This window comes from Monodon monoceros, unplaced genomic scaffold (genome assembly GCF_005190385.1).
Source record: "Monodon monoceros isolate NGI ecotype Baffin Bay Population unplaced genomic scaffold, NGI_Narwhal_1 Super_Scaffold_19, whole genome shotgun sequence".
Classification (NCBI taxonomy): Eukaryota; Metazoa; Chordata; class Mammalia; order Artiodactyla; family Monodontidae; genus Monodon; species Monodon monoceros.
Genome location: NW_021703775.1, coordinates 24672894 through 24815925, shown reverse-complemented (window position 1 = coordinate 24815925; position 143032 = coordinate 24672894). Strand labels below are relative to the sequence as shown.

Below are 143032 nucleotides of genomic sequence, written 5' to 3'. Positions count from 1 at the left end.
TTCTTTCTTTCTTTCTTTCTTTCTTTCTTTCTTTCTTTCTTTCTTTCATTCTTTCTTTCTTTCTTTTGCTATTTTCTCCTGAGCTGTGTGGCTGACAGGGTCTTCTTGCTCCAGCCAGGTGTGAGGCCTGTTCCTCTGAGGTGGGAGAGCCGAGTTCAGGACATTGGTCCACCAGAGACATCCTGTCTCCATGTAATATCAAAAGGAAAAAGCTCTCCGAGAGATCTCCATCTCAATGCTAAGACCCAGCTCCACTCAACGACCAGCAACCTACAGTGCTGGAAACCCTATGCCAAACAACTAGAAAGACAGGAACACAACACAACCCATTAGCAGAGAGCCTGCCTAAAATCATAATAAGGTCACAGGCACACCAAAATGCACCATTGGACAAGGTCCTGCCCACCAGAAAGACAAGATCCAGCCTCATCCACCAGAACACAGGCACCAGCCCACTCCACCAGGAAGCCTACAACCCACTAAACCAAACTTAGCCACTGGGGGCAGACACCAAAAACAATGGGAACTATGAAGCTGCAGCCTGTGAGAAGCAGACACCAAACACAATAAGTTAAGAAAAATGAGAAGACAGAGAAACACACAGCAGATGAAGGAGCAAGATAAAAACTCACCAGACCAAACAAACAAAGAGGGAGTAGGCAGGCTACCTGAAAAAGAATTCAGAGTAATGATAGTAAAGAGGATCCAAAATCTTGGAAATAGAATGGAGAAAATACAACAAATGTTTAACAAGGACCTAGAAGAACAAAAGAGCAAACAACCAATGATGAAAAACACAATAAATGAAATTAAAAATTCTCTAGAAGGGGGCTTCCCTGGTGGCGCAGTGGTTGAGAGTCTGCCTGCCAATGCAGGGGACAAGGGTTCGTGCCCCGGTCCAGGAAGATCCCATGTGCCGTGGAGCGGCTGGGCCTGTGAGCCATGGCTGCTGAGCCTGCTCATCCGGAGCCTGTGCTCCACAATGGGAGAGGCCACGTACAGAAAAAAAAAAATTCTCTAGAAGGAATCAATAGCAGAAATACTGAGGCAGAAGAACGGATAAGTGACCTGGAGGATAAAATAGTGGAAATAACGACCACAGAGCAGAATAAAGAATGAAAAGAATTGAGGACAGTCTCAGAGACCTCTGGGACAACATTAAATACACCAACATTCGAATGATAGAGGTCCCAGAAGAAGAAGAGAAAAAGAAAGGGATGAGAAAATATTTGAAGAGTTTATAGTTGAAAACTTCCCTAATATGGGAAAGGAAAGAGTCAATCAAGTTCAGGAATCACAGAGAGTCCCATACAGGATACATACAAGGAGAAACACGACAAGACACATATTAAGCTCACAAAAATTAAATACGAGGAAAAAATATTAAAAGCAACAAGGGAAATACAAGAAATAACATACAAAGGAAACCCTATAAGGTTAACAGCTGATCTTTCAGCAGAAACTCTGAAAGCCAGAAGGGAGTGGCAGGACATATTTAAAGTGATGAAAGAGAAAAACCTACAACCAACATTACTCTAACCAGCAAAATTCTCATTCAAATTTGACAGAGAAATTAAAACCTTTATGAACAAGCAAAAGCTAAGAGAATTCAGCACCACCAAACCAGCTTTACACAAATGCTAAAGGAAATTCTCTAGGCAGGAAACAAAAGAGAAGGAAAAGACCTACAATAACAAACACAAAACAATTAAGAAAATGGGAATAGGAATATACATATCGATAATTACCTAAAATGTAAATATATTAAATGCTCCAACCAAAAGACATAGACTGGCTGAATGGATACAAAAGCATGACCCGTGTATATGCTATCTACAAGAGACCCACTTCAGACCTAGGGGCACATAGAGACGGAAACTAAGGGAATGGAAAAAGATATTCCATGCAAATGGAAATCAAAAGAAACCTGGAGTAGCAATTCTCATATCAGACAAAATAGACTTTAAAATACAGACTATTACAAGAGACAAAAAAGGACACTACATAATGATCAAGGGATCATTCCAAGATAATCCAAGATAATCCAAGATATAACAATAGTAAATATTTATGCACCCAATATAGGAGCACCTCAATACATAAGGCAAATGCTAACAGCCATAAAAGGGGAAAATGACAGTAACACAATCATACTAGGGAAATTTTAAAACCACACTTTCACCAATGGACAGATAATTGAAAATGAAAATAAATAAAGAACCACATGCTTGAAATGATACATTAAACAAGATGGACTTAATTGATATTTATAGGACATTCCATCCAAAAACAACAGAATACATTTTCTTCTCAAGTGCTCATGGAACATTCACCAGAATACATCATATCTAGGGTCACAAATCAAGCCTTGATAAACTTAAGAAATTTAAAATCTTATCAAGTATCTTTTCTGACCACAACCCTATGAGACTAGATATCAACTAAAGGAAAAATCTGTAAAAAATAAAAATAGTTGGACGCTAAACAATACAGTACTAAATAACCAAGAGATCACTGATGAAATCAAAGAGGAAATCAAAAAATACCTAGAAACAAATGACAATGAAAACACGATGACCCAAACCTATGGGATGCAGCAAAAGCAGTTCCAAGAGGGAAGTTTACAGCGATACAATCCTACCTCAAGAAACAACTCAAATAAACAACCTAAACTTACACTTCAAGCAATTAGAGAAAGAAGAAAAAAAACAACAACACAGTGTTAGCAGAATGACTGAAATGATAAAGATCAGATCACAAATAAATGAAAGAGAAATGAAGGAAATGATAGCAAAGATCAATAAAACTAAAAGCTGTTTCTTTGAGAAGATAAACAAAATTGATAAAGCATTAGCCAGACTTATCAAGAAAAAAAGGAAGAAAACTCAAATCAGTAGAATTAGAAATGAAAAAGCAGAAGTAAAAACTGACACTGAAGAAATACAAAGGATCATGAGAGGTTAATTCAAGCAACTATATGCCAATAAAATGGACAACCTGGAAGAAATGGACAAATTCTTAGAAGTGCACAACCTTCCGAGACTGAACCAGGAAGAAATAGTATCAACAGACCAATCACAAGCACTGAAATTGAGACTGTGATTTAAAATCTTCCAACAAAAGCCTAAGAACAGATGGCTTCACAGGCGAATTTTATCAAACATTTAGAGAAGAGCTGCCCCTATCCCTCTCAACTCTTCCAAAATATAGCAGTGAGAGGAAAACTCCCAAACTCATTCTATGAGGCCACCATCACTCTGATGCCAAAACAAGAGAAAGATGTCACAAAGAAAGCAAACTACAGGCCAATATCACTGATGAACATAGATGCAAAAATCCTCAACAAAATACTACCAAACAGAATCCAACAGCACATTAAAAGGGTCATACACTATGATCAAGTGTGGTTTATCCCAGGAATGCAAGGATTCTTCAATATATGCAAATCAATCAATGTGATACACCATATTAACCAACTGAAGGAGAAAAACCATATGATCATCTCAATAGATGCAGAGAGACCTTTCAACAACATTCAACATCCATTTATGATAAAAACCCTCCAGAAAGTAGGCATACAAGGAAATTTCCTCAACATAATATAGGCCATATATGACAAACCCACAGCCAACATCATCCTCAATGGTGAAAAACTGAAACCTTTTCTACTAAGATCAGGAACAAGACAAGGTAGCCTACTCTCACCACTATAATTCAACATAGTATTGGAAGTTTTAGCCACAGCAATTGGAGAAGAAAAATAAATAAAAGGAATCCAAACTGGAAAAGAAGTAGTGAAGATGTCACTGTTTGCAGATGACATGATACTATACAAAGAGAATCCTAAAGATGCTACCAGAAAACTACAGACTTAATCAATGAATTTGGTAAAGTAGCAGGATAAAAAATTAATGCACAGAAATCTTGCATTCCTATATACTAAAGATGATAAATCTGAAAGTGAAATTAAGAAAACACTCCCATTTACCATTGCAACAAAAAGAATAATATATCTAGGAATAAACCTACCTAAAGAGATAAAAGACATGTATGCAGAAAATTATAAGACACTGATGAAAGAATTTAAAGATGATACAAATAGATGGAGAGATATACAATGTTCTTGGGTTGGAAGAATCAACATTGTGAAAATGACTCTACTACCCAAAGCAATCCCTAACAAACTACCACTGGCATTTTTCACAGAGCTAGAACAAAATATTTCACAATTTGTATGGAAACAGAAAAGACCCCGAATATCCAGAGCAATATTGAGAAAGAAAAATGGAGCTGGAGGAATCAGGCTCCCTGGCTTCAGACTACACTACAAAGCTACAGTAATCAAGACAGTATGGTACTGGCACAGAAACAGAAATATAGATCAATGGAACAGTATAGAAAGCCCAGAGATAAACCCACACACATATGGTCCCCTTATCTTTGATAAAGGAGGCAAGAATATACAGTGGAGAAAAGACAGCCTCTTCAGTAAGTGGTGCAGGGAAAACTGGACAGCTACATGTAAAAGAAGGAAAATAGAACACTCCCTAACGCCATACACAAAAATAAACTCAAAATGGATTAAAGGCCTAAATGTAAGGCCAGACACCATCAAACTCTTAGAGGAAAACATAGGCAGAACACACTTTGACATAAATCACAGCAAGATCTTTTTTGATCCACCACCTAGGGTAATGTAAATGAAAACAAAAATAATGAAATGAATAATAATAATAATTATAATTAATATAATATATTATATATATAATATATATAATATATATAATATATAATATATATATTATATATAATATATAATAATAATATAATAATAATGAAATGTAAACGAAAACAAAAATAAACAAATGGGACCTAATGATACTTAAAAGCTTTTGCACAGCAGAAGGAAACCATAAACAAGACAAAAAAAGATAACCCTCAGAATGGAAGAAAATATTTGCAAATGAAGCAACTGACAAAGGATTAATATCCAAAATTACAGGCAGCTCATGCAGCTCAATATCAAAAAAAACAACGCAATCCAAAAATGGGCAGAATACCTAAATAAATATTTCTCCAAAGAAGATATACCGATTGCCAACAGATACATGAAAGAATGGTCAATATCATTAATCATTACAGAAATGCAAACCAAATTACAATGAGATATCATATCACACCAGTCAGAATGACCATTATCAAAAAATCTACAAACAATAAATGCTGGAGAGGGTGTGGAGAAAAGGGAACCCTCTTGCACTGTGGGTGGGAATGTAAATTGATACAGCCATGATGGAGAACAGTATGGAGGTTCCTTAAAAAACTAAAAACAGAACTACCATATGACCCAGCAATCTCACTACTGGGCATATACCCTGAGAAAACCATAATTCAAAAAGAGTCATGTACCAAAATATTCATTGCAGCTCTATTTGCAATAGCCAGGACATGGAAGCAACCAAAGTGTCCATCAACAGATGAATGGATAAAGATGTGACACATATATACAATGGAATATTACCCAGCCATAAAAAGGAACAAAACTGAGTTATTTGTAGAGAGGTGGATGGACTTAGCGACTGTCATACAGAGTGAAGTAAGTCAGAAAGAGAAAAGCAAATACCATATGCTAACACATATATATGGTACCAAAAAAAAAAAAAAAAGGTCCTGAAGAACCTAGACAAGACAGGAAAAATGATGCAGACCTACTGGAGAGTGGACTTGAGGATACAGGGAGGGGAAAGGGTATGCTGTGACAAAGTGAGAGAGTGGCATGGTCATATATACAGTACCAAGCGTAAAATAGATAGCTAGTGGGAAGCAGCCACATAGCAGAGGGAGATCACCTCATTGCTTTGTGATCACTTAAAGTGGTGGGATATGGAGGGTGGGGGGGGGGCCGGCAAGAGGGAAGAGATATGGGAACATATGTATATGTATACCTGATTCACTTTGTTATAAAGCAGAAACTAACACACCATTGTAAAGCAATTATACTCCAATAAAGATGTTAAAAAAAAGAAATAAATGAAAAAGAAATGAAGGAAATAATAGCAAAGATCAATAAAACTAAAAGCTGGTTCTTTGAGAAGATAAACAAAATTGATAAACCATTAGCCAGACTCATCAAGAAAAAAAGGGAGAAGACTCAAATCAATAGAATTTGAAATGCAAAAGGAGAAGTAACAACTGACACTGCAGAAATAAAACGATCATGAGAGATTACTACAGGCAATTCTATGCCAATAAAATGGCCAACCTGGAAGACATGGGCAAATTCTTAGAAAAGCACAACCTCCTGAGACTGAACCAGGAAGAAATAGAAAATATAAACAGACCAATCACAAGCACTGAAATTGAGATTGTGATTAAAAATCATCCAACAAACAAAAGCCCACGACCAGATGGATTCACAGGTGAATTCTATCAAATATTTAGAGAAGAGTTAACACCTATCCTTTTCAAACTCTTCCAAAATATAGCAGGCGGAGGAACACCCTCAATTCATTCTATGAGACCACCATCACCCTGATACCAAAACCAGACAAAGATGTCACATAGAAAGAAATCTACAGAACAATATCACTATGAACATAGATGCAAAAATCTTCAAAAAAAAATACTAGCAAACAGAATCCAACAGCACATTAAAAGAATCATACACCATGATCAAGTGGGGTTTATCCCAGGAATGCAAGGATTCTTCAATATATGTAAATCAATCAATGTGATAAACCATGTTAACAAATTGAAGGATAAAAACCATGTGATCATCTGAATAGATGCAGAAAAAGCTTTGACAAAATTCAACATCCATGTATGATAAAAAAAAACTCCAGAAAGTGGGCATAGAGTGAACCTAGCTCACCATAATAAAGGCCATAAATGACAAACCCACAGCAAATATCATTCTCAATGGTGAAAAACTGAAAGCATTTCCTCAAAAATCAGGAACAAGACAAGGATGCCCATTCTTGCCAATATTATTCAACATAGTTTTGGAAGTCCTAGCCATGGCAATTAGAGAAGAAAAGAAATAAAAGTAATACAAATTGGAAAAGAAGAATTAAAACTGTCACTGTTTACAGATGACATGATCCTATATAGAGAATCTAAAAGATGCTACCAGAAAACTACTATAGCTAATCAATGAATCTGGTAAAGTTCCAGGATACAAAATTAAAGCACAGAAATCTCTTACATTCCTATACACTAACAATGAAAGATCACAAAGAGAAATTAAGGAAACAATCCCATTCACTATTGCAACAAAAAGAGTAAAATACCTAGGAATAAACCTACCTAAGGAGGTAAAAGACCTGTACTCAGAAAACTGTAACAATGATAAAAGAAATCAAAGATGACACAAACAGATGGAGAGATATACCATGTCCCTGGATTGGAAGAATCAATATTGTGAAAATGCCTATACTACCCAAAGAATCTACAGATTCAGTCCAATCCCTATCATATTACCAATGCCATTTTTTACAGAACTAGAATGAAAAATCTTAAAATTTGCATGGAGACACAAACGATCCCAAATAGCCAAAGCAATCTTGAGGGAAAAAAACAGAGCTTGAGGAATCAGATGCCCTGACTTCAGACTATACTATAAAGCTGCAGTTATGAAGACATATGATACTGGCAAAAAAACCAAAATATAGATCAGTGGAACAGGATACAAAGCCCAGAGATCAACCCACACACCTATGGTCAACTAATCTATGACAAAGGAGACTAGTATATACAATGGAGAAAAGACAGTCTCTTCAATAAGTGGTGCTGGGAAAACTGGACAGCTACATGTAAAAGAATGAAATTAGAACCCTCCCTAACACCATACACAAAAATAAACTCAAAACGGATTAAAGACCTAAATGTAAGACTGGACACTACAAAACTGTTAGAGGAAAACATAGGCAGAACAGTCTTCGACATAAATCACAAGAAGATGTATTTTGATCCATCTCCTAGAGTAACAAAAATAAAAACAAATATAAACAAATTGGACCTAATGAAACTTAAAAGCTTTTGCACAGCAAAGGAAACCACAAACAAGACAAAAAGACAACCCTCAGAATGGGAGAAAATATTTGCATAGGAATCAATGGACAAAGGATTGCTCTCTAAAATATATAAACAGCTCATGCAGCTCAATATTAAAAAAACAAACAACCCAAAGATAAAGTGGGCAGAAGACCTAAATAGACATTTCTGCAAAGAAGACATACAGATGGCCAAGAGGCACATGAAAAGCTGTTCAACACCACTAATTATTAGAGAAATGCAATCAAAACTACAATGAGGTAGTTTTGAATGGGCATCATCAAAAATCTAGAAACAATAAATGCTGGAGAGGGTGTGGAGAAAAGGGAACCCTCTTGCACTGTTGGTGGGTATGTAAATTGATACAGCCACTATGGAGAACAGTATGGAGGTTCCTTAAAAAACTAAAAACAGAATTGCCATATGACCCAGCAATCCCTCTACTGGACTTATACCCAGTGAAAACCATAATTCAAAAAACACATACACCCCAATGTTCATTACAGCACTGTTTACAATAGCCTGGTCATGGAAGCAACCTAAATGCCCATTGACAGACGAATGGATAAAGAAGATATAAATGGAATATTACTGAACCATAAAAAGGAACGAAATTGCGTCATTTGTAGAGACATGGATGGACCTAGAGAGTGTCATACAGAGTGAAGTAAGTCAGAAAGAGGAAAACAAATATCGTATTTTAACGCATATATGTGGAACCTAGAAAAATGGTACAGATATACCAGTTTTCAGGGCAGAAATAGAGACACAGATGTAGAGGACAAATGTATGGACACCAAGGGGGGAAAGCGGGATGGGGCATGGTGGTGGTAATGGGATGAATTAGGAGATTGGGATTGACGTATATACACTAATATGTATAAAATAGAGAACTAATAAGAGCCTGCTGTATAAAAAAATTAAATTAAAGAAGGGTGAAAATAGCAAAATAAAAGAAAAAAAAAAGAAAAGGTAGAGTATCTTATTAGACAAGAAATTGTTTAAACCAGATACACATTGTTAGACCCTAATCAAGCATCCTGAGCAGAGTTTTAAGAGGCGGTAAATTGGAAAAATCAGGTTTAAAATAAAACTCACAAATTCATGACAAATTGGACTGATCAGTTGAAGCATAAACTTTCAAGGGAAGAATCAGAACTCCTTTGACCTGAAAATCTGAAATCAATTTTCAGAATGCAAGCACCATTATGGAGAATGGTTAGAGCCTTTAGAGTGATCACAGATTTGATGTCATACAGAATTCTAGAAGTCCTGCCCCTAAGCACAGTATGAACCGGCTAAGGAAAATCTAAAGGAGTCACAGGTTTCAAAGTCTTTCTCTCCATTTGTGTTAAATGTTTTTTTCTGGTGAAATTTGGATAGTAATTGACATTTCTGATTAAACATTAAACTATCTCTCCCAAGGAATTTTTAGAGTCTTAACGAGGGGAAGGACATATTTCTGTGGTCACCACAGCTGCTAAAATGAAACAACTGAGGTAAACTGACAATACCAAACCTCTTTTAGATGAAAGGAAAGGGTTGTAGTATGCCTATTTTGTTCTGAATGCATTATTCTTTTTGGATTTTTCTCATATGTTGAATCTCATGGATAGCTGTACTCATTTGCCAGAGGAATCAGAATACAGTTGTTACCATGACCCCTGGGCAACACATGCATATTTAAGTTCAAGTTATTTTATAAATTAAAAAGATTCTTTTAATTACATACTCCTATTAGAGTAAGAGGCACATAATAGATGCTTATGTATAGCTGCTTCAAGAGTGGTTTCTATAATAGAGGATTCTTCCATTCTCTTTAAAGACCTCTAATGTTCTCACCAAAGATTTTTTCATAGATTTCAGGGCTCTCCCTGGGTAGGAATCCAATAACTCCATTCTCCTTAAAACATATGAACATCCACCATATCCTGGAAGGTCCAGGAAAAGATATTTGGCTTCCAGAATTGTTTAAATGTTATCCCAAGTTGTGGGGTTTTTGCTCTCAATCTCCATTCACCGATTCCTCAGACAGTGCTCTCAGCATAAACTCAAAGTATGTATTTTTTTTGTTTGTTTAATTAAACTTATGTCTACTTTTCCTCTTTCCAAAAAGTTTTGAAGCAATTAGTAGCAACAAAGCAAATAAAACGGAAATGGAAAGTGTTGACTGGAAGAAAAAGGCACAATGTGAGTGTTGTGAATAAAGGTTTATTCAGGGTCTTATTGAGGACCATAAACTGGGAGATAGCCTCTCAGATGGCTCTGAGGAACTGCTCCAAAGATGTAGGGGGGAAGCTAGTTTCTATGTGATTTTTGTTAGGGAGTACATGCAGTTGAATATACATCTTGGTGAAAAATTACTGAGAGTCACAAAGAACAGATATCTCAAGTTAATGATTATAGTGCTTTTCTATGTATGGCAAGATGCAAGAAGTGAGGTTCATTAAAATTCTTCTTGAAAAGCATCTAACGATCTAAGGCCTGTTTGTCCAAAGCACAGAACATCCTGTTATCACCTTTAATTTCTTCTCTCTGAATCACAGAGTGCTTCATCCTGTTATTGCCTTAATCTCTTTTTCTGAAGCACTGAGTATATTGTCAGTCAGTGACTGCAGCAGGTTAATATTTGTAGACTTGGATAGTGAGTGAAAAGCTCTTTGCTTTTCTTTTGTTTGTAGTTCCCCCATTTTGGTCATAAATTCAGCCAAAGTTTGGGAGGCATTTCATGACAAATTTGTCCCATGGCCCTAGGAAGGCTAATTCCTAGGTCAAGAGAGTACTTCATTGATAGACCACTCGATGTGCTATGACTGAACTGGGCCCTGTTAATTGTAAATGTCTCTGGACCGCCTGTCTTACTAGTCTGTTGTGGTCCAGGAAATGATTCTCCCTTGTTGCTTCTTCCCCTATCTAGAGTTTACACTATTACAATCAATCTTTTACTGTTATATAGAATTATATAGCTGGACAATTGTTTCAATTCACTTAGTCATCATTATTTTTGTCACAGATTCAGTTGCACATTGTGTAATACAAGAAAAACAGTGTTGAGAGGAGGGGAAGATGGAGGAGGAGTAAGACGCGGAGATCACCTTCCTCCCCACAGATACACCAGAAAAACATCTACACGGGGAGCAACTCCTACAGAACACCTACTGAACACTGGCAGAAGACCTCAGACCTCCCAAAAGGCAAGAAACTGCCCACGTAACTGGGTAGGGCAAAAGAAAAAAGAATAAAGAGAGACAAGGGGATAGGGATGGGACCTGCACCAGTGAGAGGGAGCTGTGAAGGAGGAAAGGTTTCCACACACGAGGAAGCCCCTTCACGGGCGGAGACTGCGGGTGGCAGAGGGGGAAAGCTTCGGAGCCGCGGAGGAGAGCGCAACAACAGGGGTGGGGAGGGCAAAGTGGAGAGATTCCCGCACAGAGGATCGGTGCCGACCGGCACTCACCAGCCCGAGAGGCTTGTCTGCTCACCCGCTGGGGCCGGTGGGGCTGGGACCTGAGGCTCGGGTTTCAGTCGGAGCACAGGGAGAGGACTGGGGTTGGTGGCGGGAACACAGCCTGCAGGGTGTTAGTGCACCACTGCTAGCTGGGAGGGAGTCTGGGGAAAAGTCTGGAGCTGCCAAAGAGGCAAGAGACTTTTTCTTCCCTCTTTGTTTCCTGGTGCACGAGGAGAGGGGATTAAGAGCGCTGCTTAAAGGAGCTCCAGAGACGGACGCAAACTGCGGCTAAAAGCGCAGACCCTAGAGACGGGCAAGAGACGCTAAAGGCTGCTGTCGCCACCACCAAGAAGCCTGTGTGTGAGCACAGGTCACTATCCACACCCCCATTCCGGGGAGCCTGTGCAGCCTGCCACTGCCAGGGTCCTGGGATCCAGGGACAACTTCCCCAGGAGAACGCACGGCACGCCTCAGGTTGGTGCAACGTTACGCTGGCCTCTGCCGCCGCAGGCTCGCCCCACACTCTGTGCCCCTCCCTCTCCCCCGGCCTGAGTGAGCCAGAGCCCCCAAATCAGCGGCTCCTTTAACCCTGTCCTGTCTGAGCGAAGAACAGGTGCTCTCCGGTGGCCTACACACCGAGGCAGGGCCAAATCCAAGGCTGAGCCCCTGGAGGCTGTGAGAACAAAGAAGAGAAAGGGAGATCTCTCCCAGCAGCCTCAGAAGCAGCGAATTAAAGCTCCACAATCAACATGATGTACCCTGCATCTGTGGAATACATGAATAGACAACGAATCATCCCAAATTGAGGAGGTGGACTTTGAGAGCAAGATTTATGATTTTTTCCCCTTTTCCTCTTTTTGTGAGTGCGTATGTGTATGCTTCTGTGTGAGATTCTATCTGTATAGCTTTGCTTCCACCATTTGGCCTAGGGTTCTATCTGTCCGTTTTGGTTTATTTTTAAATATTTTTTCTTAATAATTAATTTTTATTTTAATAACTTTATTTTATTTTACTTTATCTTCTTTCTTTCTTTCCTTCCTTCCCTCCTTTAGAAAATGAATCATCCCAAATTGAGGAGGTGGACTTTGAGAGCAAGATTTATGATTTTTTTCCCCTTTTCCTCTTTTTGTGAGTGTGTATGTGTATCTTCTGTGTGAAATTTTGTCTGTATAGCTTTGCTTCCACCATTTGTCCTAGGGTTCTATCCGTCTTTTTAAAAAATTTTTTTCTTAATAATTACTTTTTATTTTAATAACTTTTTATGTTTTATCTTATTTTATTTTACTATATCTTCTTTCTTGCTTGCTTTTTTTCCTTGCTTCCATCCTTCCTTCCTTCCTTCCTCCCTCCCTCCTTTCTTTCTTCCTTCCTTTCTTTCTACTTTGACTAATTCTTTCTTTCTACTTTTTCTCCCTTTTATTCTGAGCCATTTGGATGAAAGGCTCTTGGTGCTGCAGCCAGGGGTCAGTGCTGTGCCTCTGAGGTGGGAGAGCCAACTTCAGGACACTAGTCCACAAGAGACCTCCCAGCTCCACAGAATATCAAATGGCAAAAATCTCCCAGAGATCTCCATCTCAAAGCCAGCACCCAGCTTCACTCAACGATGAGCAAGTTACAGTGCTGGACACCCTATGCCAAACAACTAGCAAAACAGGAACACAAACCCACCCATTAGCAGAGAGGCTGCCTAAAATCATAATAAGTCCACAGACACCCCAAAACACACCACCAGACGTGGACCTGCCCACCAGAAAGACAAAATCCAGCCTCATCCACCAGAACACAGGCACTAGTCCCCTCCACCAGGAGGCCTACATAACCCACTGAACCAACCTTAGCCACTGGGGACAGACACCACAAACAACGGGAAGTACGAACCTGCAGCCTGCAAAAAGGAGACCCCAAACACAGTAAGATAAACAAAATGAGAACACAGAAAAACACACAGCAGATGAAGGAACAAGGTAAAAACCCACCAGTCCTAACAAATGAAGAGGAAATAGGCAGTCTACCAGAAAAAGAATTCAGAATAATGATAGTAAAGATGATCCAAAATCTTGGAAATAGAATAGAGAAAATGCAAGAAACATTTAACAAGGACCTAGAAGAACTAAAGATGAAACAAGCAATGATGAACAAAAATAACTGAAATTAAAAATACTCTAGAAGGGATCAATAGCAGAATAACTGAGGCAGAAGAACAGATAAGTGACCTGGAAGATAAAATAGTGGAAATAAGTACTGCAGAGCAGAATAAAGAAAAAAGAATGAGAAGAACTGAGGAGAGTCTCAGAGACCTCTGGGACAACATTAAACACACCAACATTCGAATTATAGGGATTCCAGAAGAAGAAGAGAAAAAGAAAGAGACTGAGAAAATATTTGAAGAGATTATAGTTGAAAACTTCCCTAATATGGGAAAGGAAATAATCAAATCCAGGAAGCACAGAGAGTCCCATACAGGATAAATCCAAGGAGAAACATGCCAAGACACATATTAATCAAAGTGTCAAAAGTTAAATACAAAGAAAACAAGTTAAAAGCAGCAAGGGAAAAACAACAAATAATACACAAGAGAATCCCCATAAGATTAACAGCTGATCTATCAGCAGAAACTCTGCAAGCCAGAAGGGACTGGCAGGACATATTGAAAGTGAGGAAGGAGAAAAAGCTACAACCAAGATTACTCTACCCAGCAAGAATCTCATTCAGATTTGATGGAGAAATTAAAATCTTTACAGACAAGCAAAACCTGAGAGAGTTCAGCACCACCAAACCAGCTTTACAACAAATGCTAAAGTATCTTCTCTAGGCAAGAAACACAAGAGAAGGAAAAGACCTACAATAACAAACCCAAAACAATTAAGAAAATGGGAATAGGAACATACATATCAATAATTACCTTAAATGTAAATGGATTAAATCCTCCAACCAAAAGACACAGACTGGCTTAAAGGATACAAAAACAAGACCCATATATATGCTGTCTACAAGAAACCCACTTCAGACCTAGAGACACATACAGACTGAAAGTTAGGGGATGGAAAAAGATATTCCGTGCAAATGGAAACCAAAAGAAAGCTGGAGTAGCAATTCTCATATCAGACAAAATAGACACTAAAATAAAGACTATTAGAAGAGACAAAGAAGGACACTACATAATGATGAAGGGATCGATCCAAGAAGAAGATATAACATTGCAAATATATATGCACCCAACAAAGGAGCACCTCTATACATAAGGCAAATACTAACAGCCATAAAAGGGGAAATCGACAGTAACACGTTCATGCTAGGGCACTTTAACACCCCACTTTCACCAATGGACAGATCATCCAAAATGAAAATAAATAAGGAAACTCAAGCTTTAAATGATACATTAAACAAGATGGACTTAATTGATATTTATAGGACATTCCATCCAAAAATAACAGAATACACTTTCTTCTCAAGTGCACATGGGACATTCACCAGAATACATCATATCTAGGGTCACAAATCAAGCCTTGATAAACTTAAGAAATTTAAAATCTTATCAAGTATCTTTTCCGACCACAATGCTATGAGACTAGATATCAATTAAAGGAAAAGATCTGTAAAAAATACAAACACATGGAGGCTAAACAATACACTACTTAATAACGAAGTGATCACTGAAGAAATCAAAGAGGAAATAAAAAAACACCTAGAAACAAATGACAATGGATACACGATGACCCAAAACCTATGGGATGCAGCTAAAGCAGTTCTAAGAGGGAAGTTTATAGCAATACAAGCCCACCTTAGGAAACAGGAAACATCTCGAATAAACAACCTGAACTTGCACCTAAAGCAATTAGAGAAAGAAGAAAAAAAAACCCCCAAAGTTAGCTGAAGGAAAGAAATCATAAAAATCAGATCAGAAATAAATGAAAAAGAAATGAAGGAAACAATAGCAAAGATCAATAAAACTAAAAGCTGGTTCTTTGAGAAGATAAAAAAAATAGATAAACCATTAGCCAGATTCATTAAGAAAAAAAGGGAGAAGACTCAAATCAATAGAATTAGAAATGAAAAAGGAGAAGTAACAACTCACACTGCAGAAATACAAAAGATCATGAGAGATTATTACAAGCAACTCTATGCCAATAAAATGGACAACCTGGAAGAAATGGAGAAATTCTTAGAAATGCACAACCTGCCAAGACTGAATCAGGAAGAAATAGAAAATATGAACAGACCAAACACAAGCACTGAAATTGAAACTGTGATTAAAAATCTTCCAACAAACAAAAGCCCAGGACCAGACGGCTTCACAGGCGAATTCTATCAAACATTTAGAGAAGAGCTAACACCTCTCCTTCTCAAACTCTTCCAAAATATAGCAGAGAGAGGAGCACACCCAAATTCATTCTACGAGGCCACCATCACCTTGATACCAAAACCAGACAAGGATGTCACAAAGAAAGAAAATTACAGGCCAATATCACTGAAGAACATAGATGCAAAAATCCTCAACAAAATACTAGCAAACAGAATCCAACAGCACATTAAAAGGATCATACACCATGATCAAGTGTGGTTTATTCCAGGAATGCAAGGATTCTTCAATATATGCAAATCAATCAATGTGATAAAACATATTAACAAATTGAAGGAGAAAAACCATATGATCATCTCAATTGATGCAGAGAAAGCTTTCGACAAAATTCAACACCCATTTATGATAAAAACCCTCCAGAAAGTTGACATAGAGGGAACTTTCCTCAACATAATAAAGGCCATGTATGACAAACTCACAGCCAACGTCATCCTCAATGGTAAAAAACTGAAAGCATTTCCACTAAGATCAGGAACAAGACAAGGTTGCCCACTCTCACCACTCTTATTCAACATAGTTTTAGAAGTTTTACCAATAGCAATCAGAGGAGAAAAGGAAATAAAATGAATAATGCACAGTAATCTCTGGCATTCTTTACACTAATGATGAAAAATCTGAAAGTGAAATCAAGAAAACACTCCCATTTACCACTGCAACAAAAAGAATAAAATATCTAGGAATAAACCCACCTAAGGAGACAAAACACATGTATGCAGAAAATTATAAGACACTGATGAAAGAAATTAAAGATGAAACAAATAGATGGAGAGATATACCATGTTCTTGGATTGGAAGAATTAACATTGTGAAAATGACTCTACTACCCAAAACAATCTACAGATTCAATGCAATCCCTATCAAACTACCACTGGCATTTTTCACAGAACTAGAACAAAAAATTTCACAATTTGTGTGGAAACACAAAAGACCCCGAATAGCCAAAGCAATCTTGAGAACGAAAAACGGAGCTGGAGGAATCAGGCTCCCTGACTTCAGACTATACTACAAAGCTACAGTAATCAAGACAGTATGGTACTGGCACAAAAACAGAAAGATCAGTGGAACAGGATAGAAAGCCCGGAGATAAACCGAAGCACATATGGTCACCTTATCTTTGATAAAGGAGGCAGGAATGTACAGTGGAGGAATGACAGCCTCTTCAATAAGTGGTGCTGGGAAAACTGGACAGCTACATGTAAAAGTATGAGATTAGATCACTCCCTAACACCATACACAAAAGTAAGCTCAAAATGGATTAAAGACCTAAATGTAAGGCCAGAAACTCTCAATCTCTTAGCGGAAAACATAGGCAGAACACTCTATGATATAAATCACAGCAAGATCCTTTTTGACCCACCTCCTAGAGGAATGGAAATAAAAACAAAAATAAACAAATGGGACGTAATGAAACTTCAAAGCTTTTGCACAGCAAAGGAAACCATAAACAAGACCAAAAAACAACCCTCAGAATGGGAGAAAATATTTGCCAATGAAGCAACTGACAAAGGATTAATTTCCAAAATTTACAAGCAGCTCAGGCAGCTCAATAACAAAAAAACAAACAACCCAATCCAAAAATGGGCAGAAGACCTAAATAGACATTTCGCCACAGAATATATACAGATTGCCAAGAAACACCTGAAAGAATGCTCAACATCACTAATCATTAGAGAATTGCAAATCAAAACTACAATGAGATGTCATCTCACACCAGTCAGAATGTCCATCATCAAAAAATCTAGAAACAATAAATGCTGGAGAGGGTGTGGAGAAAAGGGAACACTCTTGTACTGCTGGTGGGAATGTGAATTGGTACAGCCACTATGGAGAACAGTATGTAGGTTCATTAAAAAACTACAAATAGAACTACCATATGACCCAGCAATCCCACCACTGGGCATATACCCTGAGAAAACCATAATTCAAAAAGCATCATGGACCACAAAGTTCATTGCAGCTCTATTTATAATAGCCAGGACATGGAAACAACCTAAGTGCCCATCATCGGATGAATGGATAAAGAAGATGTGGCACATATATACAATGGAATATTACTCAGCCATAAAAAGAAATGAAATTGTGCTATTTGTAATGAGGTGGATAGATTTAGAGTCTGTCGTACAGAGTGAAGTTAGTCAGAAAGAGAAAGACAAATACCTTATGCTAACACATATATATGGAATTTAAGAAAAAAAATGTCATGAAGAACCTAGGGGTAAGACAGGAATAAAGACACAGACCTACTAGAGAACGGACCTTAGGATATGGAGAGGGGGAAGGGTGAGCTGTGACAAAGCGAGAGAGAGGCATGGACATATATACACTACCAAACGTAAGGTAGATAGCTAGTGGGAAGCAGCGACATAGCACAGGGAGATCAGCTCGGTGCTTTGTGACCGCCTGGAGGGGTGGGATAGGGAGGGAGGGAGACACAAGAGGGAAGAGATATGGGAACATGTGTATATGTATAACTGATTCACTTTGTTATAAAGCAGAAACTAACACACCATTGTAAAGCAATTATACTCCAATAAAGATGTTAAAAAAAAAAAAAAGAGAGGAGGGTTATGAAAAGGCAAGAAGGGAGACTAGAAAAAAACAACAACAACAATAAACCCAATTGAAAAATCCACAATTGAAAGAGGGTTAAAGAATTTGGAACTTCACAACCTAAAAAAGTAAGGATGTCTATCTGATATGAGAAAACTTAGGAGTTTGTGGAAGTCAGTCAGTGAGACAGGAAAACATTTTCTGTGAGTGATTGTATGTGTGTTGCCACTCAGGAAAACCTTGGGCTTAAGATTTTGTTGTCTTTCGACAACATTTGGTGTGGGAGAACATCAAGGTTTCTTTCCAGCATCTCTACTTTGATATTCCTCCCACTGGACTGTGGTGAAACTGTCTACCCCTCTGGACTGTAAGTGTTTTGAGGGCAGGGACCATGTGCTATTGAAATTTATATTTCCAACCCCCCACAGACTGACTGCTACATCATGGCAAATCTTCAGTGGATGAAGTTGAATTACCAGCTGTCAAGACCTTATAGGTATAAAATAAGCAGAAAAGTGCTGCCTCTCTTTTTGAGATAGTGTTGGGGTTGTCCCCAAATTTCTGAGGTGAACCCAGAATCATGTTCATAATCATCCATAACAACATCTCTTTTTGACTATCTGGACCAGCCCAGGTGGCTGCCATGTTTCAGGAATAGTTATTGTCCCGTAGGACACTTTTGCCAAACCAGGTACTCCTCCAGGCGGTGGTTATGGAACAAGAGGGCAATGGGCATGGGTCAATGAGTCAGAAAAGGGCAGAGGAGCACGGCCAAATCCAGAAGGAGCTTTCTGGGCAGTGAGCATGCACTGCCTGGCCTCTTCATGCACTAACATTCTTCTTTAAATTCATGATTGGCATGGTTAGGAGATGACAGCACTGGAACCTGGCATCCCTCTGGAGTCTGCTGTTCTCCCAGCCCAGCCTAGTGGCTGGATCTCTTGCTTCAGCTACTTCTTTTGAGTGTTGGCACTAATTCAGGAGTCCTGCTCTGAAAATCTTCTTAATTTCAGAAAATGGGTGAGTGGGAGGTGAGGTTAGGGGGTGAAAGAAAAGAGTGGGTGAGTGGGTACATGAAGTGGGCAAGAGGGTACTAGAGATAGGAAACGAGAATTTGTTAGGGATGGTGGGTTTTCACTATTCCACCAAATACGCTCTTTATTAAAATGTGTCCTAAGAAGGCATCCAGAGTAGTGGGATTAAAACCTAGAGATTTCAGCAGGGAGTATGTTAGGAGGAGAGAGTTTCTAGGGATGAAAATAATTTTGGACTGAAGAGTGGAGTACAAAAGGATACTGGACATAAAAAGAGGAAAGAGACAAAGGACATGTGAACACAATGCAGAGGACTTGGGTTTGAATCTGTCTGTGTGAAAATCTCTGAAGCTCGTGAAATAGATGCTAACATGCCAGCAGGCAGTGGTGAGGCAAGTGCAGCACCCCCGGTGGGGCTTATGTCATTGTTGATACACTTTGTCACTTGTTTCTAATTAGCAGCCTTTTCTCCTTGCTAGCTGCACTGCTTGAGAAAGAAGCCAGAACCAAAGGTTGAATTTTATGTTGAATTTGGTGTTCATGAGATGTGCCCTTCCATGCCTCATTCCACTTCCTCCCTGTTTTCCTAACTGGTAAAGATAAATGAGGGTGTCTCAGAACATTGCCTGTGGAGTTCAGGAAAGCAGTTTCTGCAGTCAAGTGCTCCCTTCACTTCTGAAAATGGAGAGGAACGCTCTCGGTGTGTCCCTACCTTGCCTGCCTCTGTTTGAGGCCTTGACTGAAACCCCCTCTTGGGTTCCAGAGCTGAGGAAATCCATTTACTCATGAAAAGAATCTGAGGCAGCTATGCAGGGAGAATTACCAAAGCCAGACTGGCTCCTAAAGCTAAGCACCTTCAGCGCGTATGAGGTCACATGTGCCTACACAGGACTAAATGAAAACGTGCTTGCATTTCCACAAGAATGTCAATACTCCACAGCTGATATTATTTGTTGACCTGTAACTAAGGTTAGTCTTTCTTCAGCTAACAAATATTCATATTTCCATGGAAGAGTGAGCATACCCCTTAATCATGAATTTGGTGTTTTTACTGCCACAAACATCTATAAGGATGTTCTACAGCTTTAACACATCTGGGCGCCTGAGGTGAATTATGATTTTGTTCCAAAGTTGTTTCAAGTTTCATGGCAGCCACTCATTCTCCCAGGGCTCACCTACCTCCCAGTGTGCTCTGAAGGCCTCAGGGCTCCTCACCCCTCTCCCATAAACAAATTATTTTCTCTCCTTCTCTAGAGAGTGGAGGATGAATGATTTCTTCTGAGAAGATTCAGTTTTTGCACCCTTTATTACACACACACACACACACACACACACATACAGTGTTTTACATATGATTTGTGGAGACCTTGAAGGGAAGTTGTGGATTTCTTGAAGCTTATCCAGGCACCTCAATTTAAGATGCCTTAATTTAAACAGAAACATCTTTATTATTCGTTTCTGATACTCATCATGTTGCGAAGCTATCTAGATTCTCCTCAAACCTTCCTCTTTTAACGCAGACATAGAGAATGGACTTGACATGCGGAGGGGGAAGGGTAAGCTGGGACGAAGTGAGAGAGTGGCAAGGACATATATACACTACCAAATGTAAAATAGATAGCTAGTGGGAAGCAGCCGCATAGCACAGGGAGATCAGCTCGGTGCTTTGTGTCCACCTAGAGGGGTGGGTTAGGGAGTGTGGGAGGAAGGGAGACGCAAGAGGGAGGAGATATGGGGATGTATGTATATGTATAGCTGATTCACTTTCTTATAAAGCAGAAACTAACACACCATTGTAAAGCAATTATACTCCAATAAAGATGTTAAAAAAAAACCCCAAACTCCCTCTTGTAAAGGCTTTACAATCTTTGTCATCGCAAGTTTGCTGACAGCTGCTCATCACTCTTTTGAGGATGCATGCCTGAGGGGTGAGGTGGTACAGGGTGGCCCCTACTTTCTGGGCTTCCGTTCAGGTTTGCTGGGCTTACAGAGATTAACCATTGAAGTTTCTAATACTGCCCAGGGTTTCCTGATATGTGTTTTCAAACAGAGGGGGCTGGACCAAAGCTCTGGTGGAAGCTGTGGAAGTGATGGTACAGATCTCCCTTCAGGAGAGGCCCGGCAGTGGGTGTGCCATCAGCTGCCTGCCTCCAGCTGCTGTGATTTCAGGGATGACCACAGGGTTCAAGAGCAGACCACCCTCTCCCAGGAGAGCTCCCAGTCAGTGACCCAGCATGTTGAGGGTACCAGGCCTGGCCATTTCTGCCCGCTGGGGCTTTTCTCTGGGCACCCTTTGCACACTGGTGGGCCAGCTGAGACTTTCTCAGGGCTGCTCCTCATATGGAAGCTCCTCCTGCCCAATCTTACCCTCCCCCTTTTTTCACAGGTGTCAGATCTGCATAGTGATCTCAAGGCCTCCCCTGCTTACCTTCCTCACCCCTTATCTTTCCCAAGTGTTCCCTCAATACATCTCTTGCACTTCTGACTCTGTCTTGGTGTCTGCTTCTAGGAGGACCTGAACTGACACAGCTCTACTCATAGGTGACACTGTTGGTCACTTCATACATTCCCATATTACCTTCCCAGATTCCCACCTGGAAACAGTTCCCACATCTTGCCAACCCATTTTGTCACAGAGTTAGGAGTTTTCTGGGTGTTGGGTTCCATTCTTTGGTCTTTGCAATTTATTAAGATTCATAGTACCACCCCATTCAGTGTCTTGTAGGTTGCTTAGTTTCCCTGGAGATGAGACAGAGGCATGAGACAGTTAAAAACATACTTTATTTCTATATGGAGATTCTTTCTATGATCTCAGGTTGGAAAACATAGAAACTTCAAGAACCAACCCTCTCCACTTACATGATTCTTCCTGAAACCAGGTCAATAAGGTTAGCTCCCAAGTCCCCTTTTCCAAGGGTTCCTCTCAGTCCTTCCAAGAGAAAGGACATTCCAGTATGTCTTAGCACTCCAGTGGGAGGTGAGGAAGACAAGGACCCCTATCCTTTAGTTCTTGCCATGTAGTGTCCCTCCCCAACCCTCAGTTGCTATGGTACTACTGTGAGTCCATTATATACATCAGCTTCTCTCTGTGAAAGAATGAGGAGGAATCAGCACAATACAAATAGCTCATTGACAGCAACTGGATCCCACATTTTAGAAGTAACATAACAGTGATAGCCCCATGATGCCTTATATTCTATTACTACTGAACAGAATATCAAGGAAAAACACTTAGGAGATAACACAGGATGACAGATTTCTATAAGAATGAGACCAATGCACAGTGCAGATCATGGTGTTTCTCACACATGGGAGGAGACAACAATTTTATAAGTTAAATGGGTATTGGAGAGTGGGTCAGAGGAAGACTTGCTGGGCTCTCTCAGAGGAAACGTTCTGCCATATTTGAAACTGTACACTCCTATTATGTGCAGTGATGATGCTGTCCAAACACACCCCTTCAGTTCCCCTGGATTGGCTGGTGCTCTCTTTGGAATTATCTCAGAGAGCTCTCATCGCAAAAGGCTATCTTAAGGTCTTTGGCCCGATTACCCATGTTGAGTGTGGGTCTTTAGAATCCTGTGGAAAATATGCTTCTCAACTTCCTCCATGCCTGCTGGGCAGCCTAGACCCACTAAGACTGGTGAGTTAACAATGTCCTGTTGGTAGGCTCCTCAAGAACAGAAGGAGCTGTGTGTCCCCAGCTCAGGGCCAAGTCCAGAGCAAGTGCTCAATAAACCTTGTTGAATTCAACTCTAACCTCTTCCATAGAGGGGATGTCCCCTACTCATTAACACTTTCTTCTTAGGTACTTCTCATAATCATGCCAGTTCTTTACATCCCTCTGAAGTGAATAATCCATACATGGCATGATTCTTTATCAGAAGTAAGACTAATGCTTTGGGCACTGACTTTTGTTACCCCTAAATTATGTGTTCCATTCATATATTTGCACTGAGCTGGTTTTCTTAGTTTATTTAATCCTTCTCATGCTGCTTTGGAGGATATCTTTCTGGCTTATACTGTTGCTATATAGCTTCTTCCTGGCCTGTCAATGCCCTGGTAGGGTTAGGGCCAGCACAGCTGGTAACGGCTGTAAACCCTATGTGCAGCACAGTTCTCCCTGAACATGATGGATGCAGAATATGTGCATGCATTCTTCAAACCACGAAGAAGGCATTTATGGTAGTTACATGAGGTTTCTGCTTTCAGCCACATCTGGACAAAGCACAGATCTGGGAGACAGAAAGAAACTGTACACTCACCTGCTATAACCCCAAAACTGTCAGGACACGAAGCTTTAAGTTCATGACTCTCTGTCAACTGACTCTTCTGTAGGGTTGATCAATCATCCCACCTCTTTTAGACAGGAGGCCAGCAAAGCTGGTGGCAGGAAGGGGAGATTCAGAGAGTCTAAAGGGAAGATGCAAGGTGGCCTCTTCCCACAAGTGTTGTTGCAGGGTGCAGCCTCCTCAGTCACTGGGCATCTGAACTCATGCCTTATGCTAGTATAAAGCTAAAAATCTAGGTGAGTGCCCCTGCCCTAAGATACCCAAAAGTCCAGAGCAGGGAGCCTACATGTTTTTCTTCCCTGGTGGCATTCTCCAGCTGGGAGACTTAGCCTGTTAAATCCTTATAGAGAGATGTAGGATTTGACATGAAGTCCTCTGCTCTGTCAAAGGCCAAAATCTTCAGGAGAAGGAAAGTGCTCACAGTTTTAGGATAAATCAGAGAATGTCATATATGGATACTGATACATGGTCTTAGCAGTTGCTACATCTCTAGGTATTAATTTGCTGGACTTACTCCTTCTATTCTTCCTGAGACTACAAATTTTTTGTTGAACAAAAAAAAAAGACATACAATCATTGAACCAATGAATGTTAACATTCAAAAGGACACCTAGATGTAGTTCAGCTCATAGTTTTACAAATAAGGAAAGAGAGGGTCAGATAGATTAAGTATTGCACAGTCCTCCTGAGTCTTGGTTCATAACAGACATTAACTAGTATCAGTGGACATATTCTATCAGCATTGATTGCTCAGGACAGTCACTGGGGACATAATGCAGATAAACTTGAGGCTCTCAATCCCATACTGAAATATTGAGATGCCAAAAAGGGGCAGAAGTATGCCTTCTTTTCATGGGTCTTTAGAAGAGAGTGTTACATCTTTCATTCAGATTTTATGTGGTTCCTCCTTTTGTTCACCTTATCAAGCAGAGGCTGATGCAGTATGAGCCACCAGCTAAAGGAAAATAATCTAAGCAAGACTGAGAACACCTTTATTGAAATAAGATAGCAGCTCTAGGCAAACAGATCAGTTGGATCTTTTGCTGCATTGCAGGAATTAGCCTGAAATGAGTGCCAACATGCAATTAAAGTTAATTCTAGAATCTTGGAATGGACTGTAGAGAAAATCGAGTCTAACCTTCCCATTGTACAGGCTCAGAGAAGTTCGATGATTTGTTTTGGGTCACACAGCATGTGGGTGGCAAAGACATAGAAGAATGCAGGTTTTTGACTCCAGAATGGAATGTTTTTCCTAAACTATTCTGACCTTTTCACAAGCCGCAAAAGTGTTTCTTATGGTCTCTATATTGAGGATTTATCCATGCATGAAATGAAGCAAGACAAAGGCAAAGGTGACTGCGCCTACTGAACGCCCCATAGTCTAGGAGAGCATGTTGGAGTAGAAGCTGAAGTTCTCCATCGTGGTCTTAGAGTCGCTGCGAGAGGAGTCATTGGAGGTCTTGTCCAGGGATGAGGGCATGGCCTTGGGGCCTTCCTCCAGGTCTTCCTCATGGGCCCCCACCACTGTGGAGACAGTGGTCTCCAGGCGGCTGACTTTATACACACTGCCCTGCGTCTGGAGGTACCTAGTGGATTTCATTTCGAGCCCCTCATAGTCACCAGCACTGATGAAAGGGCAGCACTGAAAGGCTTGCTTGAAGCCCAGACGGAACCTGAAGAGAGAGTAGAAGGAGAGGTAATCCTTGCGTATGGCCTGCTTTCAGAGGGTGTTCCCATCATTGTGGTAGCTCTTTAATACGTGGACATACCCAAATGAGACACTGTGTTATTATTTTTTTTAATTAATTGACAGCTGAAGATGCTAAGGGCAAAAAGATTCAAAGGTCAGTGATCAAGGTTAAATCCAGGACTAGAACCCAAATTCATGTGAAATGCATGTCTGTACTTAGGGTGGCTGTTGAAATATACTGCCTCCACTGGTTCAGGGCCAGCTGATTTTGGGTCAATTCAACATCAGTAAAAACATTCACCAAGTGTTTACTATATGCACAATACTGTGTCAAGACTCAGTCCTTTCCTTCAAGTAACCCACTGACTTTCTGCCAATCATGTCCCTTCAGAATCAGCTTTTGGGAGATTAAACTTAGAAGTGTTTAGGTATGTTGTGAGGCTCCTAGAAGAAAGATAAATCCATGAGTTAGACAAGCAAGACCATTTGGACAAGTCCCAGGGAACATCTGTCCCCAAATTCATAGCACCTGAGTGTCTCATTCAGAGAAGACATGTTATAGACTGATAACTGTTGGCTATAAATGTGACAAGCCTTTTTTCCTTCCCCCTCCTTCTCCTGCCTCCTTTTTCACAGAGGCTGAGATGGTGCTCCGGATGAGTGAGCTGCCACCATGGCATACCAGCTGCCTCTTGGGGACTCTGCACACAGTGGTGAATTCCCTATTACTGAACATCATTCTAGATGGCTCTCCCTTCTCTTACTTGTCTGAGGTTGGCTTCCACTTCAGGGAAGGCTCTCCTGGCCCCTGTGGCCAAGTAAAGGCAGAATCAGGCCTTTGAGGCTCTGACTTCTTTTTGCTTACCCTGTCCTGCTGGAAGTGCTGGAAGAAACTGGACAAAGCTGCCCAGATTTTATGATGGGATGGGAAGAAGAAAATGAGAGACCAGAGAAGGGAAAAGATGCCATGTGGTGGATAATTATTCTCGGGGCATCAATCTCTCTCTTTCTCTCTTGTTCTCTCTCAGTCTCTCTCTCACTATCATTCTCTGACTCTCTCTCTCTCTCTGATTCTCTTTCTCTCTGTCTGCATGGACAACCCTCTGTGCATGGAATCCATAGAGCAGATTGAGAACTTCATGAACTTGATCCAGCTTGCAACCTGCTTTATATACATTAATCACAGAGGTTTTTTAAATCTGCCCCTGCACCCCACCCTCTACTACTGATTTAGTAACAAGTGTTTAAAAGTCAGAAGATTTCACATAAAAACATGGATTTCTGGTTCATCTTGGAAAAGAAAAAAAAGTCTCCTCAGGGCTCATATTCCTGCATGGTGACAAGAAGACCATTTGTCTTTGTAGTCCCCAAGTAGCCAACCTAAATGAGGAAAGCCAGCTGTGAGACAAGAGGGAGTGGTAAAGACTACAGAGCACTAATCATCGTGGTTCAGTCAGCAGGGATTGAACAGTGTGATGGTTAGTTTCTTGTCCTGGAGAGAGTATGGGGGATGGGGTTCTTACCTGTCATTGAGGCAGCAGTAGATGATGGGGTTGTACATTGTAGAGCTCATGGCCAGCCACATGATGGCCAGGTAAACCTGCTGAATAAACTTCTCCAGGTAGAGATCAGGGTTGATGTAAGGCAGGAGGAAGAAGATGTGGAAGGGCAGCCAGCAGATGGCAAAGGTGCATACGACAATAATCATCATCTTAACCACCTGGCGAGAGGGTGAGACAGGTGAGACCATCAGCACCTCCTCCCTTTCTCATGGTTATTTTCTCTCTTATCCTGCCCCCTGACTGTGCACAGTGTGATATGGAGTGTAAAGTAATTATAATAACACCTTTCAAGGTGGAGGAAGGACCATTTATATGTAGTACCAAAGGACTTTGGTTATGTCAGTGATTCTCAGAGGGTGGCCCCAGGACCAGCAACATGGCCATAACTTGAGTACTTGTCAGAAATGCAAATTCTTGGACCCCATTCCAGGCTAACTGAATCAAAAAGTTTGAGTGTGGGACCCAGAATTCAGACTTTGACAAGCCCTTCTGATTGTTCTGATGTGCACTCATGTTTGAGAACTTCTGTGTTGTACCATACTTCTGGACAATGACTGGAGAAGCCAAGGGAGACCAGATTAATGAGCAAAGGGGAATGGGTGTTCAGGAGGAAAAGACCCAGGAATGGGGAGGAAGCAGCAGGGGGAAAGGGGCCATGAGCCAGAGCAGGCTTCTAGGTGTGAAGACTCAGGGAGAGGGAAAGAGAAGGGGTGGGATTTGGACAGCTGCAGCCAGGGAGTGTCAGATGTTTAAAGGGGATATTAATAAAATGGTTTTATGAATACTGGGTGATATAACCCATTCCTTTTTATTCCCAAGAAACCTTCAGAGAAAAAATGACCTAAGAGAGGTGTGGCCAAGATAGTGGAGTAGGAAGACACTGAGCTCACCTCCTCCCATGGGCACACCAACTAGTTACAGAGAAACTATTAATGAGAACGACCTGAAGACTAGCAGAAAAGATTTTCTTGAACTAAAGATATAAATAAGGAATCACAATGAGATGGATAGGAGGGACAGAGATGCAATATAGTCAAGACCCATAACCCTGGGGAGGTCACCCCCAAATGGAAGGATGATCACAATTGTAGAGGTCCTCCTCAAGGAGCAAGAGGTCTGAGCCCCACATCAGCGGGGTATGCACTGGGAAGACAAACCCTCAGAATCTCTTGCTTTGAAGGCAAGCAGGGCTTGCACACAGGAGGGCTAGAGAGCTGTAGGAAACAGAGATTCTGCTCTTAAAGAGTGCACAAAAAGTCTCACATGCTCTGAGTCTCAGCACAGAGGCAGTGATTTGAGAGGAGCCTGAGCCAGACCCACTTGCTGACCTTGAAGAGCCTCCTGGAGAAGAAGGAGGCAATTGGGAACATCCCTGGGGACAAAAACACCAGTGGCAGCTGTTTTGGGGAGCTTATTCTACCATGAGGACACTGGTTTTGGCAAATGCCATTTTGGAGTTCTTCTTCTTTTAGTCTATTAGCTCTGGGAGGTTACCCACCCATCAGTGGGCTGGTACCAGCCCCAGGGCCCTCATAGACCCACAGCCAGCTGCCCCAGGACCTGGCCCTGTGCACAAGTGCGCCAACAGTCACAAGGCAGTGTCGGCAGTGAACTGGGCTGGGGGCCAGCCCCACCTACCAACATGCCCACAGTAGTCAGTCCCACCACAACAGAACGGCCCACACAGCACACATAGGGGGCACCCCTAGAGCATATAGCTCTGTTGATCAGAGGAGAGTGTGCTGCTGGGCCCCACAGGACAGCTCCAACACAAGGCCACTTCTCCAAGATCAGAACATGTAACCAACTTACCTAATGCATAGAAATAAGCACAGAGAAATAAATACACACAATTTGAGGAGACAGAGGAATATGTTTTCAACAAAGGCACAAGACAAAACCTCAGAAAAAGAACTAAATGAGGTGGAGATAAGCAATCTACTTGAAAAAGATTTCAAAGTAATGATAATAAATATGCTCAATGAACTTGAGAGAAGAATGGATAAACACAATGAGAATTTAAATAAAATTAGAAAATATAAAGAAGAACCAAATTGAGCTGAAGAATACAATAACTGAAATAAAAAATTCACTAGAAGGAATCAACAGTGGATTAGGTGATACAGAGGACTGGATCAGCAAACTGGAAGACACCCAAGCTGAACAAAAAATTAAAAAAGAAAATAATTAACAAAAAAATGAGTGTAGTTTAAGAGACCTCTGGGACAACCAAACTATACAAATATTTGCATCATAGGGGTCCAAGAAGGATAAGAGAGAGAGAAAGCATCAAAGAACTTATTTGAAGGAATAATAGCTGAAAAGTTCCCCAATCTGGGAAAGGGAACAGACATCCATGTCCAAGAAGCACAAAAAGTCCCAAACAAGATGAACCAAAAGCAGTCCACACCAATACACATTATATTAATATGGCATATATTAAAGATAAAGAGAGAATATTAAGAGCAGCAAGAGGAAACAAATAGTTATACACATGGGAACTCCCATAAGACTGTCAGCTGACTTTTCAGTAGAAATTTTGCAGGCCAGAAGGGAGTGGCACCATATATTCAAAGTGATGAAAGGATAAAACATGCAACCAAGAATACTCTATCTGGCAAGACTATCATTCAGATTTGAAGGAGAGATACAAATTTTAAGACAAGCAACAGCTAAAAGAATTCAGCACCACTAAACTGGCTTAACGAGAAATGTTAAAGGGACTTCTCTAAGGGGAAAAGAAAAGACCACAACCAGAAATATGAAAATTATGAGAGGAAAAATCTCATTGGTTAAAGCAAACATACAATAAAGATAGTAGATCAACCACTTATAAAGTTAGTAGGAAGATTAAAGACAAAAGTAGTAAAATCATCTATATCCACAATAAGTAGTTAAGGGATACACAAAACAAAAAGATGTAAAATATGATGTCAAAAACATTAAATGTGAGGGGGGCAAATAAAAATGAAGGGTGGTTAGAATGTGTTCAGACTTAAGTGGTCACCAACTTAAAAATAATCACATGTGGGACTTCCCTTTGGTGCAGTGGTTAAGAATCTGCCTGCCAATGTGGGGGACACAGGTTCGAGCCCTGGCCTGGGAAGATCCCACATGCCACAGAGCCCATGCACCACAATTACTGAGCCTGCACTCTAGAGCCCGTGAGCCACAACTACTGAGGTTGCATGCCACAACTACTGAAGCCTGCTCACCTAGAGCCCATGATCCACAACAAGAGAAGCCACTGCAGTGAGAAGCCCTCACATCACAACGAAGAGTAATCCCCACAACCCACAACTAGAGAAAGTCTGCATGTAGCAATGAAGATGCAACGCAGCCAAAAAAAAAAAAATCACATGTGTATGTATATATAGTTTGCTATATACAAACATCATGGTAACCACAAACCAAAAAAATCTCTAATAGATACACATGAAAAAAGAGAAAGGAATCCAAACATAACATTAAAGGCAGACATTAAACCACAAGGGAAGAGAGCAAAAAAGAGAAGAAAAAAGAACTATAAAAACAACCAGAAAACAACAAAATGGCAATAAGTACATTACAGACCAATATAACTGATGAACATGGATGCAAAATCCTCAACAAAATATTAGCAAACAGAATTCAACAATACCTTAAAAGGATCATACACCATGATTGAGTGGAATTTGTGCCTGGGATGCAAGGATGTTTCAACATCAGCAAATTAGTCAATGTGTTACATCACACTAACAAATTGAAGAATAAAAATCATATGATCATTTTCATAAATATAGAAAAAACTTTTGACAGAATTCATTATCTTTTTATGACAAAAACTCTCAACAAAGTGGGTATAGAGGGAACATACCTCAACATATAAAGGCCATATGTGACAAACCCATAGCTAACATCATATTCAGTGGTGAAAAGGTGAAAGCATTTCCTCTAAGATCAGGAACAAGAAAAGGTTGCCCACTCTCACCCTTTTTATTCAATGTAGTATTGAGAGCTCTATTCAAAGCAATCAGACAAGAAAAAGAAATAAAAGATATCCAAATTAGAAAGAAAGAATTCAAACTGTCACTGTTTGCAGATGACAGGATACTATACATTGAATATCCTAAAGAAGCCACCAAAAAACTATTAGAACTAATAAACAAATTCAATAAAGTTTCAGGATACAAAATTAATATACAGAAATCTGTTGCATTTCTATATACTAACACTGAAATATCAGAATGAGAAATTAAGAAAACAGTCCCATTTACAACTGCATCAAAAAGAATAAAATACCTAAGAATAAACCTAACCAAGGAGGTAGACAACTTGTACTTGGAAAACTATAAGGCACTGATAAAATAAATTGAAGGGGACACAAGCAAAAACCAAAATATAGCATGCTCACAGATTGGAAGAATTAATATTGTTAAAATGACCATACTACCCAAGGCAACCTACAGATTCAATGCAATCTATCAAAATACCAAAGGCAATTTCACAGAACTACAACAAAAAATTCTAAAACTTATACAGAAACACAAAAAACCCCAAGTAGCCATAACAATCTTGAGAAAGAAGAACAAAGCTGGAGGCATTATGCTCTTGGTTTCAAAAACATACTAAAACTACAGTAATCAAAACAATATGGTACTGGCACAAAACAGACACAGAGCTCAAAAGAACAGAATAGAGATCCCAGAAATAAACCCACACCCATATGGTCAATTAATCTATGACAAAGGAGGCAAGAATTATAGTGGGGAAAATACAGCCTCTTCAAAAAACCATGTTGGGAAAAGTTGACTGCTACATGCAAAAAAATAAAACAGGATTACATTCTCACATCATATATAAAAATAAATTCAAACTGGATTAAAAACTTAAATGGAAGACCTGAAACCACAAAACTTCTAGAAGAAAACAGGAAGCACCCTTTTTGACACTGGTATTAGCATTTTTTAAAAAAAATTTGTCTCCTCAGGCAAGGGAAACAAGAGCAAAAATTAACAAATGGGACTACATCAAAGTGAAAAGCTTTTGCACAGTGAAGGAAACTATAAACAAAACAAAAAGGCAGCTTACTGGATATTTGCAAATAATATATCTGATAGGGGATTAATATCTAAAATATACAAAGAACTAATATCACTCAACATCAAAAAAACCAAACAACTGCATTAAAAAATGGCAGGGACCTGAAGAGATGTTTTTCCAAATAAGGCATACAGATGGCCAAAAGGCACATGTAAAGATACCCAACATCACTCATCAAACCAAAACCACAATGAGATATCACTTCACATGTGTCAGAATGGCTATATCACAAAGACAGCAGATAACAAGCATTGGCAAGGATGTGGAGAAAAATGAGCCTTTGTAAACTGTTGGTGGAAATGTAAATTGGTGCAGCCATTCTGGAAAACAGTATGGAGATTCCTCAACAAATTGAAAAGAGAACTACCATACGATCCAGCAACTACACCCCTGGGTATTTGTCCAAAGGAAACAAAAACACTTTGAAAAGATACAAGTACCCTGATGTTTATAGGAGCATTATTTACAATAGCCAAGATATGGAAGCAACCTAAGTGTCCATTGATAGAGGAATGGGTATAAAAATATATTTTATGTATATATATACACACACACATACAATGGAATATTACCCAGACATTAAAAAATGAAATCTTGTCATTTGGGACAACATGGATGAATATAGAGGGTATTATCCTAAGAGAAAGTCAAATATCACATCATCTCACTTATATGTGGAATCTAGAAAACAAAACAAAGAAACAAACAAAACAAAAGCAGACTCATAAAGATGTAGAGAATAAAAGGGTGGTTGCCAGAAAGAAGGGGGATGGGTAGGTGGGTGAAATGGGTGAAGGGGATTAAGGGGTACAAACCTTAAATAAGTCATGGGGATGTAATAAGCAGCATAAAGAATATGGACAGTAACATTTTAATAACTTTGTATGGGGACAGATCGTTACTAGAATTATTGTGGTGCTAGTGGATGCAAATGTCAAATCATTATGTAATACACCTGAAATTAATATACTATTGTAAGTCAACTGTATTTCAATAAAAAAGAAAAGCTATCTAGCATCCATACAATGAAATACTATGCAAAGAAGTACCAAAAGAGAAAAATAAAGAATAAGAAATCTCTTTCTATATTGATTTTTGAAGATTTTGTGGATATTGTTAAATTTAAAAATAAGAGGAAGAACAGCGTGTATTTACTATTTGTGTAAGAAAGAAAAGAATATATATTTATTTGGCTTATAAATGCATTACAATATCTGAAAGGATTAACAACAACTGTGGTTATCATACTGTGTGTGTGTGTGTGTGTGTGTGTGTGTGTGCATACACATTTGGGAACTGTGTAGATGGAGGACCTAGAAAGGAGGGAGACCTTTCATGGTAAGACTCAATATATTTTTTGACTTTTAATTTTCGAATAATTTAAGACTCCCAAGAAGTTGCAAAGATAGGTCAGAGAGTTCCCAGGTACCCATCACACAGCTTCCCCCAATGATATCATCTTACATAACTAGGCCACATGATCAAAGTCAGGAAACTGATGATAGCGCGGTACTATTAACGGACTGCATTTGGATTTTGCCAGTTTTTACATGCATTTTTTTTTTGGTGTATAGTTCTATGAAATTTTATCATATGCAGAGATAAGTGAAAAACCCACAGCAATCAGGATACATAGCTGCTCCATCATCACAAAGAAACTCACTCATGTTGTCCCTTTGTAGACAGACTCTTCCCCCAGTACTAATCCTGGCAACTCCTAGTCTGTTCTCCATCACCATAATTTTGTTTCTTTTAGTATTTTTTGGTGTTTGAACCAAGTAAATGTACTATTTTGTCAAATTTTAATAATAAAAGAGAACTGAATAACTCTTCATGCTTTTGTAGTTAAATATGTGTGTTTGTGTTTTAATGACTTGACAGTTTTCCATTAGCCTTAAGGCGAGAGTGAGGTGGCTTATGCCTGTACAGGCAGGCCTAGGTTACGAAAACATTGAAGAAAGATCTCTTCCCTCCCCTCCCTTCCCCTTTCCTCCACTCCCTTCTATTGTTCCCAGGACCCAGGGATGTTTTGTGCCTGCTGCCTCTGGGTCTCCTGAGCCTCTGGGGCTCATAAGCTTGCCGGTCTGTCACCTATGCCAGGGTGGGTTAAGTGCTGCCTGCCCTTTGCTCACCTTGCGCTTGGCAGAGACTTGCTCGTGGTAACGGTCAGAGGAGTCCCCAGGGATCTCGCTGGCCCACAGTGTGATACCCACTACAGTGTACGCATAGCCTATCACCAGCAGGGGGAAGAAGTAGATCAACACAGTCACACAGATGTGGTACCTGCAACAAGGTGGATGGAAGGGGTCAGTTCAAGAAATAATAGGGTTGGTCAAGCCTTGACGGTTACATTTCTCAGCATTTGCCATTAATAAGCTTTGATGATAAGGCTATCCACCTGCATTGGATGGATGGGTGATATGTTAATGGATAAAGTAGAGAAAGCAAATCTCTTCAACTTATGTTTTTCTTATGGACTTTTTCCATAATGGAGATTCCTATTCAGAATGAAAAGAGAAGAAGAAACACTGATCAGAGGGAACTGAATCTGTTGTATACCTACAGCAATTTTAGTTGATGTTAAGTTCAATATTGCTTACCTCTCCCTCCAAAGAGAAAATGAAATCTTAGGCTGCATTAATGGAAGTATATTCTCTAGAATAAAGGAGGTGATTTTACTGCTCAATACATACTTGTCAGATTTAAACTTAGGGTCAATTTTGGTGCAGGGACATAGACCAACTAGTACATTCAGATGAGAACCATCGTCATGGTTAATGAGACAATCTATCCTAAATGACAAATGGCTTCACGGATATAAGCATAATTATCTTGGAGAGAGATAAAACTTATCCTAGAATTAAGATCAGTAGGTGAGAGCCACAAAGTTTAAGCTACTTCTAGGCCTGGTCCTTAAATATATATCTCCAGATGGAAGCTGTCTGGGTCTCTGAGTTACCACTTGGAGGACAGATACCAAATGATTTGAGTCTGATTGGAATATGAGAAAGAAACAAACCTTTGCAGTGTTAAACCACAGATTTTGAGGTTTCTTACAACAGCACAACTTATCCTATTCTGTTTAAGATGAAGCTCATTGTAAGTTGGACATTTTAATAAGTTATTTGAATTTGGAGAAAGAGTATTTTTTCTCAGATGGTCCTTGGCATGTCTGGCTAGTTATAGGCCTTTCCCCCTGATGTGAGTTTAATGCAAAGCCTCAGCATTCCTGATAATAATAATAATAAGAAGAAGAAGAACAGCTAATATTTTGAGGGTTTTACTCTAGGTCACTGTGTTCATAATAACATTAATGATAGTATTAATAGCCGAACTGGAAGTTAGATTTTATTGAGTGAATAGCACAGTGCCATGCACTTTACTGGCATTATCTTCTTTAATCCTCAAAACAAATGATTAGGTAGATACTATCATAATCCCATTTTGTAGATAAGGAAACCAAAGCTTAGAATTTAATTAACTTTCCGAAATTCACAGCTGGTAAAATGAGGAGCTGAGATTAGAATGCAGGACTGTGACCACAGAGCCAGCTTCTTTTCACTGGAGAAAAGTCACCCAGTGATATATATATATTTTAATATTTTAATTTAATTTTATTTATTTTTTTATACAGTAGGTTCTTATTAGTTATCTATTTTATACATATTAGTGTATACATGTCAATCCCAATCTCCCAATTCACCCAACCACCACCATCAGCACCACCACTTTCCCCCCTTGGTGTCCATACGTTTCTTCTCTACACTGTGTCTCTATTTCTGCCCTGCGAACTGGTTCATCTGTACCATTTTTCTAGGCTCCACATATATACATTAATATACGATATTTGTTTTTCTCTTTCTGGCTCACTTCACTCTGTATGACAGTCTCTAGAACCATCCACGTCTCTACCAGTGACCCAATTTCATTCTTTTTTATGGCTGAGTAATATTCCATTGTATATATGTACCACATCTTATTTATCCATTCATCTGTTGATGGGCATTTAGGTTGCTTCCATGACCTGGCTATTGTAAATAGTGCTGCAAGGAACATCAGGGTGCATGTGTCTTTTTGAATTATGGTTTTCTCTAGGTGTATGCCCAGTAGTGGGATTGCTGGGTCACATGGTAATTCTATTTTTAGTTTTCAAAGGAACCTCCATACTGTTCTCCGTAGTGGCTGTATCAATTTATATTCCCACCAACAGTGCAAGAGGGTTCCCTTTACTCCACACCCTCTCCAGCATTTGTTGTTTGTAGATTTTCTGATGATGCCCATTCTAACTGGTGTAAGGTAATACCTCATTGTGGTTTTGATTTGCATTTCTCTAATAATTAGTGATGTTGAGCAGCTTTTCGGGTGCTTCTTGCCCATCTGTATGTCTTCTTTGGAGAAATGTCTATTTAGGTCTTCTGCCCATTTTTTGATTGGGTTATTTGTTTTATTAATATTGAGCTGCATGAGTTATTTATATATTTTGGAGATTAATCCTTTGTCCATTGATTCATTTGCAAATACATTCTCCCATTCTGAGGGTTTTCTTTTCATCTTGTTCATTGTTTCCTTGGCTGTGCAAAAACTTTTAAGTTTCATTAGGTCCCATTTGTTTATTTTTGTTTTTATTTCCATTACTCTAGGAGGTGGATCAAAAAAGATCTCGCTGTGATTTATGTCAAAGAGTGTTCTGCCTATGTTTTCCTCTAAGATTTTTATAGTGTCTGGTCTTACCTTTACATCCATTTTGAGTTTATTTTTGTGTATGGTGTTAGGGAGGGTTCTAATTTCATTCTTTAACATGTAGCTGTCCAGTTTTCCCGACACCACTTATTGAAGAGACTGTCTTTTCTCCATTGTGTATCCTTGCCTCCTTTGCCATAGATTAGTTTACCATAGGTGTGTGGGTTTATCTCTGGTCTTTCTATCCTGTTACATTGATCTGTATTTCTGTTTTTGTGACAATACCATATTTTCTTGATTACTGTAGCTTTGTAGTATAGTCTGAAGTCAGGGAGTCTGACTCCTCCACCTCTGTTTTTTTTTCCCCTCAAGACTGCTTTGGCTATTCAGGGTTTTTTGTCTCTATACAAATTTTAAGATTTTTTTGTTCTAGTTCTGTAAAAAATGCCACTGGTAATTCAATAGGGATTGAATTGAATGTGTAGATTGCTTTGGGTAGTAGAGTCATTTTCACAATATTGATTCTTCCAATCCAAGAGCATGGTATATCTCTCCATCTGTTTGTGTCATCTTTGATTTCTTTCATCAGTGTCTTATAGTTTTCTGAGTACAGGTCTTTTACCTCCTTAGGTAGGTTTATTCCTAGGTATTTTATTCTTTTTGTTGAAATGGTGAATGGGATTATTTCCTTAATTTCTCTTTCTGATCTTTCATTCTTAGTGTATAGGAATGCAAGAGATTTCTGTGCATTAATTTTGTATCCTGCAACTTTACCAAATTCATTGATTAGCTCTAGTCACCCAGTGATATTTTCTTCCACTATTTATGCTTATTTTCTGCAATATTTTTTTTCCAAAAAGGAAAACCCACTTACTCACAATTTCTCCTTTATCAATAGTTTGTTTTCAATCACTTCTTTGCAAAGCCCCACAGTTTTACCACTTATTCTGCCTCCTCTGAATGCTAAAATTTGAAACTTGAAGAAACTTGAAGAGTTCTTAAAGTAACAAGCCACAGATTCAGCAAAGCAGGGTGTTTAGTGCAAGCTGTTATGTACAGACTGGCTGTTCCATGCAGACAGGCTGTTCTGTGCAGACAGGCTGTTCCATGCAGACAGGCTGTTCCAGTCTTACCCGACTTTCAATGTTCACTTTGATTGTCTCCTCTAGAAGACTTCTTGGGAGCCTCAGTTCTCTAGTCACTGCAGCAGTGACTGCATACTTGTTTCCTACCTGATCTCAGTCCCTCTTCCTGATTGCTGTATAGATACTGCTTGAAATCAAAATGTTTGGAGACTATGGTGTCAGGGAGACCCTGGGAACCTGCAGGTTGCACCTACATCTTCTATCTGTAAGAACAGCCCTCCCTTTTGAAGACCAATACTTACTTGGCGATAAAAACATGTTAACTGAGCTTTGTGGGGTCTTTCCCTCAGAGTGCTGAGCATCTTTTTGGAGTCAGGGATGTGATGGGAGAACACTGCAGTCAAGTCACAGATGCTTCTTACCTTGGACCAGTGGTTCTCAAACTTAAACCAGCCTCAGAATCACCTAGAGGGCTTGTACAAATATGGAGGACTAGGCCCCACTCTGGGCCCCACCCAGTTTCCAACTTAGCATGTCTGAGGTAAGTCTGAGAATCTGAATTTATAACACGTTCCCAGGTGACGCCGATGCTGGTTCTGGTTCAGACTTTGAGAAACATTTAGACCACTGGTTCTCAAGCTCAGAATCACATGAGAAACATCGGGGGAGATTTTTAAATGATCAGTGTCCAGAGATACTCATGTAATTGGTCATGAGTGTGGGAGCAGAAAACCACAGTTTAGAAAATTCCCCAAGCCATTCTGGAATACAGCTGACATTGAGAATCACCTTTTCAGATCCAAGGCCTACAAGCCTGTTGGAACTACTATATTGTTGTTGGAGATTTAATGACATCACTAAAGTATGTATTAACCATATTTTCTAGTTTCTGTATCTGATGTTTTGACGTCTTGGGTCTTGCTGATGAATCTAGGAGGGACTGCTTGTCCAGAGCTAGCTAACTCCTAGAGATAACTCCTGCTAGTGTGACTTCATATTCAAACTAAACAACCCAAGGCCCCTACCTGCCGTCTATCTGCTTTTTCGGGGCTCTTACACTACAGGATACTATCCTCCTGCCCTAATCACCCCAGGGCCACCTCAGACATCTATGGGCAGCCCCTACACTGGAGCCCACTGAAATGATTCAAACAAGAAAATGCTAGGCCTGTTTACCCTGCCTCACTGGTTGCTTCCCTCAAAAACATAGTAAAAGACTTTCCTACAGTTTCCCCATGCTCTCTGCCTGTGACCCTCTGTGGGGTGGTATGCACCTTCCTCTTGGGAACTATGAGTAATAAACTATATTTTCAATGGAAATCATGTCCTGATCTGTTGGCCTCACTATACGTGAATTAAAAAAATGAAATCTATACTTTAAAACAAAGTGCTCCGGGGAGATCAGCTCGATGCTTTGTGACCACCTAGAGGGGTGGGATAGGGAGGGTGGGAGGGAGACGCAAGAGGGAGGAGATATGGGGATATATGTATATGTATAACTGATTCACTTTGTTATAAAGCAGAAACTAACACACCATTGTAAAGCAATTATACTCCAATAAAGATGTTAAAAACAAAAAAAAACCCCACAAAGTGCTCTTTGGAAAATCACACATCAGACCATTAGGAAAATGCTAAACTAAATCAGTAAACATAAATTATCAGCCTCTTTTTTTTTTTTTTAAGAAGGAAAAGTTATTTTGTTATTCATTTGTGAGAAAGAAAAAGTATGGACTTAATTTCAACTAAAATGAGTTATAGACAGGTCCATGCTCTAACAGGGATAATTAAGAATAACAGGAATATGCCCCAGCAATTCCACTTCTAGATACATACCCAAAATTGAATGCAGGGACTCAAACAAATACTTGTACACCAATGTTCATAGCAGCATTATTCACAATAACCAAAGGGTGGAAACAACCCAAATGCCCCTCAGTAGATGAATGGATAATCAAAATGTGGTATATACATAAAATAGAATATTATTTAGCCTTAAAAAGAATGAAGTTCTGATACATGCTACAACTTGATGAACCTTGCAAACATTATGCTAAGTGAATAAGCCAGACACAAAAGTACAAATATTGTATGACTCCACTTACATGAAATATTTAGAATAGGCAAATTCATAGAGACAGAAAATAGAACAGAGGTTACCAGGAGCTGGGATATGGGGATGGGAGTTACTGTTTAATAGGTACAGAATCTGGGATGATAAAAAGTTCTTGAAATGGATAGTGGTGACAGTTGCATAACATTGTGAATGTAAAATGATAAATTTTACATTATGAATATTTTATCACATATGTAAATGTCATACATACACATATATATTACATAATATAATAAAAAAACATAAGAACATTTAATCTGACCTGGGGTCCCGGGTCTCCAGATTTTCAGCCTTCTATTCCCCTCAGGTACTCCTCAACAACCTCCAAAATAATAAAAATCCTCCACTGTGATCAAAAGGTAAGTAAATCTTGCTCATATAAACCCCTTTCACATGGAAGTTGCAAGTGCTCAATCCAATGTCCAAGTTATCAAAAATTCTAAATGAATTTAGGTCAAATGAATGAAATTTAATCACTAGAAAATATGAAAATAAATATATTTCTTCCATCTTGACACATTCTTGGAGAAGTTTTACCTATTCTTGCAGTTAATTGGAGATAAACCTGCATTTTAATATTTTGCCAAAATCATTATTTTAGAGAACTGGTCAATAGGACCTAGTATAATCTTATTTTGTACAGCTTCATGGGTTTTTTTGGCTCTTGAATCTGATAGCTCTCAGAATTAATATCTGCCTTGGGAGAAGAGATCAGGGATCAGGGATCAGGGATGTGCCAAATGTGAGCCAGGGAAAGAATCAGGAGTGACTGCAATAGACTGTGACTGAAAGGACAGCTTGGTTCCCACATGATGAGATAGATGAGACATGTGCATTGATTTTTTTCTGTTTTTTATTAAGCCTTTTTAAAAACTTAGGCATAGTTGATTTATAAAATTATATGTTTCAGTGCAACATAGTGATTCACAATTTTAGAGGCTATACTCCATTTATAGTTATTATAAAATATTGACTATATCCCCTACTCTGTACAATATATCCTTGTAACTTATTTATTTTATACATAGTAGTTTGTACCTCTTAATCCCATACTCCTATCTTGCCCCTCCACCCTTGCCTCTCACCACTGGTAAGCACTAGTTTGTCACTATATCTATGAATCTGTTTCTCTTTTGTTATATTCACTAGTTTGTTTTATTTTTTAAATTCCACATATAAGTGATAACATACAGTATTTTGTCTTTCTCTGTCTGACTTATTTCACTAAGTACCTTCCAAGTCCATCCATGTTGTTGCAAGTGGCAAAATTTCATTCCTTTTTATGCCTGAGTAATAGTTCATTGTATTAATATTTATATACCACATCTTCTTTAGTCATTCATCTGGTGATGGAAACTTAGGTTGCTTCCATGTCCTGGCTATTGTCAATTATGCTACTATGAACATTGGGATGCATGTATCTTTTTGATTTTTGAATTAGTGTTTTTGTTTTTTTGTATATACATCCAGGAATGGAATTGCTGGGTCATATGGCTAATTCTATTTTTAGTTTTTTGAGGAACCTCCTTTCTGATTTCCATAGTGGCTGCACCAATTTACATTCCCACCAACAGTGTAGGTTTCTTCACATCCTCACCAACATTTGTTATCTGTGGACTTTTTGAAGATAGCCATTCTGACAAGTGTGAGGTGATATCTCATTGTGGTTTTGATTTGCATTTCTCTGATGATTAGTGATACTAAGCATGTTTTCATGTGCCTGTTAACCATCTATATGTCTTCTTTGGAAATATGTCTAATCAGGTCTTCTGTCCATTTTTAATTGGGTTGTTTCTTGATATTGAGCTGTATGAACTGTTCATATATTTTAGATATTAAACCCTTATTGGTTATATCATTTGTAAATATTTTCTCCCATTCAGTAGGTTGTCTTTTCATTTTGTCCATGGTTCCCTTTGCAGTACAAAAGCTTTTAAGTTCAATTAGGTCCCTTTTGTTTATTTTTGATTTTATTTCCTTTGCCTTAGGAGACAGATCCAAAACAATATTGCTATGATTTATGTCAAAGAGTGTTCTGCCTATGTTTTCTTCTAGGAGTTTTATGATTTCAAGCCTTGTATTTAGGTCTTTAACCCTAATATCACTTTCTTATATGTAGTTGTCCAATTTTTCCAGCATCACTTATTGAAGAAACTGTCTTTTTCCAATTGTATATTCTTGCCTCATTTGTCATAGATTAATTGACCATAAGTGCATGGGTTTATTTCTGGGCTCTCAATTCTGTTCCATTGATCTATGTGTCTGTTTATGTGCCAGTACCATACTGTTTTTACTATTATAGTTTTGTAGTATAGTCTGATGTCCAGAAGCATGATCCTCCAGCTCTCTTCTTTTTCAAGATTATTTTGGCTATTCAGGGTCTTTTGCGTTTCCATACAAATTTTAAAATTATTTGTTCTAGTTCTGTGAAAAATTATCCCAGCTTTCTTTTGATTTCCATTTGCATGGATTACCTTTTTCCATCCCCTACTTTCAGACTGCGTCTTTAGATCTGAGGTGAGTATCTTGTAGGCAGCATTATATACAGGTCTTGTTTTATATTCTTTCAGCCACTCTATGTCTTTTGATAGGAGAATTTAGTCCATTTACATTTAAAGTAATTATTGATATGTACTTTCTTACTGCTATTTTGTTTATTGTTTTTGCGTTGTTTTTGTAGTTCTTTTTGTTTCTTCTTTTTTTCTCTTCTACTGTGATTTTATGTCTATCTTAGTGTTATGTTTGGATTCCTTTCTCTTTTGTGTGTGTATCTATTATAGAGTTTTGGTTTGTGATTACCATAAAGTTTATATATATATAATTATCTATGTCTATATATGATTGTTTTAAGTTGCTGATCTCTTAATTCAAACACACTTTAACAACCCTGCATTTGTACTCTCCTCTCCTCTCGATTACTGTTTTTGACTTCACATTTTACATCTAATTGTTTGGGGTATCCCTTAGCTGCTTATTGTGGATATAGGTGATTTTACTACTTCTGTCTTTTAACCTTCCTACTAGCTTTATGCATGGATCATTTCCTACCTTTATTGTATATTTGCCTTTACTAATGAGTCTTTTCCTTTCATAATTTTCACGTTTCTAGTTGTGGCCTTTCCTTTTTTTACTTAGAGAAGTCCCTTTAACATTTCTATTAAAGCTGGTGTGGTTGCTGAACTATTTTAGCTTTTGCTTGTCTGTAAAATTTTTGACCCCTTCATCAAATCTGAAGGAGAGCCTTGCTGGGTACTGTGTTTTTGGTTGTAGGCTTCTCCTCTTTTATCACTTTAAATATATCATGCCACTCACTTCTGGCCTGCGGAGTTTCTACTGAAAAGTCAGCTGATGGCCTTATGGGAGTTTCCTTGTATGTTATTTGTTGCTTTTCCCTTGCTGCTTTTAATATTCTTTCTTTATCTTTAATTTTTGTCATTTTAATTAGAATGTGTCTTGGTGTGTTCCTCTTTGGGTTAATACTGTATGGACTCTCTGCACTTCCTGGACTTGGATGACTGTTCCTTTCCCAGGTTAGGGAAGTTTTCAGCTATTATGTTTTCAAATATATTATCAGCCCCTTTCTCTTTCTCTCTTCTCCTGGAATCTCTATAAAGCAAATATTAGTGCACTTGGTGTTTTCCCAGAGGCCTCTTAAACTGTCCTCATTTCTTTACATTCTTTTCTTTTTTTTTCTGTTCAGTGGCAGTGATTTCCACTACCCTGTCTTCCAGCTCACTGATTCATTCCTCGGTATCATTTAGTCTACTTTTGATTCCTTCTAGTGTATTTTTCATTTCAGTTATTGTGTTCTTCATCTCTATTTGGTTATTCTTTATATTTTCTAACTCTTTGTTAAAAACTTATAACTTCTGACTCTGTACATCTATTCTTCTCCCGAGTTCATTACCCTGAACTCTTTCTTGGGTATAGTGCATATCTCCACTTCACTTAGCTCCTCTTCTGGGGTTTTATCTTGTTCCTTCATTTTGAACAAGTTCCTCTGTTGCCTTATTTTTCCCAACTTGCTGTTTTTAATTCCTATGTATCTAGAAGTTTGGTTATATTTCCTGACTGTGGAAAGGTGGCCTTTTATAGGAGATGTCCTGTGTGTCTGGCAGCACACTCCTCTCTCATCACTAGAGCTATATGCTCCCCTATGTGGGCTTTGTGTGGTCTTCTGTTGTGGCAGGTTGACTACTGTGAGTGGTCTGGTAGGCTTGGTTGGCCCTGGTCTGGTTGGTTGCTAGGCCCTGCCTTGTGTGAAGGTTGCTGGACACTAGTTGGTGAGGCTGGGTTACAAGGCAGTTGGCTTCAGAACTCAAGGAGGACCAAGGGCTAGTGCTGACGCACTGGTGGACGGAGTTGGAGTCCAGGAGACTCCAGCATTGTTACCTGCCCACTGGTGGGTGAAGCCATTTTCTGGGGCTAATGCTGGTCCACTGGCAGGCAGAGTTGGGTCCTGGGATCTACCTTCAAGACCCAGGGGTCCCAGAGCTTGTGTCAGACTGCTGGTGGGTGGGGTCAGTTTCTGACACAGTATGTTGTTTTGTCGGGTGTGTCCCAAAGTGTCTGTTGGCCTGCTAGTGGGCAGGGCCTGGGTTCAGTCAGACCAAGGGCCTGGATTCAGTCAGTCCAAGCAGGTGCTGGACTGGTGGTGAGTGAGATAGGTCTTCAGGCTGTGAGGTTGCAGTTGTCCTATGGCTGGGCTCCACCTGCGGTGGGTTATGCTTGTCCTGAGGAGAACATTCTCACTGGTGGGCAAAGCTGGGGCCCATCTTGTCCCAGGGCAGGATCTGGCCTGCTATTGTGTGGACTGGGTCCTCAAGCTATGGGGCTGTGTATGTTCTGTGGCTCATGTCTACCTGTTAGTGAGTGAGGCTGGTCTCAACGCTAAAGCAGGGTTGGTGGGGCCAGGGATTCTGGGGAATGGGTCTGCCTACTGGTGGGTGAAGCTGAGTCCTGAGGTCTCTGAGTGCAAGGCCCTGGGGGTCCCAGTTTTCGTTCTTGCACTCTGGTGTGTGGGGCCAGGTCCTGGACATTTTGGTGGGCTGGACTGTGTCCAGTGGTGGCTGTGGGCTCAGGGGGTTTTAAGGCACCCTGTTGTAAGTGGGGTGTTAAAGTCCCCTACTATTATTGTATTGCTGATTTCTTTTTTTAATGTCTCTTAATATTTGCTTTATATATATAAGTGGTCCTGTATAGAGTGCATATATGTTAATGTGTGTAGTACCCTCCTCTTGCATTGATCACTTTATCACTATATAATGCCCTTATTTGTCTTTTGTTATAGAATTTGTTTTAAATTCTATTTTGTCTGATATGAGTATTGCTATCTGCTTCCTTGTCATTTCCATGTGCATGAAATATCTATTTCTATCCCCTTAATTTCATTCTGTGTGTCTTTGGTTCTGCAGTGCATCTCTTGTAAGCAGCATATAGATAGGTCTTGTTTTTTTTCTTTATCCATTCAGCCATTCTATGTCTTTTGGTTGGAGCATTCAGTCCATTGACATTTAAAGTAATTATTGATAGATATGCACTTATTGACATTTTATTACTCATTTTCAAGTTGTTTTTGTAGTTTTTCCCTGTTCTTTTCTTTTTCTCTTAGTCTCTCCACTTGTGGTTTGATGATTTCCTTGGTGGTATGCTTGTCTTCCCCTCTCTCTTGGTTTTGAGTATTTACTGTAGCTTTTTGATTTATGGTTACCATGGGGTTCATATATGTTCACTTATAACTATATCTATTTGTTTTAAGCAGGTAGTCCTTTAAGTTCAAACATATTCTAAAAGATCTACATTTTTTATTCCCTTCCCCCATACTTTGTGCTTTTGATGTCACATTTTACACCTTCATATTTATCCCTTTACTAATTATTCTAGTTATACTTGATTTTACACTTTTTTTTCCTTTAATCTTTGGATTAGCTTATTTAAGTTATTGATCCTCAGACTTTCAGCCTTTCTAGTGGGATTTTCCCCTTTCCTATAGAATCTTCGTGTTTTAGCCTTTTCTTTTCCCTTTAGAGAAGACCCTTTAACATTTCTTTTAGGGAAGGTTTAGTATTGATTGACTCTTTTAGTTTTTGCTTATATGAAAATTTCTTTACCTCTCCTTCTATTTTAAATGATAATCTTTCTGGGTAGATTATCCTTGGTTGCAGGCTTTTCCCTTTCAATACTTTAAATATATCATGCTACTCCCTTCTGGCCTGCATAGTTTCTGCAGAAAAAGCAGCTGTTAACCTTATGGGGGTTCCCTTGTATATGATTCTTGGTTTTTATTTTGCTACTTTTAGAATTCTCTCTTTAATTTTGCCATTTTAATTATGATATGTCTTGGTGTGGGTCTATTTAAGTTTATCTTGTTTGGGATTCTCTGTGCTTCCTGTACCTAGATATCTGTTTCCCTCTTCAGGCTTGGGAAATTTTCAGCCATAATTTCATTAAATATATTTTTAACCCCCTTCTCTCACTTTCCTCCTTCTGGGACCCCTATAATGTAAATGTTGGTATGTTTGCTATTGTCCTAAAGATCCCTTAAACTATTCTCATTGAAAAAAAAATTTTTTTTTTGCTATTTTGATTGGGTGATTTCCATTATTCTATCATCTAGATCACATATGCATTCTTCTGTATCATCAAGTCTGCTGTTCATTCCTCTAGTGTGCTTTTCCTTTCATTTATTGTATTCTTTACTTCTGACTCATTCTTATTGATATATTCTAGTTCCTTGTTAAATTTCTCACTGTGTTCATCTGTTCTTTTTTCTAATTCAGTTAACATTCTTATTACTAATGCTTTGAATTCTTTATCTGGTTTATTTCCATTTTATTAGTTGTTTTTCCATGGATTTTCTCTTGCACTTTCAATTGTGACAAATTCCTCTGTCTTCTCATTTTGCTTATCTTTCTCTGTCTCTATGCAATTAAGTGAAACAGTTACCTATTGTAGTCTTGAAGATGTGTCCTTGTGTGGGAGTGTCCCTATACAGTCTCCCTATGTCCAGTGGCTTTGGTCAGAGAGCTGGATTTCATGTGAACACAAGTCACATCTTCTTCAGGGTGTGCTGGCAGCTATCATCTTGTAAAGAGCTAGGGCTGGAGATGGAAAGACTAGGGCCAGAGCCAAGTGGGAAGCAGGACTTCCCCTATGCTCAATGGCTGTTTCTGCCCTATCAGTTGTGGGGTCAGGTCCCAAGTTGCTGGAGCAGAAGAAATCCTGAAGGTTGGGTCCGAGCTGGCTCTGTTCCCTATAAGTGTGTGTTCTTCTCCCTCCCAGCTCCTGCACCCAGCAGTACTGGTACAAGAGGGACTGTTGAGGGTAGTCAGCAAGGTTTGGGATGTGGGTTGTGGCAGTCTGGCTGCTGTCAGAAATCCAGACTGCCTCTGATGTGCCACCTGTACAATTGCCAATAATGGCTGCCTTTTCCCTGCTCAGACGCTACTTAGGGTTTGAGCTTCTTCAGCATCTCACAGCCCAGCTTTTCCCTTGGTTGTAGCAGTCCTTGCTCCAGTTTGGAGATGCAATGCAAGGCAAGCAGTGTTGGAGCATTTGTTCAGTTCAGGCTGGGGTGCATGCCGGGGAGGTGGCGGAAAACCAGTCAGCCACCAGTGTGATTTAAATTCTCCCTCTCTGCCCTGCTCAGGAGCAAGCAAGTGTTTATGTATTCCTCATGACTGGAGTTCAGGCTTCCCTCCGCTCTCCTGTTAGCGCCACCAGCCCTCCAACCAGCCAAGGGTGTTCATCTTGCTGGCATCAGACTCCAGGGTTGGGGTGGCCAATATGTGGCTCAAACTGCTCACTCCCCAGGGAAGATCTCTGCCTGTGTAATTGCCCTTTTCCTCCTAGTCCCCTCCCGAGGGTACTGACCTGATCGTTTCTCTTTCCTTCTAACCCAATTCCATGTGTATCTTTCTTACAGCTTTGATTGTACAGGAGTCTCTCTGCCAGTTTCCAGATAGTTTCCAGTGAGAATTGCTCCACACGTAGATGTATTTTTGATCTGTTTATGGGGGGAAGTAAACTCTGTGTTCCCTTACTATGCAATCTTGATCTCCCTCCCCATATCTGCTTGATTGGATGATATGGTCCTTAGAGGGAGGGCCCAGTGTTATTTCTCTTTAATTCCTTTTACAACACAGGCACCAAGGAAATATTGGGTTGGCCCGAATGAACTTTTTGGCCAACCCAATACTTCACAGAAAGGTATAATCTCAGGCTTCAAAGGACATTAGAATTCTCACCTCATCCATTCCGTACAGCAAGAAATCCCTCCTGATGGTATCCACCACAGGAGGGGATTCATTGTAAGTTGAAATTTTACAATTATGCTATTTAGTTATTGTCATTTCTTTTTTGTGAATTGACCACTTGCATAATTTGCTTAATTTTACATTGGGGTGTTCATATTGTCTTTGCTAATTTGTAAGAACTCTTTATGGATTCTATCATATCACAGTTAAAATGTCTTTTCCATATAAAAATCATGAAAACATTCACTTATGCTTTCTCCTAGCTTATTTATTTATTTGCATTTAACTATTCAGTCTCTCAGGGATCTACTTTGGTATTATGAGAAAAGGCTCCAAATTTGCTTTCTCCAACAATTGTTAATAGTTTCCCAAGTACCACTATTGGATACTCCATCCTTTCCCTGATGATTTAAAATTGCACTTCTGTCTTATACACTCACATGGCTCTGTTTCTGGGCTTTTGCTCTGTTTCCTGGATCTTTCCCTCCTTTCTGGTATCAGCTTCACACCATCTCAATTTCTGTGGCTTTGTAGTACATGTTTTTAATCCTATGGCAGTACAAATCTCTTATTATTTTACTAAGTTCCAAAAAATAAAGTATCTCCATTCCTGCACATTTCTTAAGAAGAGGGTCAAGGGATGGTTTTAGTTATTTGCAGCCAGGTTTGCAGCTTCACAAAAGATATCATATGGTCAGTTCACTGGCCCACCCCAGCACTGATTCTCATGATGAAGTTCAGTGGTGGATGCTATTGACCTGCCCAGGGCCTTATGTCCTTGTTTCAGATTCTTTCTTGGTCAGCTCTTCCAGGCAAACAGAAAGGTTCTATAAGGATGTGTTGCCAGGAATGGCTCCAGAGTTTGGAAATGCTCTAACAAGAAATATTTAAATACTGGACTCCAGCAGAAATAAACTCAGTTCCCTTATCCACACTCCTCCTCCTTCCAGCCTGCTTAGGGGCAGGGCAGGGATTTGGGTGGAGGCAGGTGGCTAGTAATCCTGCCTGAAATTTTTATTCGGTGGATATGTTAAAGAAAAAAACAAACCATAAATTACAAAGCTTCTGCAGGCTTCATATATCTGAGAAAGAGGAACAAATTAGTAGTTGGTTTGTTGGTTGTTGGTAGTTGGTAGTTGGTTTGGCTGAGGATCTTATTGTGTTTTGTGATAAGAAAAGATAGGCCAATAGCTTAACTTAAGGTGGGGTGAAAAATGCCAAACTACTGTCTGTGAGGAAGAAAAATATCAAGAGTACCAGTAACAAGAAGGAGAGGGAAAAGGAGAGATTAAGAGAGAGAGAGAGAGAGAGAGAGAGAGAGAGAGAGAAAGACATTGAGACCCCTTGGTTGGTAGCAGGGACTTGTAAAAGGACACATCTAGCAAGAAATTTTCTATGGTAAGGACTGCTCAGTATACTGCAGGAACCGTGGTATCTGAAAGTCAATTCAAGAAAGTACAATCCTGTCCTATACTGTAAATCTCTGATTTCTCTAACCACTCCCAAAATCTTCTGTAAAATATGCCTCACCCAACAACTCCATGTCAGTGGGGCTTCGAGATGTGAATGAGGAGGACTGGTTTCCAGAGTGTAGCCAAGTGGGCTGGCCAGAAATAGTGGTGGCCACAAAGTTCCCATTACCTTGTGTGGGGTAGGAGATGTGGTGGAGAGGAAGTCTCTGTCTCAGGAAGCAGGGAGACAGATTTCCTGAATCTGTATTATGCTCCCTGGTCAATCTTCCCAGTCTGGCAGATGACATCAAATCATGTAGATATTCCTTGAATCCCCATGGTAGTTCTGGAAACCCCAACCAGCCACAGGGCTCAGATAATTGACGTCTGAACAGACATCGCCACCACGTGGCACCAAACTGCAGCTGGCACCTGGACCATTCAGTATTTCATTTAGGTGACTGGTATTTCTGTAACCTATTAATAAAATAGCATGCATTTTATGTGCTTGAATTAATTGTAAACTGCATACCCCTCCTCCCAATCCCTTACCATGTCATGATGTCATTTTCCGGTATGTACCTTGGCCTGGTCTTTACCAACATGGCTTGGGCTTTGCAAACCTCCTCGGATAATTACAAGCCCATTGAGAACAAGATTGAATTTTATCTGTAATTTGTTTTTTCTGAGTGTCAGTGGACATTGATAAATGTTTTATTTATATAACACCCACTTTCAACCTCTCTAGATAGTGCTTAACTCTATGTGTTTTGCTCACCTCGAGGTTGGCTTCACTGACTATCACTGCAGTGGAATATTCCTTGCTGTATAAGCAAGCAGGGACAGATCTGGGATGAGCTTATGCCTTGGCTGCTGAAGCTTGTGATGAATGCTGAGCCAAAGAGGACTCAGATACATGTAGCAGAACTGAAGCTTGTACTTTACCATTCTGTTGAGCATTTAAAATACTGTTATTTTTGGTAGGACATTGTTTAAAATTTGATTGATGCTAACTGGTATTAGTAAACATTCCCTTATATAAGTAAGTTGCCTATAAATGTGGGTATTTTTATACCCTAGTCCCTGGCATCTGAAAAATACAAAATAATCAAAACAATCGTAGTCACAAGAGCCTGCAACTAATAACCATTCATGTCCCCAGGTCTGGGCTAAGTGCTCAGACTCATGGCCCTAATGCTGAGTGCCCACTTTCCTTGCTATGCCCTGATAGTATTTTCTCTCCACAAGGAAAATCTTGGCATAACAACCACTAACAAATGGCCAGGTAGTGGCCATTTTTCTTTTGATAAAGTCTGATGAAATTTAGTTTATCAAGTGTGGTACAACATAAACAGCCATTTGCTTATAGAAGATGTAGAAATTTTACATTTTCTATGTGCAGTAGTTTCATTGTAAAGGTGTTTCTGAAAAGTGGATTTGACTTCATCTATTACTTCTGGGACTTGGGGTAAGGGACAGATATTGCTAACCCCATTTTAAATTGAAAAATAAAGGTACAAGGAAGATAACTGCTTTGTTAAAGTCACTCAGGGTTGAAATGGGAATAGAAAACAGATATGTTCTTTTCTCATTTCAACCCTTTGCATTTCTATTATTTCTGTTTAGATGAGCTTGAAAGAAGAATGGATAAATGTGTCTTAGAGCAGGGAAAACACAGTTTTCAAGAATAAGCACGTATATTAAGCACAAAAATTATTCACAGCATTTAATAATGCAGATAATTCACTGAAAAATGTCATAGCTTAAAATATCAGACACAGAATTCAATTCCATCTACATGGGTGACTTGGAATGTGGCCAAGTCTTGGATTTCAGCTTACATCTGGATTCCTTTTTGTATTTCCACAGCCTTTTCCTGTCTTGAACCCTGAGCCCAAAGACTCTCAGTTGGCTGAAATATGTGGGAAAGACAAACACTTTACTTTTGGTACCTCAGCCAAAATTTCTCAGCATAGACAATAGACCATTATGCTGTGAACCACACAAGCTGCTAGTCTATAGCTTTCATTAACAAATTGAGCAATGCAATTTGTGTGTTTCACAAGAAATTGTCAAGGAGACTACATTAATCAGTTTGAAGTCTGCCGTGAGTTATATGTGAGAAGACAAACATTTTTAATGAAGGAGTGTTGACAGCTTTTCATACCTCCTCAAGCTGGCCGAAGAGAATCTAGTCAATAGATGCTTTCATGCTTCTGTGGCTGAGGGGAATAGTTGTGACAGAGATCACAGGGCCTTCAAAACCTAAAATATTTACTGCCTGGCCTCTTAAACTTTGCCCACTCTGTTCCACTGTACTGCAAAGAGAAGAGGCTATTACTAGTACAGAAAAAAAAAGGGAGAGTATGCAAATCAATAAAATTAGAAATGAAAAAGGAGAAATCACAACTGATACCACAGAAATACAAAGGATTATAAGAGACTACTACTAACAACAGTATGCCAATAAAATGGACAACCTTGAATAAATGGACAAATTCTTGGAAAGGTACAATTTTCCAAGACTGAACCAGGAAGAATTAGAAAATATAAACAGCTCTATCACAAGTAATGTAATTGAAACTGTAATTAAAAATTTTCCAACAAAGTCCAGGACCAGATGGCTTAACAGGCGAATTCTATCAAACATTTAGAGAAGAGCTAACACTGACTCTTCTCAAACTCTTGCAAAAAAATTGCAGAGGGAGGAACACTCCAAAATTCATTTTACGAAGCCACCATCACCCTGATGCCAAAACCAGAAAAAGATATCACAAAAAAAGAAAATTACAAACCAATATCACTGATGAACATGGATGAACAAAATACTAGCAAACTGAATCCAACAACATATTAAAAGGATCATGCACTATGATCAAGTGGGATTTATCCCAGGGATGCAAGGATTTATCAATATCCACAAATGAATCAGTGTGATATACCATATTAACAAATTAAGGAATAAAAACCATATGATCATCTCAATAGATGCAGAAAAAGCTTTTGACAAAATTCAACACCCTTTTATGATAAAAAATAAAACTCTCCAGAAAATGGGCACAGAGGGAACCCATCTCAACATAATAAAGGCCATATATGACTAACCCACAGCAAACATCTTTCTCAATGGTGAAAAACTGAAAGCATTTCCACTAAGATCAGGAACAAGACAAGATATCCACTCTCACCAATTTTATTCATCATGGGTTTGGAAGTCCTAGCCACAGCAATCAGAGAAGAAAAAGAAATAAACTGTATACAAATTGGAAAAGAAGAAGTAAAGCTGTCACTGCTTGCAGATGACATGATACTATACATAGAAAATCCTAAAGATGCCACCAGAAAACTACTAGAACTAACCAATGAATTTGGTAAGTTTGCAGGATGCAAAATTAATGCACAGAAATCTCTGACATTCGTATACATTAACAATGAAAAATCAGAAAAAGAAGTTAAGGAAACAATTCCATTTACCATTGCAACAAAAAGAATAAAGTACCTAGGAATAAACCTGCCTAAGGAGGCAAAAGACTTGTACTCAGAAAACTATAAAACACTGAGGAAAGAAATCAAAGATGACATAAACAGACGGAGAAATATACCATGGTCTTGGATTGGAAGAATCAATATTGTGAAAATGACTAAACTACCCAAAGCAATCTACAGATTCAATGTAATCCCTATCAAACTACCAATGGCATTCTTCACAGAATTAGAACAAACAATTTTACAATTCGTATGGAAACACAAAAGACCTCAAGTAGCCAAAGCAATCTTGAGAAAGAAAAACTGAGCTGGAGGAATCAGGCTTCCCAACTTCAAACTATACTATAAAGCTACAGTAATCAAGACAGTATGGTACTGCCACAAAAACAGAATTATAGATCAATGGTACAGTGGGAGAAAATATTTGCAAATGAAAAAACGGACAAAGGATTAAGGTCCAAAATATACAAATAGCCCATGGAGCTCAATATAAAAAAAAACAAACAACCCAATTAAAAAATGGGCAGAAGACCTTAATAGACATTTCACCAAAGAAGACATACAGATGGCCAAGAGGCACATGAAAAGATGCTCAACATCACTAATTATTAGAGAAATGCAAATCAAAACTACAATGAGGTATCACCTCACACTGGTCAGAATAGCCATTATCAAAAAATCTACAAACAGTAAGTGCTGGGGAGGGTGTGGAGAAAAGGGAACCCTCTTGCACTGTTGGTGGGAATGTAATTTGATACAACCACTATGGAGAACAGTATGGAGGTTCCTTAAAAAGCTAAAAATAGAAGTACTGTATGACCCAGCAATCACACTGCTGGGCATATACCCTGAGAAAACCATAATTCAAAAAGAGACATGTACTACAATGTTCATTACAGCACTATTTACAATAGCCAAGACATGGAAGCAACCCAAATATCCATCAAGAGATGAATGGATAAAGAAGATGTGCAACATATGGAATGGAATGGAATATTTCTCAGCCATAAAAAGAACTGAAATTGAGTTATTTGTAGTGAGGTGAATGGACCTTGAGTCCGTCTTACAGAGTGAAATAAGTCAGAAAGAGAAAAACAAATACCATATGCTAATGCATATATATGGAATCTAAAAAAAAAAAAAAAAGGTTCTGATGAACCTAGTGGCAGGGCAGGAATAAAGATGTAGACATAGAGAATGCACTTAAGGACCCTGGGGGAAGGGGAAGCTGGGGCGAAGTGAGAGTAGCATCGACATATATACACTACCCAATGTAAAATAGATAGCTAGTGGGAAGCAGCCGCATAGCACAGGGAGATTAGCTCGGTGCTTTGTGACCACCTAGAAGGGTGGGATGGGGGGGAGGCTCAAGAGGGTGGGGATATGGGGATATATATATGCATATGGCTGATTCACTTTGTTGTACAACAGAAACTAACACAGTATTGTGAAACAATTGTACTCCAATAAAGATGTATTAAAAAAAAAAAGAAGAAAGTAGTATAGATCAACACTGTGCCTTCACTGGTCTTATTAGTGCTATTGTGATGCTCTCCCTTCTTCTGGCACCAACCCAACTCCTACCCTTCTTCAAGGTCCATCTCCTGATGCTGAGAACTTCTCTGGATGAGTCTAGTCTTCACAATTCCTCCTGTTCCTTTGATCTCCAAGACCACTTAACATCTACTAAGCTTTTGATTACTTGATGCCTTGTACAGTTCTTCATTTCAGGCAGCTTAGCTTTGTCTTCCAAGTTACCTGTAAACTCTGTGAAAACACAGACCATGGGTATCTTTCTTCTCCCTACATTATCAACCATGGATTAAGTTTTCTACGACTCAGCTCTGATTGTCGATACAAATGTCCTCCCTGTTTAGGCTCCCTATTACCTACCACATTAAGCATGAACTCCTTAGCACAACATTTAAAGCTCTCTATAATCTTCAGCCCCCATTCTTACTTGCTAACCAGTGCCCAGAGTGGCTGCTCAGGAATGGTCTTTTCTGCTTTCCCTTACTTTGCTTTCTCTTATGCTCTTACTTCATTGGAAGAGGCCTGAGAACAGTTCTGGATCTGATAATGATGAGGTCAGTCATGAGCAATTTTAGTGTTAGGATGGGGACAAAAGCCAGAAAGCAGGAACAAAGGAATATGTCAATGAAAAAAATAACTGTAGCAGGCATAGTGTAGATGTTTGTGCTGAGAAGGAAGAGGTGGTGAGGCAGCCAGAAGACCAATGTTTAGTCTAGGGTGAGTACTGCATGGATTTGTGGGTGAATGACAGGAGTCAATGGCAATATGAAGAGGAAGTTAGCTAGGAATAGCTCAGAAGGAGCAGAAAGAGGGCTCAATTGCAGAGAGGGAGAGAGAAGAGAAGGGAGGTCCAGTTTCTGTCTTCTCAGTGTGGTTGACATGAGCCATCTACTGAGTCAAATATGCAGGACAGGATTAGAGATCTGAGGAGACTGGCCACAGGAAGGAAGCTGCTGACATCAGTAAGAGAAGATTGCCAAGTAGCATGAATTAATATGGACACAATTAGCCTCATTTCCTGGCTTTTGCTAGCATTCCTGGGAGATCTGAGTCTGATAGGAGAGAAAATATCAGGAGAAAATATAAGGTGGGAGAGTTGAAGTTGGGGATGGCCATAGAAACCATGGAAAACCTTGGGAACAATGCCTAGGTGAACACATTGGGTTGAGCTACCTTTGATTTAGCACCAACTGCAGTCCAGAAAATTACCATGTCTTACCCTGTTTAACCAATCCTGTTAAGATTGGGGTTCATCATCCTAATTTTTCAATTTAATTTGAGGTTCAAAGATGTTCCTTGACTGATGTGGTTTGAGCTGGAACTTTAATCCAGATATTTATTTCTTTTTCCACTCTATCATTGTACCTTCGTACTATAGAAATGGTGTGCCAAGAGGCCCCAGGGTACCACAGATTAGGTGGGGGGGGTAAGTGAAGCCTTGAATGGTTAAGATTCTTTAGCACCTTCATTTCTATCGAATCACATATCCTTCCTCATTGTGACACCATTCATCTAACCCCTCCTGGTCCACCCAGTCACATGAGTGGTGTTTGTTCTCTGCTGAATTTGTCTGTGAAAAGTGGAGTCCTGAGGGTACCAGTGTCCATCTGGGGGAACCATGGGTAGCACAGGTCACTCCTTGCTTTACCCTCTCTCCAGTAGAAGAAAATCAGGAGTGGGAAGGGGACCAGCAAGGGTCCAACCCCAAGACCCCTTTGCTCTTCACTATGACTCTCCAAGAAAGACCTCTGTTAGGGACTGAATGTCTGTGTTCCCCAAATAGACCTGTTGAAACGCTAACTCCCAGAGGGATGATATTAGGAGACGGGAGTATTTGGGAGGTAATTAGGTCATGAGGGTGGAGCTCTTATAAGAAGAGAGAAATAATCTCTCTTTCTCCGCAATTGAGGATACAGCAAGGTGTCCCTCCACAAACCAGGAAGAGGGTTCTCACCAGGAAAAGAGTGGGCCAGCATCTTGATCTTGAATTTACCAGCCTTCAAAACTGTGAGAAATAAATGTTTGCTGTTTAAGCCACCTAGCCTATGGTATTTTGTTGCAGCAGCCCAAATTAAGATAACCCCAGTTTATTCCAGACTCAGATCTCTGAGTACAATTCTCTGGTGAAAACCTGTTTTGGTGCCATCTTGACAATAACAACAAAAAGTGTTTTTAAAGATAAGAAGGCAGTTTCATGGGTCTAGAAGCAGAAAGACAAGAGACTTTCCCATCGTATTTAAACTCATTTCTTCCATCTTCATGGCAGTTAGTCTCAACAGAATGTTTTAGAAAATATCACTGTGAGCCAGCTTTAAAAATAATGATTTCTGGGCCCTACCCTAGGGATTCTGAGGGAAGTCCTGGGAGCACGAATTTTAACAAGTGCCTCAGTGATTCTGAGGCAGGTAGCTCTTCCTACGTGTGAAAAAACGGTGCTCAGAGAGGGACATTGTGTCTGTCGTACACAATGGTGTCTCAGGGGATGGCTGGTTGGCCAGGCACCAAGAGACCCTCAAGGGCATTTTCCTTAATAACTTTTCTCTAGTGCAGGGGCTTGCTCCAGTCTTTGAGCCTCAGAATCCTCATTTGTCAGCATGCATAGCCTCACAGGCATGGACATACTAACCACACTCTCAGGAATCTGATTTGTAAACCATTTTAAAGGGAGAAATATGACCGCTAAGTAAACTGGGTGTTGGTGCTGGCCAAATCAAAAGGCTACAGATCATGTAACCAGATTCAGCACCAGGAGCGTTGGCTGGCTTAACCCAGGGCCTCCCTGGCATCAGACTCTGAGAGCCTGAAAGGCAGGTGCACCCCCTTCCACAGTGAGAATCTATTTGTCAGAGGGATGGACACACCTGTTCCTGAGGGGACACCTGCCCTTGCATAGTGCCTGGCACACAGTTGGTGTCCTGAAGGTGACTTAGCAGGGTGAGACCAGCTTCAGAACTCTTTCGTCTAAAATCTCAAGATCTATGGTTCCCAGACTTCTTCATTTCATGGAAAAATTTTAAATAAAATTTGGGAACTGATGTAGGTTTTGTTTTCAGTTTCTTATTGTTCCAAGTAAGGATGGAACAACAAAATTAACCTAAGCTAAACTAAGGTACTGATGATTGTCTTCATCATTCCATTTGGCAAAGTATATTTTAATAACAGCAAAGAAGGGTGGGTACAATTTCAGCATGAAAACCAGACCTTTAAATGAAAAAAACCTCATTACCCACAGGTATACAGACTGGGTATTTGGAAACACCTGACCCTCTGGGCAATCAGTCTCTTTCTTTGCCTGCAGTCACCCTCCAGACAAGCTACAATCGGATTCATTTTATTTCCATCTACTCACAATCACAGTCCAGCCCAACCTCTGAGATCACCCTGATTGGGGTTTTAGGTGTTCTCAAACTGGGCAGTGTCACTTTCACAGACAAGCTCCTGATGTAAAGACAGCTTTGGCATCCTCTGTGTGTGGAAGCTCCCAGTGAAAGTCTCAGAGGGTGATTTTATTTCCAAGAGGAGGCATTTGAGGAGAAGTGTGATGACTGTCTGGCGCTGGTCACCAGGGCTTGGAGCCTGCATCTTCACTCTGATCTCCCTCTTAGGGAGGGTGTGTGATAAGGGGGCCATACGATGTTGTTGTTGGCTGGTAAGACAGTAACTGGTTTGAGTCCAGTTTCTAAGCGGGACCAAGACAGAAGAAATAAACGAAAAGGAATAAAGGATAAGCACATGGTGGTTGCTCACAGGTGAGAGTGCAGCTTGCGTCTTTCCCTGCCTGGCGTCAGGTGGGCACCCACTGGGGCTGGCCTGGGAGGAGGGAGCAGTCAACCAGTGGGTAACGAGGTTCCTCTGTCTGGAGACCAGTCACGGAGGAAATAGGAGAACAGAGAAAGGAATCTCTCCCACTTCCATTTAATGGAATTTTCCACAGCCTCACATAGGAATGGCCACCTCTTACCAAGAGACATAAGGCCAAATAAAGCAAGCCTCCCCAAACCCACCTGGAGGACCATTTCTGCTGGGCAGAGTGAGACATTTACAGAATAGGTTTCCTCAGCTCAGCTTTGAGGCCCTTTCCTACCCAAGGGCAACTTCACAAGCCCTGAAATAAAGGATACCTGCACCACCCCTCCCATTTTGTGTTCTGCCCAAATCCAAAACACATCTTGGAATTATATGACATGTATAGTGTCCGAGATGAACCACACATATTAGAGTTTATATTAGTGTATATTATTAAGTAGTGTGTTTTCTTAAAAAACACCTACTATGTAATATACTATCTACTAAATGGAAGGAAGTGTCAAAATATTTTCACAACTGGTGCAGCTGTGCCTGTTTGTTTCTGCTGAATGCCAGCCCAGCTCATGAGGAGCACCCAGCTTATCTGCAAGGTAAGAAACGACTGACACAAGTGTTGGCTGGTGCTGTCATAACTTGCTGCAAAGGAAAAAAATTGACAATGGGGGTTTTGTCATTTTTGTTCCCTGAAACTCCAGCCTCTAGCAAGAGCCCTATTAAATCTCTTAACTGTTAAGCCCTGTTAACAGTCCATCAGGAGCTCTTGGGCATACTCTGCCTTGTGGGGGAGGCAAAACTCAAACTTCATGTCCAAGTAACATGGCTCTATAGAATGTGGCTGATTTTTCCAGGTAGACTGGCCCTGGATCCTGCATCATTTTTGAGATGTCTTTCCCCACTATGGAGAAATAAGAATTTTTATAAAAATAGCTACTGAAGAATATACTGACATGAAATGCAATATGATCCAGATTTCTCTTTAAAACTTTTTTTACAGATTTCTCTTTTAAAATGAGAAGTAAAATTATTTTATTCACCTTATTCACTAATAACAACAGTATTTTCAGGCAAGACGGTAGCTTCGAATTGTTGTCTATATGCTGCCATCTGCCATACAGAGGCCAGGCTAATTTGGGGTGTGTGTGCATGAGGATTAGTCTTCCTTCATGGAATAAAATGTTTTAGTCCTAATAGGGTTGGAGAGCATCTATATATGCAGTGTGAGTAGGTGACCAAATTGTCTTGGCTTGCCCGGGATTTTCCTGATTTTAAAATGAAAAGTCCTACATTCAGGGAAACCCCTCAGTTCCAGACAAATCAGTATCGTTGTTTACCCTAGATGTGGGGTTGCTGTGAGCCTGCTCCTCTTCCCAGCTGTCCCCTCTTTCAATGGCTATAATAGGGCTGATTGTACACTATTTAAAATCCATTCTTTTGAGTTAAAACACTGTCCATATTAAAATGTAGGCATCTTTGAGAGGGGTGAACCATTAAACCATTATACCTGGAAGCAGCATTCTATGCAGCTGATCACTCCCTCTTCTTGAAACAAATATCTTCTCCCTCATAAAGATGCAAATTAAGATCACAACAAGATAGCATTTTACATTTACTATGTAGGCAAAAAATAAAGAAGTCTGGCAACACCAAGTGTTGACAAGGACACAGAACACCAGGAACTCTTTATTTACTGCTGGCAGGTATGTAGGTTGGTACACCCACTTTGGAAAACAACCATCATATAGACATTCTCTTATAAAGTTGAACATGTGCGAACTCAAGTTAATTTCACTTTAAGATATATGCCCTAGAGAAACTCTTCTACTTGGGTCTCAGGAATCATACACAAGTATTTCATAGTAGCAAAAAATTGGAAACCACCTAAGTGATGACAAGTAATCCAATGGATAAATGAATTATGGAGTACTTATACAGGAGACAATATGGAGCAGTTAACACTAATGAACCACAGCTACATAATGTCAAGCAAAAATGTTAAACTAATTATGAAAACTAAATGCAGCCATTTCCATAAAGGTGAAAATCAAGAAAATTCCTATTTTTTAGGAATCCATACAGACCACCTATGGGAAGGAAGCAGAGATGGTTTCTATAGCTTAATAATGTTCTAGTTCACAAGATGAGTGTTAGATTCTTATATTATAAATTATTAATATGCCCAATTATTTACATATATGTTACATACATTTATTTGTAAAAATACATAACAAATGTTTGAGGAAAATAAAATGTGGAAATAAATCAAAATATTGTCAATGAATACAATAAACATAGAGACTAAATTCACTGACTAAAAGGCCAGTAAGATTATATTTTAAACAACAACAATTATGAGAAATCCAGGTAAGTGCTCTTTATGAAAGTGACACACAAAACAAAAGAACACAGAAAAATTGACAGTAAAAGGGCAGAAGAAGATATTACAAGCAAGAGGTAACTATGTTAACATCAGACAAATAGACGTTAAGCCAAAATTTAGGAATATCCAATATTAGGAATCGTGTCTCTGTAAAATCACCAGAAAGTTAAAACTTATTTTAATCTGTATAACATAGCTTTACTATGTTAGAAAGGTATAAAGCAATACACAACATAAGTACTAGGAGAAATGGATAAATTCACAACAACACTGGGTGGGAGATTTTAACACAAGTGAATGGGAGATGCAGGTTTGTGCTTCAATCTGCCTCTGCTATTCTGTCCCTACTAATTTTTATGTGACCGTGAGCAAGTCTCTTCCTCTTGTTAAACCTTAGTTTCTCATATCTGAAAAGAAGAGACTGGACCATATGGACAGGAATTCCATGAAATACCCACAATCCTATGCCAGGCAGTGTTTGGAAAAAGACCTTGTCATATGATGGATGCTTTTAAGAATCTACCACATACTCTTTTCCCTGACAATGTCACCTCCCAACACCCCACTGCCTCTCACCCCCATCCCAGGCAGCTTTACAAATACAGAAGCTTATATGTGTTAGCTGAAAGGCTAAGAGAGTGAAAACACAGTCCAGTCGGTCCAGCTTCTGGGAGCTGTACTTGTGGTTTGCCTCTTGAAGCTAATTAGAGGAGGAAGGCAGTCCAAGCCACCTCCACTGGAAGGCTGGCATTAATACAGGACAAATGCACCTGCAAACCTGGAAGCGGCCATCTGTGAAAGTTGGGAGTACAGCTTCCTTCAGTGGCAATTCCAAGTGCAGCATAAAGGGACTAGTTGGACAGTGCTGGTATGTAATAGAGGTTGGTTTTGCTGGCCTTGACAATCACTGGTGCAACACTGGGCTGACTGCTGCTTATCTCTGTATCTCTTTCTCTTCTCTAAAGTGATTGGACTGGGTTCTAACCTCCAAGGCCTTCCCAGCTCCGGAAGAGACTGAGAACTCTAAGTCTCGGCAAGATAGCTCTTTTGTTAATTGACATTTTTACTCAGTAGGAAAAGGGGAGTGTACTAGCATTTACTAGGTGCTACGAGGTTCCAGATGCTTTACACAAGTAATTTCATATAATTCTCACTATATACCTATTGGTATTTTAGTTTTACTTATGAGAACTGAGGCTCAGAGAAAAAATACAGTAATATTGACAGGATTCAAACTCAGGTCTTTTGACACCACAGAGTGTGATTTTTCTATGCCAACCAACCTACAGTAGCTAATTCATCTCCAGTAAAAGATTGTTCAGATTGTTCTGCTGTGAATTTTTCTTCCTATAAGGTAGAATTCTTCCCGAAGAAGCTAAAAGAAAAGAGAGGTTTTTGGTAAATTGCTGACACAGGACTACAAAAATTCCACAAATATCTGATGATTGACATGGGAGCAACTCAAATACACAAACATTCTGGCAAGGGATGTGTAGGAGGTCATCCTGAGGCAGAGCCTTGTAGTCAACAAGGCAGCACATACATTCATTCATTCTTACATCCACTTTTCAAATACTTTCACAGCATTTATTGTGGGACAGGGCTGGAATGCCGAGGGTACAGTGATGAGCAACATAGACCCAGTCCCTGCTCTCTTTAGTTCTGCTAAATTCTCAGTAGCTCAGGTCTACTGAGAATTCAGTCGCTGGATAATGCATTTCAATATGGTGTGAAAGTGCTGTGATGGGAGAGTACATGTATCATGGGAGCTTTGGGCTGGTGCCTGCTCCTCCAGACAAGAGGGTTCAGGGAAGGCTCCTAGGAATATAACCCATTAATGATCTTGTCCTCTTCTCTTTATCCTTCAATCTTCCCGTTTTTCTTGGTCTCAGCTCTGTGCTGTTCTCTCTTTCCTCCAATAATCAAACTCACATCAATTAACTCAGGTTGGAAAGCTCATCCACATCTATTGTGTTGCCCCTTCTGGAGAATCTACATTTTGATTTGGGACTCCTGATATCAAATGAACCAATTCTCTATTGGTGTGACTTCTATTATTAGAGCAGGGAAATATTCCAGATTGGGAGTGAGATGGGCTCCCCTAGATCACCCAGGTAGGGCCTCTGACCACCAGCAGGGAGGAAAGAACAGGGGTTATTCATTTAAAGTGCTTGGCATAGTACCTGGCTCATATAAGAGCTTGACAAAAAATTAATGTCATTCAAAATAATAATTTCATTTCTATTAGTTCCCCTTTGCTTCCATTTTATTATTTCTCCTTTCTATGAAGACCCTCTGCTTCTAGGCAAAATGTCCAATGGCATCTTGGTTTGCTTTTCCACGTTCCACGCTAATATGTTCCAATTACACCATCTATGCCACTTCCAACATCGTGGAGGTAGCACAGAGATGCCACCAGGGTCCTGGAAGTGATATATTCAGAGGAACTAAGGATCCTCTTTGGGCACCAAAAAAGCAAATAGTAACTCTAAGTGGTTTTCAAACCATGCATATTCTTGTCTGCCTTTGTTCCTTTTCTGATAGGAACAAAGTCACACTGTGTGCAAAATGTTTAGCACCATGACTTGTCTCCTATAGGCTCTTAGTAAATGAGAGTTTCTCTTTTTTGGTAGTTCTTCCACTACCCACCATATATATTTTAAAATCTATTTAGTAACAAATCCTGAAGATTCTCAGAATTATTAAGGGGAAAATATGATAAAATAATTCTAAAGTTCATGTAAAGTGAACACAGACATTGAATCATGCACCCACAAGCTCTCTGACAAATGTATTAAAGCATCAAAATCCTGTCTGTGCTTGAGGCCTTACCAGTGTCAGGGAGCTCACACTTCACAAGGCAGTCTATACCATTACTTCTCAGTAGTAATTATTCCCAAAGTTGTCTTTACATGGATGCCACATAACATGCCTTCCTGCCACTTCCATTCATTGGTCCTAATTTGTTCTCTGGAACAACCCAAAGTAAGTCCCATACCTCTTCCATGTAAAAGGGCCGTAGGACTGTAGTGTTGTCCGTCACAGTTGAAGGGGCTATTATAATAAGTCTCCTTAGCATATCTTTCTGTGTCTAGTCTCTCTTCCAGAGAGAGTACATTAGTGCTCCCAGCCCCACCTTATACCTAGGCAAGAGGGGGTCATTATTCCATGTCCTTTGCTATAGGAGCCCCTGTCAGGCACTTTCATGACCAGGACAACCCCATAAAGCAAGGAGTCTGTGCCCTTCCTGGGGTCAAGAAGACATGCCTGTAGGTGACCCCCTCCACCCTCATCATGTTGTACTTGGAACCCTGGAATTCCCTAGACCCTATTTCTAGGGCCTGTGTAAGCCTCTTCCTTTGGGTCAGTCTCCCCAAGGGTAGACAATGCTGCTTGTGTTGCCTGTGGGGTGGCCAAGGGACAACTGCTTATAGGGACTGGATTTAGAAAGAACTTGGATGCAGAGATTGGGGTGTCACTGTGTGAGACCCCATCTCTGGGTAGGGGCAGAAGCAGTGGTGAGAAGGAAAGGAGACCAGTCTGCGAGCTAGAGGCTAGGTTGTCCTGCAAGATCATTTTCTCACAGAGAACGTCAAGGAGTAAAATGTTCAAACCTGGGCTTCAGGTCAACATTAAGGCATATTTTTTTCAAGATAAAGGATAAAGATGTTAATGAATGGTTTATTAGCTTGATTTATAACTTTTAAATATTTAGACATATTATGCGAGATGCACTCTTGTTTTGGCAGGCCTGCGTGCTACAGTAGTTTGGAGAAGGAAGAGACAAACATTTGCCAAGCAGCTACATCACCTGAGGCATCAGAAGATGCAGAGAAGGTTTTCAGAGGCTGGTTTTGAAGCAATTAAGTGGATCTGACCACAGATCACAGCATTACCGGAAGCAGTTACTCTCCAATTTTGCAAATGGTTGTTACATGTTTATTACTTACACTTCAGGATATTAAGATTGTGAGGAAAGTAATTCTTACTGAAATTAACTGCAAGCATAAGGAAGGACCTCCCCTAGGAGATAAGGTTTGAATTTTGCCTTGCAGTATTTGTCAATATTGGGAAGGAATTCCAAGGCACACAAATTATTGAGCAAAGTCCTGGAGGTAATGAGGGTGACCTGGCTGGAGTCAGTCATTGTTGATTTCTTCCAGCCCCAACCACTCTTTATAGTCCCCCATGTGGCTAAATTCCTGACCTTTCTTCAAATCTTACTGAAGTTCCTCTTCTTCCATGGAGCTTACTTGGATTTCCTCATTTCATAATCACCTTTCTTTTCTGCTTCCATTGGAATACTTTATCTACACCATCAGCATGTACAAGCATTTTTAGAAAATCTACTGTACATGGGCACTACTAGTTGGCACTAACCAGTTTAGAATTTAATTATGAACTAATACTTTTGGGAGTGTTATTTTGGCTCCAAAAACTAGAACTCGTGGGGATCAAGAGCCCTTCAGTTAGAGAATGACAATAAAACTGGTCTGTGGCAAGGTCATTCTGACAGTTCTAAGTTGTTTGGGTTGAGGAGAGGGAAAACGAAGGAGGGGGAGCAATTATCAGTCTTCTCAGACTTTTTGATCAAAGTTGCTTCTTGCAGCAGAGGAACTGGGGACATGTGTATCCTCTGGGGAATCTGAGGGCATAGCCCTAAGCTATGCATGTCAAGCTCAGACATTTATGTATAAAGCCCCTTGCTTTATCTTAAAACTTCATGCAGATTTTATGCCATGATACATTTTTGAATCTGTTAAAATTAAGTTTTAAATTACTTATCACTGAGTAAAACCAACTCTCCTGGAATATTTATCATGCCAGTTTTATAAAACATGAATTATTCTCAGGGCCAAGCACAGCACTTGACACATAGTGAACAATTGATAAATATTTGTTGAATGAATGAATGAATGAATCACATTGGGGAGTCTCATATGCCCAGTCCATTGCACTATATTTCCAGGAGGAAGCATGGCTGCATTTGAGTAGCTGGAGGTTAGCTCACTATTTCAATGGTCCTATCAGGTGTGAACAAAGAATGTTGCCTGCCATTTCAGTAAACAAAAGATGTTGCTGGCCATCAAGCTATCAGCCATTACGGTGCACCCTGAGGGGATTCAGGATGGAGAAAAACAGGATACTGGCCCTAGATAGTTAGGGCGCATATCAAAGGAATAACCTCATTAAGCCCAGACTCTTGCATCTTCCCATACATAGAAAAGTGCTAAATTCATTAACTTGAGATGTCTGGTTTTTCTTTAATTAGCAGTAATGTTTTGATGTTGGCTTACCTGTTTTTGTTTTTGGTTTCTTTGCAAAAATTCCTATATATCCTGTCTCCTCCCTTACCTCGTTGGAAGAGTCCCTCAGAGCTTTTTGAGAGGCTGTATCCCAGGCTTAAGTCCTCAGTAATACCCCAAATAAAACAGAATTTTCAACTTTTAGGTTGTGCCTTTTTTTCAGTTGACAGTTTTGGCAACCAATGAAGGGACCCAGAGCAGACTTCTCTCCTTTGCCTGAACTCTATGAGGACCTGGAACCTTGGCATTGAGAAATGGAGTATTTCCTGCCATATCAGTAAACAAAGGATGTCACAGTCATCAGGGATTGCAGCCACAGCCTATGGTGAACTGGTGAGCCCTGAGGGAACTCAGGAAGTAAAGAATACCTGCCATCTAGCAACCAACAGACTTCAGCCACTTCCTACGGTGAGCCCTGAGGAAACTCAGGATATGAAAACAAAGGATACTGGCCCCAGATAGCCGAGGTGCCTATCAAAGGAATGATTTCAGTGAGCTGAGACTCTTGCATCTTCCCATACATAGAAAAGTGCTAAATTCCTTAATCTGGCATATCTGGTTTCCTTTAATTAACAGGAATCTTTTGCCCTTTGTTGCAAAGCTCCTGTATATACTAGCTCCCCCCTCGCCTCGTCGGAACAGTTCTCTCAGGGTTACTTGAGATGCTGCCTCCCAGCCTTGAAGTCCTAAAAATTCCTGCCGAATAAAACGTAACTCTCAACTTTTAGGTTGTGAATATTTTTTAAGTCGACAGTATCAGCAGAGGCCTCTTGTGCCCATCTGCCTTCTCAGAGAGTCCAGACAAATTTGGGTGAGTCTCTTCCGGTTCTTGCATTTTCAGATTATTGGTAGATGATCCTGAATTTCATGTGGTGGTGTATAACAGGTACCTGGCTCCCCAGTTGAAAGATACTGCAGGAATCTGGTTGAAAGACACTGGGAGTTGCTCATTTGAGAGACACTGAGCAGTCTGGACTGGGTGATTATTTGAGAGGCTGGCTTAAATGAGGGGCCCCAGAGAGCCAACCTCCAACTAACACTCCAGCTAGATTTATGTATGTACAAAACTTATACTTAACAAGTACTTACTTAATTGGGTGTTAAAGGAAATCTCCCCATGAAAATAGCCAATATGGGGCTCTTTTATTGCATACACATTAAGTTAGAGAATCTGTCTTGATGGAACATCTTTTCAGAATTCTGACCTTAAAGAAACAAAAGCCCTTCTGGGGGAACTTGTACTAGGTGGCTACAAAGAACAATTATCATTCACTACACACATTTGACAGGGTTTACTGTTGAGAAAAGCTGTATAAGTGTAAATTCAAATGGAAACTAATTAAAACCCTTGCCTAAAGAAGCCCCGTCAGTCCCAAACAACTTCAAGTAGAGACCTTTGATTAAAGTCACTTTTGTGCTAGTCAGTACTTCTCCAGCTGTATCTCCAGGTTGTCACTGATTTTCCCACCCCTTTCCATTTTAAACAAATAATTGGACACCTGTTTATCTCCTTACCATTCCTAATCACTTCTCCCCTGCTGAGACCTGGTCCTTTAAACTAAGTTGTCTGTTCACCTGGAGGAATTGAAGCATTTTTGATACTGTTACCAAGTCTATCTGCAGCTCTAGTAGGGTCAGGATTCTAATTACCTAGTTGCTATTTGTGGTATTTTCATGAGGCAAAGTGCTACATGCAGTTACATAGAGACCTACTCATTGATAAGGAACTTGACCCCCAGGGGCAGGCATTTAGTTATTGTTTTTGGAATCCTTCCAAGGGAAGCTCTCCTCTGTGGCAGAATGAACTTCTCTCATCTGCAGTCCTGCCACACCTGAGTCCTTGCTTGATCCTTGGTTTGATCCTGCAGCCTGAAGTTCCACCTATCCCTTCTGGTGATGGATAAAGACCTAGACCCTCAACTGGCCAGCAATGCATTGTCTGACCTGGCCCTGCCCCTTTCTGCAGCCACTTCTCAAGCCACTCTCCCATGAACCTTGTTCCAGCCATCCTGGCTGGACTTTGTCCTTGTTCTTGATCAGGTCCTACTGCTTTCAGCCTCAGGACCATTCCTTGCAGCCTCTCTGCTTGGAATAAGTCCCCCTACTCTCCTTTTTCATTCACAAACTCCTCAAGGCTTAGCCCCGCTGGGCATCTTCCTCGAAACCTCCAGCCTTTTTATTTGTTCTCAAGGTAGACTGTCTTTCATATGCTTGTCACAGTTGATGATATTATATTGTTAGATGATTATTTGATGTGTGTCTTTGCCACTTGATATTAAGCACATGGAAGATAGGGATAATCTTTGGTTTGTTCACTGTTGTATATCCAGGGGTAGAGACTCAATAAATATTTGCTGAATGAATTCATAAAAGTGTTTGCTTTGTGGCATGGTCATTCTGATAGTTCCGTGTTGTTCAGGTTGAGGAGAGAGAAAACGAAAGCGGGGCGGGAGGCAATTACTGGTCCTCTCAGACTTTTTGATGAAAGTTACTTCTTGCAGCAGAGGAACTGGGGACATGTATCCTCTGGAGAATCTGAGGGCATAGCCCTAAGCTATGCATGTCAAGCTTAGACATTTATGTGAAGCCTCACTTCATCTTAGACTGATGAAATTGCATTGGTGAGAGTGCTAAGGTGCATGAGCACGTGCATGTATGTGTGGTGTATGTGTGTGTGTGTGTGTCTCCCTCCTCTTCCCTTCTTCTTCCATAAGGTGGAGACCCTTGTACTTTAGACAATAGCTACCATGTGTATGGCAATGGTGGGTTAGGTGGGTCATTTACAAGGAACATGGAAGCAAAATGACTTATGGTATCCTCCCAACCCACAAACCTTAAATCACGTCTCCCTTCTTAATTCCCTTGATGTGAGCTACCTATTCTCACTTCCTGAGATTCCTTATCTCTGGATTTCAAATCTTCTCCCTCTTCCCCAAAGCTCTTCTGCTTTAGCTGCTCACAACTCCTTCTCCCCCCTTTCCATGTGCTGCCCCCATCTTCTTGCTAGTCTGATAGATTCCCTTAGAGAATATCAAGCTCTCAGCCTGTGGCAATTTTCCATCTGATTATAGTGGTTTCCAGTTTTAACACACCCACGTAAGATAGCCCAGGCTCAATTAGATGCCATGGAGGCTTATCACATGTTCCTCTCTTTGGCCTAGAACACAGGACTGGGGGCCAGGTACAGAGTTTCAGATGGGGCCACTGGTTAGAGAGTTCTTCATGTTCCAGAGATCACATCTGCCACAATTTTACATAGGAAGTACACATGACTCATCTTTTGCATAAATGTAAGATTTTTCATCAGCAAAATCTACTAGCTCTCCTTTCAAAGATATATCAAGAATCAGACCACTTTTCACCACCTCCACTTGCAGCATTTTGACCTAAGCCACTGCCATCTTTCTCCAGAATTACTGCCATGGTCTCCCTGCTTCTGCCTTAAGTCCCTATTTCAACACTGCATTCTGAGTGATCTTATTGACATTGTAATTCAATCATGCTGCTCCTCTGCTTAATGTCCTCCAATGGAAGGAAATCCTGCCATTTGAAACAACATGGATGGACTTTGAGCACATATTGCTAGGTGAAATAAGTCAGACAAAGAAAGGCAAATGCTGTATGATCTCACTTATATGTGGAATCTGAATAAAACCAAACTCACAGAGTATAGATTGGTGGTTGCCAGAAATAAGGGATAGAGAGTGGAGAAAATGGGTGAAGGCGGCCAAAAGGTCCAAATTTCCAATTGTAACATAACTCCTAGGGACGTGATATACAAAATGTGACTATAGTTAAAAATATTGTAGTGTATTTGAAAGTTGCTTAAAAGTTCTCACCTCAAGAAAAAAAAATTGTAACTGTGTGAAATGATGAATGTTAACTAAACTTACTGTGGTAATCATTTCACAGTATATACATATATCAAACCATTATGTTGTACACCTAAATTCTTTAAATTTCATTTCAGAGAAATGAAATGTATAACCATGTGAACATGTTGGTAGGGGCAGAGGTGTCACTCTCTTAGCTGACAGATTGGGAAAGTGTTGCCGAGAGGCTAAATTCTTAATGTAGAAGCTGGAAGCAGTTAAGGGAGCCTGAGTGGAGACGGCTTGGCTTTGTCACCACCACCACTCCATGTCCTACCTTCCCCCCATCCAACCATAGTGCATCACAAGGGTTTTATCAATACTAAAAGAAATAAATTTCTGGAAATCATAGCATACTGCCTGTCTTAAAATGAATGCACCAAATGTGGCAACTCATCATTTCATCAAAATCATTATCAACACCATTCATCTAATTATCTATATTGCACCATTTTTTCCATAAGTACAGTGTGAGGACTTATCACAGCATTTGTTGAAACAAATATATTATTGCCTCCTCAGGTCTGCTCAAAGATCACTTCTCAATGACATGACCATCCTACTGCAAAGTACAACCCACTCCTTTCCTGTCCTCTGAACTTCCATCTCCACTCTGATTTTATTTTTTCCCCCCATATTGCTTTTCACCTTCTAACATGCTATACAATTTACTTATTTTTGCTTATCTATTGCTTAATTTCTCCCCCCACTGCTAGAATGTAAACTAAGCATGGGTATCTGCTCTGCCCATTAGCATTCCACTCTCCCTTCAAGTTCCAGTCAAGTCTCAGCCTTCTTTCCTGGCTCTGGTTTGCACTGATTCTGCCTCCCTTGGTTACTCATGGAGTAAATTTTTTATTTCACATCTCAGTGTTTGACAGAATTCCTTTTTGTAATCTTCTATTTCTTATGTGCTTGGAGGTAAAAAATAATTTCACACTGGGCTATTACTCTTAATTTAGTCATAAGTTAATGATGACCTTGAAAAATTACCCAACCAGTGTAGACCTCATTCTCTCCATTTTACAATAAGGGGCTCAATTAGATGATATTCAAGTTCTCCTCAGATTTTATGTTGTAAGACATGATAAGTAGTTTGACAGCAGGGTCCATGGCCAATAATAATAATGACAGTTCTCATTCACAAGTTCCTGCTTGCTACATTGTTTCCAATCCTCTCAATAATCCTATTAGGGAGGTACTATTATACCCATTTTACAGATTAGGAAACTAATACTCAGAACTGTTAAAAAAAACTTACTCAAGTGACTGTTAGTGAGACAGTCACTAACAGCAGTGACTGATAGGCTGGAACTCTATCTTAAGTCTGTCTAACTTCAAAGGCTGTGTCCATTTCCCACTTCTAAATAGCGTCTTGCCTTATATTTCTTTTATATTACTCTTGACCATGGATGACATACCCGGGTACAATAAATGATCTGAGGTGAAATTTGAATTGTATTTCAAAGCTCAAAAAGAGGAATCTGTTTGCATTTTCTTGCGTGGCTCTGACACCTGCCTGCTGTTTGGGCTGGGGCTTACCCTCAGAGGCTCCTTGATCCTGGCAGTTGGACAGAAGGCAGCCCACCTGGTGAAGAAGTTGCTCTCCCACCCACTGATGTATGACTGTGGGCAGGTTACATAAGTTTTATATGCCTCAGTTTACAAATTGTTTTCATTCATTAAATAAGGATAATAACACCTACCTCCTGGGATTTTTAGGAGAAATTTAAATGAGGAATGATTGTAACATCACCATGTGATGCTTTAAAGATTTTTTTAAATTGTGGTAAAATATATATAATATTTACCACCATTTTAAAAATATTTACCATCTTAACCATTTTTAATGTACAGTTCATTGGTATTAAATACATTCATTTTGTTATACAACCACTACCACTCTCCACCTCCAAAACTCTTTTCATCTTGCAAAACTGAAACTCTATATATGGTGGGTTTTTTTTATTACAACTTAACCTGGATGCAGAACTCAGCACACCTTCCAATTCTCTCAAAAGAATACACAAACACCAAACATACACTCACATCAATGAGCAGCAAAGGCCTCCCTGATAACCTGACGGGGTGATAGGAGGGAGGGTTTTCATCACACACACTGTAGTAAACAATTCCATATTCACATATTCTGAGTCACCTTTCCCGATATGATGCCAATCCTCTGGTTCCCATCCTTCTCATCCCTCCCCCAACTTCAAATGCCTCCTCCATTGATTGTGCAGAATGCAATACCACCAGCTTTCTTTTCCAAATTCATGTTTCCAACTTATTATGGTGCTCAGAAAACAAAGTCCTTGCTAGTTAACATGGCAGTTGTTGGGGTTCTAAATAATAAAGATTATTTTCCTTGTACATTATCATCATCACCAACATCATCAAAAACTTCTGTTATGAAGAAGAGACCAAGATGATGGAGGAGTAGGAAGCAGAGTTCACCTTCTTCCACAGAAACATGGAAAATACAAGTGGAACAATTGTATTTGTACAAGTGGAATGATTCACACAGAACAGCTACTGAGTGCTGACAGAAGACCTCAGACATCCAAAAAGGGAAGAAAACCTCCATGTAACTGGGTAGGAAAAAAAGAAAAGGAAAAAGAACGAATCAGGATGGGACCTGTGCCCCATGGAGGGAGCTGTGAAGGAGGAAATGTTCCCGCACCTTGGGAAGTCTCCTCACTGGTGGGGAGATCAGCCTGGAAGGAGGGGGAGCTTCAAAGCCTAAGAGGAAAGAGCAGCAATCAGTTTGTGGAAGGCAAAAGTAAGAGTAACCTGCACAGAGGGTCGGCACCACCACCCTGCGCTCCCCAACCTGAGACATTCCTCTCTCAATGTGGGGGGGTGTCGGGGAATGAAACTCAGGCTCTGAAGGTCAGTCCCAAGGAGAGGACTAGGGTTAGGTGTGGAAACAGCCTTAAGAGGTTGGACAGTGGCAACTGAGGGTGTACTAGGAAGAAACTTTGACCCACCAGAGAGGCAAGTCACAGTTATTGGAAGGCACATGGAGAGGGGTGGGACCACCATAAGAACTTCTTTTCCTGCGAATGTTCCCAGGCAACAGGACACCACTGACAGGAGCTCTGGGGGCAGGCGCAAGTCGCAGCTGCCATCTTGGGCTCCAGAGGTGGACACTGGCCACCTCTTCCAAACCCATGGGCAGACACCAGGACATGCCCCTGCTGACCCAGAAGGTCAGGGATAGCTTCTGAAACTAGGAAATCTGTCAGTGGGCACTGTGACCCGCCCTGCTCTCCTGAGAGGGCATGGATAGCTCCCCCACCTAAGAAATCTGCCCAGAGGGGGGCTGAAACAACAGCAGAACCACAGGGGCCATATGACTAAGGAAGAAGAGCTGAAGTCTCTCCTCATGGCTTCATGAACTATGGAGTTACAACTCTGGTGACAGCTTCCTAAATGCAGCACTTGTGAAACATCCAAAAGGACAACAAGTGCTCTAGCAGCTGGGATGGGGCTGGATTTAGCAGCTATGGGCTTTGTGGGCATGTACATGTGGGGGTTGGGCAAGGCCAGAGTCTGAGCTGCTTCCATAGCTCCCACAGTGGGTCCAGGTGTATGACAACTGCAGTCGTGGGACCTGATCTCAGTGGATCTGTGTTAGTGGCCTGGTGAAAACGAAAGTCACCAGGGCCAATTACTGGCACATGCACAGTTAAGGTGGGACTGAGAGCAGTGTCAACAAGAGTGTACTTTGTGAGCCCATACAATGGGTGAAAAGTGACACAACAGAATACATTCACAGGTGAACAGCTCCAGAGGAGGAATAGTCAGTGGCTTCTCTCCCAGTGAGGGTGCTACAATTCCATCTACCTCACACCACAGGTCAGAAACACAGCTAAGAAACAGATATGGGGGCCTCTACTCCAACAATGAGGGAGCAGCCACTGGCCCTGAAGGGCAGTGAGAACCACAGAGCAAAGGGGAGACCCTGCTCAATATCTAGGGCAGGCTCTGGTCTCCACACCAGTCAAAACCCATATCAAGGGGATAATGGCACAAGCCTCTGGACCAACCTCACCCAACAGGGGGCAGACACCAGAAGCAAGAAGAACTATGATATTGCAGCCTGTGGAAAGGAGACCACAAACACAGTAAGTTTCACAAAATGAGATGACAAAGAAACATGTTGCAGACAAAGGAGAAAGATAAAAACTTACAAGAAAACTTCTTCCTTTGAAGAGATGGGCAATCTACCTGAAAAAGAATTTAGAGTAATGATATTAAAGATATCCAAGATCTCGAAAAAAGAATGGAGGCACAAATTGAGAAGATATAAGAAATGTTTAACAAGGACCTAGAAGAACTAAAGAACAAACAAACAGAGATGAACAATACAATCACTGAAATGAAAAATACACTAGAAGGAACCAACAGCAGAATAACTGAGGCAGAAGAATGGGTAAGTGAGCTGGAAGACAGAATGATGGAAATCACTGCTGCAGAATAGAACAAAGAAAAAAGAATAAAAAGAAATAAGGACAGTCTCAGAGACACCTGGGACAACATTAAATGCACCAACATTCACATTATAGGGGTCCCAGGAGAGGAAGAGAAAAAGAAAGAGCCTAAGAAAATATTTGAAGAGATTCTAGTTGAAAACTTACCTAACATGGGAAAGGGAATAGTCACCAAAGTCCAGGAAGTTCAGAGAGTCCCATATAGGATAAACCCAAGGAAGAACACACCAAGACACACATTAATCAAACTAACAAAAATTAAATATAATGAAAAAATATTGAAAGCAACAAGGGAAAAGCAGCAAATAACATACAAGGGAATTCCCAGAAGGTTATCAGCTGATTTTTCAGCAGAAACTCTGCAGGTCAGAAGGGAGTGACACGATAAATTCAAAGTGATGAAAGGGAAAAACCTACAACCAAGAATACTCTGCCCAGCAAGGCTCTCATTCAGATTCGAAGGAGAAATCAAAAGCTTTAGAGACAAGCAAAAGCTAAGAGAATTCAGCACCACCAAACCATCTTTACAACAAATGCCAAAGGATCTTCTCTAATCAAAGGGGTTGGGGAGAGAAGCCACAACTAGAAATAAGAAAATCACAAATGGGAAAGCCCACTGGTAAAGGCAAACATACAATAAAAGCAGAAAATCATCCACACACAAATGTGATATCAAAACCAGTAACCATGATGAGAAGAGAGAACAAAGGTAGGAAATGGGAATTGCATTTGAAATTAAGAGACTAGCAACTTAAACAACCTTGTACATATATAGACTGCTTTATCAAAACATCATGGGAAATGCAAACCAAAAAACTACGATAGCTACACACACAAAAAAGAAAAAGCAACCCAAACACAACACTAAAGATGGTCATCAAACCACAAGAGAAGAGAACAAAAGAGGAAGGGAAGAAAAAAGACCTATGAAAACAAACCCAAAACAATTAATAAAATGGCAATAAGAACATACATATCAGTAATTACCTTAAATGTAAAAGGATTAAATGCTCCAACCAAAAAGCACAGACTGGCTGAATGGGTACAAAAACAAGACCTGTATGTATGCCGTCTACAAGAGACCCACTTCAGACCTAGGGAAACATACAGACTGAAAGCAATGGGATGGAAAAATATATTCATGCAAATGGAAATCAAAAGAAAGCTGGAGTAGCAATACTCATATTAGACAAAATAGACTTTAAAATAAAGACTGTTGCAAGAGACAAGGAAGGACACAGCATAATGATCAAAGCATCAATCTAAAAAGAAGATATAACTATTGTAAATATATGTGCACCCAATATAGGAGCACCTCAATATATAAGACAAATGCTAATAGTCAGAAAAGGGGAAATTGACAGTAACACAATAATAGTGGGAGACCTTAACACCCCACTTACACCAATGGACAGAAAATCCAGACAGATAATTAATGAGAAAACATAAGCCTTAAATGACAAACTAGACCCGATAAACTTAATTGGTGTTTATAAGGACATTCCATCCAAAAACAACAGATTACACTTTCTTTTCAAATGCACACAGAATATTCTCCAGGATAGATCACATCTTGCATCACAAATCAAGCCTCAGTAAATTTAAGCATCTTTTCTGACCACAATGCTATGAGATTAGAAATCAATTACAGGGGAAAAAAACCATAAAAAACACAAACACATGGAGGCTAAACAATATGTAACTAAATAACCAATGGATCACTGAAGAAGTCAAAGAGGAAATCAAAAAGTACCTGGAGATAAATGACAACGATGATCCAAAACCTATGGAATGCAGCAAAAGCAGTTCTAAGAGGGAAGTTTACAGCAATACAATCTCACCTCAAGAGAGAGAAAAATCTCAAATAAACAACCTAACCTTACATCTAAAGCAACTAGAGAAGGAAGAACAAACAAAATCAAAAGTTAGTAGAAGGAAAGAAATCATAAAGATCAGAGCAGAAGTAAATGAAATAGAGATGAAGAAAACAATAGCAACAATCAATGAAACTAAAAGCTGGTTCTTTGAGAAGATATAAAAAATTGATATATCTTTAGCCAGACTCATGAAGAAAAAAGAGAGAGGACTCAAATCAATAAAATTTGAAATGAAAAGAAGTTAAAACAGACACCACAGAAATACAAAGGATCATAAGAGACTGCTGTGAAGAACTATGTGCCAATAAAATGGACAACCTGGAAGAAATGGAAAAATTCTTTGAAAGGTACAACCTTCCATGATAGAACCATGAAGAAACAGAAATTATGAAGAGGCCAATCACTAGTACTGAAATTCAAACTGTAATTAAAAATCTTCCAACAAAATAAAGTCCAGGATGAGATGGCTTCACAAGAAAATTCTATCCAACATTTGGAGAAGAGTTAACACCTACCCTTCTGAAACTCCTCAGAAAATTGCAGAGGAAGGAACACTCCCAAGCTCATACTAGGAGGGCACCATCACCCTGATACCAAAACCAGACAAAGATATCACACACAAAAATTACAGACCAATATCATTGATGAACATAGTTGTAAAAATCCTCAACAAAATACCAGCAAACAGAATCCAACAACACATTAAAAGGATTATACACCATGATCAAGTGGGATTTATTCCAGGGATGCAAGGATACTTCAATATATACAAATCAATCAGTGTGATACACCATATTAACAAATTGAAGAATAAAAACTATATGATCATCTCAATAGATGAAGAAAAAGCTTTTGACAAAATTCAACACCGATTTATGATAAAAAAAACTCTCCAGAAAGTAGGCATAGAGGGAACCTACCTCAACATAATAAAGGTCATATATGACAAACCCACAGCAAACATCATTTTCAATGGTGCAAAACTGAAAGCATTTCCTCAGAGATCAGAAACAAGAGAAGGATGTCCACTCTCACCACTTTTATTCAACATAGTTTTGGAAGTCTTAGCCATGGCAATCAGAGAAGAAAAAGAAATAAACTGTATAGAAATTGGAAAGGAAGAAGCTAAAGTGTCACTGTTTGCAGATGACGATACTATACATAAAAAATTCTAAAGATGCTACCAGAAAACTACTACAGCTCATCAATGAATTTGGTAAAGTTGCAGGATACAAAATTAATACAAGAGATATCTCTCATTCTTATACACTAACAACAAAAGATAAGAAAGATAAATTAAGGAAACAATCTCATTTACCATTGGAACAAAAAGTATAAAATACCTAGGATTCAACCTAGCTAAGGAGGCAAAAGACCTGTACTCAGAAAACTATAAGATACTAATGAAATGAATAAAATATGACACAGACAGATGGAGAGATATACCATGTTCTTGGATTGGAAGAATCAACATTGTCAAAATGACTGAACTACCCAAAGAGGTCTACAGATTCAGTGCAATCCCTATCAAATTACCAATAGCAATTTTCACAGAATTAGAACAAAAAATTTTTACAATTTGTATGGAAACACAAAAACCTCCAAATAGCCAAAGCAAACTTGAGGGGAAAAAAAATCAGAGCCGGAAGAATCAACTCCTTGACTTCAGACCATACTGCAAAGCTACAGTCATCAAAATAGTATGTTACTGACATAAAAACAGAAATAGAGATAAATGGAACAGAATAGAAAGCCCAGAAATAAACCCATGCACCATGATTACCTAATCTATGACAAAGGAGGCAAGAATATACAATGGAGAAAAGGCAGTCTCTTCAATAAGTGGTGCTGGGAAAACAGGACAGCTACATGTAAAAGAATGAAATTAGAACACTCCCTAACACCATACACACAAATAAACTCAAAATGGATTAAAGACCTAAATGTAAGGTCAGACACCATCAAATGGTTAGAGGAAAACACAGGCAGAACACTCTATGACATAAATCACAGCAAGATCTTTTTTGACCCACCTCCTAGAGAAATGGAAATAAAAACAAAAATAAACAAATGGGACCTAATGAAACTTAAAACGTTTGCACAGCAAAGGAAACCATAAACAAGATGAAAAGATAATCCTCAGAATGGGAGAAAATATTTGCAAATGAAGCAACTGACAAAGAATTAATCTCCAAAATATACAAACAGCTCATGCAACTCAATATCAAAAAACAAACAATCCAATCCAAAAATGAGCAGAACACCTAAATAGACATTTCTTCAAAGAAGATATACAGATTGCCAACAAACACATGAAAGGATGTTCAACATCACTAATCATTAGAGAAATGCAAATCAAAACTACAATGAGGTAGCACCTCACCCCAGTCAGAATGGCCATCGTCAAAAAATCTACAAACAATAAGTGCTGTTGAGGGTGTGGAGAAAAGGGAACCCTCTTGCACTGTTGGTGGGAATGTGAACTGATACAGCCACTATGGAGAACAGTATGGATTTTCCTTAAAAAACTACAAATAGAACTACCATATGGCCCAGCAATCCCACTACTGGGCATATAACCTGAGAAAACCATAACTCAAAAAGAGTCATGTACCAAAATGTTCATTGCAGCTCTATTTACAATAGCCAGCAGATGGAAACAACCTAAGTGTCCATCAACAGATGAATTGATAAAGAAGATGTGGCACATATATACAATGGAATATTACTCAGCCATAAAAGAAACAAAATTGAGCTATTTGTAATGAGGTGGATAGACCTAGAGTCTGTCATACAGAGTGAAATAAATCAGAGAGAGAAAGACAAATACCGTATGCTAACACATATATATATGGAATTTAAGAAAAAAATGTCATGAAGAACCTAGGGGTAAGACAGGAATAAAGACACAGACCTACTATAGAACAGACTTGAGGATATGGGGAGGGGGAAGGGTAAGTTGTGACAAAGTGAGAGAGAGGCATGGACATATATACACTACCAAACGTAAGGTAGATGGCTAATGGGAAGCAGCTGCATAGCACAGGGAGATCAGCTCGGTTGTTTGTGACTGCCTGGAGGGGTGGTATAGGAAGGGTGGGAGGGAGGGAGACGCAAGAGGGAAGACTTATGGGAACATATGTATATGTTTAACTGATTCACTTTGTTATAAAGCAGAAACTAACACACCATTGTAAAGCAATTATACTCCAATAAAGATGTAAAAATAAAAGAAGATGTGGCACATATATACAATGGAATATTACTAAACTGTAAAAAGGAATGAAACTGAATTATTTGTAGTGAGGTGGATGGACCTAGAGACTGTCATACAGAGTGAAGTAAGTCAGAAAGAGAAAAACAAATACCATATGCTAACACATATATATGGAATCTAAAAAAAAAAAGAAAATAGAAAATGGTCAGAAGAACCTAGGGGTAAGACTGGAATAAAGATGCAGACCTACTAGAGAATGGGCTTGAGGATATGGGGAGGGGGAAGGGTAAGTTGGGACAAAGTGAGAGCATGGCATGGACATATATACACTACCAAACGTAAAGTAGATAGCTGGTGGGAAGAAACTGCATAGCACAGGAGATCAGCTTGGTATATTGTGACCACCTGGAGGGGTGGGATGGGGGGGTGGGAGGGAGGGTGATGCAGGGGGGAAGATATATGGGGACATATGTATATGTATAACTGATTCATTTTGTTATAAAGCAGAAACTGACACACCATTGTAAAGCAATTATACTCTAATGAAGATGTTAAAAAAAAAAAAAAAAACCTCAAAATGGGTGAAAGACCTAAACGTAAGACCAGACACTATAAAACTATTTGAGGAAAACATAGGCAGAACACTCTTTGACATAAATCGCAGGAAGATATTTTTTGATTCACCTCCTAGTGTAAAAAAATTAAAAAAAAATAATAAGCAAATGGGACCTAATGAAACTTAAAACTTTTACGCAGCAGAGGAAATCACAAACAAAATGAAAAGATGACCCTCAGAATGGCAGAAAATATTTGCAAATGAAGCAGCCGACAAGGACTTTATCTCTAAAATATACAAAGAGCTCATGTAGCTCAATATCAAAAAAACCAAAAAACCCAATCAAAAAATGGGGGGAAGATCTAAATAGACATTTCTCCAAAGAAGACATACAGGTGTCTGAAAAGCACATGAAAAGATCCTCAACATTGCTAATTATTAGAGAAATGTAAATCAAAACTACAATGAGGTATCACCTCACACTGGTGAGAATGGCTATCATCAAGAAATCTACAAACAATAAATGCTGAAGAGGGTGTGGAGAAAAGGGGATCCTCCTCAATGTTGGTGGGAATGTAAATTGGTTCAGCCACTATGGAGAACAGTATGGAGGTTCCTTAAAAATTTAAAAATAGAACTACCATATGACCCAGTAGTCCTACACCTAGGCAGTTACCCAGAGAAAACCATAATTCAAAAAGATATGTGCACCCCAATGTTCATTGCAGTATTATTTACAATAGCCAGGACATGGAAACAACCTTAATGTCTAACAGAGGAATGGACAAAGAAGATGTGGTACATATATACAATGGAATATTACTCAGCCATAAAAAAGAACTAAATAATGCCTTTTGCATCAACATGGATGGACCTAGAGATTGTCTTTTCTCCATTGCATATCATTGCCTCCTTTGTCATAGATTGGGTGACATATATGTGTGGGTTTATCGCTGGGCTTTGTATCCTGTACTATTGATCTATATTTCTGTTTTTGTGCCAGTACAATACTGTTTTGATTACTGTAGCTTTGTAGTATAGTCTGAAGTCAGGGAGTCTGATTCCTCTAGCTCTGTTTTACTCTCTCCAGATTGTTTTGGCTATTTACAGCTTTTCTGTTTCCACACAAATTGTAAATTTTTTTTTTGTTCTAATTCTTTGAAAAATGCCATTGGTAATTTGTAGGGATTGCATTGAATCTGTGGATTACTTGGGGTAGTACAGCCATGTTGACAATATTGATTTTTCCCATACATGGTATATCTCTCCATCTGTTTGCATTATCTTTGATTTCTATCATCAGTGTTTTATAGTTTTGTGAGTACAGGTCTTTTGTCTCCTTAGGTAGTTTTATTCCTAGGTATTTTATTCTATTTGTTGCAATGGTAATTGGGAGTGTTTCCTTAACTTCTCTTTCTGATCTTTCATCATTAGAGTATAGGAATGCAAGAGATTTCTGTGCATTAACTTTATATCCTGCAACTTTACTAAATTCATTGATTAGCTCTAGTAGTTTTCTGGTAGCATCTTTAGGATTTTCTATATATATAGTATTATGTCATCTGTGAACAGTGACTGTTTTACTTCTTCTTTTCCAATTTGTTTTCCTTTTATTTCTTTTTTTTTTTTCTGATTGCCATGGCTAGGACTTCCAAAACTATGTTAAATAAAAGTGGAGAGAGTGGACATCCTTGTCTTTTTCCTCATCTTGGAGGAAAGCTTTCAGTTTATCAACATTATGAATGATGTTTGCTGTGGGTTTGTCATATATGGCCTTTTTTATGTTGAGGTAGATTACCTCTATGCCCACTTTCTGGAGAGTTTTTATCATAAATGGGGGTTGAATTTTGTCAAAAGCTTTTCTTTTGCATCTATTGAGATGATCGTATGCTTTTTATTCTTAATTTGTTAATATGGTGTATCACACTGATTAATTTGTGTGTATTGAAGAATCCTTGCATCCCTGGGATAAATCCAACTTTATCATGGTGTATGATCCTTTTAATGTGTTGCTGGATTCTGTTTGCTATTATTTTTCTGAGGATTTTTGCATCTATATTCTTCAGTGATATTGGTCTGTAATTTTCTTTTTTTGTGATATATTTATCTGGTTTTGGTAACAGCGTGATCGTGGCCTCATAGAATGAGTTCAGGTGTGTTCCTCCCTCTGCAATTTTTTGGAAGAGTTTGAGTAGCAAAGGTGTTAGCTCTTCTCTAAATGTTTGATAGAATTCGCCTGTGAAGCCCTCTGGTCCTGGAGTTTTGTTTACTGAAAAAAAATTTTTTAAATTTATTTTATTTATTTTTGGCTGCATTGGGTTTTTGTTGCTGTGCATGGACTTTCTCCAATTGTGGTGAGTGGGGGCTAATCTTGGTTACAGTGCACGTGCTTCTCATTGTGGTGGCTTCTCTTTGTTGTTGAGCATGGGCTCTAGGTGTGTGGGCTTCAGTAGTTGCAGCATGCAGGCTCACTGCTTGTGGCTCGCGGGCCCTAGAGCACAGTCCCCATAGTTGCGCCACATGTGCTTAGTTGCTCCGCGGCATGTGAGATCTTCCCAGACCAGGGCTTGAACCTGTGTCCCCTGCATTAGCAGGCAGATTCTTAACCACTGCACCACCAGGGAAGCCCTACTGGAAGATTTTAATTACAGTTTCAATTTCATTACTTGTGATTGGTATGTTCATGTCTTCTAATTCTTCTTGGTTCATTTTTGGAAGGTTGTACATTTCTAAGAATTTTTCCATTTCTTCCACGTTGTCCATTCTATTGGCATAGTGTTGCTTGTGTAGTCTCTTATGATCCTTTGTATTCCTGCATTGTCAGTTATAATTTCTCCATTTCATTTCTAATTTTATTGATTTGAATTCTATCCTTTTTTCTTGATGAGTCTGGTTAAAGGTTTATCAATTTTTTTTATGTTCTCAAGGAATCAACTTTTAGTTTTATTGATCTTTGCTATTGTTTTCTTCATTCCTATTTCATGTATTTCTACTCTGCTCTTTATGATTTCTTTCCTTTTATTAACTTTGGGGGTTTCATTCTTCTTTCTCTAGTTGCTTTAGGTGTAAGGTTAGATTTTTTATTTGAGACTTTTCTGGTTTCTTGAGGTGAGATTGAATTGCTATAAACTTCCCTCTTAGGACTGCTTTTGCTGTGTCCCATAGGTTTTGGGTTTTCATGTTTTCATTGTCATTTGTTTCTATGTACTTTTTGATTTCTTCTGTGATCTCTTAGCTATTTAGTAGCATAATGTTTAGCCTCCATTTGTTTGTGTTTTTTACAGTTGTTTTCCCTGTAATTGATTTCTAATCTCATAGTGTTGTGGTCAGAAAAGATTCTTGATATGATTTCAATTGTTTTAAATCTAGTAAGTCTTGATTTGTGACCCAAGATGTGATATATCCTGGAGAATGTTCCATGTGCATTTGAGAAGAAAGTGTATTCTGCCACTTTCAGGTGGAATGTTCTATAAATATCAATTAAATCTATGTGGTCTATTGTGTCATTTAAAGCTTGTGTTTCTTTGTTTATTTTCTCTCTGGATGATCTGTCTATTGATGTAAGTGGGGTGTTAAAGTCCGCCACTATTATTGTGTTACTGTTGATTTCCCCTTTCATGACTATTAGCATTTGTCTTATATATTGAGATGCTCCTATGTTGGGTGCATGTATATTTAAAATTGTTATATCTTCTTTTTTGATTGATCCCTTGATCATTATGTAGTGTCCTTTCTTGTCTCTTGCAACAGTCTTTATTTTAAAGTCTATTTTTTCTGATATGAATATTGCTACTCCATCTTTCTTTTGATTTCCATTTGCATGGAATATCTTTTCCCATCCCCTCGCTTGCTGTCTGTATGTGTCCCTAGGACTGAAATGGGTCTGTTGTAGACAGCTTATATACGGATCTTGTTTTTGTATCCATTCAGCCAATCTGTGTCTTTTGGTTGGAGCACTTAATCTATTTACATTCAAGATAATTATTGATATGTATGTTCCTATTGCTATTTTCTTAATTGTTTTGTGTTTGTTTATGTGGGTCTCTTTCTTCTCTTGAGAAGAGAAGCCACTTAGAGAAGCTCCTTTAGCATTTGTTGGAAAGTTGGTTTGGTGGTGCTGAATTCCCTTAGCTTTTGCTTGTCTGTAAAGCTTTTCATTTCTCTGTTGAATCTGAGTGAAATCCTTGCTGGGTAGAGTAATCTTGGTTGTAGGATTTTCCCTTTCATCACTTTAAATATATCCTGGCACTCCCTTCTATCCTACAGAGTTTCTGCTTAAAAACCAGCTGATAACCTTATGGGAATTCTCTTTTATATTATTTGTTGCTTTTCCCTTGATGCTTTTAATATTTTTTCCTTGAATTTATGTTTTTTACTTTGATTAATATGTGTCTTAGTGTGTTTCTTCTTGGGTTTATGCTGTATGGGACTCTGTGTTTCCTGGACCTGTGTGGCTATTTCCTTTCCCATGTCAGGGAAGTTTTTGACTATAATCTCTTCAAATATTTTCTCAGACCCTATCTTTTTCTCTTCCTCTTCTGGGACCCCTATAATTCGAATTTTGGTGAATTTAATTTGTCCCAGAGGTCTCTGAGGGTGTCCTCATTTCTTTTCAGTCTTTTTTCTTTATTCCATTCCATGGCAGTTATTTTCACCATTCTATCCTCCAGTTCACTTATCTGTTCTTCTGCCTCAGTTATTCTGCTATTGATTCCTTCTAGTGTATTTTTCATTTCAGTAACTGTGTTGTTCATCACTGTTTGTTTGTTCTTTAGGTCTTGTATGTCCTTGTTAAACATTTCTTTTATTTTCTCAATCCATGCCTCCATTTCTATTACTATTTGGATCATCTTTACTATTGTTACTCTGAATACTTTTTCAGTTATGTTGCCTATTTCCTCTTCATTTATTTGCTCTTGTAGGTTTTTACCTTAATCCTTCATCTGTAACATATTTTTTGGTCATCTCATTTTTTTGATGGGTGCAGCTGTGTTCCTGTCTTGCTGATTGTTTGGCCTGAGGCATCCACCACTGAAGTTTGCAGGCAGTTGGTTGGAGGCAGGTCTCGTCGCCGAGATGAGAGCCTCTGGGAGAGCTCACACTGACTAATGTTCCTGGTACCTGAAGATCTCTGTTAGTCCAGTGGTTTGGACTTGGTGCTCCAACCACAGGTGCTCAGGTCTCCTCTATGTTAATTATGTCAATGGTTTGTCTCATACATTGTAGATTTTTCCCTCACTTTGTCATTTGCCAAACTCTCTCATGGAGTTTCCTGGCATACAGTATTTAACAAATATATCTATACCTGTATCTATATCTATGTTTATACTCAAACCAACCATCTCTTCATTTTAGTTTTGTCTTGAGTGTTATTTTTTGAAAGTTTTCACTCCTTTCCAATATATTTGGAATTTATATTCATTTTAAGATGTGAGAAAGAAACATATTTTTTTGATTAGTGCAGAGTTTCACCAGAATATATATTATGGACAATATTTCTGTGGGATGTTACCAGGGTTAGTCAAAAGAAGGATTCTATGATCAAGTAAATTTGGGAAACACAAGGTTTAAACAAAACCATCAGGTTTCTTTGCTGAAAAATTATCAAAGTGGAGCCTATTCATTACAATATTATTTGAAATAGCAAAGCACTAGGAGCAACCCAAATATAAATCAATATCATGCCAGATAAATAAGTTATGATTTTTCTATACAAAGTAATACTATGCAGCTGTAAAGAAAAAAATGAGACTATTTGCTTAATACTGAGGGGAAAGAATATCTGAGTTAAACTGTAAGTGGAAAAAACAAGAATATGGTATGTCATATATGACACTTTGTGTTAAGAAAGGAGACAATCAGAATATATAGTAAAACCCTTTTTGATAAGCAGAGAGGAATTTTGGAAAGCTCACAAGAAACTAAGAACAAAACAGATGGAGAGATATACCATGTTCTTGGATTGGAAGAATCAATATTGTGAAAATGACTATACTACCCAAAGCAATCTACAGATTCAATGCAATCCCTATCAAATTACCAATGGCATTTTTTTTTTTAAAGAACTAGAACAAAAAATCTTAAAATTTGTATGGAGACAAAAAAGACCCCGAATAGCCAAAGCAGTCTTCAGGGAAACAAATGGAGCTGGAGGAATCAGACTCCCTAACTTCAGACTATACTACAAAGCTACAGTAATCAAGACAATATGGTACTGGCACAAAAAGATAAGCATAGATCAATGAAATAGGATAGAAAGCCCAGAGATAAACCCACGCACATATGGTCAACTAAACTATGAGAAAGGAGGCAAAGATATACAATGGAGAAAAGACAATCTCTTCAATAAGTGGTGCTGGGAAAACTGGACAGCTACATGTAAAAGAATGAAATTACAACCCTCCCTAACACCATACACAAAATTAAACTCAAAATGGATTAGAGACCTAAGTGTAAGACCAGACACTGTAAAACTCTTAGAGGAAAACATAGGCAGAATACTCTTTGACATAAATCACAGCAAAATCCTTTTTGATCCACCTCCTAGACTAATGGAAATAAAAACCAAAATAAACACATGGGACCTAATGAAACTTAAAAGCTTTTGCACAGAAAAGGAAACTACAAACAAGACAAAAAGACAACCCTCAGAATGGGAGAAAATATTTGAAAATGAATCAATGGACACAGGATTAATCTCCAAAATATATAAACAGCTCATGCAGCTCAATATTAAAAAAAACAAATAACTCAATCAAAAAATGGGCAGAAGACCTAAATAGACATTTCTCCAAAGAAGACATACAGATGGCCAAGAAACACACGAAAAGCTGCTCAACATCACTAATTATTAGAGAAATGCAAATCAAAATTACAATGAGGTATCACCTCACACCAGTTAGAATGGACATCATCAGAAAATCTAAAAACAAGAAATGCTGGAGAGGGTGTGGGGAAAAGGGAACCCTCTTGCACTGTTTGTGGGAATGTAAAATGATACAGCCACTATGGAGAACAGTATGGAGGTTCCTTTAAAAACTAAAAATAGAATTACCATATGACTCAGCAATCCCACTACTGGGCATATACCCTGAGAAAACCATAATTCAAAAAGACACATGCTCCCCTATGTTCATTGCAGCACTGTTTACAATAGCCAGGTCATAGAACAGCCTAAATGCCCATTGACAGAGGAATGGATAAATAAGATGTGGTACATATATACAATGGAATATTACTCAGCCATAAAAAGGAATGAATTTGGGTCATTTGTAGAAATGTGGATGGATCTAGGGACTGTCATAAAGAGTGAAGTAAGTCAGAAAGAGAAAAACAAATGTCAAATATTAACACATATATGTGGAACCTAGAAAAATGGTACAGATGAACCGGTTTGCAGGGCAGAAATAGAGACACAGATGTAGAGAACAAACATATGGACACCAAGGGGGGAAAGTGGCGGGGTAGGGGTTGTGCTGTGATGAATTGGGAGATTGGGATTGACATATATACATTAATATGTATAAAATGTATAACTAATAAGAACCTGCTGTATAAAAAATTAATTAAAATTTAAAAATTCAAAAGAAACTAAGAACAGTGGTTAGAGGAAGAAATCTTTTTGCTGATTACTTTTGAAACTTACTGGTTTTTAAACCACATGAATATATTATATTAAAAAAGTAAATAAAAAATTAAAAAATGGAAAGCCTCTTAGAGGCTTCAGTATACTAATGTAATTTTGACTCTCTAAGATGTGGGTAGCTGTGAGTTATGTGGTTACCCACAATGGTTACTTATAAACTCATTCAAGTTACAAAATCCTACAGAATTTGGGGTTCTCACGTTTACAAAAAAAATTATGGAAAAATCATTTCAGAATTCACATGTTATCTGTAGCATATACTATATACAAAGTTTTATATTCTTGGGTTTCTGTGTGTGTGTATGTATGTGTGTGTGTGTGTGTCTGTGTGTGTGATTTCTATTCTGTTTTTTATTGACCAATTCTATCCTCAGTACTGAGTATTTTCATCTCTGAAAGAACAAGCCACTTCTTATATTTCTTTTTTGTTATTTTGCTGATATCAAAATTAATTCTTCTTTTTCAACATTTTCTTGAACTATTTTTATCCATTTATTCTTTCAGATGATTTTCTTTATCAGCCACCTAAACATACTTGTTGGAATAGTTTGAGAAGAACTGATATCTTCATGGAATTACATAAAGACAGAAGGGCGTTTCCACCTTTTTGGCTATTGTGAATAATGTTGCTATGAACATTGGTGTACAAAAAAAAAATGTATATAGAAGGGAGACTGTTTCCTATATACCCTTAGATACTTTCCAGGTTTTGGATCATGTGAAATGTTTCTCAAGTATTCTGTTATGCCATTCAGTAAAGTCTAAAATAGCATGATTTTTTTGTTTTTCTTCATATAATGCCTATTTCTTAATTTTCTGGGGTTTTCTTTGTTTGTTTCTGTTGTAAAGAAGATGTGTTATTCACTTTATTTTCTCAAGGATTATTATTGATATAAAATATTTGTTTTCATTAATACATATTACCTTTTAAAAATTTTATTTTTGACATTTATTGAGACAAATATATACTTCCCTTTGACCAATTCATTTGATAAAATAAAATAACAATTTACTGATAACTTACTAACGTTATTGTTGGAAGAAGTCATGCTCAAAAAATAAAACATTGCTATTTTAATATAATTTTGAATTCTTTTGTGTGGATCTCTTATCTGTAGTTGGAAATGGAATTGGCCTAAATGTTTGTTTTTGGAGCTTAGTTTGTCAACTTTTTACATTTAGGTCATACCAAATGCATATAATAAATTAGCAAGTTCTCCATATGGTTCTGAACTCATTAAGAGCTTATAAGGTATTTGAAAGAAATTTTCTGCACAGATTTTGATTCCATTACCTTTTATAATTGTAACTCTTGAACAGTATTTTCATTCTTTGCCTCTCAAGCTGCATTAATGTGATTTACAGTTTTGTAGAAAATTGTCCATTTAATCTTACATTCAATTACACTTTCAGGCCTGGTTGTGTTTTCTCTTTCAGTAAGGTCAGCTATCTCTGGAAATTTAACAAGACAGCACAAAGGAATCCCAAATTTGGTAGTCCCATCTTTTTCAGGCTTACACTTTCACCTCCAAATTAGGGGTTGCCATATGTATTGCACATGACTTCCCATGGTGGCTACTGCCTCCTCTTTGTCTCTATCTGTGTAATATCTACCAGAAAGGTAGTGAAATTTATGGCATTTTTATGGCAACCTTCCTAGTTTCTGCATTAATGTAGGCTTCTTCTCTTTCTCCTTCTTTTTTTTAAATTTTATTTACTGTAACTTTTTGTCTGAGTGTCAGGGTTAAAGACTTGCTTTTGTGCAACGATTTTCCCCTGAAATATTAATGCACTTTTCATTATCAGTTTAACTGCTTTCCATCAACAGCAGTGACAATACTAGGAGTGCTGGGCTATATAAATGTAGTGGGCGTCAGGGAGGAGATTAATCACACAAGCTAGCATAAACAGTCCTGGAACCACTAATATGCTGACACCCTTTTGGCAAAGCCTGGAGCAGCTTGGTAAAGGATCCACACTTGTTTTTTATTTGTGAAATAATCAAGAATGTGGAAAATTGGGGAAGTAAACTGCAGGTACTTTTTCTAATATTCTTTTTTCCTTCTTATTCTCCACCAATTAGTTGATTTTTAATTTTCATTATTATTAATGAAACTAAAGGATATGTATAAATGTAAATATTTCAGCTAAGATGACGGGATATGACATGCAAAAGACAAAATGCTATAAATAAAGACAGTCTTCTGTTACAATTGGTACTAATAAAGAATTATATTAGAGGACCTTCCTGGTGGTGCAGTGGTTAAAAATCCACCTGCCAGACGTAGAGAATGGACTTGAGGACACAAGGAGGGGGAAGGGTAAGCTGGGACGAAGTGAGAGAGTGGCAGTGATATATATACACTATGAAATGTAAAATAGATAACTAGTGGGAAGCAGCTGCATAGCACAGGGATATCAGCTCAGTGCTTTGTGACCACCTATAGGGGTGGGATAGGGAAGATGGGAGGGAGACGCAAGAGGGAAGGGATATGGGGATATATGTATATGTATAGCTGATTCACTTTGCTATACAGCAGAAACTAACACAACATTGTAAAACAATTTAATAAAGATGTTTTAAAAAAAAAAGAATCTGCCTGCCGATGCAGGGGACTAGGGCTTGGAGCCCTAGTCTTGGAAGATCCCACATGCCACAGAGCAACTAAGCCCGTGTGCCACAACTACTGAGCCTGCATGCCAAAACTACTGAAGCCCATGCACCTAGAGCCCATGCTCTGCAAGAAGAGAAGCTACCACAATGAGAAGCCCGTGCACTGCAGCGAAGAGTAGCCCCCAGTCGCCACAACTAGAGAAAGCCCGAGGGCAGCAACGAAGACCCAATACAGCCAAAAATAAATAAATAAAATGAATAAATTTATAAAAAATAAAAGAATTATATTAGAGTTAATATATCCACATTCATGTACACTTTCACAAAATCTCCAGGTAATTATAGTCATGAGTGATGCTGTTTTCTGACATAGTTTCCTTTCCCAAGACTATTGGTAATATTTGTAATTCAGATAAGCACATCCTACTTCATGCTAAAACTTTACCCCAAAGTTATGTACAAAGAAGTTTAATTAACAGAAAATGACATATGACCAATATTAATAAATGATTCAGGGAAGCTGAAATTCCCCAGGCTGCCTAAATCTCATTCTTTGGGATGTATTTCTCATTTTTCATCCTTATTACAGACTTTTTCTTGGCCATATTGGTGAGCCCTCTGATAAAGAAATGTTGACTCATTCATCTTCCTTGCCCTCAGGGGTATTACCCCATAACCTTCCAGGGCCACGGCAACTTGACACCCTGGATAGCATCCTCAAGAGTGGGCTTGGATCCAAATAATTTTGAAAGCTACTGAATTTGCATTTTGCAAAGCCAAATATTTCTTCTTTATACTTTAATTTTTCTTTTACTGTGCTTTTTTTCTCCATCGGGAAGAGTTACTTTTGGTTACCCGTACCCGTGAAATTTTTCTTCCTCACCAGTCAATCACTCTACCATTATAGGACTTCCTAGGTAGTGTCACAGTTTCACAAGAGCAGTCACAGCTGCCAAGTTGCTAAAATTATGGCAGGACTCAATCACAAACTATGACAATACTATATTAATAATGAACTCAAGTCTCCAGTTGCATGACTAATTTTAGAATAACATTCCATAACTGCAGATTGTAGACATAAACAGTGGATGACAGAAGATATTGAACCTGTCCCTGCAGAGATCTAGGGATGTAGCTAGAAGCAGCCTGCTTATGAAGTTTGCTGTTTTATCTTACTAGTCAGCTAAGGGAAATCACTAATCAATTTTCAAAGAAGGAGATTAGTTAAAAAAACTATTATTTACATATGCATACACACATATATGTTCACATCAAATTGTACAAACATGTTTAATGACATAAGAAATTCTTTATGATACGGTAAATGGCAGATTATAAAATGTAAATACAAATGATTCAAACTATGAAAAAAATTCAACCCCATTCCAATAAGAGAAATGCATTTTTAACTTTAGTGGGTAAAAATCTAAAATCTTGACAATACCGTCTGTTGACGAGGCTGTGGAGAAACAGAGACTTTCACACATTTCTGGTGGGAATGTAAGTTAGTATGGAGGGCAAATATAAAAATTTGACCCAGCAATTCCATTTTGGGGATTTTTATGCTCCACATAGCCTTACATGATAAATGTAAAGGTTATTCATGACAGCAATCCAATAGCAAAAGGCTGGAGACAATCCCAAGTCCACTAAAAGTGACTGGTTAAATAATATTGTACATTTATAACATGGAGTACTGTGTAGCTGAAAAAAAGAATAGAGAAACTCTTCATGAACTGATATGAAAAGATCTCTAAGACGTATTAAGTTAAATAAAAAGCAGAACAATGTGCATAATAAGCTACATTTTGTGTTACAAAAAGGGAAACAATCTATATTTGTGTTGACCTGTAGGTACACAAGACACTTCAAAAGAAACTAAGAACAATATTTCCCTGGATGGAAATTCATCAAAATGTTAGAGCCTTTGTAAATGATGGGAATATGGGTGATTAAAGAAATTATAAGAACTTTCATTATACCCCATAATTTATTTATATTTTTAAATGCAAAATGAAGTTTTAAATGGTTTTCCAGGAAGATGAACCAAGTCTATCTGTAGCATTTTGTAGCCCAGATGTACGTGCTTATGAATAATAGCAGTAAGGGATGAGTGCTGTGGAGAGCCTATGGGCTTGTTCTCTGGTTAACATTTGTCACATCCTTCCAGGGACAATAATTTGTCCTAACCCCCCTTAGACCAATTGGAAAAATTCCAAATGGGCTGACACATAGGAGTTAGCAAGGTAAAATGCAAGTAAACATGAGAATGAAACGGGGCCCATCCATACTTCGGCTAATTCAGAGATGAGTACTTATGAATGTCACCCCAGGCACAGCCCACACTTCAGAAGATAATTTCTTATTTGGGGTTATCCCAATGGAAGCAGTATCTTGAGAGCTTGCAAAAGCAAAAACCTTTGGATAGCATTTAATTTTAAGTTAAATAAAAATGAAACATAAATTCCAGAAAAAGTGCATAAGTCAAACTACTTGGTATTATGAGTAATTTTAAAGCAAACACTCATGCTACTACCATTGTGCTGGAGAAATATAATGCCATATCCTCAGAAGCAACTCCTAGTGTCCCTTCTTGATCACATCCCTTTCTCTCCCTTGAAAGATAATCACAGTCTTCACTTTCATGGTAACTACTTCTTTGCTTGCAGTTGTAGTATTACCACCTTTCATTTTGCTTGTTTTAAAACCTTATTTACAAGAGCCATTTATGCTGCATGGAGCTACATTTTGTTCATTCTGCCAACTACATAATATTCCATTGCATGCTTGTACCACATTTAAAATATCCATCTAACTGAAGATGGACATTTGGAATATCTCCAGTTTAGGGCTTTAAGAATGATGCTGATATAAACAATATCTAGATGTATGTGGGTTCATAGCATGAGTTTTTCTAGGGTAATTAATTACCCCTGAGTGAAATTGCAGGGTTATGAATAGTTTCTTCTTTTCTAGATACTACAAAATGTTTTCGAATGTGGTTTTATCAATGTATACTTTTAGCAGTCTACTAAGGTTCTTCACCAAAAGTTCTAAATGCTTAGTTTAGTCAGACTTCTGAACATTTGCTAGTCTAATAGGTAGATAGTAAGATCTCATTATGGTTTTAATTTTCATTTCACTGTTGATGAATGAATGTGTGCCTCCTTATATATTAATTGGCCATTTAATATATAAGGATATCTTTTGCCTGTCCTTTTATTGGATTGCGTTTCTTTAAAAGTGTTTACTTTAATACATGTATTAATAAGAATCTAAATGATAAATGATCAGGGTTAGAGGTTAACCATGTAGCCAGAAGGCAAATGCCAGATTTTCAAAGATTTTCAAAAGACCCAGATTTTCACAAAACCCAGATTTTCACAAAACCTTTTAGTGTAATTATCTGGCATAAATTATTCATCAGACGAATTGGGCCTAAGCATTTGCCCATCTCACTCCCTGCTGCCAGTTTTCTGCCCATGTACCCAGATCAGTGAACGATGCTAACAACAGTAGGTAACATTCACTAGATTCTTTCCAATGTGCGTGGCACTGAGCTAAGCAAGTACCTTATTTACTTCTCTCAACACCTCTGTATGGACTGTACTATTAGACTTAGGAGCTTGAATAACTTGACTATTACGACTCAACTAGAGAGAGATGTAGCTGGGAGTTGATCACTCATTTAACTCTCAAGCCTATGCTCTTACCCTGTCTCAAAATAAAATTTCCTTATGGTTTCAAATTTGGAATTACTGTGTACTGTGGAAATGCCAATCATTAGTTCTAATAAAAGAGAATATAATAAAGTACTTAGTTTAGAACTGATGGAATTTAAATTCCCTAAAAAACATATCATGATGCATTATGACAGATACTGACAAAAATAAAATAGGTTTGCATAAAGCTTACACTTATGTTTGTATCACAGACAATATGTGAATGGCAAATGTGGACGCTTTCAACTTACTACTGCATCTATAAACATTTTATCAGATAAAATCAGGAGCTCTTATTCCAGGCCCAATTTTTTTTAGGTTAAAATCATGAAATAAACAATAATGGCAAACCTAACCATGCATCCAGTAGCAGTTACCCAAAATTCTTTAAAGGTAACTTGAAAGGACAGTCCAAAACATTGAGTCTCAAAGGGACTTTCTAATCATTAGTAAGCATAAAATAGAAAAATGTTTAAAAGTAAAACACTACTGTTTCTTGCATGAGATCCCAGAGATCTGTGAGAAAATAAACCTTTATTTCCAAGTTAAAATTTGAATTTGTTGGAAGATAAAAGAACTGTGCTTATTTGAAGCAAAAAGTTGCAGAAAGGTGATCGGACTTTGAAAAGCTCACAAGAACTAAGAACTGAGCTAAGGTCCATGAAGTTGACGGCAGTCTCTGAAGCAGTTTATATAATGAACTTTAATTCAGAGGGTTTTTTTTCCCCCCTTTTGAGGGAAGCTTCTGGCTTGAACATGTTCATGGGTCCCATACAGCTTGTAAATCTATGTTCTTTCTCCCGCTATGACTCTGCTCAGGCTTGTAGTTTCACTTGAAAGAAAAATGTTCAACATCTCCTAGGCTAAGCATTAATCCTCCCACTGCCTGATCAATTAAATCCCGCTGTCTGTGTCTGGAAGGCAAAGTCTGAGCTTTATGTATTGCTTTCTGACAAGCTCCATTTCCATGCTCCATGGAACAGATGCAGCAGTGTAACTCTGTGTGCAACAGGATTTTGGACCCTCAAATCTAGAGGGCCAACAGGTACGGTGTTTCATTTTACCATTTAATAAGTTCAAAGGTCTATAATGATTATATTATGCTATCTAATGAATTTAGTTCAATAACAGTATCTTATCTTTCGTATGGCATTTAATAGCTTACAAGGTGAGAATACATTATCTTGTTTTCTCTTCAAAACAGTTTTTTATGTGAGGCAGTTCTTTATCATATTCCATTTAACAACGAGGAGAGACTGTGCTCTTGCCCAGGGTCACATAGCTAGAAACTGGCAATCTTGTAATTAACACCCAGATCTTGTGATTCTAATACAAGTGGTCTTTCTTTTACAATTCACTTAATAAACCCAAGATTGGAAAATTATAGAGGACTTTCAAAAGGAGCCATATTATCAATGTGCTTTGAATCCAGAAAACTGATGATAATATAAATGTCAAATTGCTGCTCACTTGAATAGAACAAAACAAAGAATAAGCCATTTTAATGTTGCCTCTAAGATAAGAAATTTTGGAAAATGTGCCAAGATAGCTTTAAAAAGCCCTAAATGTGATCGGTCAGGCCGCTGGAAGAGAAACAGGCTTGTCCTGTGGGGGACCTGTTACTCATAAGGTCTCAATGTTCTGGCCTTGCCTTCCCATGCATTTCACATGTATAGGTATTTTTCCAGCTGCAAAATCCTAGAAGGTAGGTGTTTTGGTTTAGCTTTCCCCAGAGACACATCCTGAGATAAAGATTCAGGTGCAAATGACTTATTTGGAAGGAGAAAGAAACACCAGTAGGGAGTGGGGCTAACAAAGCGTGTGTCATTGAGCTAGCTGCTACCAGGGTGACTGGAGATTAATCCCAAGAGGCAACCCTGAAAACAGTAAAACACACACCTCAGAGACCTCCCACCTGAAGGGGGAGGGAGCTGGGGTGTTCATATGCCAACTCCCATCAGTTTGTGTGTGTTTTTTTTTTGGTTGAGTTGGATCATTGTTGCTGTGTGCAGGCTCTCTCTAGTTGCGGTGAGCGGGGGCTACTCTTCATTGCAGTGCGCAGGCTTCTCATTGTGGTGGCATCACTTGCGGAGCACAGGCTCTAGGCGTGTGGGTTTCAATAGATGTGGCTCGCAGGCTTTAGAGCACAAGCTCAGTAGTTGTGGTGCACTGGCTTAGTTGCTCAATGGTATGTGGGACCTTCCCAGACCAGGGCTTGAACCCCTGTCCCCTGCATTGGCAGGCGGATTCTTAACCACTGCACCACCAGGGAAGTTCCCCCATCAGTTGTTTTTGAGAGCTGCTGGGAGTGTGGAGGGAAGGATAATTCCCTTACCCTCTGGCATGCTGTGCAAGAGGGCAAAATGGCATTCTATAGAGTAGGAAAAAGTTCCCAGGCAAAGAAATGCAGACACTGGCAGGGCAAAGTCACTGGTAAGAGGGACACGGTAGTGTGCCCAAATGGTATGCTATATCAGGATCCAGGTCTTATATTTTAAAACTTTTCATTCAAAGTCCAGAATAGTATTTGGGACATAATAGTCTCCTGATAATTATGGACACATCAACCTGACACAGAGTGGTTGTGAGAAATGTTTACAAATTAAATCCTAACATACAAATTAAATCCTAACCACCAGAAGAACAAAAGAAAGAAGGAACAAGAAAGGGCAAAGAAGGCACTGAAATTCATCTCTACTCACACTTTCTCATAAATCTTGTTGGGATGCTCCGGCCATTCGATCATGCACACCACTCGGTTGGGCATGGTCTCAGTGGTTGAGTAGTAGCCCTGGGGGAAGGCCAGGAGGAGAGCCAGGACCCAGATGACACAGATGACCACCTTGGTGGCTGTGGCCGACAGTCGGGGCTGGAGGGGGTGGATGATGGCCATGTACCTGGAACAGAGAAGAAAGGACAAAAATTCCAATTTGGTCACCAAAATCTGCATTAGTGATTATGCATTGTTCCTGCCCAGTGAAAAATTCTCCAGAAGCCCTTTGAGTCCTGGTGATTTTTACAATTATTTTCTTTTTCATATTCTATCCTTAAGTTTTATGACTTTTATGACATAAATGCTAAACTCAGCCATATATTTTTAATATTTTAGAACCCATCTAGCAACATTCCAGGAGAGAAATTTTCATCCTTGTCCTTATGCTAGGGACATGATGCCTAAGTATATGTCAGTGGCTTACAGTGAAATAAGAAAAATAAGAACAACTTTGTGAATTTAGCCAATGTAAAGCCTATCTTTACCTTTTTTGGATTAAGGAATAATGGTGATAGAAATAGTAGTTTTTAAAGTCCTGGTGTGGCAATTTAAAAGGCTAGCAATCCTGTACAGGTCCATACAATTTGAAGGGAAGTGAATGTGTACGAATGAGAAAGCAGTGGCCTAAAGCCAACAAAAAACCAATAGCTCCTGGAGAAATCTTCACCAATTCTTTGAACATCTAGAAGTCAGTGTATGGCTAACAAAGTATGCTTCATGAAGAGAAAGAGACTCTCCACCTCCTGAGACAGACACACTTGAGCATATCAAAGCCCAGGGTAGATGAAACCTCTCTGCAGGAAGAGGGAAGCAAAGTGAATGATGACTTTAGGTCTGGAGCCATTTCTCCATCTCTTACTTGGGATCAAGCACTGAGTGGTGTCATCTGAATGAGTGTCCACGTCTGAATTTGTGTATAGACTTTGAGATTCAGCAGAGATTTTAGAATTAACAAATATTCCAATCAGCATTTAATATCAGTTATAGTCACATCAATTCTGCCTCCTGCCTTGAAAAAATCATCTACCTTTTAAAGGGATAGGTTTAGCCCAGTTCCCTAACACCCCTGCCCCGAGCTTTTGAGGTGTGTGGTGGACAGGAACAAAGCAGCTTGGGACGGAACACAGCTCACGCCCCTTCTAGGGTACTGCTCCCTTCCCCCATGTTGTGAGGACCCCTCCTGCCTGGAATCTTGTTCTCCAGTGGATGCTGGACTCAAAGTGGCTGAAGTCAAGTACTCCCACCTCACTGGCCTGGTTACAGGGTCCTCACTTGGGGAAGGGGAGCCATGCCAACCTCTTTTCCCATCCCTTTGTTACTATTTTGCACTCTTAACACCTGCCAGTAAATATTGTCTACACTGAAAACAATTATTTTTTGCAGAGTTCATGGATCCATCCCTTAAAATATGCATTTTTTTTTTCACAGTAGGAATTATGTCTTATACCGCCTTTGGGGTTTAAGTATCTGACAAAATCTCCGAATCATGCATTTGATTCTCTGACAGGCAGGTGTTTCTGGCTTCCATGGGACTGAATAGTCAATGGAGACTTCAGAAATGAGCAGACAAATAGAACAGCTGTCAGCTGGCTCCAAATAATTCCACATAATTCTTTTTTACAGTCTTTGGACTCTAGGATCTCTAGGCTGGAACTGGGGCCAGGCTTACAAGGAAAGTAATTTCATTCAGTATGTGCACTACAAATTCACACTGTGCACCTGCCACACGCAGAGCACTGTGTTTCCTTGTGAACTCCGAGCTTCTAATTTCTCCAAGGAGAAAACGCATATAAATAAACAGCCACAAAACATGACAGTAGGATATGTGACCTCAAGCGGTAATCTGATAAATACCTCAGAGCCTTAGGGAGGCTGCAGATTCGGAATGGCAGGTGGATTATTGAAGAGGCTTAAAGGGGTGTGCTTTGCTGGATTTGGGGTGAGCCTGCTGAGCATCTGGCTCGAAGGGCAAGAAGCATTCAGAGACTTCCTCCCTTCTCCATGTTATGATTAGTTAGATCTTCCCTGTCTGAGAAGCTTGATGGCTCAGTTTTCATGAAGGCTTCCCTGATTGTCCTTTTATAGAATGCCTTTTAGAATACCTTTTCCTAGATTTTCTTGCTAGGGACTTAGGCTTTCCTTCTCTGGTCTGTAAGAGCGATGGCACTGACAGTGTTCAGTATATGACAGTACATTAGGATGCCTCCGGTCAGCTTTTACACATGTAATCAGAACTGATGATAGCTCCCCAGAAGGAAATCCCCAGGATCTTTTCCTTCTCCCTCTTTTGGAAAGTGGTTAGGTAGTCTTTTTTAAAATTTATTTTATTCAAGTATTGTTGATTTATAATATAGCGTTAGTTTCTACTGTACACCAAAGTGGTTTATATATATATATATATATATATATATATATATATATATATATACATTCTAAGGGTTGATAGTAATTTTTTTCCTTGTGATGAGAGCTCTTAGGATTTATTCTCTTAACTACTTTCATATATAACATACAGCAGTGTCAATTATATTTATCATGTTGTACATTACATCCTTAGTACTTTTTTCTCTTATAATGAAAAGTTTGTACCTTTTGGCTACTTTTACCCAATTCCCACTCCCCCAACCCCCACCTCTGAAAACCACAAATCTGATCTTCTTCTTCTATGAGTTTGTTTGCTTTTGAAGTATAACACTATGTTAGTTCCTGATATACAGCATAGTGATTGGATATTTCTATGCAGTTCAAAATGATCACCATAAGAAGTCTGGTTATGATCTGTCACCATAAAAAGATATTACATAATTATTGACTTCCCACACTGTACATTTCATACCCATGTCTCTACTCTTATTTGAATATTTTAGTCATGACATATCAGCAAGTCACTGTGCCCCTCCTTTGTCAAACACACAAAAGTGTCAGCATGACTCTGAAAATGTTATCACCTATTTGGGAAATATAATTATGCTTTAACAAAAAGACACTAAGTGTAGGTAGTCTTGAAGTCAGGAGAGAGCGGAATTAGGAATAGACTTGCAAAAGATATTGTGGTGGAGGTGAGTAGTAATCTATAAATCTCTGGGCAAATTTCCCTGGTTGATTTGGTGGCTATAAAGTCTGTTACTCAACTACCATCTACAGAGCATTGAAAGGGCAAAGACAGGGATTTCCCTGGTGGCACAGTGGTTAAGAATCTGCCTGCCAATGCAGGGGACACAGGTTTGAGCCTTGGTTCGGGAAGATGCCACATGCCACGGGGCAACTAAACCTGTGCATCACAACTACTGAGCCTGTGCTCTAGAGCCCGTGAACCACAAATACTGAGCCCACACGCCACAACTACTGAAGCCCGCGTGCCTAGAGCCCATGCTCCGCAACAAGAGAAGCCACTGTAATAAGCCCACGCACCCCAACGAAGAGTAGCCTCCGCCTGCCGCAACTAGAGAATGCCCGCACGCAGCAAGGAAGACCCAACGCAGCCAAAAATAAATAAATAAATTTATATATAAAAAAGAAAGGACAGGGCTTCCCTGGTGGCGCAGTGGTTCAGCGTCCGCCTGCTGATGCAGGGGACACAGGTTCGTGCCCCGGTCCGGGAAGATCCCACATGCCGCGGAGCAGCTGGGCCCGTGAGCCATGGCCGCTGAGCCTGCGCGTCCAGAGCCTGTGCTCCGCGGCGGGAGAGGCCACAACAGCGAGAGGCCCGCGTACCGCAAAAAAATAAAGAAAGAAAGAAAGAAAGGGCAAAGACAACTCTCAACCTGCAGTGAATCAAGCATTGTCTGGCTACTTCCAACGGAGGTCCAGTATACTGCAGACCTGATGACCTTCTATACTTGGGGTGGTATCCTGAAAAGAATCCTGAGAAGTCTTGATTTCCCTCTTGATTCTGCCTCTTTCCTGCTGCCTGGCAGCAATGAAACCTTTGTTTCCTCTTTAGTCATGGGGTGGTTGTGGCAATCCTAGAATCAGAGCCAGTGGATGTGGATTTGTGCAATCACTATTGTCTTCTTTCCAATTTGCTGAAGGGCTGGACCTGGTTGGTCATGACTAGAGTCTCTTTTGAGTGTTTGTATTAAAATTGTAGAATTGCTTACTGAAGCATTTCCCAGAGACAAGATCTTTCCCCTACAAAGCTGGACATGCAGCCGTGAAGATGCCTGTCTCAGCTTCAGCACCTCCCAGGCTCCTGCTTTCACTGTGTTTGTGCATTCTCAGACTTCACAGGAGCTTAGAGAGGATGCACAAGGGAGAATGTGGTGATTACACTGTCCCTTTTGGATATTATTTCAAATGCAAATTTTTAATTTACTTTTAACTCAGAATAAATGTTCAGACTTTAATAAATTTAACCTAACAGTCATCCTCATGGCCGAATTGGTGATACATGGCTCAGAATCTAATGTGACTGGGGCTTAAGGGGGAATCGCATAAGCATATCAGTGCTGTAGCTCCAAATGGGTGGCAGAAAGCCATATTTTATTTTTATTGCAAAAATTGTAATTTGGAAGCCCATTTCAGTTAACTCTGCCATTTCCTGAGTGTAGGAGCTATTTCAGTGACAAATAAAAGTATTGTACACATAAAGCCAGAGACACTAAAAAAGATTGACTTTAAAAACGTATATATTTTCATTTGTATGAAATAGAGCCATTTATAAATCTCCTTCCTCCCTTTTTCTCTTTCTTCTTTCTCTCTCTTGCAATTCTCACTTCTGGGGCTTGTGTAATGCACTTCTTTCTTATTTACCCTAAATCTAGTACCACTTGGATGACTTGTCTGCAGAAGGATACATATTTCCTTTCTTACTGTCCATTTGTATTTTGGATTCCATTAACATACATTTATATATTTATTTGTAACCACCGTGAACAATTCTTGCTTATTCGCTTGTAAGTTATCACAGAGTAAGTGCTGCAAGCCCCAGGAAATTACATTCAATAAATATTTATTGACTACATTGTGCTCATGGGACTAGAAGGCAGTCAATGAAATGTCTTTCTAGTTTGTGCATTAATCATCAGGCTACCGGAGAGACTGTCTGGAGGCTGTGTGGGATGTAGATTATGTTCTCCACTTCAGGTTGTTTCAGTCCCATGGTGGGCCATGAGCTCTGATTTGAATTGTATGTGGCCTCTCTGATGAAAACTTGAGGCGCTGTCTTCCTCCTGCATAATTTTGCTTTATAAAATGAACTCTCCATATAGTGCTTTAAGTCTGGCAAAATATAAGCCTGCACATTTTTAAAAACACAGAGTGAAACAATCCTATTGTGAGAAAGAATTCCAATCTCCTGACAAGCTGCAGTATTCTCATAACTTTCACCTATACCAGCCCTAAGTCATTTGGCAAACAGAATGTCTTTCCTCTACTAGGAGATCTGTCTTACCACATCCTTCTTCTACACTTTCCCTTCCAATTCCAGTCCTTGCTCTCCCTTATCCACACTCACTTCTTCCTGTGATGGTACAAGTTTCCTTTGAGGGACTGCATCTCCCTGGGTTCAAATGACCAGGAGGGGTGACAGCTGAGAGCATGGCTATCTCTTCTCTCTTTATCCTCCACAGATTCTTTGAGGATGGTAGTTGCTGTGACTTATTCATGCTGGTATCCTTGGCTTCCTCAGTGCCTAGGATATAGTAAATACTCAATGAAAGCTTAATTTAATACATGAATATACAAATTTCTTGGCACATGGCAGGGGCTCTGTAAATGGTTGTTGAATAAAAATACATGCAGCAGGAGAAGTACATGCATATTATATCTTTGTTTCTCCCAGTCTGAACATATGTGAGAATAATTATTGCTCAGTGTTTTCTGTTGTACAGACATCCAGGATCATCCTGTAGGAGTGATCTCACTGGACCCAGGTCTTCAGAATTTCCTAGATCTTGACATTAAGCCCTTAAATTCTCAATAAGTATTTGTCAAATAAATTCTGCATTGACCAGCATGTTGGGAACTGTACAAAACAAAACTCAGTCTTTCTACATGGCATCACCCTTTGGCTCTTCCTCTGAACAAGAGGTCACTTCATCCTTTCTCCTACTACCCTTCCTTCCATTATAAGGAGCACATAGTCTTTCTACCTGAGGTCACTAACATTTCATCAGTTGGGGTTTTCTTCCAGGACATTTCCTTAATCATCAAAATTCAGGGAACTTATTTAGCCAGATCATTTGACCAGCAACTTCATCTACTCAACTAAGACAAATCTCACAACTTATAACCAAAGAGGTCTTTGAGCAGCCAATAGAGATGACACAGAGTCATCTACTAAATCATTGTGGTAATGGCAGAGCCTCTCACATTCTCACTGCTGTTATGTACAACTCTAAATAGCATGAATTTTTTGCCTCCAATCCCAAGTAGATTCATAACACTGTTGGTGGACTCATTTCAAAAAGTACCAAATAACAACAAGATTTCAGTAAACAAGACCATAAGAAATGGGTACAAAGACAGATGAAACCGAGAGCCTGTGACAATTTAGAGTGAATTGAAGGAGGGGATGTGGCTGACTGTTGTCCAAGTTGTCCTATTCAGGTGGACCCGTGTGGTTCAAATATGATTCAGATGTAGAGTCTCCAGCCAGGGTTACCATAAAAGTATACATGACTAAAGACTGAAATGGACTATGGGTAAAATGCAGTAAAGGTCTACACCAAATATAATATCCTGAGTGTTTTGAGGAACAGCCAAGATGACAGAGTAGGAAGACCCTGAGCTCGACTCCTCCCATGGACACACCAAAATTAGTGAGAATGACATGAAGCTGAACCAAAAAGATTTTCCACATCTAAATATATAAAGAAGGAACCACAAGGAGACAGGTGGGATAGGGGGCAAAGACATGGTATAGTCAAGACCCACAATCCTGGCGAGGTGACCAACAAATAGGAGGATAATCACAATTGAAGAAGTTCTTCCCAAGGAGTGAGGGGTCCAAGCCCCACAGAGGGCTCCCAATCCCAGAGGTCCTTTACTTGGAAGGTGAGTCCCCAAACATCGGGGTTTGAAGGCTAACCAAGTTTGCATATGGGAGAGCTGGAGGCCTTTGGGAAAGAGACTCTGGGCTTGAAGGGTACATGCAAAATTTCACACTCTCTGAGACCCACTGCAGAAGCAGTAATTTGAAAGGAGACCAGGTCAGACCCACTTGCTGATCTTAGAGAGCCCCTCAGAGAGGCAAGAGGGAAATGGGACTCCCACTGGAGACATAGACAATCAAGGCAGCCATTTTTTAAAAAATGGGCAAAGATGTTTATTCCATATTAAAAACAAACAAATAAAAGGAAAGGCAAACAAGTTAAAACCACACACCACCTGATGTCAGTAGGGATGCTGGTATTTTAATCTACCAATCTGTTTGTAATGAAGGCTTTTAAACAATCCCACTTTCTATAATGGAAGCTTTCAAAGGAGCTGGGCTAGCTGGTATGGGTAGGTTAACATTTAATAGGCTCTGGATCATTCACATCCAGATATCAATCTCTGTGGTATTTTTTTTTTAATTTTTATTTTACTCTATTGGAGCATAGTTGATTAACAATGTTTTGTTAGTTTCAGGTGTATAGCAAAGTGATTCAGTTATACATATGCATGTGTCTATTCTTTTTTAAAATTCTTTTCCCATTTACATTATTACAGAGCATTAAGCAGAGTTCCCTGTGCTATACAGTAGGTACTTGTTGGTTATCCATTTCAAATACAAGAGTAGTGTGTACTCCAAACTCCCAGTCTATCCCTCCCACCCACCCTTCACCTCTGGTAACCATAAGTTCCTTCTTTGTTTCTGTTTTGTAAATAAGTTCATTTGTATCATTTTTTAAAGATTCTGCATATAAGCGATATCATATGGTATTTGTCTTTCCCTGTCTGACTTCACTTACTATGATAATCTCCAGTTCCATCCATGTTTTTGCAAATCACATTATTTCATTCTTTGTAATGACTGAATAATATTCCATTTCATATATACTACATCTTCTTTATGTATTCATTTGTTGATGGACATTTAGGTTGCTTCCATGTCCTGGCTATTGTAAACAGTGCTACAATGAACATTGGGGTGCATGTATCTTTTTGAACCATGTTTTTCTCTGGATATATGCCGAAGAGTGGGATTACTGGATCATATGGTAGCTCTATTTTTAGTTCCTTAAGGAACCTCCATACTGTTCTCCACAGTGGCTGTACCAATTTACATTCCCACCAACAGTGTAGGAGGGTTCCCTTTTCTCCACACCGTCTCCAGTATTTACTGTTTGTAGATTTTTTGATGATGGCCATACTGACAAGTGTGAGGTGATATCTCATTGTAGTTTTGATTTTTATTTCTCTAATACTTAGTGATATTGAACATCTTTTCATGTGCCTCTTGGACATCTGTATGTCCTCTTTGGAGAAATGTCTGTTTAGGTCTTCAGCCCATTTTTTGATTGGGTTGTTTGTTTTTTTCATATTGAGTTACATGAGCTGTTTGTAAATTTTGGAGACTGATCCCTTGTCATTGCATTGTTTGCAAATACTTTCTCCCATTCTATGGGTTGTCTTTTTGTTTTGTCCATGGTTTTCTTTGCTGTGCAAAAGGTTTTGAGTTTAATTAGGTCCCATTTGTTTATTTTTGATCTGTCTAGGAGACATATCAAAAAAGATATTGCTGTGATTTATGTCAAAGTATGTTCTGCCTAATTTTCCTCTAAGAGTTTTATAGTAACCAGTCTTACATTTAGGCTTTAATCCATTTTGAGTTTGTTTTTGTATATGGTGTTAAAGAATGTTCTAAGTTCATTTTTTTTACATGTGGATGTCCAGTTTTCCCAGCATCATTTATTGAAGAGACTGTCTTTCTTCCATTGTATAGTCTTGCTTCCATTGTCAGAGATTAATTGACCATAGGTGCATGGGTTTACTTCTGGGCTTTCTATCCTATCCCATTGATCTGTATTTCTGGTTTTGTGCCAGTACCATACTGTTTTGATGACTGTAGTTTCATAGTATAGTCTAAAGTCAAGGAGCCTAATTCCTCTAGCTCCGTTTTTTTCCTCAAGATTGCTTTGGCTATTCGGTGTCTTTTGTGCCTCCATACAAATTTTAACATACTTTGTTCTAGTTCTGTGAAAAATGCCATTGGTAATTTGATAGGGATGGCATTGACTCTGTAGATTGCCTTTGGTAGTAGTCTTTTTGACATTATTGATTCTTTCAATCCAGAACATGGTATCTCTTTCCATTTGTTTGTGCCACCTTCAATTACTTTCATCAGCATCTTACAGTTTTTGGAGTACAGGTCCTTTGTATCCTTAGGTAGTTATATTCCTAGGTATTTTATTCTTTTTGATGTGATGGTAAATGGGATTGTTTCTTTAATTTCTCTTTCTGATCTTTTGTTGTTGTTACTGTAGAGAAGTGCAAGAGATTTCTGTGTATTAATTTTGTATCCTGAAACGTTACCAAACTCATTGATGAGCTCTAGTATTTTACTGGTGGCATCTTTAGGATTATCTACGTATAGTATCATGTCATCTGCAAACTGTGAGAGTTTTACTTCTTCCTTTCCAGTTTGCATTTATCTTATTCTTTTTCTGCTTTAATGCCATGGCAAGGACTTCCAAAACTATGTTGAATAAAAGTGGTGAGATTGGACATTCTTGTCTTGTTCCCGATCTTAGAGGAAATGCTTTCAGCTTTTCACCAGTGAGCATGATGTTAGTGGTAGGTTTGTCATATATGGCCTTTATTATGTTGAGGTAAGTTCCCTCTATGCCTACTTTCTGGAGTGTTTTTTTTTTTTTATCATAAATGGGTGTTGAATTTGTCAAAAGGTTTTCTGTATCTATTTAGATGATCATATGGGTTTTATTCCTCAATTTGTTATGTGGTGTATCACACTGATTGATTTGTGGATATTGAAAAATCCTTGCATCCCTGGGATAAATCTCACTTGATCATGGAGTACATCATAATGTATTGTTGGATTTGGATTGCTAGTATTTTCTTGAGGATTTTTTACATCCATGTTAATCAGTGATATTGGCCTATAATTTTCTTTTTCTGTGGTATCTTTGTCTGGTTTTGGTATCAGTGTGATGGTGGCCTCATAGAATGAGTTTGCAATTATTCCTTCCTCTGCAAGTTTTTGGAGGAGCTTGAGAGTGATAAGTGTTAACTTGTCTCTAAACTTGTCTAATTCTTGATAGAATTCTCCTGTGAAGCCATTGGGTCCTGGAATTTTGTTTTGGGAGTTTTTAAATCACGGTTTCAATTTCAGTACTTGTGATTTGTCTGTTCATATTTTCTATTGCTTCTGGGTTCAGACTTGGGAGATTGTACCTTTCTAAGAATTTGTCCATTTCTTCCAGGCTGTGCATTTTATTGGCACATAGTTGCTTGTAATAGTCTCTTATGATCCTTTGTATTTCTGTGGTGTCCGTTGCAACTTCTCCTTATTCATTTCTAATTTTATTGATTTGAGCTCTCTCCCTTTATTTCTTGATGAGTTTGGATAAAGGTTTATCAATTCTATTTATCTTTGCAAAAACCAGCTTTTGATCTTTTAATTTTTTTAACAATGTTATTGGAGTATAATTGCTTTAAAAAGGTGGTTACATTCTGCTTTATAACAAAGTGAATCAGCTATATATATATATACATATATCCCCATATCTCCTCCACCTTGTGTCTTCCTCACACCCTCCTTATCCCACCCCTCTAGGTGGTCACAAAGCACCAAGCTGAACTCCCTGTGCTTTGCAGCTGCATCCCACTAGCTATCTATTTTACATTTGGTAGTATAGAGAAGTCAATGCCACTCTCTCACTTCGTCCCAGGTTACCTTTCCCCCTCCCCATGTCCTCAAATCCATTCTCTACATCTGTGTCTTTATTCCTGTCCTGCCCCTAGGTTCTTCAGAACCATTTTCTTCTCTTTTTTTAGATTCCATATATATGTGTTACTATACGGTATTTATTTTACTCTTTATGACTTACTTCACTCTGTATGACAGTCTCTAGGTCCTTCCACCTCACTACAAATAACTCAGTTTCATTTTATTTTATTGCTGAGTAGTATTCCATTGTATATATGTGCCATATCTTCTTATTCCATTCATCTTTTGATGGACACTTAGGTTGCTTCCGTGTCCAAGCTAATGTAAATAGAGCTGCAATGGACATTGTGTTACACGACTCACTTGGAATTATGGTTTTCTCAGGGTATATGCCCAGTAGTGAGATTGCTGGGTCATACGGTAGTTATAATTTTAGTTTCTTAGGGAACGTCCATACTGTTCTCCATACTGGCTGTATCAATTTCCATTCCCACCAACAGTGTAAGAGGGTTCCATTTACTCCACACCCTCTCTAGCATTTATTGTTTGTAGATTTTTTGCTGATGGCCATTCTGACTGGTGTGAGGTGATACCTCATTGAAGTTTGATTTGCATTTCTCTAATGATTAGTGATGTTGAGCATCCTTTCATGTTTGTTGGCAATCTGTATATCTTCTTTGGAGAAATGTCTATTTAGGTCTTCTGCACATTTTTGGACAGGGTAGTTTTTTTTTTTTTTTTTGATATTGAGCTGTATGAGCTGCTTGTAAATTTGGAGATTAATCCTTTTTCTGTTGCTTCATTTGCAAATATTTTCTCCAATTATGAGGGTTGTCTTTTTGCCTTGTTTATGGTTTCCTTTGCTGTGTAAAAGCTTTTAAGTTTCATAAGGTCCCATTTGTTTATTTTTGATTTATTTCCATTTCTCTAGGAAGTGGGTCCAAAAGCATCTTGCTGTGATTCATGTCATAGAGTGTTCTGCCTATGTTTTCCTCTAAGAGTTTTATAGTGTCTGGCCTTACATTTAGGTCTTTAATCCATTTTGAGTTTATTTTTGTGTATAGTGTTAAGGAGTGTTCTAATTTCATTCTTTTACAGGTAGCTGTCCAGTTTTCCCAGCACCACTTACTGAAGAGACAGTCTTTTCTCCATTGTATACTCTTGTTTTCTTTATTAAAAATAAGGTGAACATATATACATGGGTTTATCTCTGTGCTTACTATCCTGCTCCATTGATCTATATTTCTGGTTTTGTGCCAGTACCATACTCTCCTGATTACTGTAGCTTTGTAGTATAATCTGAAGCCTGGGAGCCTGTTTGCCCCAGCTCCGCTTTTTCCTCAAGTTGTCTTTTGCTATTTGGGGTCTTTTGCATTTGCATACAAATTGTGAAATTTTTTGTTCTAGTTCTGTGAAAAATGCCATTGGTAGTTTGATAGGGATTGCACTGAATCTGTAGATTGCTATGGGTAGTATAGTCATTTTCACAACATTGACTCTTCCAATCCAATAACATGGTATATTTCTCCATCTATTTGTATCATCTTTAATTTCTTTCATCAGTGTCTTATAGTTTACTGCATACAGATCTTTTGTCTCCTTAGGTAGGTTTATTCCTAGGTATTTTATTCCTTTTGTTGCAATGGTAAATGAGACTGTTTCCTTAATTTCTCTTTCAGATTTTTCACTCATTAGTGTGTAGGAATGCAGGAGATTTCTGTGCATTAATTTGTATCCTGCTACTTTACCAAATTCATTGATTAGCTCTAGTAGTTTTCTGGTAGCATCTTTAGGATTGTCTATATATAGTATCATGTCATCTGCAAAGAATGATAGCTTTACTTCATTTTTTCCTATTTGGATTCCTTTTATTTCTTTTTCTTCTCTGACTGCTGTGGCTAAAACTTCCAATACTATGTTGAATAATAGTGGTGAGAGTGGACAACCTTGTCTTTTTCCTCATCTTAGAGGAAATGGTTTCAGTTTTCCACCATTGAGAATGATGTTAGCTGTGTGTTTATCATATATGGCCTTTATTGTGTTGAGGTAAGTTCCCTCTATGCCTACTTTCTGGAGGATTTTTTATCATAAAGGCGTATTGAACTTTGTCGAAAGATTTTTCTTTATCTATTGAGATGATCATATGGTTTTCTCCTTCAATCTGCTAATATTGTTTATCACATTGATTCATCTGCGTGTATTCAAGAATCCTTACATTCCTGGGATAAATCTCACTTGATCATGCTGTATGATCATTTTAATGTGCTGTTGGATTCTGTTTGCTAGCATTTTGTTCAGGATTTTTCATCTATGTTCATCAGTGATATTGACCTGTAGTTTTCTTTCTTTGTGACATCTTTGTCTGTTTTTGTTATCATGGTGATGGTGACCTCAGAGAATGAGTTTGGGAGTGTTCCTCCTGCTGCTATATTTTAGAAGATTTTTAGAAGGATAGGTGTTAGCTCTTCTCTAAATATTTGAGAGAATTCTCCCGTGAAGCCTTCTGGTCCTGGGCTGTTGTTTGTTGGAAGATTTTTAATCACAGTCTCAATTTCAGTGCTTGTGATTTGTCTGGTTATATTTTCTATTTCTTCCTGGTTCAGTCTTGGAAGGTTGTGCTTTTCTAAGAACTTGTCCATTTCTTCCATGTTTTCCATTTTATTGGCATATGGGTGCTTGTAGTAATCCCTCATGATCCTTTGTATTTCTGCACTGTCAGTTGTTACTTCTTCTAACTCTATTGATTTGAGTCTTCTCCCTTTTTTTCTTGATGAGTCTGGCTAATGGTTTATCAATTTTGTTTATCTTCTCAATGAACCAGCTTTCAGTTTTACTGATCTCTGCTATTGTTTCCTTCATTTCTTTTTCATTTATGTCTGATCTGATCTTTATGATTTCTTTCTTTCTGCTAACTTTGGTTTTTTTGTTCTTATTTCTCTAATTGCTTTAGTTGTAAGTTTATGTTGTTTAATTGAGATGTTTCTTATTTCTTAAGGTAGGATTGTATTGCTATAAACTTCCATCTTAGAGCAGCTTTTGCTGCATTCAATAGGTTTTGGTGTTTTCATTGTCATTTGTTTCTAGGTAATTTTTGATTTACTCTTTGATTTCTTCAATGATATCTTGGTTATTAAATAGTGTATTGTTTACCATCCATGTGTTTGTATTTTTATAGATTTTTTTCCTGTAATTGATTTCTAGTCTCATAGCACTGTGGTTGGAAAAGATACTTGATACAATTTCAATTTTCTTAAATTAACCAAAGCTTGATTTATGACCCAATGTATGATCTATCATGGAGAATATTCCATGAGCCCTTGAGAAGAAAGTGTATTCTGTTGTTTTTGGATGGAATGTCCTATAAATGTCAGTTAGTCCATCTTGTTTAAAGTATCATTTAAAGCTTCTGTTTCCCTATTTATTTTCATTTTTGATGATCTGTCCATTGGTGAAAGTGGGGTGTTAGAAGCCCCCACTATGATTGTTTTACGGTTGATTTCCCCTTTTATAGCTGTTAGTATTTTCCTTAGGTATTGAAGTTCACCTATGGTGGGTGCGTAAATATTTATAATTGTTATATCTTCTTCTTGGATTGATCCCTTGATCATTTTGTAGTGTCCTTCTTTGTTTCTTCTAATAGTCTTTATTTTAAAGTCTATTTTGTCTGATATGAAAATTGTTACTCCAGCTTTCTTTGTTTTCCATTTGAATGGAATAACTTTTTCCATGACGTCACTTTCAGTGTTTATGTGTCCCTAGGTCTGAAGTGGGTCTCTTGTGGACAGCATTTATATGGGTCTTGTTTTTGTATCCATTCAGCCAGTCTATGTCTTTCGGTGGGAACATCTAATCCATTTACATTTAAGGTAATTATCGATATGTATATTTCTATTACCATTTCCTGAATTGTTTTGGGTTTGTTATTTTAGGTCTTTTCCTGTCTGCTGGTGGGTGGAGCTGGGTCTTGTCCCTCTGGTGTCAGGGATGTGCTCAGGAAGACTTTAAGCAGACTGTCTGCTGATGGGCTGGGCTGTTTTCCTGCCCTGTTGGTTGTTTGGCCTGTTGCATCCCAGCACCAGAGCCTAAAGTCTGTTGGGTGGGGCTAGGTCTTGGGGGAAAATGGTGGCCTCCAGAAGGGCTAATATCAATAAATACTCACCAGTGCTTCTGCTGCCAGTGTTTTTCTCCCTGCAGTGAGCCACAGCCACCCCCTGCCTCTGCAGGAGACCCTCTAATACTAGCAAGTAGCTCTGGCCCAGTCTCTTATGATGTCACTGGTTTTTTCCCTGGGCCTTCCTGCACAATAGACCTTGGGTGACCCCTCCAAGAATAGAGCTTCTGTTTCTTCCAGTCCTGTGGAATTCCTGCAATCAAACCCCACTGGCTCTCAAAGCCAGATTCTCTGGGACTCCTCCTCCCATTGCCAGACCCCCAGGCTGGGAAGCCTGATGTGGGGCTCAGGACTTTCACTTCTGTGGGAGAACTTCTGTGGTATAATTGTTTTCTGGTTTGTTGGCCACCCACTTGGCGGGTATGGGATTTGCTTTTATTGCAATTGCACCCCTCCTACTATCTCATTGTGGCTTCTTTTTTGTCTTTGGACTTAAGGTATCTTTTTTGGTAGGTTCCAGCGTTTTATTTTTTTAGATGTTTTTTCAGCAGTTAGTTTTGATTTTGATGCTTTTGTAAGAAGGGATAAGCTCTCATCCTTCTACTCTGCCATCTTGCTGGCAAGTCTCTAAAGGCAGCTATTTTTGAGAGCTCACTCTACCACAAGGACACTGGTTCTGGCAAGGACAATTTTGACATCTTCCCTCTAGCCTATTAACACTGGAGCCAGGTCCCATGCACCAGTAGTCCAGAACCAGCTCTGGGACTCCCTGGGCTATGCAGTCAACTATGCCAGGAACCAGCAATGCCCACCAGTACGATAGGATCAGCCCAGTGACTTCCTGGGCCACATAATCAACCATGCTGGACCCTATACCACCCACCCATGTACTAGGAACAGCCTCATGGCCTCCTGGCACACACAGCCATGCTGGAATTTAGCACTACTCACCAGCAGTACTGCAGTAGCTCCAGGACACCCAAGGCCCTAGCCCTGTCCACTAGTGGGCCAGTATCAGGGCTGGGACCCCCTAGCACATGCAGTCAGCCATCCCAGGACCAGGATGTGCCCACCAGTGACTGGGAGCATACACACAAGGCAGGACTGGCAGCCAGCTGGGCTGGGAAATAGCCCTGCCAACCAGCACACTCACAGTAGTTGGTCCCACCACAACAGATGGGCCCATTCAGCCCACACAGAAGGCACACCAAGATAATATATCTCTAATGTCCAAAGGGGAATGTGCTACTGGTACCCAATGGAATCTGCTACATAAGTTCTTTTCTCCAACACTGGAAAAAATAACTGACCTAACTAATATATACAAATAAACACAGAGTCTTGGGCAAAATGAGACAACAAAGAAATATATTACAAATGAGGGAACAAGATAAAACTCCAAGTGAAGGACTAAGTGAAGTGGAGAAGAGCAAAGCACTGAATAAAGGACTGATACTTATACAATAATAGAAGGGGACCTTAACACCCCACTTACATTAATGGATGATCTTTGAGACACAAATCAACAGGAAAACACTGGAAACAATGCATTAGAGAAACAACACATTAGATTAGATGAACTTAATAGACATATATAGAACATTCCATCCAAAAGTAGCAGAACACACATTCTTTTCAAGGGCACATGGAACATTCTCTAAAAATAGATCACATACTGATCCACAAAACAATCAATAAATTTAGAAAAATTGAAAACATATCAAGAGTCTATTCTTTTTTAATATTTTATTTATGTATTTATTTATTTGGCTGCATCAGGTCTTAGTTGCAGCATGCAGGATCTTTGTTGTGACATATGGGATCTTTAGTTGTGGTGTGTGGTCTCTTTGTTGCAGCACACGGGCTTCTCTATTTGCAGCATGTGGGTTTCTCTCTAGCTGTGGCTCACGGGCTCCAGAGTATGCGGGCTCAGTACTTGTGGCATGGGGGCTTAGTTGCGCTGCAGCATGTGGGATATAAGTTCCCCAACCAGGGATTAAACCTGTGTCCCTGCATTGGAAGGTGAATTCTTAATCACTGGACCACCAGGGAAGTTCCTAAGCATCTACTCTGACCACAATCAGACTAGAAATCAACTACAAGAAAAAAACTGCAAAAACTGCAAAAACACAAACACATGGAGTCTAAACAATATGCTAGAAAACAACCAATGGGTCACTGAAGAAATCAAAGAGGAAATAAAAAATACCTGGAGAGAAATTGAAAGTGGATCCAAAATCTATGGTGTGCAGCAAAAACATTTACAAGAGGGAAGTTTATACAAGTGTACATCAGGAAACAAGAAAAATCTCGAACAAATAATTTAACCTTAAACCTAAAGGAACTAGAAAAAGAAACAAAATCCAAAGTAGTGGAAGGAAAAAAATAAAAAATATCAGAACAGAAATAAATGAAATAGAGACTGAAAAAACAATAGGAAAGATCAATGAAACTAAGAGCTGGTTCTTTGAAAAGATAAACAAAATTGATAAATCTTTAGCCAGGCTCATCAAGAGAAAAAGAGAGAGGACCTAAATAAACAAAATCAGAAATGAAAAAGGAGAAGTTACAGATCAATACTTCAGAAATACAAAGGATAATAAGAGATTACTATGAAAAATATACACCAATAAAATGGACAACTTAGAAGAAATGGAAAATTCTTAGAAATGCACGATCTCCCAAGACTGAATCAGGAAGAAATAAAAAAATATGAATAGACAAATTAACAGTAAAGAAGCTGAATCAGTAATTTAAAAACTCCCAACTAACAAAAGTGAAGAATCAGGCAGCTTCACAGGTGAACTTTACAAAACATTTAAAGAAGAGTTAACATCTAACCTTCTCAAATTATTCCAAAATACTCAAGAGGAAGGAACACTTCCAAATTCATTATATGAAGCCAGCATCACCCTGATACCAACATCAAAGATACCACAAAAAAGTAAAGTACAGGTCAATATCACTGATGAAGATTCATGCAAAAATCCTGAACAAAATGCTAGCAAACCGAATTAGACAATACATTAATAGTACCATTCATTATGAGCTAATGGAATCTATCACAGGGATGAAAGGGTGGTTCAATATCAGCAAATCAGTCAATGTGACACCCAAGTTAACAAATGAAGAATAAAAATTATAAGTTCATTCATTAGATGTAGAAAAAATTTTGGCAAAATTTAACATCCATTTATGATAAAAACTCTCAACAAGTGGATATAGAGGGAATGTACCTCAACATATAAAGGCCATATATGAAAAGCCCACCACTAACATCATACTTAATGGTGAAATGCTGAAAGCGTTTCCTCTAAGATCAGGAACAAGGCAAGGATGTCCACTTTTGTCCCTTTTATTCAACACAGTATTAGAAGTCCTAGTCACAGCAATTAAACAAGAAAAATAAATAAAAGGAATCAAAAATGGAAAGGAACAAGTAAAGTTGTCACTGTTTGCTGATGACATGATATTATCCATAGAGAATCCTAAAGACACCACCAATAAATATTCAAATTAATAAATTAATTCAGTCAAGGTGCAGCCTCCAAATTAATATACAATAATCTGTTCTGTTTCTATGTTATAGCAATGAACTATCACAAAGAGAAATTGAGAAAACAATCCTATTTAAAATCACATCAAAAAGAATAAAATCCCTAAGAATAAAGCTAACTAAGACAGTTTTGTACTCCAAAAACTAGAAAACTCTGATGAAGTAACTTTAAGATGACACAAACAGATGGAAAGATATACCATGATCACAAATTAGAAAAATTAATATTGTTATAATGATCATACTATCCAAGGAAATCTACAGATTAAATGCAATTTCTATTAAAATACCAACGGCATTTTTAAAAAATTTTATTTCATTTTACCCAGTAATTCTACTTCTGGGAAATCTACCTTAAAGAAATAATCAAGAAAGCAAAATAAAATTATCATACAGAAATGTTTATTAGTGCCTTAATCATAATGGCAAAAAAATCTAGACATCACCTAGGCTCCCAGCAGTAGGGAGATGGTTAAAGTAATAATGGCACATTCATAAAATGGAATAATAGGAAGCCACTATGATTATGTGACTGAAGACACTTTAATAACATGGGAAAATATTATTAATGTTTTCCATTAATATCAATGGAGAAATGTAAGCTACAAAATTATCTAGAATCTGACTTCAATTATGTAGTGTAATAGTCATAAAAGAAATTCAACTGTTAACAGGTGTTACTTTTACATTGTGAATTAGTGGTTGATTTGTATTTTTGTTTCTATGTCCTTCATGAAAAAGGTTTAATTTTATAATCTGGAAAACCACCTTGCTTTCATTTTTAATATGATTCAAAGATTATCTGTTAAAAATTCAAGGAGCATACAAAAAGATAATTTAACATTTTCTCAAAGTCTGCATTGTCATGGTAGAGAAAAAAGCAATCATTCATATGGAAAGAGCTTGAGGTCTCTTCCTTTCTAAAGCATTCTTGGGAGAGAATGGATGACCATGCCTGTGGTGGAGCTAGATTCATCAAAGGGCCTGAGGAGATAAATTTACTCAGCTCATGGGGCTGAGCAAGGAAAAACAGAAGGAGCACTTGGAGGACTTGGAGACACAGCCTTGAGGCATCATCCCTAACTCTACCTTGAACTCTAACCCTGAGCATGCCATTGATAATCTGCACATCAGGCACAGATGACATTTCTTGTTGTCATTGCTCTCAGCTCTGACACCAGAGATCCTCTGACCTCACTGAGCAGGTGTCATGAAGGGTCAGGGTCTATGGTTTGCCTGGAAAGAAACAGTGGAGCCTGTGATGCCAGAGTCAAGGCAGCCAAAATCTGGCTCCTTGCCCAACCCACTGAAGAGTTTGACCCTGAATCTTGCCCCTAACCTTCTAAGTTCAAAGGGAAAGAGAAGGGCTGTGGAACATGTCATTTCTGTGTAAGCCAAAGCAAGAGAGTTGTCCTCTGGTGTTCCATCAGCTACTGAATGCTTGGGCTCCTGCTGACTGTCAGGTCTCCCTTGAGCTCACACAAGTACCTGATGCAGTAAAAATACCAACTTCCCCTCTAATTTAGGGATAATCAAGACAGCGTGTGTAAGGCCGAAAATGCACCAGGTTTCACTGCACATATAATCAGCTATACATCATGCTGTGAGTTTTCTAAGTTTAAGAGGACTGATGTGAAGTTAAAAGAGCAAGTCAGTGCAGAAAGGTTACAGGTACCTCACTTTCAGCAAACCAAATATCTAAAAACCAGAATAGCATAAGAGATAAATTTACAGAAGAATTCATTTCACTACCACTTTGAGTAATTGGTTTCCCTTCTACATTTAAAATATAAATTGATTCACCACAACTTATTTTACACACAACATATTAAGCACTTAAGAGTTGCATAAAGGGAACTTAAAAATTAGCATTTGGACATCACTGCAAAGAAAACATAGTTTTCTCCGATTTTAAAAGTGATCATTGACTACAGAACCTGCAAAAGACCTCAAATCAATTGCAAATCTCTATACAAAAGAATTCAGTAATTTGGGAATGATTTTTTTTGAAGTTTTTCTCTTAGCTCCTTCTTTGGGCTTCTCATATTCATTTATCTCAGCAAGGCCATCAAAAGAACCCATTTTAAAATCACAGTGGTAGGAGTTTTAAACATACCTCCACATCCTAGGTAAACATTTAACACTTGTACACCCAGAGATATACACGTTAGAGACCTAGGACACCCACAAAAAAGTCAATACAAATAGAGCTGTGCTCTAATGATCAATTTTCCATCATGCCACCTGAGGACACTTTCATTCCAGAACTGTAGCTCCAATGTGTGAAAATGCCAACACTTTCACTTTTAATCAGCTTCTGAAACCTTAGCCTGTTGGGTGCAGGAAAGAAAGAGCTTTCAATTGCCTTTAATTGCCTTTGCCAAGCATGTTTATCTGTAGATGTAGAGAGGCTAAAAACATTGACCTCACATGGCCAGAGAAGTTTAGAAAAACTCTTGGATCCTTAAGAACAGCATAGCTGCCTCTCATTTCTGAATGAGAACCCCTAGCAGCATAGAGAGAGCTGAATTAGAATCCTGAGTATTTTATGATTCTAATAAAATGCTTTTCACATCCAAATAATATTGGAGAGTTGTGTTGGGAGCAGAAAGTTCCTGAATATTCAGGAAAAATTGAAGATGAGAAAGTTGTCCTATGTGTACTTAAAACTGGAAGGTATCAAAAGGCTGTATAGCTGAATAGCAGGCCTGCAAGGATTCACAAAGCCCTAGCCAGGGGTTGGCCCCTTGGCCACATCCTGGGTATCCCCTTCAGGCTTTAAAGGCAAAAGAGAGAAGGAATATATGGAAAGAAGCAAAGCAGGAGTTGAATGGAAAATGTCAGGAAGATGAGTGGAGAAGGGAAAAATAAAAGAGAGAAATGAAGAAAAAAGGTAGGATGTATACATAAAGGAAGGGAGACTGGTGAAGGGTGAAAAAGAGTAGAAAAAGAAAGAGAAATAGAAAAGAAAATCGTGAGATAAGATAAAATCCCCCATCAACAACTGACTTAGCTAACTGTCAGTATAAATCCAGGGGTTCAGGTGGCCAGTCTCCACCTTGAACCAGGCACTATCCAAGCCTGGAGCTGCATAGCAATGCTATCTTCCTTTAAGGATTTTTTTCCCTTTTCCACAAAGGGCAAGCTCACCTATCGAAGGCCACAGCTGTCATGGAGTAGATACTGGCAAAGACAGCAGCAATGGGGAAGAAGTTGTGGAATTTGCAGTAGAACAGGCCATAGTACCACTCGTTGTGGACAGCATAAGTGAAGTTCACCACTGTATTGAATGCAGCCATGGAGGCCTCTGCGAAGGCCAGGTTTACCAGGAAATAGTTAGTAACTGTCCTCATTCTCTTGTGAGCCAAGATGATCCACATCACCACCACGTTGCCCACCACGGAGGTCACCACAATGACTGTGTAGGCAGCTGCCCAAAGGACAATTTGCCAGGCTGGCTGCACAAACTGGTTGGGCTCCGAGGTGTTGGTGGAGATGTTTGGGAAGAGGTCTGAGTCCACAGGGAGGACGTTATCCATTCTTCTGCTAAGCGATTAAGCCTTCCTCTCTGTACACACACACAAATCCTTTGCAGCAGGGTCCTGAGCCAGCGCCTGGGGTCAGAGTCCTGTTTAACCAAGACAGGAGGGCTGCAGGCTCTTTCTAGACAGAACTCTTTCCTTGTAAGCAGAAGACTTGACGCTAAGATAAAAGCTTCTAGATGTGCTGTATGCCCTTGGTGGCTTTGAATTCCTCCACTTTCGAGCTTCAGAAAGCACTTGAGTTCTGTAATCTGGAGACAGCGTCTCTCCTGCGTTGAGCTGGAAAAGAGAAAGAAATTCCACGGGTCGCGGTTCCAGTAAGCAGAGATCCTCCACCTTACTGCACCTGCTGCTGCTTGCAACTTCTATTCCTCCTATCTGCAGCGGGAAAGGCAAAGCCCTGTGCTGCGTGAGGACTTCGGGGCGAAGGTGGGGGTGGGAGGTATTAGTCACAGCACGACCTGTTAAAGTTCAGAGCCTGTGGCAGGAATTCTGGGGCCCTGCGTCCAGCTGGAGATTTTTTCCTTTGCTTTCACTACAGCCGCCGCCGCCGCCGCCGCCACCGTCTGCAGCTTTGCAGGCGCCTCTTGGCTCGGGTCCTGCTCGGCTCGGGAGTTAGCAGAACCTTGGCAGGCTGCGCGTGAGGTCTTTATAACCCACTGTAAAGACGTCACTGGGAAGGGGCAGTACCTGGCTACGTCGCCAGTCCCCTTGCGCAGAGCTGCAGCTGCATCATCTGTTAACAACCGTCTCACTGCACCATCCCAGCCACCAAGCCTTTTGCTGCTACCTGCTGTGAGAGTCTGCAAGCCGGGTTCCCCACGCACTCCTCGAGGGGGCGCTAGCTAGGTCCCCTCGGAGTAACTGCGCCAGATGGGGTCCGCAGCTGGAACCCCAGATGAACCAAGGAGAAAGGAAGGATTCGCGAAAGAGCTGTAGCGATGGACGCTCAACATCCAGGGAGGTCAGGAATGCTGCCATAGCTCTGCAGAGGCCCCTGCTTCTGGAGGTCGGAGTTGGCCAAGTGTGGGGGCGACGTGCCAGCGCTCGCTCCGGGCCTCGCTCCAGCCCGAAACGCTCCCAAAATACCTAGTTCCTTTCCCTAGCAGGCCGATCCCCCTGGGAAGCAGTGATAGGTTCTAAGCTTTGGGGACACCTTCCCCAGCCACCCTAGTCCCGCGAAAAGCTCCAGTAGCGCTCTCCAGATGAGGCCCCCGCGCAGGCGGTGGGGACTGGGCTGAGCTCCCTGCGAAGGGGTATGTCTCCCAGGCACGCATCTCTGGGCTCTCTGCCAGCAACCACTGCGGCCTCGCGTTGGCCGTCCCGAGACCAGCAGCCTCTGTCTCCGCGCCTCTCCGGCCTGTGGGCCAGAGCCGGTCCCGGGGTGGCGTCGGGGGCTCTTCCTCCTCTCCCCACCCGGCTGCCAGGTTTGCATAAATACTGGAGGGCATGTCTGCTCGTCTTATCTCCCCACCCCAGACCCGCCCCTGGCGGGCTTCGAGGCCTCGTCCCCTAGTCCAAGACCATTTCAAATGGCCAAGCTGGTACAGGGCGCTGGGAGAAGCTGGGAGGGGCTCGCCAGTAGGTGCCAAGCGCTTCGCAGAAACCGAGGTGGACTGAGATTCTGAGGGCGTTCCAGCCAGACGCCCTGGGAGATGAGGTTCCGTGGGCACTCGAATCTTCCGAGCCTTTCTGGGGGCCATCTACCCCTCTGCCCGATCCCACACCTTTCACTGCGGGGACTCGGAACTGTGGGATGTGGGCTGAGATGGGCGCGGAAGCTCGGGTTTGAGTAAGCCGGCACTCTACTGGGAGCCGAGTTTATGCACTCGTTCTGCCTGGTTGAGCGCTTCTCCTGCGAGGGAGCAAAGTATCTCCCGGGAAGCGCTTTAATGTTCAGAAAGGTTTTTTTTGTTTGTTTGTTTGTTTTAACATCTTTATTGGAGTATAATTGCTCCACAATGGTGTGTTAGTTTCTGCTTTACAACAAAGTGAATCAGTTATACATATACACATGTTCCCACACCTCTTCCCTCCTGCGTCTCCCCTCCTGCCACCCTCCCTATCCCACCCCTCCAGGCGGTCACAAAGCACCGAGCTGATCTCCCTGTGCTATGCTGCTGCTTCCCACTAGCTATCTATTTTACCTTTGGTAGTGTATATATGTCCATGCCACTCTCTCGCTTTGTCACAGCTTACCCTCCCCCCTTCCCATATTCTCAAGTCCATTCTCTAGTAGGTCTGTGTCTTTATTCCTGTCTTGGATTTAAGCCGGGCTAAAATCCGATACTTTCGGGGAATCTGCTAGTTCACTCTGCTTTTGTTGAATCCTGGAATTTCAGCGTTTATATGAATCGCATGTTGCACTGCCTGGTCCTCCAAGCACCCTTAAACCCTGAAAAGAAAACTCCAGTGATACCTTGAAGAGAACAGTGCTCACCCTGCCCCATCTCACCCCACCCCACCCCATTTAGAGAGGCAGCAAAGGAGAGCCTTCCTGTGGAAGGGAACACCTTCTCTTCCACTCTGGATCTCTCACTTCTGCTTCCACCACCTCGCAGAGCTGACAGAGAGTGTGAGTATGTATGTGTGTGTCCACCTTTAATTTTTCCTCCCAAGCTGTCTTAAGGCTATCTTTCCCTCTTTCTCCCTGTCTGGTGGAGACAGCCTGACTTTTTCTAAAGGAATTTTACTCAATGCTTGGGGGTGGGGTGGGGAGAAAAAGAATAAATCCTAAGTAAATAATAAAAGCTAAATATAAATAAATTTAAAATAAATGCTAAAAAATCAGGATTTATCTATTAATCCTCCATTAGTGGGGCAAGATGATAATTTGAACCAGGTACTACTGTGCTGTGGATATAGCCTAGAAAACATTTACAGTATAGTGACAGAGAAAGAGACAATTACCTACACAAAATGGGCAGTATTATGATGAGCAAAGGTATTAGGCCTGATAAGAGAAGAGGGAGGCATTAATCTATACAATGAGGGGAACCAGGGAAGAGTGTAGAAAATCATATCTGTGGATTTGAATGTTAAGCCTGAAGAATGTTAAGGATGAGAGGAGGCTGAGGGTGAAAGGGAGGAGAATATCCCATATATACATTTCATATGTCAAATCATGTCACCCTGCTTAAAGTCCCACAAGGTCCAGCTAACTCAGAAGAACACCTACATTTCTTTGGCCTTCAAGAGTCTGCATTCCTGGCCCCGAAGAGTAGGTGAGGCTGGCTTAGGTGGCTCCTTCCTCTTCCTGGATCCTCATGGCTGGTAGCCATGTCCTAAGTATGTATGACTTGCTGAAGTTAATTTCTTTCCCACAAAAAAAACAAAGCATATTCATGATAGTTTCACATTAATAAAATGACTCAGCCATATAGTAGCAAAAGTTGTCCTTAATTCACACACACACACACACACACACACACACACACGCACGCACACACACACCTTATAAGCAGGGACTTGCTCTGGCATCACTCCTTCCCCACACAGGGAATAACTTTGTTTGCAAAATTTTATCAGTAAGATCCTATATATGCTTTTTTTCTCCAAGAGTTGATATTTGTTTCCTTAGCTCTCCTTTCTGCTGAACTTCCTCCTTGGCACACAACACAGACCCACCAGGCTCAGAGAAAATTCTGACAACCTAGTATAAATTCTTTCTTATTTGTCCAGGTCCTTTAATAGTATAGGCAGAAATACAAACACAATAGCCATACATTTACACATATAGGATTTTCACTATCATCTGAATTTTGTTTTTCTCACTCAAAATATTGTTTGGATGCTTCAGAGACAACAGGTAGATTTAACTCATTCTTTTCAATGGCTAAATATTATTCTTGTGATATAGATGTATCATAATTTATACACTCTCTTCCCTATTTGTATTAAAATTCACTTTGCTTCCAGTTTTTCCTGCTAAAGACAATGCTACTATAAACATTTTTATGTCTCCACAGTCCGATGCTTTATTTCAATGGGATAGATTCCAAGTGGAATTGCTAGGTAATGGATTGTATTTATATTCATATGCATATATGTATATGTGTTGTATGTTTCTATTTTATGTTGCCAGATTGCCTTCTAAAAGGGTATAACACTATAACATTTCACTAGTGATTAATTTACCGTTTTCCCCACATCACCTACAGTAATAGATATTAAGGTTTTTTTTTAGTTTTGTAAGTCTAAAATATGTAAAATACGTTAACATTGTTAATACATAGTTTTTATTTTCCTGACAACTAGAGAATTTGGACTTCTTTTAATATTTTTTGGCTATGTGGATTTTCCCTTCTATGAATTGTCTATTCACACCCCTTTGACCCTTTTTCTGTTGGATTGCTTTCTGGTCATTTTTTTCTAGGTGCTCTTTGTATGTTATAGGTATAAACACTTTGCATGTCATAAATATTTCAAATATTTTTTCTAGTGTTATTATTTATCTCTTGAATTTATGTATTTTCCATAAAAATGTAAACAATTTTAAAGTAGTCTGTATTTGCTTTAATAGCTTTTGGGGTTTTTAAGTTCTGGTTTAAAAGAACCTCTCCAAATCCTGGCTTTTTTCACATTGTTTCCTAGATTTTCTTTTCAGTTTTTTACTGTTTCTTTTTTTTTTTACATTTAGGTCTTTAATTCACCTCGAGTTTGCTATTTTATATTATGTAAAATACTTTTTTCATATAGTTTGCTCATTTTCACAGCTCTATCCACTTTCATAGTGAGTTAAATCATTATACTTGTCATAGAATAAATTTTTGAATATATGTGATTTAATATTTATATTCTCCAGTCTTTCCCACTGATCTATTTATCTATTTCTATAGCAACATTATACATATAAATCATATGAGCTCCTACTTTTCCTAGCCCACTTGCAATGAGGCAGAGCCAACTAATTCAGCCAACAGGATGTTAGTGGAAATGAAATGATATGTATCACTTCCAGGCTAAAGCATAGAAGTGTGTGTGGGGGGGGGCAGGGGAGGGAGTAAAAGAAAGCGAGTGAGAGAGAGAGAGACTTCTCCATATATTGTCTCCTGCCAAGTCCCAAATGATGCAGCTACAAGAGGCCAGGTCCCAATCATCTGGAATTCCGGAGTGACTGCATAACACAGGCCACTGCCAAATCATTATGGACATGTAGCATGAGCAAGAAATGAATTCTTCTTGTGTTAAAGCAGTAGGGGGGCTTCCCTGGTGGCGCAGTGGTTGGGAGTCCGCCTGCCGATGCAGGGGACGCAGGTTTGTGCCCTGGTCCGGGAGGATCCTGCATGCCACAGAGCGGCTGGGCCCGTGAGCCATGGCCGCTGGGTCTGCGTGTCCGGATCCTGTGCTCCACGGCGGGAGAGGCCACAGCAGTGAGGGGCCCGCGTACCGCAAAAAAAAAAAAAAAAAAAAAAAAAGCACTAGGGTTTGGGATTAATTTGTTACTCACTGTGATATAGTAGCTTATCCTGACTAACACAGAAATAAAATATTCTGATACTGGTAAGGTAAGTTCACATAAGTGCTCATTTCATGATTTTCTTATCTATTTTGGGACTTTAAATTTTAGTATTTTTAATTCAATTTTAAAAATTCCAAACAAAATAGACTGCAGTACTATTCTAATTGGAACTGCCTGTAATTTATTTAATTTTGACAGAATTGACATTTTTGATACTAGATTTTTTCTTCCAAGAACATGGTATGCCTTTCCATTTCTTCAAGTCTTGTTTTATGCCTTTCAAAATGATTTTATAATTTTGGTTAAAATAGATCCAGTCTTTTGATTAAATGTATTTCCATGTGTTTTGTTTCTATTGTAAATGAAACATTTTCCTTTTTTACCTTAGATCAAAGAAAGCCTATTGACTTCTGTGTATATGTATTTGTTTATATGTGTCTGTGTGTGTGTGACCTAGCCATCCTACTAAATTTCTTATTCAAGAAAATTCTAGTGTTTTCCACTTGAGTTTCTGTAGTTTTCAATCACATCTTTAGCATTTTCTTGTCTCATTGAATTTCCTTTACCTTCCAAAACAAAGTTGAATTCAAAACAGTGATAGCAGGTATTTCCATACAGTTTCTGAAGTTAATTAGGATGGCTTTGGTTTTTTACCATTTAGGATAATATTTGTTGTTAAATTTGCTAAACAGTCTTTTATGTTTAAATAGCTTCCTTCTGCTATATTTTGCCTTGAAGTTTTCATTGGAATGTCATATCATTTCTTTTTATTAATGCCTTTTTCGGGAGTTGTTGATATGAATGTGCAATTTTTTTCACTAACTTGTTGACACAATGGATTAAATGGATAGACTTCCCAACACTGACCCAAACACTGACCTACCCTAACCTTCCTGGCACGAATTCTGCTTGGCCAGAGGCTATATCATTCCTTTGATACATTGCTGGAATCAAATTGCTCGTGTTTTATTTAACATTTTTGCATCTATTTGCCTAAGCGAGATTGATGTCTGGCTTATTTTCCTCTTTTCCTTTTCTATCCTTTTTTTTCATGGTTTTATCTCATTTATTTACAGAAATAAATATATTTATTTACAGTAACAGAAAGATGTTCAGGAAAACAGGCAAATTGCAATATAAGGTTTTGGTATCAATATTATGTATCAAAAAGTGAACTGTGAAGCATCTAATCTTTAACTATGGTCAAAGTATTACTCCTGGTCCCTGAACCAGCAGCACTGGCATCACCCGGAAGCTACTTGGGCATGTAAGTGCTTGGGCCAATGCAGAACTATCAAACTAGGTAGGCATTTTAATAAGACTGTAGGTCTTATTACACAATGTTCATTGCAGCTCTATTTACAATAGCCAGAACATGGAAGCAACCTAAGTGTCCATCAACAGATGGATGGATAAAGAAGATGTGGCACATATATACAATGGAATGTTACTCAGCCATAAAAAGAAACCAAACTGAGTTATTTGCAGTGAGGTGGATGGACCTAGAGTCTGTCATACAGAGTGAAGTACGTCAGAAAGAGAAAAACAAATACCGTATGCTAACACATACATATGGTATCTAAAATTAAAAAAAAAGGTTCTGATGAACCTAGGGGCAGGACAGGAATAAAAATGCAGATGTAGAGAATGTACTTGAGGACACGGGGAGGGAGAAGGGTAAAGTGGGATGAAGTGAGAGAGTAGCATTGACATATATATATTACTAAATGTAAAACAGGTAGCTAGTGGGAAGCAACTGCATAGCACAGTACTTTGAGACCACCTAGAGGGGTGGGATAGAGAGGGTGGGAGGGAGACGCAAGAGGGGATATGGGGACATATGCATACATATAGCTGATTCACTTTGTTATACAGCAGAAACTAACACAACACTGTAAAGCAATTATACTCCAATAAAGATGTTTAAAAATGAAGACTGTAGGTGACTCGTATGCACATTAAAGTGTGGGGAGCTTAAAAGAGGTCTAAGTGTTTTCCAAATTTCTCAGATGATAAGAATATCTTGAGTTGCTTGTTAAATAAACATGTTATCATTTTCCCCTAAAATTCTAATTTGGTAGGACTGGATTGAGGCTCAGTGATCTGTGCTTTTATCAAGTACTTTGGGTCAGTCTTCTCTTCAAGCAAGTTTTGGAAATAAAGGGGTCTGTTATTTAAAATGAAGCATGAAACTAGATGATTCCTTTCTTCATCTCAAGAAAATTTTCTTCTAGTATTTTTTGAAATTATTACCTCTTTTCCATTAATCCTTTTTTCTCCTTTTGGGACTCTTATTTTTGGCATGCTATGTCTCTTGTATTACATTCTGTGAATGTTTTAAAAACTATGCTTCACCCCTTGGTGGTAACTAGTATCTAAAAGATGAAATAACAGAATAGAAAATGTCAGAGTGCATAACACATAGAGTAAGGGTAAGTATTGTTTTGTGAAATTTTTATTTCCATTACAGCCTTGTGTGAATTGCAGTAAAAAAAAAATTTGAACGTGATTCTGAAAGTTTCTTTAAAATTTCCTCATGGTTTCCATCTTTTTTATATTTCTGATTTGTGATCAAATATATTTCTTGCACTTGATTTTTCTCAACCTTTCTCTTGGGTCTTTTAATACAGATGTAGAGTATTTTAGCCAAAATGTTTTTGTTTAGTTTCTTGAATCTCCTTAAGGATACTTACTGTTATTGTAATGTTTTATTCAGGTGTTCATGTAACTCTTTCAGCAGCTGTCTTACCTGAACATGTTTTCTGGTCGTCTAGCTTCATTCTTTTTCTGACTGCTAGGTACCATTGCATAGATTGCTCTTTTCTTCCTTACATTACCAGGACTCAGGTGGAAGCATTCTAAACAGTGGACATTTAGTGATTACCCAGGTCATGAAAGAAGTTGTGGGATTAGGGTTAGGGTTGTCCACTCCCTCCCCCAACATACAGGCTATCAAAGTCCTGCTGTGATGCCAGGGAGCATACCTGCCTTCATTCTCCTAGCCTTTTTCTGCCCCAGGGGCAGGGAGACCTACCTCTTCCTTCCTATTTCCTCTAGACATTTTGAGCATCATGGAGACTCCTTGGTACACCAACCCAGGGCAGACACTTGCCCCTATTTTAAGATCTGAGTGCCCAGTTTCCTCTGTTTTGGTTCTCCTCCAAGTTTTCACTCTGATCTCCCAACAAAGCCCAGTCTGCTAGAGGAAGCTCTGCCGAATTCTATCGTTCTCTTAGTTCAACCCCCAACAGAGTCCCAGGAATCACTTTATGTCCAGCTGCCCTTAAGGCCTGAAGCCACTTGGATGTTGAGAGAGGATATTGGAGTTGGCTGAGAAAGGGAGGGAAGCTGCATTCCAGTCCCCATAAACCCTTGTCCCCTGGAACCACTGGTATGGAAGCAACTCTTTCCCTGCTTCAAGTGTTGATGTGTTACTTAGTCACTGGCTCCCTTCCTCAGCCATCCTTTCACAAGACAGACTGTCTGGTGTGCATTATACCTCATTCAAATTAGATTGTTAGCTCTCTGAAGGCAAGAAAAATGTTATTTGTTAGCACTCCCTTCCATACAGTGTTCTTCCCAGAGTGAGTGATCAATACATATGTATTAAATTGGATTGAATTACACAAAAATGGTTGAATTTAGAAAGGCAAGGAGGCAGCAACAGATCAGAAATCATTAAACTGTAAATCTTCCAAACAAAAAAACAACAATAAAAAATAATAATAACAGGAGGCAGGGGCAGGAAGAGGAGGATCCCTGGCACTTAAACAGTGATTACTATGTGCCAGGCACTATTCTATGTGCTTTACATATAATAACTTTATTTTATCTTGTGTCAGCACTTCTAATATAATAGCATGAGTACTATGATTATAGCTGTACGTGGATGTTATTCCCCTCCTACTTCTCCAGACTCGTGAAACATTTTTCTTAAAGTAACCATTTCCCACACAGACCCTTGTTCCTCATAGTGTTCTGAACAGTGAGATGCCTCTGAACCGAACTGAAGGTGGTGGGAGTAGGCAGTGCGGTCTGCTCAGTCACGGTAGGGAGAGACACTGTGGTCTATCTGAAAAACTCCAGTGCAAAGCCTTTGTTTCTTAAAGGGTGGCAGACACAGTTCTGAGCCTAAACCTTATGAGGTCTTGTGAACTTCTTTTCCCATTCTCTCTCTCACACACACACTCTGCTAACCACATTAAAACAAGCCCAGACTAGCCTGCTGGTAGATAAGAGGCCATGTACAGGAGAACCCAGTTGTCCCAACCAAGAACCTCCTAGACCATATCACAGCCCGTCAATCTCCAAACATGTGTGGGTACCCAGATCTGCAGAGCCACATGAGCCCAGGCAATACCAGATGAATCATCCAGTTGACCTGCAGACTCATGAACAAAACAGTCAATCGTTATTTTAAGCCACTGAGTTTTGAGGTGGCCTGTTATACAACAGCTAACGAATACAGGAAGACTGGCAATACGTAAATGAACAAATACATAAGGGAGAGTAAGCAGTTCAGATATGGACAACTGCCATGAAGGAAATAAGACAGGTTCACATAATGGAGAGGGACTTGCACAGGCTACTATATACAAGAAGTGGAGTGAAGGCCTCTCTGAGGAGGAGAGAGGTAAGCCAACATCTGATTGATTAGAAGATGCTGACTGTGGGGAGGGTTGAGGCAGTGTTTTCCTGGAGCAAAGAAAAGCATGTGCTGGGGGAATAATGAATTAGAAAGGCAATGATAGGGGAAGAGGTCTGGGAGAGAGGCAGGAGCCAGACTGAAGCCCTGCAAGCTGCAATAAGGAGTTAGGATTTTAACTCGTGCTGGGAGAAGCCATGAGGATATTGACACAGGGGAGTGTTGTGTTTTTTCACTCTCTGGTTGTCGTGTGGTGGCTGCAGGAAAGCAGTTGATAGACCAATGCAGAGGTCAGATGGGAGGTGCTGGTGACTCAGATGAAGATGGCCCAAAGTGAGCAGACCCCCTCCATGCCTGTCATAACACTCACTCCACTCTTCCTTGTTCAGAGCCTGCTGTTTACCCAGCAGGGCTGCCACCAGGTGATGGTGGGCTCCCTGAGGGGGTCACCTGTCTCCTTTGTCTCCCCATATCCGATGCCACACACACAGTAGGACCTTAGTAAACACTTGCCTTAGGAAAGCTCTTCTCTGAATTTTTGATCCCTAACTTGTGCAGTGAAGTCCTATCCAGTCTCTTCCCTTTCCTTTCACTCCAGTGGCTTGGAAGAGGTGCTAGTCCTCTTTCACAGCACTGTGGAGGCCCCAAGAACTGCTCCAGGACATGGTCCTTGTTATTACAAAGCATCTCTTAATGGCCTGTGGCCACCACCGCCCAGTTGGTTCCTCTCCAAAGCCTGGAGTGCGTGCCTGGGCTCTGTTTGTGGTTCAGCCTGAATCATCAGGTGACTGTGGGGAAGTCTTTAGGCTTTTTGGCACCTCTTTCTCCTGCTATAAAATGCCTCTGGTTTACACTTCCCACCAACCCACCTTGAAGGCCCTAGACTCTTACGATCCAGTGTTTATAGAGCGCCAGGAGTGATTGAGGCAACCACTAGGAGCAGGTGTTGCATTTGGGACCCTGACCTGCTGAGCTAACATTCCCCAAGCACCTTGGAAGTCACAAATATAGGAACTTTATGAGGATATTAACCTTACTGATTTTATTTTTTAAAGAGAGGCAGGCAACAGCATGTCTTTAGAGGTAATGACCTAAAGGTCATCCAAAGTAGTTTTAAAGGATAATTGGTCACAAAAAGCCTTGAAACAAGTTATTTCATTTTAGATGAATTGGATAAGAGTTGTTATTTAGTTAACGATTGCAAGAAAAAGGCTGTATTGCGAGAAAGAGCAAGAACACACAATGGATGTACTGACATCCGTGGGAACAGAATATAATTGTGAGTTACAGAGATGGAAACAAAAATTAGCATGGTCAGGGGCTGATAGTAATTTTAGTGTATCTATCTGGGAAATTTTTTAAGGATAGTGTATATGAACAGCTGAAGTAGATGCAGAGTGATTATGAGAGTCTGAATGTTTCTTTGCAAAGTGGAAGAGAAAGAAGGACTAAAATAAAAAATAGTCATTCCTCTCTAAAGAGTAAAATTCTAGCTAATATACAGGGTAGATGAAAAATTAATACATTATCAATTATGGTTCTGCTTTTACTTCTATTTGCCAGGATTTATGGCTTCTGTGTGATGTCCTCTTGGGATAAGTGATGTGAATATATAAAAATGTGTCATCTGTGACACATATCACATTTAACAGAAAAAATCTCAGGCTTGATCAATATTTTCATTTGCTGTCACCTCTTTCTAAAGTATAGGGTATTAGAGGAGGTGGCCAAGTAGGAAGACCCTGAACTCATCTCTTCCCATGGACACACCAAAATTACAATTATTTACAGAGCAACTATGAGAACAACCTGAAGACTAGCAGAAAAGATTTTCTACAACTAAAGGTATAAAGAAGGAACCACAACAAGATGGGTAGGAAGTGTGGAGACATGGTATAGTCAAGACTCACTCCCCTGGGAAGGTGACCTACAAATGGGAGGATAATCACAATCGCAGAGGCCCTCCCCAGGGAAAGAGAGGTCCAAGCCCCACATCAGACTCCTCAGCCAGGGAGTCCTGCACCAGGAAGACGAGCCCTCAGAACATTTGGCTTTGGAGGCCGGTGGAACTTGCATATGGGAGAGTCTGAGGGCTATAGGAAATGGGGAATCCTTTCTTAAATTGTGCATGCAAAATCTCACATGCTTGGAGTCCCAGTGCAGAGGCAATAATTAGAAGTGACCTGGGTCAGACCCCCTTCCTGATTTCTTGGAGAGCCTCCCAGAGAGGCAGGAGGCAACTGGGACTTGTGCTGGGGATAGAGCCATTGGTGGCAGCCTTTCTGGGGAGCTCCTTATGAGGAGCTATCACTGGCAAGTGCCATTTTGGAATCCTCCCTCTAGTATATTAGTACCAGGGACCCCGCCCCGCCCACCAGTGGGCCAGCACCAACTCTGAACCCCTGGGCCATGCAGCCAACTGCATGGGAAGACCACCCCACCATCCACTGTGCCTGCAGCCACTGCATGAAGCACAGCTTCACAGACAATCAGGATAGGGGTCAACCCCACCTACCAACACAGACTCTGGTGACCAGAGGGGAGCATGCTGCTGGGTCCCTCAGGATGTAGCCTACATAAGGCCATTTCTCTAAAAGAGGAAAATGTAATCAACCTACCTAATACATAGAAATAAACTCAGAGATTGGGCAAAATGAGGAAACAGAGGAGTATGCTTCAAACAAACGAACAACACATAAACTCAGAAAAGATCTAAATGAGGTAGAGATAAGCAATTTACCCAATAAAGAGATCAAGGTAATGATCATAAAGATGTCCAACAATAAAATGATATGAGTATTACCTTCCTCAAGGGCAGTTTGAGAACTAAAGAAGATAATGTGTATGTCTTTAACATTGCATTGATTACGTAAATGATGGTAATAGCAATGTAACACTGCTTACCTAAACATCTTACTTTTAGTATCTACACTCCCTTATGGCACATACTGTGTCTTTTTAAAAATTGAAGTATAGTTGATTTACAAATTTATATTAGTTTCAGGCATATAACATAGTAATTCAATATTATTACAGATTACATTCCATTTAAAGTTATTATAAGATATTGGCTATATTCCCTGTGCTGTATAACATATCCTTGTAGCTTATTTATTTTATACATAGTAGTTGGTGCCTCTTAATCCTCACTGCTAATTTTCCCCTTCCCCCTTTTCTCTCCCTACTGGTAATCACTAGATTGTTCTTTATATATGTGAGTCTGTTTCTGTTTTGTTATATTGATTTGTTTGTTTCATTTTTTAGATTCTATATATAAATAATAACATAGTGTTATCTTTGATTTATTTCACTAAACATAATAAAACTAGGTCCATCCATATTGTTGCAAGAGGTAGAATTTCATTTTTATGGCTAATATTCCATTGTGTGTGTGTGTGTGTATATATATATATAAACCACATCTTAATTATCCATTCATTTGTTGATAGACACAGGTTGCTTCCATATCTTGGCTCTTGTAAATAATGCTGCTCTGAAATTTGTGGTTCATGTATCTTTTCGAATTGATGTTTTCTTTATTCTCAGATATATACCAAAGAGTGGAATTGCTGGATCATATGGTAGTTCTAGTTTTAGTTTTTTGAGGAACCTCCATACTGTTTTCCATAGTGGCTGCACCAATTTACATTCCCATTAACAGTGTACAAGGGTTACGTTTTCTCCATATCCTTGTCAATATTGGTTATCTGTAGACCTTGTGAGGATAGCTATTATGATATGTGTAGGGTGCTATCTCATGGTGGTTTTGATTTGCAGTTCTCTGATGATTAGCCAGGTTGAGCATCATATCATGTGCCTGTTGGCCATCTGTATGTTTTCTCATGATTTTTTGTATCTTTGTGGTATTGGTTATTTCTCCTGCTTCATTTCTTTTTTTGTTTATTTGTGTCCTCTCTCTTTTCTTCTGGCTAAAGTTTTATTAGTTTTGTTTATCTTTCCAAAACATCAGCTCTTTGTTTCATTGATTTTTCTATTGTTTTTTCAATCTCTATTTTATTTATTTCCTATGTGACCTTTATTATTTCCTTCATTTTGCTGACTTTGGGCTTTGTTAGTTTCCTTTTTCTAGTTTTTTTAGGTGGTGGGTAAGATTGATTGAGATTTTTTCTGTTTCTTGAGGAAGACCTATATTGCTATGAACCTCCCTCTTAGAACTGCTTTTGCTGCATTCCATAGATTTTGGAAAGTGATATTTCCATTTTCATTCATCTTGAGGTATTTTTAAATTTCCTCTTTGATTTAATCATTGACCAATTGGTATTTTTTAGAAGCATGCTGTTTAGTCTCTACTTGCTTGTTTTTTTTCCCCATTTTTCTTGGTAGTTGATTTCTAGTTTCATACCATTGTGGCTGGAGAAAATGCTTGATATAATTTCTATCCTCTTAATTTTGTTGAGGCTTATTTTGTGGCATAGTATGTGATCTATTCTGGAGAACCTCCCATGTAGAGTTGAAAAGAATTTTTATTCTGCTATTTTTGGATGTAATGTCATGTAGATATCTATTAAATACTATTCGTCTATTGTGTCATTTAAGACCGCTGTTGCCTTATTTATTTTTTGCCTGAATGATATGTCCATTGATGTCAATGGGATGTTAAATTTCCCTACTATTATTACGTTATAGTCAATTTGTCCCTTTATATATTTAGGTGCTTCTGAATTTTTTTTTTTTTTTTTTTGTGGTACGCAGGCCTCTCACTGCTGGTGGCCTCTCCCGTCGTGGAGCACAGGCTCCGGACGCATAGGTCCAGCGGCCATGGCTCACGGACCCAGCCGCTCCGCAGCATGTGGGATCTTCCCAGACCGGGGCATGAACCCGTGTCCCCTGCATTGGCAGGCGGACTCCCAACCACCGCACCACCAGGGAAGCCCGGTGCTTCTGTATTGAATGTGTACATGTGAACGAGTGTAATATCCTCTTCTGGTATTTATCCCTTTATCATTCCCTTTATTAATATACAATGCCTTTATTTGTTATAAACTTTGTTTTAAAGTCTATTTTTTTTCTGGTATGGGCAATGTTGTTTTCACTTTCTTTTCTTTTCCATTTGCATATCTTTTTCCATCCCCACACCTTCAGTCTGTGTGTTTCTTTAGCCCTTAAGTCAGTCTATTGGAAGCAGCATATTGAAGGGTCTTATGCTTTTTTTTAATCCAATCAGTCACCTTGTGTCTTTTTTTAAAATTAATTTTTATTGGAGCATAGTTGCTTTACAATGTTGTGTTAGTTTCTACTGTGCAGCCAAATGAATCAGCTATGAATATACATATGTCCCCTCTTTTTGGACTTCTTTCCCATTTAGGTCACCACAGTGCATTAAGTAGTGTTCCCTGTGCTATACAGTATGTTCTCATTTGTTGTCTATTTTATACATAGTATCAATAGTGTATATGTGTCAATCCCAATCTCCCAATTCCTCTCACTGCCCCCCTCTTTCCTCCTTGATATCCATACATTTGTTCTCTACGTCTGTGTCTCTATTTCTGCTTTGCAAATAATATCATCTATACCATTTTTCTAGATTCCACATATATGTGTTAATATATGACATTTGTTTTTCTCTTTCTGACTTATTTCACTCTGCATGACCGTCACTAAGTCCATCCACATCTCTACAAATGACCCAATTTCTTTCTTTTTAATGGCTGAGTAATATTCCATTGTATATATGTACCACATCTTCTGTATCCATTCATCTATTGATGGACACTTAGGTTGCTTCCATGTCCTGGCTATTGTAAATAGTGCTACAATTAACACTAGGGTGCCTCTGTCTTCTTGAATTATGGTTTCCTCAGGGTATAGGCCCAGTAGTGGGATTGCTGGGACATATGGTAATTCTATTTCTAGTTTTTTAAGGAACCTCCATACTGTTTTCTATAATGGCTGTATCAATTTACATTCCCACCAACAGTGCATGAGTGTTCCCTTTTCTCCACACCCTCTCTAGCATTTAGTGTTAGTAGATTTTTTTGATGATGGCAATTCTGACCAGTGTAGGGCGATACCTCATTGTAGCTTTGATTTGTATTTCTCTAGTAGTTACTGATGTTGAGCATCTTTTCATGTGCCTCTTGGCTGTCTGTATGTCTTCTTTGGAGAAATGTCTATTTAGGTCTTCTGCCCATTTTTTGATTGGGTTGTTTGTTTTTATGATATTGAGCTGCACAAACTGCTTGTATATTTTGGAGATTAATCCTTTGTCAGTTGCTTCATTTGCAAATATATTCACCCATTCTGAGGGTTGTCTTTTTGTCTTGCTTATAGTTTCCTTTGATGTGCAAAAGCTTTTAAATTTCATTAGGTGCTATTTGTTTACTTTTGTTTTTATTTTCATTACTCTAGGAGGTGGGTCAAAAAAGATCTTGCTGCAATTTATGTCAAAGAGTGTTCTGCCTATGTTTTCCTTTAAGAGTTTTATAGTGTCTGACCTTACATTTAGGTCTTTAATTCATTTCGAGTTTATTTTTGTATATGGTGTTAGAGAGTGTTCTAATTTCATTCTTTTACATGTAGCTATCCAGTTTTCCCAACACCACTTATTGAAGAGGCTGTCTTTTCTTCATTGTGTATTTTTGCCTCCTTTTTCATAGATAAGGTGACCGTAGGTGCGTTCAACTTGTGTCTCTTGATTGGAGCATTTCATACATCGACATTTGAAATAATTATTGAAAGGTATGTCTTTATTGCCTTTTTATTCCTTGTTTCCAGTCGTTTTTGTAGTTGTTCTCTATTCATTCCCTTTTATTGTTTCTACCATTATGGTTTGATTATTTTCTTTAATAGTGTGTTTGGGTTCTTTTCTTGCTAGTTTTTGTTTATCTGTTGTAGGTTTTTGATTTGTGGTTACCAAGGAGTTCATATATGTTGGCCCATAATTGTATCTACTTGCTTTAAACTGATTGTCATTTAAGTTTCAAACACATTTTAAAAGATATTGTATTCCTCTCCCCCACATTTTGTGTTTTTGATGTCATAGCTTATCCATTTACTATTTACTGAGATTTCATTTGGTTTACAATTTTTTGTCTTTTAATGGATGTGTAGGCTTATTTAAGTGATCTTCTATCTTTACTATATATTTACCTTTCCTATCAGGATTTTCCCTTTCCTACAGATTCTTAGGTTTCTTCAATTTAGAGAAGACCCTTCAACGTTTCTTTTAACGTAAATTCAATATTGCTGTATTATTTTATTTTTTACCTGTTTGAGAAGCTCTTTATCTCTCCTTCCATTATAAATTATGATCTAGCTGTGTACAGTATACTAGGTGGCAGGTTTATTCCTTTCAGTACTTTGAATATATCATGCCACTCCCATCTCACCAGCAAAGTTTTGCAGAGAAAGAAGCTGATAGCCTTGTGGGGATTCCCTGGTATATGACTCTTTGTCTTTCTCTTGATGCCTTTAGAACTCTCTCTTTATCGTTAACTTATGCCACTTTAATTATGATATGTCTTGGTGTGGGTCTATTGTGTTCATTTGTTTGAGACCCTCTGTGCTTCCTGTACCTGGCTGTTTCCTTCTTTAGGTTTGGGAAGTTTTCAGCCATAATTTCTTCAAATGCATTTTTTAATTCCCTTCTCTTCTCTTCTCGTTCTGGAACCCCTATAATGCAAATGTTGGTATGCTTGATATTATCCCATAGATCTTGTATGTTGCTTTTATTTGTTTGTTTCCTTTGTATTTCTGTCTGTTGTTCTGATTAGCTTATTTCCATTACTCTATATTCCAGATCACTTATGCATTCTTCTCTTTTAGTCTACTATACATTGTTTCTAGAGTGTTTTTTTTATAAAGTGAAGTATAGTTGAAAAACAATAATATATAAGTTACAGATATCCAATACAGTGATTCATAATTTTTAAATGTTATGCTCCACTTATAGTATTATAAAATATTGGCTATATCCCTTGTGTTGTATAATATACACTTGTAGCTTATATTATACATAACAGATTTTACCTCTTCATCCCCTACCACTATCTCACCTGTTCCCACTCCCTTCTCCACACTGATAACCACTAATTTGTTCCCTATATCCGCGAGTCTCTTTCTTTTTTGTTATATTCATTAGTGTGTTTTAATTTTTAGATTCCACATATAAGTGATATTATTCAGTTTTTGTATTTCTCTGTCTGACTTATTTCACTTAGCATAATACCATCAAAGTCCATTCATGTTGCTTCAAATGGCAAAATTTCATTCTTTTTTATGGCTGAGTAATAATCCATTGTGTGTGTGTGTGTGTGTGTGTGTGTATATACACCACAACCTCTTAATCCATTCTTCTGTTGATGGACAATTAGACTGCTTCCATATCTTGGCAATTGTAAATAATGCTGCTATGAACATTGAGATGCTTGAATTTTTTTTTAAACGTCTTTATGGGAGTATAATTGCTTTACAATGGTGTGTTAGTTTCTGCTTTATAACAAAGTGAATCAGCTATACATATACATATATCCCCATATTGCCTCCCTCTTGCGTCTCCCTCCCACACTCCATATCCCATCCCTCTAGCTAATCACAAAGCACCAAGCAGATCTCCCTGTTCTATGTGGCTGCTTCCAACTAGCTATCTTACATTTGGTAGTATATGTTAGTTCATGCCACTCTCTCACTTCATCCCAGCTTACCCTTCCCCCTCCCCATGTCCTCAAGTCCATTCTCTACATCTGTGTCTTTATTCCTGTCATGCCCCTAGGTTCTTCATAACCATTTTTTTTTCGATTCCATATATATGTGTTAGCATATGGTATGTGTTTTCTCTTTCTGACTTACTTCACTCTGTATGACAGACTCTAGTCCATCCACCTCACTACAAATAACTCAGTTTGGTTTCTTTTTATAGCTGAGTAATATTCCATGGTATATATGTGCCACATCTTTATCCATTCATCTGTCAATGGACACTTAGGTTGATTCCATGTCCTGGTTATTGTAAATAGAGCTGAAATGAACATTGTGGTATAAGGCTCTTTTTGAATTATGGTTTTCTCCGGGTATATACCCAGTAGGGGGATTGCTGGGCCATATGGTAGTTCTATTTTTAGTTTTCTAAGGACCCTCCATACTGTTCTCCATAGTGGCTGTATCAGTTTGCATTCCCACCAACAGTGTAAGAGGGTTCCCTTTTCTCCACACCCTCTCCAGCATTTATTGTTTGTAGATTTTTTGATGATGGCCATTCTGACTGGTGTGAGGTGATAACTCATGGTAGTTTTGATTTGCATTTCTCTAATGATTAATGATGTTGAGCATTCTTTCATGTGTTTGTTGGCAATCTGTATATCTTCTTTGGAGAAATGTCTCTTTAGGTCTTCTTCCCATTTTTGGATTGGGTTGTTTGTGTTTTTCATATTGAGCTGCATGAACTGCTTGTAAATTTTGGAGATTAATCCTTTATCAGTTGCTTCATTTGCAAATTTTTTCTTCCATTCTGAGGTTTGTCTTTTCATCTTGTTTATGGTTTCCTTTTCTGTGCAAAAGCTTTTAAGTTTCATTAGGTCTCATTTTTTAAATTTTTGTTTTTATTTCCATTTCTCTAGGAGGTGGGTCAAAAAGGATCTTTCTGTGATTCTGCCTATGTTCTGCCTATGTTTTCCTCTAAAAGTTCTATAGTATGCAGTCTTACATTTAGGTCTTTAATACATTTTGAGTTTCTTTTTGTGTATGGAGATAGGGAGTGTTCATTCCTCTACATGTAGCTATCCAGTGTTCCCAGCACCACTTATTGAAGAGGCTGTTTTTCTCCCTTGTATATTCTTGCCTCCTTTATCAAAAATAAGGTAATCATATGTGCATGGCTTTATCTCTGGGCTTTCTATCCTGTTCCATTGATCTATATCTCTGCTTATGTGCCTGTACCATACTGTCTTGATTACTGTAGTTTTGTAGTATAGTCTGAAGTCAGGGAGCTTCATTCCTCTAACTCCCTTTTTCTTTCTTAAGATTGCTTTGGCTACTAGGGGTCTTTTGTGTTTCCATACACATTGTGAAATTTTTTTCTAGTTTTGTGAAAAATGCCATTGGTAGTTTGATAGGGATTGTATTGAATCTGTAGATTGCATTGGGTAGTATAGTCATTTCACAATGTTGATTCTTCCAATCCAAGGATGTTGTATATCTCTCCATCTGTTGGTATCATTTTTAATTTCTTTCATCAGTGTCTTACAGTTTGTTGCATAAATGTTTTTTGCGTCTTTAGGTAGGTTTATTCCTAGATATTTTATTCTTTTTGTTGCAGTGGTAAATGGGAGTGTTTCATTAATTTCTCTTGCAGATTTTTCATCATTACTATATAGGAATGCAAGAGATTTCTGTGCATTAATTTTAAATCCTGCTACTTTACCAAATTCATTGATTACCTTTAGTAGTTTTCTGGTAGCATCTTTAGGATTCTATATGTATAGTATCATATCATCTGCAAACAGTGACAGCTTTACTTCTTTTCTGATTTGGACTCTTTATTTCTTTTTCTTCTCTGATTGGTGTGGCTAAAACTTCCAAAAATATGTTGCAAAATAGTGGTGAGAGTGGGCAACCTAGTCTTCTTCCTGATCTTAGTGGAAATGCTTTCAGTTTCTCACCACTGAGAACGATGATGGCTGTGGGTTTGTCATATATGGCCTTTACTATCTTGAGGTAACTTTCCTCTATGCCTACTTATTGGAGCATTTTTATTATAAATTGGTGTTGAATTTTGTTGAAAGCTTTCTCTGCATCTATTGAGATGATCATACTTTTTTATCCTTCAATTTGTTAATATGGTGTATCACATTGATTGATTTGCACATATTGAAGAATCCTTTGCATTCCTGGGGTAAACTCCACTTGATCGTGGTGTATGATCCTTATAATGTGCTGTTGGATTCTATTTGGTAGGATTTTGTTCAGAATTTTTTCATCTATGTTCATCAGTGAAATTGGCCTGTAGTTTTCTTTCGTTGTGACATCTTTGTCTGGTTTTGTTATCATGGTGAGGGTGGCCTCATAGAATGTGATTGGGAGTGTTCCTCCCTCTTCTATATTTTGGAAGAGTTTGAGAAGGATAGGTGTTAGTTCTTCTCTAAATGTTTGATAGACTCTGCCTGTGAAGCTCTCTGATCCTGGGCTTTTGTCTGTTGGAAGATTTTTTTTTTTTTTTGCGGTAAGCGGGCCTCTCACTGTCATGGCCTCTCCCATTGTGGAGCACAGGCTCCGGATGTGCAGGCTCAGTGGTCATGGCTCACGGGCCCAGCTGCTCTGCTGCATGTGGGATCTTCCTGGGCCGGGGCACGAACCCGTGTCCCCTGCATCGGCAGGCGGACTCTCAACCACTGCGCCACCAGGGAAGCCCTGTTGGAAGATTTTTAATCACAGTCTCAATATCAGTGCTTGTGTTTGGTCTGTTTATATTTTCTATTTCTTCCTGGTTCAGTCTTGGAAGGTTATGCTATTATAAGATTTTGTCCATTTCTTCCGGGCTGTCTATTTTATTGGGATATAGTTGCTTGTAGTAATCCCTCATGATCCTTTGTATTTCTGCAGTGTCAGTTGTTACTTCTCCTTTTTCATTTCTAATTCTATTGATTTGAGTCTTCTCCCTTTCTTTCCTGATGAGTCTGGCTAATGGTTTATCAATTTTGTTTGTCTTCTCAAAGAACCAGCTTTAGTTTTATTGATCTTTGTTATTGTCTCCTTCATTTCTTTTTCATTTATTTCTGATCTGATCTTTATGATTTCTTTCCTTCTGCTAACTGTGGGGATTTTTGTTCTTCTTTCTCTAATTACTTTAGGTGTAAGGTTAGGTTGTTTTTTTGAGATGTTTCTAGTTTCTTGAGGTAGGATTGTATTGCTATAAACTTCCCTCTTAGAACTGCTTTTGCTGTATCCCATAGGTTTTGAGTCATTGTGTTTTCCTTCTCATTTGTTTCTAGGTATTTTTTAATTTCCTCTTGATTTCTTTGGTGGTCTCTTGGTTATTTTACTAGTGTGTATTTTAGCCTCCATGTGTTTGTATTTTTACTGTTATTTTTCTGTAATTGTTATCTAGACTCATAGCTTTGTGGTCAGAAGATACTTGATACTATTTCAATTTTCTTAAATTTACCAAGGCTTGATTTGTGACCCAGGATATGATCTATCCTGGAGAATATTCCACAAGCACTTGAAAAGAAAGTGTATTCTCTTGTTCTTGGATCCAATGTCCCATATGTATCAATTAAATACATCTTGTTTAATGTGTCATTTAAAGCTTGTGCTTCCTTATTTATTTTCATTTTGGATGATCTGTCCATTGGTGAAAGTGGGGTGTTAATGTCCCCTACTATGATTGTGTTACTGTCAATTTCCCCTTTTATGGCTGTTAGCATTTGCCTTATGTATTGGGGTGCTCCTATGCTGGGTGCATAAGTATTTCCAATTGTTATATCTTCTTGGATGGATCCGTTGATCATTTTGTAGTGTCCTTCTTTGTCTCCTGTAATAGTCGTTGTTTTAAAATCTGTTTTGTCTGATATGAGAATTGCTACTCCAGGTTTCTTTTGATTTCCATTTGCATAGAATATCTTTTTCCATTCCCTCACTTTCAGTCTGTATGTGTCCCTAGGTCTGAAGTTGGTCTCTTTTAGATAGCCTATATATGGGTCTAGTTTTTCTATCTATTCTGCCAGTCTGTGTCTTTTTTGTTGGAGCATTTAATCCATTTACATTTATGTTAATTATCAATATGTATGTTACTATTACCATTTTCTTAATTGTTTTGGATTTGTCATTGAATGTCTTTTCCTTCTCTTGTGTTTCCTGCCTAGAGAATTTCCTTTAGCATTTGTTGTAAAGCTGGTTTGGTAGTGCTGATTTCTCTTAGCTTTTGTTTGTCTGTAAATATTTTAATTTCTCCATCGAATCTAAATGAGATCCTTGCTGGGTAGGGTAATCTCGGTTGTAGGTTTTTCCCTTTCATTACTTTTAAAATGTTCTGCCGCTCCCTTCTGGCTTGCAGAGTTTCTGCTGAAAGATCAGCTGTTAAACTTACGGAGATTCCCTTGTATATTATTTGTTGTTTTTCCCTTGCTGCTTTCAATAATTTTTCTTGGTATTTAATTTTTGATAGATTGATTAATATGTGTCTTGCCATGTTTTTCTTTGGATTTATCCTGTATGGGACTCTTTTTGCTTCCTGGACTTGATTAACTATTTCCTTTCCCATATTAGGGAAGTTTTCAACTATAATCTCTTCAAATATTTTCTCAGTCCCTTTCATTTTCTCTTCTTCTTCTGGGACCCTTATAATTCAAATGTTGGTGCATTTAATGCTGTCCCAGTTGTCTCTGAGACTGTCCTCAATTCTCTTCATGTGTTTTTCTTTATTCTGCTCTGCGGTAGTTATTTCCACTATTTTATCATCCAGGTCCCTTATCAGTTCTTCTGCCTTAGTCATTCTGCCAATGATTCCTTCTAGAGAATTTTTAATTTCTTTTATTGTTTTGTTCATCATTGTTGTTTTCTCTTTCCTTTTTCTAGGTCCTTGTTATACGTTTCTTGTATTTTTTCCATTCTATTTCCAAAATTTTGGATCATCTTTACTATCATTATTCTGAGTTCTTTTTCAGGTAGACTGCCTATTTCCTCTTAATATTTTTGGTCTGATCGGGTTTTCCTTGCTTCCTCATCTGCCTTGTGTTTCTCTTTCTTCTCATTTTGCTTAACTTACTGTGTGTGGGGTGTCCTTTGCACAGGCTGCAGCTTCATAGTTCCCCTTGTGTTTGGTGTCTGCCCCCAGTGGTGAAGGTTGGTTCAGTGGGTTGTGTAGCCTTCCTAGTGGACGGGACTGGTATGCCTGTGTTCTGGAGGATGAGGCTGGATCGTGTCTTTCTGGTGGACAGGACTGCATCTGGTGCTGTGTTTTGTGACCTTATTATTATTTGAGGCAACCTCT

General features: G+C 39.1%; 1 protein-coding gene across 1 annotated transcript; it reads right to left on the bottom strand.

The window, feature by feature from the left end:
• Window positions 1-24797: 24797 nt before the first annotated feature.
• Window positions 24798-119191, bottom strand: TACR1 (tachykinin receptor 1). Its single transcript, XM_029232225.1, has 5 exons — window positions 118590-119191; window positions 96868-97062; window positions 34203-34353; window positions 26950-27146; window positions 24798-25409 (listed from the first exon to the last, which is right to left on the bottom strand). Exons 1-5 carry the CDS (start codon window positions 118976-118978, stop codon window positions 25118-25120), a joined length of 1224 nt encoding a protein of 407 aa, XP_029088058.1. The 5' UTR covers window positions 118979-119191; the 3' UTR covers window positions 24798-25117.
• Window positions 119192-143032: the final 23841 nt, after the last annotated feature.

Bases quoted from the DNA above. Each gene is read 5' to 3' on its own strand.
- TACR1 (XM_029232225.1), bottom strand. From the start codon at position 118,978: ATGGATAACGTCCTCCCTGTGGACTCAGACCTCTTCCCAAACATCTCC. The intron at 97,063-118,589 runs GTGAGCTTGCCC...TCTCTGTTCCAG, and splicing joins ACAGCTGTGGCCTTCGATAG to GTACATGGCCATCATCCACC. The intron at 25,410-26,949 runs GTAAGAACCCCA...CTCTCTCTTCAG, and splicing joins TACTGCTGCCTCAATGACAG to GTTCCGTCTGGGCTTCAAGC.